We start from the raw sequence: 144179 nt of genomic DNA on the forward strand, positions 1-144179 counted from the left end.
GTTCTGAACATCAGTCTGTAAGGAGAGGCTAGCTGTCTATATTAGACCACAGGAAGGTTATTAGAGCTCTAGGACAGCTTACCTGTTCTGAACATCAGTCTGTAAGGAGAGGCTAGCCCATCTATATAATTGACCACAGGAAGGTTATTAGAGCTCTAGGACAGCTTACCTGTTCTGAACATCAGTCTGTAAGGAGAGGCTAGCCATCTATATTAGACCACAGGAAGGTTATTAGAGCTCTAGGACAGCTTACCTGTTCTGAACATCAGTCTGTAAGGAGAGGCTAGCCATCTATATTAGACCACAGGAAGGTTATTAGAGCTCTAGGACAGCTTACCTGTTCTGAACATCAGTCTGTAAGGAGAGGCTAGCCATCTATATTAGACCACAGAAAGGTTATTAGAGCTCTAGGACAGCATCCCTGTTCTGAACATCAGTCTGTAAGGAGAGGCTAGCCGTCTATTTTAGACCACAGGAAGGTTATTAGAGCTCTAGGACAGCTTACCTGTTCTGAACATCAGTCTGTAAGGAGAGGCTAGCCATCTATATTAGACCACAGGAAGGTTATTAGAGCTCTAGGACAGCTTACCTGTTCTGAACATCAGTCTGTAAGGAGAGGCTAGCTGTCTATATTAGACCACAGGAAGGTTATTAGAGCTCTAGGACAGCTTACCTGTTCTGAACATCAGTCTGTAAGGAGAGGCTAGCCGTCTATATTAGACCACTTTGCACGCCCAATTTTTCAGTTTTTGATTTGTTAAAAAAGTTTGAAATATCCAATAAATGTCGTTCCACTTCATGATTGTGTCCCACTTGTTGTTGATTCTTCACAAAAAAATACAGTTTTATATCTTTATGTTTGAAGCCTGAAATGTGGCAAAAGGTCGCAAAGTTCAAGGGGGCCGAATACTTTCGCAAGGCACTGTAAGCCTTAGTCCATGCACGCATGCACAAAACATTGCCCATGATGGTCAGACAGCTTTCACGCTCAGACTCAGCTCAGTGTATCCAACACACACACACACACGCACGCACACACACACATACACACACACACTGCATCTTAGTGCTAGAGGCGTCACTACAGACCCTGGTTCGATTCCAGGCTGGCCGCGATTGGGAGTCCCATAGGGCAGCGCACAATTGGCCCAGCGTCGTCCAGATTAGGGTTTGGCCGTTGAAGGCCGTCATTGTAAATAAGAATTTGTTCTTAACTGACTTGCCTAGATAAATAAAGGTTCAATAAAATTAAAAATAGAACACACACACACAGAGCTGTGACCTTCTGATAGATCCCAAAGGAATCTGTCCTACTGCTTCTGATGGAGATTCCAGGCAAGATTAAGTACAACCACTAGCAAACTGTGTCAGGTTATACTGTCTTTCATCTGTCAACACACAGACACACACACATTCCCATATACCCCCCCCCCCCCCCCCCACACACACACACTCACACACACATTTAAGTTCAAATTCAGTGATTTATATAGTGCAGCAATGCAGACAGTTAACACGCCATCTTAGGTTCCACATGCATCCAGAATACCATACAGTTAATACGGAGATCTATAAATTGCTTGAACTAACTGTAGGCTACACAGCCCCAGCCAGACCTGCCCCTTGAAGGGCTCAGTGGCGCCTGCTGCTGGTGCTTCTTGTCTTGACTTATAAACTGAATTTCTGTAGCCTAGGGTTATTAAGCGGTCTAAGCTGCTGATTTGATTCAGGCACCCTACTATTTCAGCACAACTCCCCGCTATCCTTCCTCTCTGTCTATCCTATTCAATAAACAGAAAATACAAGAAGTGGGACAACTCCATGCCTTTAAAAAAACAACATAATTGCTCTCTCAGAACTGGGCAACAAGGTTATAAGACTCTCTCCAATGAGTGTTCTCTAATGACCTGTATCATTTAAAGTGCTGTAGAGAAATTAAACCCATCTGACGTTGTAGCCCTTGAAGACTAAACTTTTAAAAATACAAGATATCGCATTCAGTAGAAACAGAAGACTTATCATTCAGTAGAAACATAGGACTTATCATTCAGTAGAAACATAGGACTTATCATTCAGTAGAAAGATAGGACTTATCATTCAGAAGAAACATAAGACTTGTCATTCAGTAGAAATATAAGACTTGTCATTCAGTAGAAATATAAGACTTATCATTCAGTAGAAACATTAGACTTATCATTCAGTAGAAACATTAGACTTGTCATGAATATCATACTGTAGGTGTATCATTCAGGACAAATCCAAGCAGCGTAGCATATGATAAGCATGACACCTTACAGGACTACTATACACAGAGCCTCATGTAATACTACAGGATGCCACTATAACGGGCACTAATTAACATTGGGCTATCTTTAGTCCGACCACAAAGGCAAACATTTATCTCAGTGCCAAACGCAGGGGCCTGGAGAACAGCACTGCTTAACACTGTTGGGTTGGAACAGACAACAGATCTGTCTGTCAGAGAGAGACAGAGTTGATAAAGGCTAGTGTTACGAAAACAGCGAGAGATAGAGAGAGAGAGTGATAGAGGACATGAAGAGGGAGGGGGGGCGCAGTGAGAAAGAAAGAGACAGAGAAAGAGGTGTGCGGGAGAAAGAGAGAGAGAGAAAGTAGAGATATTTAGAAAGAGAGGCAGGTGTGTGCATGTGTGAGCATGAGAGAGAATGAAGAGATATAGAGGTGAAGGGAGAATATATAGATTAACAGACATGGGGGGTTAGAGCAGTGAGTGCCAGTGACCCTTGGGGTTAGAGGTTGTCCAGCTGGACCATAAAAGTACTGAATATACCAAGGCCAGGTGGAGGGGGCCTTTCCACTCATAGGTTTATGAGCAAACATTAACCTTATGGGTAAACCTTATGGGTATCCTTATGGCCAACTATCCTGCACCCATTACACATAAACCATGACCTATAGAGAAGCAGTGCGTGGGTAAAGTCAATGGGAAAGCCAAGCCAGAATAAAAAGCCATATCAAATATACTAGTTCAAAAGTTTGGGGTCACTTAGAAATGTTCTAGTTTTTGAAAGAAAAGCACATTTTTTGTCCATTAAAATAACATCAAATTGATCAGAAATACAGTGTAGACATTGTTGATGTTGTAAATTACTATTGTAGCTGGAAACTGCACATTTTTATGGAATATCTACATATGTGTACAGAGGCCCATTATCAGCAACCATCACTCCTGTGTTCCAATGGCACGTTGTGTTAGCTAGTTTGAAAAACAGACGCCTCACAAGTCCTCAACTGGCAGCTTCATTAAATAGTACCGCAAAACACCAGTCTCAATGTCAACAGTGAAGAGGCGACTCCGGGATGTTGGCATTCTAGGCAGACAAATTATGTATGACATTGTGGTTACAATAAGGAATGTATCCCATCATGCAAATGTTTCCTATTAGCAAGACAATATACTTTTTATAGCCTGACTACTGTTGTGAAAATCCCTCATCTTGCAATGTATTCGATGCTTAAGTACTTTAAAGTGTTACATTTCTAACTCAAAACAGCATTTCTTCATCAACATCTTTATGTTTTCGTTAATCTTCTTGATCTTCTTCCTTTTGTTCTGTAGAAATTTTGATGCAATTGCTCAAGGGCCATGGTTGATTCGTCTGTTTAAATGCCCGGACCGTTATGCTGTTCTGCTATTCCAAGGATGTGTAACCGAAAAGAGATACCAAGTGGACACAGAATACATAGCCTTCCCGCTGTGGATGTCTATTTCAGCACCATTAGGCGCTGCTCTGAGACAAGCATGGAGAAACAAAAATGTTCAAATATTCCATGATATTCTTAAGATATGTGTTGACTGAATATAAGCAAGTGATGTCTGCTAAATAATCAAGTTAGGTTTCTCCAGAAATAAATAGTTCTAAATAACAAACTGGCTTTATTTACAAATTAGTGAGAATGTCTCACCCCATGTTCAAGAATTGCCTTTTTCCTCGCTCACTCTAGGTTAAATGAAAACAAAATCTCCAAAATATCATTACTTTTTAAACAAAGCAATTATTACTAATTAATTTAGAATTATATAAAAGTCCCTGGGATATTCTCAGAGATCATAACGTAAAATGTCCCTTAGATATTAATATAGAGTCCTCCAAATCTCTAAATGTAAATTATTGTCGGAGAGTCAATAAAAAAAATATTTTTAGATATACTGTTAAAAATGGTGTAGATCCTATTTATTTAAAGAGCATGTTGAAGTTAGAAGCAAAAGCGTACAACTATTTTAGCATCGTTCTGCGCTGCTCTTGTAATGAATACTCATGGAGAAAGTGTAGATTGATGCGTAGAGCGCAGCAGGTGTTGATTTCGCCTTCATAGAAGACAGGAATTGTGGTCACAGGCTGGCAATGGTCATACACAGGTAGGCAAACAGGCAGGTGAATCAAAACTAGGACAAAACTAAGGCTATAACTGTTTTTCACAAATGAGCTAGGAAAAGGCTTCGTAGAGTCAAAACAAACATTACCTCACAAAGGCACAAACAGAATGAACTGAACTAAATAAGGAGCTGATGAGACCAGGTGAGTAACTAACACAGGTGAAATTAATTAACAAAAATGAAAGACAGAGGTATGTTCAAGAACACAACGAAACAGAACACAAGGTTGACTAAGAAAATAAATAAAGAACCTTGCAGCTCTGAGGCAAGCATTGGGACTGGTCTGGATAAATCAAAGAGATTTTTATTTTCATTTAATCTCCATTTGGGTATTGGTTATACAAGAATTAGAAAATTATGGTGCAGAAATGTTATGCTCTTAGAGTAACCTTTATTTAACCAGGCAAGTCGGTTTAAGAACAAATTCTAATTTACAAGAACAGCCTACTCCTTCCTCCCGTTGTACAGCGCCATATTTTCCATTCCCATCCTAATGGAAACCCTGATGGTTTTGTTTTTCGTTTTTCTCTGTATAGAAACAGCATAATAGTAATCAAATTAATTAAGCCACATTTCTTAAAATCAATCCCATGTGCTATGTTATGTTATTACAAAAAATGTTTGACATTCCCTGGTAATGCCAATACGGAGACTATCAAACGCTTCAAACTAACAATAACTTGCATTAACAGAAAAAATGTCTGACAAATAGATAACGTGCTACAGAATGCTGCAGCTGCCCTCAAGGTGTGCCGCAGTATGACGCAACTTTAAAGGAGGAAGCACAGTGTGTGTTTTGATAATTGCGTTGTTTGCTCTATAACCTGTTAGTTCATGTGCCTTGCAGCTGTGATATATAGGCCTAAGGATGAGACAATAAGAAGACACAGTGGCAGAATAAATTCAAACGCACCTTCGTTTCATTACAAAACTGGAGAGTAACATCTGTCAGGCGAAGTCCACAAAGCATATTGCCTGTAACAAACAGTTACATGACCTACAGCATGGTCAAGCAAGTTAATGTTTCTAAGATTTGTGGACTACTAAACAACTATTGATTTAGAACCACAGAGAGTTACTGCAAGAAAACAGGAGCTGCCTCCACAATTCCAGCACCGTATCAACTTCAACATTTTAACTTCATAAAATCATCTGTTTGTCTAATACAGTGACAACTAAAAGATACCGAAAACAATGTAGTCCAATCAACGTAAGCTAAATATGATTTCCCTGTGTGTGTGTGTGTGCGTGCGTGCGTGTGTGTGTGCATGCGTGCGTGCGTGCAAGTAGAAAAAACAGGTTGACTCACTAACTCTACTTGTTGAGAAATGCCAATGCCATCCTTTCATGTTGACGAAACGGTCTATGACATACAGAAACGGTCTATGACATACAGAAACGGTCTATGACATACAGAAACGGTCTATGACATACAGAAACGGTCTATGACATACAGAAACGGTCTATGACATACAGAAACGGTCTATGACATACAGAAACGGTCTATGACATACAGAAACGATCTATGACATACAGAAACGGTCTATGACATACAGAAACGGTCTATGACATACAGAAACGGTCTATGACATACAGTACACTTTCAGTTTTTGTTGTCATTGGTTACCTGGCTAAAATGCTTGCTCACTAGCATAACTTCCTTTCATGGGCAACGATGACCCAGCAAGTTAACATTAGCTAGTTAACATTAGCTTAGTTAACATTAGCTCGTTAACATTAGCTTACTAGATCTAGCTACACATTGCACGTCTATCCTCTCAGGCCAGGGACACAGTGTAAGAATTTATGGTTGGATCAGAAACTCTGTTTTAATCATTGGCCAGTACGGAGAATTAAGTAAAACCCACAAGTCCAAAGTGATACCTCCATCCATGGCTAATTTAGGGAAGGGCCAATTTTAGCTAGCTAGCTAGTCACCAGAGGACAACAACACAACGTGATACAACAATAATTTTTTTTCCTGTCATTTGACGTTTTGTTCTTGATGTGATGGAATTGGTGAAAATCCAAACTGACTTCACTTAATACTTTTTTTGGGTGCACCAGGACCATTCACAGTTGAGCTCACTCAGTTTAGCTCAATGCTGATTGGCTATTATTTTATATTTGTTTTCACTGGCTTCCCTTGCATTTAATGCTATGGGTGGCAACACTGACATACTCTTTTTGACCAGACAGCATCAGATAGGCCAAGATGGGCTACACATACAGAGAGGTGCTGTTTCGCTCGCTCGGATGCTTTCTCAGGAGAGATACATTCAGCCTTTTGCGATTTGAAAGAAAATTATGAAACACAGACGAAAGATACATCATTTGAATACACGCTACAGGATCTATATTCTTATATACATTTTTAAATGTTGATCCTCCCCTGTGGTCAGGCCTTTAAACCCCCATCATCTCTCTTCCTTATTTCAACCACTCTCCAGTTGTCAGCCCTCTCTTAACCTCATCTCCCTTACACCTCTCTTGCTGTCCCCCTCTCCCCTCCCCCTACTCCCCACCCCCTCTCCCCCATTCGGAGACTCATGGCGCTTCAGCATTCCAGGCATTCCATTTTAACAAGCCACATTCCCTGGAAGATCCCTCACTCCCATCTGTCCCTGTTGTCCCAGGAGTGAATGGAGGAGCAGAGAGATAGAGCCTCTTCTTATCTAGTTCATACCCCTCTTGCCTCTCCAGTCCCATCAATCCCTTCAACCCCTTCCCTTCTTTATATCTCCCCTGCCCCTCATGCCCCCTCCCTCCCTTTCCCCACCTCCTGATTCTGTACCCCCTCTACTCCCAATATCCCCCTCCCAGGACCTGCCCTTCATGCCCACTCCCTTCTTTGTACCCCTCCTCCTACTTCCCCTCCCTTCCTTCTCTATACCAACACCTGCCCCTCTCCTCCTCCCTCCTAACCCATCCTCCCATTATATTACCCCTCCTCCTCTTCCTACCTCCAAGCCTCTTATCCAGTTATACCCCTCCTCCTTGTCCTCCTTCTCCTCACCCCCGCCATACTATAGACTGATGTCCTTCAGGGCCCCACTACAGAGCAGAGTGACTCTTACTCCAGCCTTGTACACTGAGCTATCTCACTGTACACACAGAGAGGAGAGAAGTGGACATCTATAACCTGGTCTCTCCCCCCAGAGCTCACCTGAACACAGAGGTATACACTATAGTGTGACTCTTACTTAGATATCACCACGACTACCACTCACGAAAGGAGAGAGGGACAAGTAAACAGACGACCAAATCGATGAGAGATATGGGTGGGAAGGAGAAGAAGACTGTAGGCATTACCAATGTGCCAAAATACCAGGGGTGAGTGTCACTATATCCAATTTGCTTTAACAAATGGGCTCAAATGAGACGTGGAGATTTCATTGTCTTGAAATGTACAGCTGTGAAAAAAGTGGGAAACTTTTGATAATGCAAAACAATAATGAAAACAATCCGACCTTTTGATACATTTGCATTCTGGTATGACATTAGATCAGAGCAAATTACAGTAGTTTTAACCTCTTGTTAGCCTTTTCTATATATCTCTCTCTGTTATTCTACAGAGGTTCCGTGCAATCTCATGCGTGCACAATAACCATGCTGTGAATGTTAGCACCTCTTTCCCTTTGGTGTTGGTTGCATCCCATGCAAGGTGATAGCTAACAAGAAACACTGCACAAGAACACTCACCGTTTAGCTATCATACATTTAATGGTGCCCCATGAAACATTTTACAGATATTTGTTTAACTATTGGCATACAGGATAGCCCTTAGTGAATGTTAACCTTGCTATGACCCCAAAAACATAATTTGCTTGCATGTGAAGTCATTATATTGTTAACATTTCAACTGGAAAATGAGAACCACCAGAAAATCATTCTTTTTGTTATACTGTGTACACTGAAGGTAGCCAGCAAGCCACTCTGACAGGAAACAAACTTCAGAACTTAGGGTGGTACATTTTGTATTATTTGACCCATCCCTTGTTATCTATATCAAAGACTATATTGGGTATTAGTATATACACGTTAGGAAATTCACATTCAAGATGATGTTCTATGAATATTTGATGCGAATCAGAATGATTTATCTGACAGTATTGAATCGTTATTGAATGAAACCTTTCATATTCAATAATACCAGATGCTGTATAGGCTACTTCTCAACCTCACTTTTTCACTTTATCAATGTAATTCCTTTACTGCAAATAATGAATGAGCAAATGAGTGGAATAACAACACTTACAACGCAGACTGTACAACATCAACAACAACACTTACAACGCAGACTGTACAACATCAACAACAACACTTACAATGCAGACTGTACAACATCAACAACAACACTTACAATGCAGACTGTACAACATCAACAACAACACTTACAATGCAGACTGTACAACATCAACAACAACACTTACAATGCAGACTGTACAACATCAACAACAACACTTACAATGCAGACTGTACACCATCAACAACAACACTTACAATGCAGACTGTACAACATCAACAACAACAACACAATGCAGATTGTACAACATCAACAACAGCAACACTTACAATGCAGACTGTACAACATCAACAACAACAACACAACGCAGACTGTACAACATCAACAACAGCAACACTTACAATGCAGACTGTACAACATCAACAACAGCAACACTTACAATGCAGACTGTACAACATCAACAACAGCAACACTTACAATGCAGACTGTACAACATCAATAACAACAACACTTACAGCTGCTACAGTTTACATGTCCACACAGAGAGATTCATGTGCAGAGGTTTACACCAGGGAGATGTGAGATGTGACTTTCCACCGTGATTATTTTTGGTAATGCTGAAATGGGCGTACTAAAAGAAGGACTGTCTGCTTTGTTTTCTGCTGTTGAACGGAAAAGTACATTGGGTGGGACGAGGAGAGGGGTACAGTTACACTCTTCTGCAAGGTTGCTTGGCTGTCGCCGGTGTGAAGGATGGGGAAATAGTTTGTTTGTGTGTGTGTGTGTGTGTGTGTGTGTGTGTGTGAGAGAGAGAGAGAGAGAGAGACATGCTGCTAAGAAGGATAGATTAATGGCCTACATAAAATATTCATAAAAAAGAATTGCACACAGTCACAGCCACACACACACACACACACACAGCCACACACAGCCACACACACACACACACACACACACACACACACACACACACACACACACACACACACACACACACACACACACACACACACACACACACACACACACACACACAGTAAGCCTACAGAGCTGGGATTGGGTTCTGGAGGACTTGGTTGTTGTAATCGTATACACCCCCAGTCCAGACCTTCAGTAAGAGTAATGGCGATGACACTGTGATACTTTGACCATGGCGAATTCGGCTTTAGACACGATCAAAGCAGCGACGTGTGTGTGTGTGTGTGTGTGTGTGTGTGTGTGTGTGTGTGTATGGAATGTTGTTGGCTTGGATGGAGAAAATAATCCTGCTGATGGCTCATATATTATATTCTCTTTAATTACAATTAACTTAACAATAATTTGTTAGGTGGACTCTGTCATAGTGTCAGTTAGAGAGAGAGTGTCACACAATCACACATCTCCTCTTAGAGGACCTATAGTAATTAAAGAGAGGGAACAAACACCATCTACTTGACCTCATTGGGTATCTTTCTGGTAAACTTGTTGGTGTTTGGAGAGTGTGGTCAATTAGTACCAGGGAAGTTGGAGATCTACGTGTTGATCTCTGGCTAAAAGCCTTGGAGCTTTCAGTCAGATCTCCACATCTCTCTGGGCCAAAACTGCCTTCAAATACTATTTGAAATAATTTGAAATACTTTATATGTGGTTGATTGAGTTTACCTGTTGCAATGGAACCAATATAAAAGTCCTAAAAGTGCAAACCCATCCAACTGGCACTCAAAACAGGCTAAGGCAAACCCCTTTAAAGTTTTTGAATTTCAAATACTATTTGAACCTAGGCTTGACCATGAGAGGTGGTTGCCATGCAACTTAACCTTGACTACAAAAACAACAACACTCAGACTGAGACTGTGTCAAAGTTTGCACCCTATTCCTTATATAGTGCACTACTTTTGACCAGGACCCATAGGGTACACACACACACACACACACACACACACACAACCAGTCCGTCTCTCTTGCCTGAAGTTATGTGTTTGTCACTGGCTATGTTTATGTTTGCCTGCATCCCACTAGTATGTATCTGTATGTCCTTTCATGGTCATGCCAACTGGACTGGGTCAGTGACGTTCAGACATGACCCATTCTCTCACTCCTTCATTCTGAATGACCTCAGAGCTTGGTTTAGTTGAGAGATTGTTTCCATGTAGAGCAGGGCTTTCAAACTCATTGTCTAGCTTTCATTTGGGTGATTAGTAGCGAGTCAAGAAACTGTATGAATACAGGTCCATTATCTTTTCTATACAGTTTCGATTTGGTTTAAGTTATTTTAAAGTACACTATATATACAAAAGTATGTGGACACCCCTTCAAATTAGTAGATTTGGCTATTTAAGCCACACCATTGCTGACAGGTGTATAATGTGAGGTTGCGTGATGAATCACGCTTCACAATCGAGCAGTCTGACAGACAAATCTGCGTTTGGCGGATGCCAGGAGAAAGCTATCTGCCCCAACGCATAGTAAAGTAATGTTTGGTGGAGTAGGAATAATGGTCTGGGGCTGTGTTTCATGGTTCGGGCTAGGCCCCTTAGTTCCAGTGAAGGGAAATCTTAACTGTACAGCATACAATGAGATTCTAGACGATTCTGTGCTTCCAACTTTGTGGCAACAGTTAAGGAAATGTTTTCTCCTGGATTTATTTACACTTGCCATAACAAAGGGGTTGAATACTTATTGACTAAAGACATTTCAGCGTTTCTGTCATGTATTGTCATGTTGTGTCTTGTTTCTGTCCTTTCCCTTCACCCTGTCTCCCTCTGCTGGTCGTTATTAGGTTACCTTTTCTCCCCCTCTTTCCCCCAGCTGTTCCTTGTCTCCTCCTAACTACCTCGTCACCCCTTTTCCCACCTGTTCCCTTTTTCCCTCTGATTAGTCCTCTATATCTCTCTCTGTTTTTGTTTCTGTCTTTGTCGGATTCTTGTTTGTGTTATTCATGCCTGAACCAGACTATCGTCATGTTTGCTGCAACCTTGTCCTGTCCTGTCGGAATCTGCCGGTCCATCTGAGCCTACGTTTGTTTTGTTATTAAAGAAGCTCTGTTTACGTTAATTCGCTTTTGGGTCCTCATTCACGCACCTTAACAGTTTCATTCATTTAATTAATTTCAAAATGTTTCTGAAAACATAATTACACTTTGACATTATGTGTGTAGGTCAGTATCCCAAAAATCTAAATTTAATACATTTTAAATTCAGGCTGTAACACAACAAAATGTGGAAAAAGTTAAGGGGTGTGAATATTTTCTAAAGGCCCTGTAGCTAGTGACGTCAGCCTCGCGTGCTTGCTGATCAACACATGCGCACACACAAACACACACATGCACAAACAAACAAAAGCACGCATGCAGACACACACACACACACACTCACAGTTATAGAGATCCACACACCATGGGGTCCTTTGACAGAGCCACGCTACTTAACCTTTGGGAAAGGCGTACCGCTAGCGCCCGACCTCGACAACATCCGGTGAAATTGCAGAGTGCGAAATTCAAAAACACAACATTCGTAATATTAAACACTCATGAAAATACAAGGGTTATACATCGGTTAAAAGCTTAACTTCTTGTTAATCCAGCCGTTTTGTCAGATTTCAAAAAGGCTTTACGGCGAAAGCATACCATGCGATTATCTGAGAACAGAGCCCCACGTACAAAAGCATTTCCAACCAAGCAGATGCATCACGAAAGGTAGAAATAACGATAAAATAAATCACTTACCTTTGAAGATCTTTCTCTGTTTGCAATCCCAAGGTTCCCAGCTACATCACAAATGGTTGTTTTATTCGGTAAAGTCCTTCTTCATATCCCAAAAAGTCAGTTTAGTTGGCGAGCTTTATTCAATAATCCACCTGTTTCCCCTTGTTCAAAATGCATACAAAATGAATCCCAAACATTACCAATAAACTTCGTCCAAACAAGTCAAACAACGTTTCTAATCAATCCTCAGGTAGCCTAATATGTAAATAAACAATACAATTTAAGATGGGGAATAGTATATTCATTACCGGAGATAAATAACCAAGTGAACGCCCTCACCAGAGCGCGCCAAACATTTTCCAACTAAGCAGATGCATCACAAAAGTCAGAAATAGCTATAAAATAAATAATTTACCTTTGAAGATCTTCCTCTGTTTGCAATGCAAAGGGTCCCAGCTACATCACAAATGGTCGTTTTGTTCGATAAAGTCCTTCTTTATATCCCAAAAAGTCAGTTTAGTTGGCGCGCCTGACTCAGTAATCCACCGGTTTCCCTCGTTCAAAATGCATACAAATGAATCCCGTAAGTTACCATTAAACTTCTTCCAAATAAGTCAAACATTGATCCTAATCAATCCTCAGGTATCCTAATATGTAAATAAACTATACAATTTAAGATGGAGAATAGTATATTCATTACCGGAGATAAATAACGAAGTGCGCACCCTCACCGGAATGTGCTACAAACACTACAGCCAAAATGGGAGTCACTTACAAAAACTACAAACTCTAGCTCATTTTTCAAAAAACAAGCCTGAAACTCCTTCTAAAGACTGTTGACATCTAGTGAAAGCCCTAGGAACTGCAATCTGGGAGGTATTCCTTTTATATTCCCATTGCCAGCCATTGTAATCAGTGGTGAGCTGAAAAAAAACAAATTCTAGATGGATTGTCCTTCGGTTTTCGCCTGCCATATCAGTTGTGTTATACTCACATTCATTATTTTAACAGTTCTGGAAACTTTAGAGTGTTTTCTATCCAATACTACTAATTATATGTATAGCTTCTGGGCCTGAGTAACAGGCAGTTTACTTTGTGCACCTCATTCATCCAAACTTCCGAATACTGCCCCCTATCCTGAAGAAGTGTTAACGTTAAGTAATTGAGAATAACTGTGGATTTACATGGAGACAGGGAATGTGAACGAGTCAGTTCTACTCACACGCAAAGTGTGGACTAAACAGAAAAAAGTAATTTAATAGAATGTATTAGATTATGTCATTTGCTAAATGAGATTGTGATCCTGGAGGTTGGGTTTCTTTTCCACTGATGCCTCACAAAGAACATGATGTCCTATTTGTTTCCTACAGGGTGGAGAGACAGTGGGAGGTGTTTTCAACAAGATTAAAGGGTATGATTGCCCATCTCAAGGACTCAATCGATTGAGAATAATGTCATTTAAAGGTCCCTAGTTGTTGTTTTGAGCAGTCAAGTCCCCAAGTCATGCTATAAATAAGAATTTGTTCTTAACTGACTTGCCTTGTTAAATAATGGCAACCAACACAACAGAGGAATTGATTATGTTTGGCATGGCAACCAACACAACAGAGAAACTGATTATGTTTAGCATGGCAACCAACCCGACAGATGAATTGATTATGTTTGGCATGGCAAAGAAACACAACAGAGGAATTGATTATGTTTAGCATGGCAACCAACACAACAGAGGAATTGGCTATGTTTGGCATGGCAACCAACATGACAGAGGAATTGATTATGTTTAGCATGGCAACCAACACAACAGAGGAAATGATTATGTTTGGCATGGCAACCAACATGACAGAGGAATTGACTATGTTTGGCATGACAACCAACATGACAGAGGAATTGACTATGTTTGGCATGGCAACCAACACAACAGAGGAATTGGCTATGTTTGGCATGACAACCAACATGACAGAGGAATTGACTATGTTTGGCATGGCAACCAACACAACAGAGGAATTGGCTATGTTTGGCATGGCAACCAACACAACAGAGGAATTGGCTATGTTTGGCATGGCAACCAACACAACAGAATAATTGATTATGTTTAGCATGGCAACCAACACAACAGAGGAATTGGCTATGTTTGGCATGGCAACCAACACAACAGAATAATTGATTATGTTTAGCATGGCAACCAACACAACAGAGGAATTGGCTATGTTTGGCATTTTATTTATTTTTTTATTTTATTTTACCTTTATTTAACTAGGCAAGTCAGTTAAGAACAAATTCTTATTTTCAATGACGGCCTGGGAACAGTGGGTTAACTGCCTGTTCAGGGGCAGAACGACAGATTTGTACCTTGTCAGCTCGGGGGTTTGAACTCACAACCTTCCGGTTAACCTTCCGGTTACTAGTCCAACGCTCCAACGCGGCTACCCTGCCGCCCCACAACAGAGGAAATGATTATGTTTGGCATGGAAACCAACACGACAGAGGAATTGATTATGTTTGGCATGGCAACCAACACAACAGAGGAATTTATTATGTTTAGCATGGCAACCAACACAACAGAGGAATTGATTATGTTTAGCATGGCAACCAACACAACAGAGGAATTGATTATGTTTAGCATGGCAACCAACACAACAGAGGAATTGGCTATGTTTGGCATGGCAACCAACATGACAGAGGATTTGGCTATGTTTGGCATGGCAACCAACACGACAGAGGAATTGGCTATGTTTGGCATGACAACCAACATGACAGAGGAATTGGCTATGTTTGGCATGGCAACCAACATGACAGAGGAATTGACTATGTTTGGCATGACAACCAACAAGACAGAGGAATTGACTATGTTTGGCATGACAACCAACATGACAGAGGAATTGACTATGTTTGGCATGGCAACCAACACGACAGAGGAATTGGCTATGTTTGGCATGACAACCAACATGACAGAGGAATTGGCTATGTTTGGCATGGCAACCAACATGACAGAGGAATTGACTATGTTTGGCATGACAACCAACAAGACAGAGGAATTGACTATGTTTGGCATGACAACCAACATGACAGAGGAATTGACTATGTTTGGCATGATAACCAACATGACAGAGGAATTGACTATGTTTGGCATGGCAACCAACACAACAGAGGAATTGGCTATGTTTGGCATGGCAACCAACACAACAGAGGAAATGATTATGTTTGGCATGGCAACCAACACGACAGAGGAATTGATTATGTTTGGCATGGCAACCAACACAACAGAGGAATTGGCTATGTTTGGCATGGCAACCAACATGACAGAGGAATTGGCTATGTTTGGCATGACAACCAACATGACAGAGGAATTGGCTATGTTTGGCATGGCAACCAACATGACAGAGGAATTGGCTATGTTTGGCATGATAACCAACATGACAGAGGAATTGACTATGTTTGGCATGGCAACCAACATGACAGAGGAATTGGCTATGTTTGGCATGGCAACCAACATGACAGAGGAATTGGCTATGTTTGGCATGATAACCAACATGACAGAGGAATTGACTATGTTTGGCATGGCAACCAACATGACAGAGGAATTGGCTATGTTTGGCATGGCAACCAACACGACAGAGGAATTGGCTATGTTTGGCATGGCAACCAACATGACAGAGTAATTGGCTATGTTTGGCATGGCAACCAACATGACAGAGGAATTGGCTAAAGCACAAACAGATTGGCAACTAAGCTAAACAACCTCAACGACTGGTGCCATTTGATGTCCTAGATTGCCTTGTCATGGACTGTTCACTCGGGGGAAATGTTGTGTCTCCATGCTGGATCCCACACCTGTTTCCCTCCGCTTTGTCTTAACCCACCCTGTCAGTGTCTTACCCCCTGTCCACCATTCCAGTCCCTGGTCCCTGGTCCCCGGTCCCCAAATGCAATTTAATAAGTCTGAGTCCCAAATGGTACACCGGCTATTCCCTATAGTGCAGAAGTTTTGACCAGGGCCCATAGGCTGCCATTTTGGACATTTTGGACTAAGTATTAAAAGCTTGGCTATTTCCAGGCCAGATCAACTACTCTTGTGTTCCACATCGCAAGAACAGCCTTCTTGACAGAAATCAAAGACAACATACAGCATACAGTGCAGTAGTGTATGATAATTTCCTGATCATTAAATTCCACTTGTTAGCATTATAATCCTAATCACCATTTATTATGAGTATCACAATCCACACCTGAAACCCCCTGAAGACTTCTTCCAGTATAAAAAGATGGAAGGGAAATCTGATGCCGTGGGCTTGCATTGCGATATGTTTTGACGGACATGTCTGCTCTCATCACTGTACTCCTGTAGCACACTGCATTTCAGCTACGGAGGTTAAGCTATGCACAGAGCTTCATATCACCCTTCACACTATCTGTCTGTCTGTCTGTCGCTCCCTCTCTCGCTCTCTCTCTCTTTCCCCTCTCTCTCGCTCTCTCTCTCCCCCTTTCTCTCTCCCTCTCTCTCTCTCTGGCTCTCTCTCTCTCCCCCTTTCCCTCTCCCTCTCTCTCTCTCTCTCTCTCTGGCTCTCTCTCCCCCTTTCCCTCTCCCTCTCTCTCTCCCTCTTTTACGTTCTCTCCCTCTCGCCCTCTCTCTACCTCCCTATCTCGCTCTCTCTCGTTTTCTCCCTCTCTCTCGCTTGCCCTCTTTCGCAGGTGCGCATGCACCATGCACACACGCATGCACGCACATACACGCTCACACACACATAGAAACACACACTTAAATGCACATACTCATGGACGTACAGAAATACGCACCCTGTGTCTCTGTCTTTATGGTGTCTTTACGAGGTATGAGGCACACGCAGCTCTTCCTATCAGTTACATAGAGGGGATTATACAGTGGAAGACAGAGAGGACCTCTCCTGCTATCTGTGTTATGGACAGGGGTAAGTAAGGGGCAGATTAGGAAAACACACACAAACTGATGCATAGCTGAACCACACACGTAGCATGCACGCACACGCACACACATCATGAAACACAAACTACAGCATTGTCTCACACATTTCTATCCAAACACCAATCCTATCTTTAGCACTTTGTTACTATCCCACACTCTACTAGACTACTGTTCACCACTCTACCAGATGACTGTACACCACTCTACCAGACTACTGTACACCACTCTACTAGACTACTGTTCACCACTCTACCAGACTACTGTACACCACTCTATCAGACTACTGTTCACCACTCTACTAGACTAATGTACACCACTCTGCCAGACTACTGTACACCACTCTACCACACTACTTTACAACACTCTACCAGACTACTGTACACCACTCTACCAGACTACTGTACAACACTCTACCACTCTACTGTACACCACTCTACCAGACTACTGTACACCACTCTTCCAGACTACTGTACAACACTCTACCACTCTACTGTACACCACTATACCAGAATACTGTACCCCACTCTACCACACTACTTTACAACACTCTACCAGACTACTGTACACCACTCTACCACACTAATTTACAACACTCTACCAGACTACTGTACACCACTCTACCGGTCTACTGTACACCACTCTACCAGACTACTGTACACCACTCTACCAGAATACTGTACCCCAGTCTACCAGACTACTGTACACCACTCTACCAGAATACTGTACCCCAGTCTACCAGACTACTGTACACCACTCTACCAGACTACTGTACACCACTCTACCAGAATACTGTACCCCAGTCTACCAGACTACTGTACACCACTCTACCAGACTACTGTACACCACTCTACCAGACTACTGTACACAACTCTACCAGACTACTGTACACCACTCTACCAGACTACTGTACACCACTCTACCAGACTACTGTACACCACTCTACCAGAATACTGTACCCCAGTCTACCAGACTACTGTACACCACTCTACCAGACTACTGTACACCACTCTACCAGACTACTGTACACAACTCTACCAGACTACTGTACACCACTCTACCAGACTACTGTACACCACTCTACCAGACTACTGTACACCACTCTACCAGAATACTGTACCCCAGTCTACCAGACTACTGTACACCACTCTACCAGACTACTGTACACCCCTCTACACACACTGTACAACACTCTACCAAACTACTGTACACCACTCTACCAGACTACTGTACACCACTCTACCAGACTACTGTACAGCCTGCCTGCCTTCCTTTAACAGCTAACCCCTCTGTCCGTAACTTTTTACTTCCCACCACTCTGCCTCTCTGATGCTCCAAAAATAACCCCATTTAAAGCGGGTGACCCTACACCCCCCTGGGGTGACTCTCCACCCCCTGCCAGGAACACTGAGGTCCTAGATGTTCTCTGATGTCTGTTCAGGGCAGCCGTCGGCCCTGTAAATGAGGCATGCAAATGCTGCTATAAATTCTCCTTTAACCCCTAACCCCTCTATCCATGGCCTTTAACCCCTAACCCATCTGTCCATAGCCTTTAACCCCTAACCCTTCTGTCCATAGCCTTTAACCCCTAACCCCTCTGTCCATAGCCTTTAACCCCTAACTGCTCTGTCCATATCCTTTAACCCCTACCCCTCTATCCATAACCTTTAACCCCTAACCCATCTGTCCATATCATTTTACCCCTAACCCCTCTGTCCATAGCCTTTAACCCCTAACCCTTCTGTCCATAGCCTTTAACCCCTAACCCATCTATCCATAGCTTTTAACCCCTAACCCTTCTGTCAATAGCCTTTAACCCCTAACCCTTCTGTCCATAGCTTTTAACCCCTAACCCTTCTGTCCATAGCTTTTAACCCCTATACCCTTCTGTCCATAGCCTTTAACCCCTAACCCTTCTGTCCATAGCCTTTAACCCCTAACCCCTCTGTCCATAGCCTTTAACCCCTAACTGCTCTGTCCATATCCTTTAACCCCTATACCCTTCTGTCCATAGCCTTTAACCCCTAACCCTTCTGTCCATATCCTTTAACCCCTATACTCTTCTGTCCATAGCCTTTAACCCCTAACCCTTCTGTCCATAGCCTTTAACCCCTAACCCTTCTGTCCATAGCCTTTAACCCCTAACCCTTCTATCCATGGCCTTTAACCCCTAACCCTTCTGTCCATAGCCTTTAACCCCTAACCCCTCTGTCCATAGCTTTTAACCCCTAACCCCTTTGTCCATAGCCTTTAACCCCTAACCCTTCTGTCCATAGCCTTTAACCCCTAACCCCTCTATCCATAGCCTTGAACCCCTAACCCTTCTGTCCATAGCCTTTTACCCCTAACCCCTCTGTCCATAGCTTTTAACCCCTAACCCCTCTGTCCATAGCTTTTAACCCCTAACCCCTCTATCCATAGCCTTTAACCCCTAACCCCTAACCCCTCTGTCCATAGCTTTTAACCCCTAACCCCTTTGTCCATTGCCTTTAACCCCTAACCTCTCTATCCATAGCTTTTAACCCCTAACCCCTCTGTCCATAGCCTTTAACCCCTAACCCCTTTGTCCATTGCCTTTTACCCCTAACCCCTGTGTCTATAGCATTTAACCCCTAACCCCTCTGTCCATAGTCTTTAACCCCTAACCCCTCTGTCCATAGTCTTTAACCCCTAACCCCTCTGTCCATAGCCTTAACCCCTAACCACTCTGTCCATAGTCTTTAACCCCTAACCCCTCTCTCCATAGCCTTTAACCCCTAACCCCTCTGTCCATAGTCTTTAACCTCTAACCCCTCTGTCCATAGCCTTTAACCCCTAACCCCTCTGTCCATAGTCTTTACCCTCCCACCCCTCTGCCCCTCTGATGTCCCAATAAGGCATGAAAATGCTGCTTTTAATATACTATTAAAAACAGCCCCAAAAAAACAGACAGGCGGCTGGTCAGGGTTGTAGCCGGGTCACGTGTCAAGAGTTTAGTCGTGCTAGAAATGTCCGTAGTCGAGTTACTAGGGAGGGACTGACTGTTTGTGGTGTGCTAGCAGAGTTTCCTGGTGCTTTTGGGTTTTATTTAAAAGGAGTAGTAGAAATGGTTTATGCATAAATCTGGTATTGAGACTCGCTTGAGAAAGATGACTTGGATAGAAGCTTCAAGTTATTAGAGCTTGTTCTTCAGTGAGAGCTGTCACTGTCTTGACTGCTGGTATGTTGATGGTTTCCTCTCCAGCAGTGTCTTCCTAGTCGTTTAGTTAAACCACAAACATTATCACCTCCTCAAAGGAATCCATTTCTTAATCATCATCTACATTCTGACACCTCAATTCCACTTCCTCTCCATACCCTCCTCTAGTAACTCATTCTGGTAACCTATTCTAGTAACTCATTCTGGTAACCTATTCTAGTAACTCATTCTGGTAACCTATTCTAGTAACTCATTCTGGTAACCTATTCTAGTAACCCATTCTGGTAACCTATTCTAGTAACTCATTCTGGTGACCTATTCTGGTAACTCATTCTGGTAACCTATTCTAGTAACTCATTCTGGTAACCTATTCTAGTAACTCATTCTGGTAACCTATTCTAGTAACCCATTCTGGTAACCTATTCTAGTAACTCATTCTGGTAACCTATTCTAGTAACCCATTCTGGTAACCTATTCTAGTAACCCATTCTGGTGACCTATTCTAGTAACCCATTCTGGTAACCTATTCTAGTAACTCATTCTGGGAACCTATTCTAGTAACCCATTCTGGTAACCTCTTCTAGTAACCCATTCTGGTAACCTCTTCTAGTAACCCATTCTGGTAACCTCTTCTAGTAACCCATTCTGGTAACCTATTCTAGTAACCCATTCTGGTAACCTATTCTAGTAACTCATTCTGGTGACCTATTCTGGAAACTCATTCTGGTAACCTATTCTAGTAACTCATTCTGGTAACCTATTCTAGTAACCCATTCTGGTAACCTATTCTAGTAACTCATTCTGGTAACCTATTCTAGTAACTCATTCTGGTAACCTATTCTAGTAACTCATTCTGGTAACCTATTCTAGTAAACCATTCTGGGAACCTATTCTGGTAACCCATTCTGGTAACCTCTTCTAGTAACCCATTCTGGTAACCTATTCTGGTGACCTATTCTGGTAACACTCCAACATATTCACGAAAGACAGGTTGGTTGTTTAGCAACAAAACCGATGGTGCACAACTTTGGGGCAAAAGACACAGGGTTGTAAACTATATTTAGTCTCCAAATGTTTATTGAAAACATAAATACATTTGCACAATGAGCACTTGTTGTCTCTGAAATACATTGTTACAGTTGGTTAGCCAGTTAATGTATTTTAGCCATATTAGCATAGACGTGACATCAGTCAAAACACCTCTAAACAAGACATGGTTTCAAGAACAAGATAAACTAGCTGAAACAAGCCACCTATGATTCCCCACACGGCAGCTTCTTGTTGCTAACTATCTGATCATTCAGAATCATAACAACACAACACTCTGCGATGCATGCACATCATTTTCGTGATGTTGTCAGGCAACCCGTCTATTGAGACAAAGAGGTGATACTAAGAGATATGGACTTATCTCCATTAGGCTAAACATCTCCTAAATGATTCAAAGCTGAGACTTTTGTATTGAATCCTCATGTATGTCAATGGGAGAGTTGTGCTCATCTTTGGTGGAAAACTGTTCCCACTAACCATTGTCCAATGTTTCTAACATGATTTGGTTAAGTCTCTTAAGGCTTTTGTGTTTTAATATTTGTGTTCTGTAATGTAGACATAGAAGTTGCTTTGAATGTTGTAAAATAAACTGTGTGTGGCACAGGACAGAAATAGAGAGGAAGAACAGGTGTGTTTCTGCCTGACAGGCTGTGTGGTTTCAACACTGCTGACTGAGGGTGAAATACAACACTGATAAATAGTCCCTTTGATTCTGAGGAAGAAGAAAGAGGACCTTGAGGGGAGTGGGATGGGAAGAAGGCAGCAGTCTGCGGGACTAACCTGAATTTGCAGACCACTTGCCCTTGCCGACGTCTGTAAAACCCGTATCACACTAATGAGCTGAGCCGAGCCAAGCCCTGGTCTACTTACGAATCCATCATTTGACAGAAATATGCTGGAAAGGACAGTGTGAAAACATAATATCCACAGCGGTATAATGTGGTTTGGGTCGGCACAATACTAGCCTGAGCCTGTTGACCACTTGCTGATCTGGCGATATACAGAAGTGTCAAATTTCACACTCATATTGTTGCTTAAAAAATAATTGAAGGATCACTAATTGTTGTTTGGAACACCCCAAAGGAGTTGTCATCATGTCATATTATACACTTGTTGCGATGACCTCTGTAATTGTTAGGCTTGGGAACCTCATTGCCACTATGCAGATAAATATATCAGCAGTCACTAGCTGTCCTTGGGGATCAGCAGGTAAAAAGCTAGGCCTGCTGTCGCCGCATGGGCTGTCAGTATAGATGCCTGCTTTGTACCATCACTCAACAGAGTTAGATTGTAAAACCGTCCCATTGGAATGGCGGATTAGCGAGATTAGCAAGAGAGATTGAGAGTAAGATCTTTACAGCTACCAGTATTTCAAAGCACTGCCATCATTCTCAGATATAGACAGCTTCAATGGAGCTGGAATCTGATGATTGAATGATACTGTATTAGGACCTGTAGATGTGTAATTTATATTATTTGTTTTGTAATATATTATTTTACATTATTATTAGAATTCTTTACAATAAAAAAACATACATAGACAAAAAATAATAGACAACTTAACATTTACACACATTTCCACAAACATTAATGATGTCACACTTGCTCAGACCCACATGTTCCCACTGTATCCACACTGTCATGTGTGCTCCCTCTCCGGCCTCTAGGTCACCAGGCTGCTCATTATGGCGCACACCTGTCACCATCGTTATGCGCACATCAGACTCACCTGGACTCCATCACTTCCCTGATTACCTTCCCTATATATGTCACTCCCTTTGGTTCCTTCCCCAGGCGTCATTGTTTCTGTTTCTGTGTCATGTCTGTGTGTTGTCCGTGTTTCTTATTTTGTATTATGTTGTGTTTATTTATTAAAACACTCACTCCCTGAACTTGCTTCCTGACTCTCAGCACACATCGTTACACACACCCAATGTTTTTTGTAATGCTTGTTGTTTCTAATGCCCCACATGACTTCAAATTGTGTTATGTTGTTTCTGTCCATAGATTTTTTTTCCAAAATGTAAATAAAGCATTTGATTCTTCCATTCTCTTAATGTTGGAGTTTCATTTGACTTCCATTATTTAAGTAAGAGCTTCTTCCGTATAAGTGACAAAAAGAGAATTGTCCAACCCATTGTGTATCTCACCACACCTCAATATGCCATGTCTTGAATATGCAGATGGATTAAAAGTAAACGTACATTGTAAATCTTCTGACAGCCAGCTTTCTAACTGACCATAACTTTTGGACTTTATAGCATGCCCAGACGGAGTATATCTTATCTATCTTATGAGTATATTTTTCCCTCAACATTGCTCTGATGTCCAAAATCTTTCAGGTCAAAATTTTGTGAACTAGAATATGCATATCCTTGATTCAGGGCCTGAGCTACAGGCAGTTAGATTTGGGTATGTCATTTTAGGCGAAAATTGGAAAAAAGGGGCGGATCCTCCATTTTTTTGGTAGATTATAAATTATTTATTTTTTCTTCAGTTTTTTCCGTGTTCATTTTATACCCTTGAGATTTTAGAGTATTCAATTCATAATGTTTTTTACAAGGGGTGCATTGACTTTTTTATTTTAGTCAGGTATATCAGAAGATTGTCGGCAAATACGTTTTGTTTATATTCATGTTTACCAATACTGATACCTCTTAAGTTTGGGTCTGGTCTAAATCTTTCTGCAAGTGGTTCAATTGCCAGTGCAAACAGGAGACATCCCTGCCTCGTGTCCCTATCTAAAGTTTTTTAACAGATAAAGTATTATTAGTGTATATTTTTGCTTTAGGATATTTATATAATATCTTTTTAAATGTATTATTTCAGCTGGAAAGTTGAATGCTTCCAACGTTTTTAATGGGAAAGGCCACTTTGTCCCAGAATATAAAATACAATTCTATGGGAAAGCTGTCCATCCCTGGTGCTTTTCTCCGTGTGACTATTTGAACAGTGTCTAATATACATTTTCTTTCTATTTTTTGTGATACATTTTTATCTAATGATAGTTTCTTCAGGGTTATTGAGTCTAAAAAGGCTGTAGTATCAGTCCAACTATTATTTAATTGTTTTTATAGATTTTCATAGAAGCTTTAAAAAATGTATTAATAGCATCGTTGTTTCTAATTAAAGCATTTGTATCCGTATCTATTAAAATTATAACTAGTTTGGCGTGTATTCATTTTGTCAGGGCTGCGAGGTGTTTGCCAGGTTTATTTGCCATTATATCATCATGCTTTATTTTAGTTTAAGCTGTAGTTGTTGGCACTCTTCAAAAGTACAAGATCATATTACTATATCAGTTCAGAAATGTTTGTTTCTTCATTACCTTGTAAAAATTTGTTTATGGGTTGTTTAATTTGAACTTCTAACTCAGATTAAATTTTTGCCGAGTAAAAGCATCCCAAATTATGTGGTGGCTACATTTGTAATGGTAAAAGTATTTTCTGTTGGTGTAAATAAGCATGGATTTTAGAAACCAGTATACAGTATTGTTACGTGCATAAAAAAGTAGTTAATTCTTGAATAGGTTTTCTTACTTTGATTTATTTATTTTTTAGTGGTATCCAGTTGTTAGTAGTTATTGTCTTATCGCTGCAACTCCCGTACAGACTCAGAGAGGCAAAGGTTGAGAGCCATGTGTCCTCCGAAACACAACACAACCCAAGCCAAGCCAAGCTTCTTGACACAGAACGCATCCAACCTGGAAGCCAGCCGCACCGATGTGTTGGAGGAAACACCGTACACCTAGCGACCTGGTCAGCGTGCACTGTTGAGACAAGTATATCCCTACCGGCCAAGCCCTCCCTAACCCAATTGTGCGCCGCCCCATGGGCCTCCTGGTCACGGCTGGCTGCGACAGAGCCTGGGCTCGAACCCAGAGTCGCTGGTGGAACAGCTAGCGCTGCGATGCATCGCCTTAGACCACAGCGGCACCCGGGAGGCCCTTTAGTCTTTTATCGTTGGGAATAATAATCTCCAGCTGTCCTGGAAAATATTTGTAGAGATTAACATTTTCAGCCTTTTTGGAGGGGGTCCCTTTTTTATTGCTGTGTCTCTAACTTGCTGAATGCTTGATTTAGGTCACCGACTAAAATAATACTTTCTGTCTGGGGTTGATCTAATATAGCTTAAGTTCTATCTAAAATAAAAGCAGGTTTGTCTCTGGGGGGATATACAATGAAATCAATGTGTATTTGCAAAATGAGAAAACGTCCTTCTTGGTCCCTGTGCTGGGATATAAGGGGAAAGGGTGTATTCTTATTTATCAGGATGACTTAACCTCTGCTGTTACTACAGTAGGTGCCAGCATATATATGACTCTCCAAATCTTACTTTTTAAATTTTATGAAGTGCAGCTCTTGCAGGAAAATCACATCTGCCGATAATCTCATGTAATGTTTTTGTAGCCATCATGACGGCACCGACCACCACTCTTCTCCACCTAGCAGACAGGTCCTGTATGAAATAAAAGGACTGGCCTTGGATTTGGATCTCCTTTACCCCCTGTGCCTTCATAATGTTGACTTTGATCTGATAGTTCCACAGTTTGAAGATTACCATGCAAGGGTATTTAGCATTCTTCTGTTTCATGGCGATTCTATGGCATCGTTCCAGATCCTCTGGTGACATACCCACGTCAAGTTCTTCTGATATCAGTTTGACCACGTAGCTGGAAAGATCTCCTTTTTCCTCATCTTCCAGTGAGGACAATATTCTCATGTTGTTTTGTCTCATTCTGTTTTCTTGCTGGTCCAATTCATCTTCTAAAGTTTGCAACTTTGTTTACAAAATGCTCATTTTGTTGTCTTGTTCGTTCATGCACAAGCCTTGTTTGTGCATGTCTGACACGATAGCGAATGTACTTCTTTAACAACAGATTGTAGCAGTTAGTTTTGGTGAGGTGAGCATTGAGATCATTTTAGCTTTGTTTTCCTGGATATGCTTTAGCTGTTCATTACTCTCGTTTGGGTCTCCAAGTTGCTCCTTGTCTTTTCCTCTGGGGGAAGCCATGGCTTGTTGGATTTGTGTCGCCGCACTGCTTTACCAACTGTTGGTTCACTGTTGTACATAACTGACCACTCACTCTCTCCCATTTGCTTTGGGAAATTTTTATTTTTTTATTTTAGAGACTTAATTTCATCTTTGTTTTCTGGTTTCTACATATAACCAGTTTTGTCGGTACAAACGGAGCTACTCACAGCCCATGTGTCCTATCGGTACACACATGTGCCACTCTTCTCTTAGATGTGCAATTCAATATTATATGGGAGAGACATATTTCCTCTCATGGGCAATACAATATTCTTCTATTCTATTCCAAACTGATCTAATTTTGTTTGTTTGTACGTTGTGGGTGTAGGTCAGACAAGAAGCCTTCCCCATGCTGTGAAAGCCATAGCAGTGAGTCAGCCCCAGGAAGCAGAAAGCAGAATGGCAAAGTCCATCAGACCCGCTTGCCGTTCTTCAGACACCTGGAGAAGGTGGAGACCATGAGGAGCTTCTGGGAGCTCAAACATGTGAAGCAGGAGGGAGAACGACAACAGGTTGGGCCAGCACCCCAAATACTCACATATTTGTTCCCATCAATCTTCTTATCTCTTATCTGTACACTCATTCATACCTTAACCCTCGACAAGTAGGGTCATTACCCCCATCCTCACCTTTAACCGAACAGGTAGGGCTATTACCACCGATCCTCGCCTACACCCCCTCCAACAGTGGAGTCTGCACCCAAAACCTTCACCTATACCCCTCATTCTCTTACCCCCTAAATGTATAATCTTTGCCCCCCAACCCTCATTCATAACATAAACATAACCCCCTTAACTTAACCCCTCATTATCTCACCTTTCAGGCTACCCCCAATCCTCACCGTTTACCCTCTTCATCCTCTCACCTGTACCTCTCATCCTCTCACATTTAGGGTAGCCCCTGCCCTCAGCTATTGCCCCTCATCCTCAAGCAAGTGGAGAAGAAAGGAGACCATCAACAGGTAGGACCATTACCCCTCTCTTTACACCATCATTGTCAAGTGTGAACCTAATTAAGAATTTAATTGTACTGTGTACCTTGTGTATCCTGTGCATACAGGGCTCTAAAGTGCGACCATTGCAATGAAATATTTTGCTGTGCAACCAGGAGTTTTATTTTGGGAGCACTGTGTCTCCCAGATAATATTTTTTGTAATGATGAGGCTTCACTGTACCTTTGTTTCCAAGTGCCCTAGATAAACAAGGGGGTGCAGATTCGTTAGCATTATGGCTGCACAATTACTACAGTGAAAACGGCTTACTTCTAGCCCAACCAGGTCAAAAGTTCTGACCGGGACCGCATTTTATTTTCATAAACCATGCCTTGGGCATTCTAAAACTACTCGCGCGTCGACCTTTCTTTACACGTTGTTGAGTCACGTTGCCCCATCGGCTAGCTAGCTAACGACGTGTTAACTTTACCAGTATATTAAAACATTTGGGGGCGCAGAAATAAAAGGGAAAGGGAGAGCTTCTTCTTCAGGAGATCAATGACTATGACTCTGATAAAATAAAGGTTAAATCAAAAAAGATAATGGCAAATGAATGAGTGACATATCTACAAGTAGTCATCACAAACCTGACGTTTTTAAAGAGATAGTGTACAATGTTCAATGTAATGCATCTCAATCAGAAAATAGAGCATTTACACAATGTAGAAACCTAATATTCCAAAAATTACTTTGTAATTTCAATGACAGGTATTTACAGTGTTACGTGTTAGTTTATAGGGCACAACATGTGCTTCAAATTACCTATAATTTATATTGGCCCAATATAGGCTGTACTATTTCATGTAGTGCCCCTAACTTTTTTTTAAATTCGGAGCACCAGTGCTATCAATTATTTATTTTTTATTTAGAGCCCTGTGTGCATATGACAAATAAACTTGACTTGACTCACTAAGCTAAGCCTGTGTTCACTCTCCTATTCAGAGCCTTGTTTTTATATCTGGTTGGTATAGCCTGTTATTAAAGCCGGTGGTTAAAGTCTGTGGATATAGCCTGGGGTTATAGCCTGTGGGTATAGCCTGTAGGTATAGCCTGTGGATATAGCCTGGGGTTATAGCCTGTGGGTATAGCCTGTGGGTATAGCCTGTGGTTATAGCCTGTGGTTAAAGCCTGTGGTTATAGCCTGTGGGTATAGCCTGTGGTTATAGCCTGTGGGTATAGCCTGTGGGTATAGCCTGTGGTTATAGCCTGTGGTTAAAGCCTGTGGGTATAGCCTGTGGTTAAAGCCTGTGGTTATAGCCTGTGGGTATAGCCTGTGGGTATAGCCTGTGGTTATATCCTGTGGGTATAGCCTGTGGTTATAGCCTGTAGTTATAGCCTGTGGTTATAGCCTGTGGTTATAGTATAGGCACAGGTGCTTTACTTACTGTCCTCTGTTTGTATCACCAGTTGCCTTAAATAAGCAGATCCTTTAGTTCAGGCAGGACCTATTCTGCCCCCCACACCTGTTGGCCTGCACTGACTGGTGTAACACTTCACTTCTAACACAAGAGGAGGCTAAGGCTCTGTGATTCTGCATTCAGAGACTATCTCACACGCTACAGTGGACGTGATTGTGCCGAGATGATAGCACTGAAGACAGCATTTGAATAAGAACCACCACAAGGTGGTGTCTAGGGACTGAGTAAGATGTGTTGTGTTGGTATATTTCACAATAGTTCAACAGAAAGCCACAGTAATGTGCTGCTATTGAACATGCCATGAGTGTATTTCGGCTATACTGTATCTGTGTGGATTTTTTTTTTCTTTCCCATGAGTGTGTGGGCTTGTAGAGGTCAGATATCCAATACGAAGTGGTCTTGTCACAGCGGTGTATTGCTGTCAGTGCCTACAACTAAAGTAGAAAAACAATCACGATCATATTATGATAATTTCAAGCACAACCTCCTTCAAAAATAGCTGCTATGATTGATTGTATTTTGTGAACCAGGGTGGATTCGGAGTGTGTTTGTGCATCACAGCAGAAGTGCATTCTCTTCTTCAGGCTGAACATCAAATTAAATGTGGTCTGCTTTCCCTTTCTATATGTACTACTGTTGCCCAAGCTACAGCCAATGAGAGCCCAAGGAAATGTTCCAATCAGACTCTGCCTCATGTGCAACTCAAGATCCCTGGCTATTTGAATCTAACTGCATCTACATTCTCTCTCTCAGCATGTTCCAGGGCATCAAGGCACTGCACAGATTCACAAATTGTATTCACATATAGGTATTCACAATGCACAATGATTTGTAGATCAGTGATTCTAAACAGCACCTTGCTCCAGCAATCATCTCTCTCTTGCTCGTTTTCTGTCTTGTTTATCTAAGAGAAGGATGTATTTTGACACAACAGACCAGTAGCTGTGTTTACAAGGCAGCTTCTCTTCTGTTCCTTACTGAGGTCAGGTTCCTTTCAAATGTATTTCTGACAGGTCCTGCTCTCTAACCCTTGCTTTCGTCCCAAATTGCACCATGTTCCCTATTTATTGCTTTCATTTTGACCAGAACCCATAGGGAATAGTGTTCTATATCAGTAATATGGTGCTATTTGGGATGCATCCCTGTTCTCTGCTCTCCCACCTGCTGCTGCCTGTTAAAGGTCCAGGAGACCACTGCTGGGATATAGTTCACAGAGTGCATAGGTGGCATTTGGACTGCCAAATAGAAGTAATTTGAAATTAAAGATATTACTTTTACATTTGATACTTAAGTATATTTTTGCAATTGCATTTACTTTTGATACTTACAGTGCATTCAGAATGTATTCAGACCCCTTGACTTTTTTTCACATTTTACTACATTACAGCCTTATTCTAAAATGTATTAAATATTTTTTTACTCATCAATCTACACCCAATGCCCCCTAATGACAAAGCAAAAACAGGTTTTTAGAAATTTTTACAATTTTATTTAAAAAAATACCTTATTTACACAAGTATTCAGATCCTTTGCTATGAGACTCGAAATTGAGCTCAGGAGCATCTTGTTTTCATTGATCATCCTTGAGATGTTTCTACAACTTGATTGGAATCCACCTGTGGTAAATATAATTGATTGGACATGATTTGGAAAGGTACACACCTGTCTACATTAGGTCCCACAGTTGACAGTGCATGTCAGAGCAAAAACCAAGTCATGAGGTTGAAGGAATTGTCCATAGAGCGCCGAGACAGGATTGTGTCAAGGTACAGATGTGGGGATGGGTACTGAAAAATATCTGCAGCATTGAAGGTCCCCGAGAACACAGTGGCCTCCATCTTTCTTAAATGGAAGAAGTGCGGAACTACCAAGACTCTTCCTAGAGCTGGCCGCCCAAAGGAGAAAGGCCTTGGTCAGGGAGGTGACCAAGAACCCGATGGTCACTCTGACAGAGCTCCAGTTCCTCTGTGGAGATGGGAGAAGCTTCCAGGAGGACAACCATCTCTGCAGCACTCCACCAATCAGGCCTTTATGGTAGAGTGGCCAGACGGAAGCCACTCCTCAGTAAAAGGCACCATGAGAAACAAGATTCTCTAGTCTTATGACACCCATAATAATATTTTAGCAAAAATGTCTAAAAACTTGTTTTTGCATTGTCATTATGGGATATTTTGTTTGGAAAAAAAAACAATTAAATCGATTTTAGAATAAGGCTGTAACGTAACAAAATTGAGAAAAGTCCAAGGGGTCTGAATACTTTCCGAATGCACTGTAAGTATATTTAAAACCAAATACTTTCATACTTTTACTCAAATAGTATTTTACTGGGGGACTTTCACTTTTACTTGAGTCATTTTCTATTAAGGTATTTTTACTTTTACTCAAGTATGACAATTGGGTACTTTTCCACCACTGATTTTATCCATTCATGTGTGCATACATTTTCCTAAGGGTGGCCTAGCAGGAATCCATCCACTCTCCTTGGTGTTGAGAGCCATATGGTACTTGCACACAAACACATTATGCACCTGCAGACACACAGAATACACATACAGATTCATGTGTGTGTGTGTGTGTGTGTGTGTGTGTGTGTGTGTGTGTGTGTGTGTGTGTCTGTGTGTGTGTGTGTGTGTGTAAGTGAGTGTGTGTGACTGAGAGTGAGAGAGAGAGAGAATGAGAGAGAACGAGAGAGAACAAGTGAGAGAGAGAGAGAGAAAGAGAGAGAGAGAGAGAGGGAGAGAGAGAGAGAGAAAGAGAGGGAGAGAGAGAAAGAGAGAGAGAGAGAGAGAGAGAGAGTGAAATAAAGCTGAGGAGCAAGCGGCTCCACAGCAACAGACATACTTAACACTGAAGTTAAAGGATACCAGGCATGGCCTGCATCCCAAATGGCACCCTATTCCCTACATAGTACACGATGTGGTCCATGACGTGGTGCACTTCACACTTTGGGATGCCACATGGTCTCTGGTGTTCTGCTGACACACCAGCCAGACAACGCTAGCCTACCAACACCCTGAACCTAACACCACCTGTCCCACGCACACACACGCACACACACATACTCTCTCTCTCTCTCTCTCTCTCTCACACACACACACACACACACACACACACACACACACACACACACACACACACACACACACACACACACACACACACCTGTCCCCCTCTCGTCGTCTCTGAGACAGCATGTACTCTCCCCTTTGGCTGGGGGGTGGTGGAGTGGTCGGGGGTCGAGGGAACAGGGCCTAGGAGCAGGTGGGGGGTGTAGGACAGCTCGACTGGGCAGAGATGTACTTGTTGTTCCCATCCGAGTGACTGAGAGGAGTGGGAAGAGTGTCTGAGTGACTGAGAGGAGTGAGAGGAGAGTCTGAGTGACTGAGAGGAGTGGGAGGAGTGTCTGAGTGACTGAGAGGAGTGGGAGGAGTGTCTGAGTGACTGAGAGGAGTGGGAGGAGTGTCTGAGCTACTGAGCGATCAGATCAGATTGGTCAGAGAGAGACAGAAAGAGAGGCCTTGTTGTTCCATAAACACCTAGCGCCCACTGTCATGCCCATGTCAACAACCCCAACTTGCCGCCGATCACCCCGAGACCCATCGCTGCTGTCGACAAGAGAGAGGCAGATGGAAATAATCCATCTCTGAGCTCAGACGTGGAAGAGGAGAAGAAGGAAGAGTAGGGACTCTGAGATCTAGAACCATCAGTAGTTACCATGGAGAACTTTCTGAAGGATAAGGATATTTGGATAGTAGGGAGTGTGTGTCTGGTGGCCTCGTTCCTATGGAGACGGATCTGGAATTTATTCATCTACAAGAGGAAGAGGGAGAGGGACAGGGACACACCCTTTCCAGACATGCAGGTACAGATAGACCTGTTCTCTGTCTTTATTGGTTCATTCATACTACTGAGCTGAGCCAAAATGTACTGTGCTATCTGGTTTATGTATCCACCATAGTTGCTTAAACACCATGCTGGAAAAGACCACGTGAAAAGAGTCAGTACTGTACGGTTCGGGCCAGCACGATAGTGTAAAAAGGGTATGATTGCAGGGCTTAGTGCACGCTCAGGTGTGCAGGTGTGCAGGTGTGGCTGGGGAGAATCTTCTTGTGGAGGTGAGGTTCTGTTTACCTGTTGACCTATCAGAGTAGGAAGTTTTCGTTAGTGGAGCAAATTCTACACGGAGGATGTTTTGTTGTTTTTCATCATCCTGTCATAATGGAAACATGGTAGAGGATAGAGAGAGAGAAAGTGAGAGTACTGGTAGGCCTGTAGGCTGAAGTAAAGTCTTGAAAAATGTTGGCACATTATCAACCTAACAGACATGTTAATCTATAGTGACTTTGAAATGCTTGTTCAAATTGCTTGCACTGTAAAGAGAGTGATAGTTTGTTGTGTTTGTCTTTCCATGATAAAGACTTAAAGAACCGGTGTCCTGGACACAGAATTAGCCTATAGATAAAATAAGCCTGTAGATTCTCCATTGAGAATGCTTTTAAGTCCAGGACTAGGCTTAAACTGGCCCTTAGTCAGTGGTGGAAAAAGTGTCCAGTTTTCATACTTAAAAAATAAAGATGCCTTAAATAAAAAATGACTCAAGTAAAAGTGAAAGTCACCCAGTAAAATACTATTTGAGTAAAAGTCTAAAAGTATTTGGTTTTAAATATACTTAAGATTCAAAAGGAAATGCAATTGATAAAATATACTTAAGTATCAAAAGTAAAAGGAAAAGTAGAAATCATTTTAAATTCATTTTTTTTTAAAGTAAACAAGACACCATCATTCACTTGTTGTTTTTTCAGGAGCACGCTCCGACACTCAGACATCACTTACAAACCAAGCATGTGTTTAGTGTGTCCGCCAGATCAGAGGCAGTTGGGATGACCGGGGATGTTCTCTTGATAAGTGTGTGAATTAGACAATGTTCCTGTCCTGCTAAGCAATCAAAATGTAATGAGTACTTTTGGGTGTCAGGGAAAATGTATGAAGTAAAAAGTTTATAATTTTCTTTTGGAATATAGTGAAGTAAAAGTAAAAGTTGTCAAAAATATCAATAGTAAAGTAAAGTACAAATACCCCCCCAAAACAACTTCAGTATTACGTATTTTTGCTTAAGTACATTACACCACTGCCCTTAGTTTACATTGAGTGTGAGATCTCTGGCTTACAGGATCAGTTTCTATGATCCTAGGCCATAATGGCTAGAGAAAACAACTACACCCCAACTGTCAGGCGAGACAACGTGCTGGGCAGAGGGCCATAATATTTGATTGATCATGTCACAGGCCTTGGAAAGAAGACCCGGCCATCTCTCATATGAGCTATGTCCATGTGATCTGAGGGTGGCAGTGGTTGCATTTAGTTACAGACAGGTTTCTCTTACTGAGATCTGGAAGGAAAGGGTCTGCTTTAATGATGCAATAAGACGTTTTGGTTGAATGATTGTGTTCTGCTACTGATCTGGTGAGTCTCATAACTATGACAGAAACATTGGGTCCAATTCAGAGGTAGTAAGCGTGAACAACTCGAGTAAATCATTGATGGACGTCAAATGGAGTTGTCAGAATACCCTTCACTGAAGTTGCTGCACACTGTTTAAATGCTCCCAGTTTTAAGCCTGACACATTTCTACTGTATATTCATACACCTTTTGTATACACTGAAATAAACAAATCAATCAATCAAAATCAAGCAGACATGAAGTGCCGTTGGAATGCAATGCTGTCACAGCAAAAGCTGCAGAATAATGTCTGTCTCATCAGTCTCTCTGTTCTGGGACAGAAAGAGGGTCAATTTGAACTGATGCCAAAATGTGGGACCCCCCCCATGGAACAACTAACGCTTGTCACAAGCTTTTCGCACACAGAAGGACATGATTGAGAAGATCAGATGAGCTTTGACGTAGATCAAGATTAAGATTGTTATATAGCCACACAACTGTGGTAGCCTATTTGGTGGCATTTAATATTTGCTTTTGGTACCCACTGGGCACAGACGTCAGTTCAACATCTAGTTTTGATTTGCAACTAGTTTTCAACTAACCTGAATTCAACATGAGATCAACAAAAAATGTCATTGCATTTAGGTTAAAAGTTTGATGAAAAAAGTACAAAATGCCCTTACGTTGATGACTTTTTGGAAATCCAATCGGTTTTCCATGTTGATTCAACATCATTGCATAGATCCAACCAGTTTGACAGAAGTGTAGTGCAGAACAGCTTTTCAAATACACAGTGACATGATTAAGAAAACGAGAGGTACTAAATGTAGCAGAGGGCTGTAAGTTTCAGTGTTGCTGTATAATTGAGGTACCAATGGTTCATTGGGTAAGAGCACGATGTTGGCAACACCAGAATTGTGTGCGTTTGATTCCCATATGGGCCACATATTTCTGGATATATCAATGTCGACAGCTTTGTATATTTTCTTGGGTAAATGACCATAGTAATATTATATAGTATTATTTGTTCGTCCTCTGGGTGAGAGTTTTCCCACCTTGTGCTAATGTGTGTAAGAGGAAGAGAGTTCCCTCTGAAGCCTGTGTCTAATGTGACAAAGGGTTCTCTCCTTGTCGCAGGGTCTACATAACTGGACAGATTTAGCTTACTGCGAAATGAATGAGAGAGAGGGAGGAAGAAGGAGACAGTCGTAGGTAGAGTGACCAACAAAAAAATGGGTGATTCCTCACTTCTACTTAAGCCGATATTCATTCAGTCTACTTCAATCTAATGTTAATTTAGTCTAAGTGAAAGTTAGGATTATTCCCACAGTGAGTAACTAAGTAAAACAATGTATCCAACTTGGGTTGCAGAGGGCAAAGACAGTTGCAGACAGCTATAGAGAGGAGCTGAGCAACCTGTACTCAGAGGTAGATGTAACATCGTAAAAGTAAAGACTCTCCAATTAGTATGATATGTTAAATTTCTTTTGGTATGAATTAATTTGAGGATGTCCATCATCCAATTCGTACAATATGTTACGAATTTGCTAAACATATGATATGTTACGAACTGTGATTGGGAGTCCCATAGGGCAGCGCACAATTAGCCCAGCGTAGTCCAGATTAGGTTTAGGTCGGGGTAGACCATCATTGTAAATAAAAATTTGTTCTTAGCGGACTTTCCTAGTTAAGTAAAGGTTCAATATAAAAACACGCAAACCTACTTATGTTTTTGCCTTAAGTAACATTTTGTCTTATGTAACCATACCATAGGTAAAATATCATAGTAATTTGAGTGTCCTGGATTTACTTGAACTATGAGACCAGGCTGAGCTGAGAGGTAAAAAAAAAGAGATGAAGGAGAGAGAGCCATAGGTAGAGTGACCAACCAAAAGAGTAATTGAGAAAGAAAGAGATGTTACATTTGGGATGTAAAGGGCAAAGACAGTGGCAGACACATACAGTTTAGAGAAATGAGCTGAGGTACTATTGCCAAGACAATAAAGGCCTTGATAGCTCTTTGTCTGTGGGCAAGGTCAAACACAATACACAACACAACACAATGCATTTAAAATATTGTTGACATATTAGATTACATTGTGTATGTTCATTTATACAGCAACTATTATTCAATATGTCCTCACCTGGGATTTGAACTCACAACCTCTTGGTTCATGGTATTGTGAAGTTTCTGCTACGCCGCTGTGTCCGTGTCAGTTAATCTGACTACTCATATCATTGATTTTATTTACTTATTTCCGCAATTAAAGGGCTTTCTGTATATATATTTTTTCAAATCAAATCAAAGTTTATTAGTCACATGCGCCGAATACAACAGTGAAATGCTTACTTACGAGCGCCTAACCAACAATGCAGTTGATTTATTTTTTTAAATACGAATAAGAAATAAAAGTAACAAGTAATTAAAGAGCAGAGGTAAAATAACAATAGCAAGACTATATACAGGGGGGTACCGGTACAGAGTCAATGTGCGGGGGCACCGGTTAGTCGAGGTAATTGGGTAATATGTACATGTAGGTAGAGTTATTAAAGTGACTATGCATAGATGATAACAACAGAGAGTGGCAGCGGTGTAAAAGTCGGGGGGGGGGGGGGGCAAATAGTCTGGGATGCCATTTGATTAGATGTTCAGAGGTACTTATGGCTTGGGGGTAGAATGATGTTTAGAAGCCTCTTGGACCTAGACTTGGCGCTCCGGTACCCGTCAGGATGCTCTCGATGGTGCAGCTGTAAAACCTTTTGAGGAACTGAGGACCAATGCCAAATCTTTTCAGTTTCCCGAGGGGGAATAGGTTTTGTCGTGCCCTCTTCATGACTGTCTTGGACCATGTTAGTTTGTTGGTGATGTGGACACCTAGGAACTTGAAGCTCCACTGCTCCACTACAGCCCTGTCGATGAAAATGGGGGCGTGCTCGGTCCTCTTTTTCCTGTAGTCCACATTCCTCTCCTTTGTCTTGATCATGTTGAGGGAGAGGTTGTTGTCCTGGCACCACATGGCCAGGTCTCTGACCTCCTCCCTATAGGCTGTCTTGTTGTTGTCTGTGATCAGGCCTACCACTGTTGTGTCATCAGCAAACTTAATGATGGTGTTGGAGTCGTGCATCGCCGTGCAGTCATGTTTGAACAGGGAGTACAGGAGGGGACTGAGCACGCACCCCTGAGGGGCCACCGTGTTGAGGATCAGTGTGGAGGATGTGTTGTTAACTACCCTTCCACCTTGGGGCGCCCCATCAGGAAGTCCAGGATCCAGTTGCAGAGGAAGGTGTTTAGTCCCAGGGTCCTTAGCTTATTGATGAGCTTTGAGGGCACTATGGTGTTGAACGCTGAGCTGTCGTCAATGAATAGCATTCTCACATAGGTGTTCCTTTTGTCCATGTGTGAAATGGCAGTGTGGAGTGTAATAGAGATTGCGTCATATGTGGATCTGTTTGGGCGGTATGCAAATTGGAGTGGGGTCTAGAGTTTCTGGGATGATGGTGTTGATTTGAGCTATGACCAGCCTTTCAAAGCACTTCATGACTACAGACGTGATTGCTACGGGTCGGTAGTCATTTAGGCAGGTGACCTTAGTGTTCTTGGGCACAGGGACTATGGTGGTCTGCTTAAAACATGTTGGCATTACAGACTCGGACAGTGAAGACACTTGCCAGTTGGTCAGCGCATGCTTGCAGTACACGTCCTGGTAATCCGCCTGGCCCCTCGGCCTTGTGAATGTTGACCTGTTTAAAGGTCTTACATCAGCTGTGGAGACCGTGATCACACAGTCTTCCGGAACAACTGGTGCTCTCATGCGTGTTTTCAGTGTTATTTGCCAGTAGAAGTAATTTAGTTCATCTGGTAGGCTCGTGTCACTGGGCAGCTCTCGGCTGTGCTTTCCTTTGTAGCCTGTAATGTTTTGCAAGCCCTCCCACATCCGACGAGCGTCAGAGCCGGTGTAGTACGATTCAATCTTATTCCTGTATTGATGCTTTGCCTGTTTGATGGTTCGTCAGATTGCATAGCGGGATTTCTTATAAGCTTCCACGTTAGAGTCCCAATCCTTGACCTAGCCTTTAGCTCAGTGCGGATGTTGCCTGTTATCCATGGATTCTGGCTGGGGTGTGTACGTACAGCCACTGTGGGGACGACATCCCCGATGCACTTATTGATGAAGCCAATGACTGATGTGGTGTACTCCTCAATGCCATCGGAGGAATCCCGGAACAGTCTGTGCTTTCAAAACAGTCCTGTAGCTTAGCATTTGCTTCATCTGACTACTTTTTTATTGATCGAGTCACTGGTGCTTCCTGCTTTACTTTTTGCTTGTAAGCAGGAATCAGGAGAATATAATTATGTTCAAATTTTCCAAATGGAGGGCGAGGGAGAGCTTTGTATGCGTATCTGTGTGTGGAGTAAAGGTGGTCCAGAGGTTTTTTCCCTCTGGTTGCTCATTTAACATGCTGATAGAAATTTGGTAAGACCGATTTAAGTTTCCCTGCATTAAAGTCCTCGGCCACCTCTGGATGAGCGTTTTCCTGTTTGCTTATGGCGGAATACAGCTCATTGAGAGCGGTTTTTAGGTCCCAGCCTTGGTCTGTGGTGGTATGTAGACAGCTACGAAAAATACAGATGAAAACTCTCTAGGTAGATAGTGTGGTCTACAGCTTATCATGACATATTCTATCTCAGGAAAGCAAAACCTTGAGACTTCCTTAGATATCATGCACTAGCTGTTGTTTGCATAAATGCATAGACCCCCACCCCGTATCTTAAATTTAAAAAAATAGTAATCATTTTTAACCCCTCCACCACCCCCCCTCTTCGTAGGACAAATATCTTTGTTTTTTTTTACGGCTTTTTTGCGACATATACATACATTTTACTTTTATATATATCAACAATATATTACCAAACACACTGTTTAATCCCAACCCTCAGCCACTCTCAGCCCATCCCACCGATCACTATAGACTGCCCTTGTTTGGTTTCCATGTGCCATATATTTTTCAATTGTGCTGTGATGTTTTACAAATGCTTGAATCTTTCTAATCAAATATTATCCAAAGATGATGGTGAGCTAAAGATGAAAACCTTTCCTACGAATCTATTGATTGGCTATGGCTTTCCAGGTTGCCCAACACTGTTATTTGTAAGGTTAATTTTAAGTGAATGTTGTGATTTTTTAACCATTCCTGAACCTGTGACCAGAAACAAGCTACATAGGGGCAATACCAGAATAAATTATCTATTGATTCTGTCTCTTCGCAACAAAATCTACAGCACTGAAATTGTTGTATGCCCCATATATATAGCATTCTGTTGGTGGCAAGAATTGTATAATCATTTAAATGGAAAAACTCTTAAGTGTTGAGTCAAGTATAGTTTTTTGTACCAGTTCATAAACCATGTGACATGGAATTGGTACATCAAAAATCTCATCCCACTTATTTTGCAACCTGTATGGTGCAGCTGTCAACATTTTTGTCCTCAGATGACACTGGTATATTTTTCGATTTATGCCAGTTCCTTTCAGCAAATTTGTATCTTTAATATATGGCAGGAAAACAAGTTCCCTATCTTCTCCCTTTTCCACTTGCCTCCTCCATTTTTGTGGTAGTGCTGCAATCAGTTGGTTGTAAATTTGGTTTGACCTCTGTCATTGCCAACAAAGGGTATATAACAAAGTATTGAGATAAACTTTTGTTATTGACCAAATACTTATTTTCCACCATAATTTGCAAATAAATTCATTAAAAATCCTACAATGTGATTTTCTGGATTTTTTTTTCTCATTTTGTCTGTCATAGTTGAAGTGTACCTATGATGAAATTGACAGGCCTCTCTCATCTTTTTAAGTGGGAGAACTTGCACAATTGGTGGCTGACTAAATACTTTTTTGCCCCACTGTATCTCCTCCATTTCTATTCATAATATCATTAATAAATATAATACTTGAAAAAAAACAATTCTACTTCACCATACGCCCATTTTATTGGTAAACTACACGGTAGTGTAAACACTGTATTTTTTAACGATCCAATACGTCATATGGTACACTTGCCATAATTAGGTTTTCATTCAGAGAGGCTAGAAAAGCGATCAAGATCTTCAATGAGACTGTGCAGGGATCCAGATTGCCGATTTAAGAAAAAATACATTGACACTTTTGTTTTTATCCCCTGGATTTCTAAGCCCTTGATGTTCTTATTGGATCTTTAATAGCTAGCGTTTCAATGGCTATAATAAATAGATATGGAGACAACAGACAGCCTTGTTTTACTCCTCTTAAAAGCTCAATACTTTCTGAGAAGTAACCATTGTTTACTATTTTACATCTGGGGTTGCTGTACATAACTTTTATCCATTGTATAAGAGGTTAGAAGCATGTCTATCTAATACATTTAATGACAAACCATCTAACTACTTAGGTAAACATATGAATTACCTGTTGCACAACGTTCAGCGCAGGTGTTGGTAACTGGTTCGCCATTCATATGTTTACCTAAGTAATATCCGTACATTATTGACCCGTGACTGACAATTTTGAAGTATGTTAGCTAAAACCTTAAAATGAGGTGAAGCCAGACCGTCTACTTGAGTAGGCAATAGAAAATAAGCCTGTCTACCATGTCATTGATTGGGTTAAGACAAACCGTCACTCCAAAACTAGCAGACCAACGGAGACTCATTATCTACATCTCCCTCTAAACCCTTAATGGAAAAATAATGCCAAAACTCGCAATCGAAAAGACTGGCAGTGAAAGCAAAGAAACAGACATCGAAAGCAAAGATACGAGTAGCGTAACAAAAAGGTAAAATGTTGGCAAAATGTATTCAATAGGATTGATTGCTGGGAAAGTTGAACCAAAAACGATTTTTGCATTCGTTGTCAAATATATATTTTTTATAATTTGTCATAGAGTTTTTCTCTCGCTTTAAAATTATTTGCTTACAAGTTTTTGGATTTTGCTTTTGATGTCTTATTTTTGTTTACAATTCTATACATTTTGCTTTCAATTGTTTGGTTTTTGATTTCAACATCCCTATTTCACCCGTCCTCGAAAATATGTTTACATTCTCAACTTTATTTTTCATGTTCACTATTTATTTTATCTTGAATTCAATACATATGGAGGGAAATTGACCCCATATGTTCTTCAATTCCCTACCCTCTTGCAACAAGGCAATTTTCATTTTGTAGTAGGTTAGCATAGCTACGATTCTCTCTGCTCTGCCACCGAAACGGTTAGCTCTTTGAAAATCAATTGTTTCCACCTGTTCGTCATCTTGAGATTACGTTTCATGAACACTGACCTTTTCCTCCGTTGACTGATAGTTTTCATTTTCATCCTCCTTTATTCCTATTATAACAATATGATTTCTCATACTTCTGCACTTTAGATCAAGTAATTTGGCTTTCCTTGTTTTATTTTCATACCGTAGCCTCTCTGTGGTGTCTTTTAGGGAGTCCACGGTAGTTTTCAATATCTTATTTTCCGCTCGTATTTCTTCCTGATCCTCACAAGGCATCCCGATCTCTTTCTGCGAAACCTACATTTCCTTTTCCAGCGAATCACGGGGATCTGGGCCTGATAGGGCGTCCGTAGTATATCCCTCGCGTCCGACTCATCCCAGTTCTGATGTCCAGTAGCTCTTTTCGTTCAAAAGAGACTGTAGCAGCAACATTATGTTCAAAACAAGTTACGGACAACGTGAAAAGACAAACAAAATAGCATGGTTGGTTCAGAGCCGATAAGACGGTAGCCCTACCCTCCGGAGCCATCTTGGAAATCGTTAGTTAGAGGACAAGTTAGTTAGAGGACAAGCTTGGCTTCCCTGTCTTTCATTCACCTAGGTAGCTCACTTACTTACTGTCACTTTACCCAGACGATGTGAAGATCTCTCTGTTTCACTCTCTCTGCCTAAATGACTACCGCCCAGTAGCACTCACATCTGTTGCCATGAAATGGTTTGATAGGCTGGTCATGGCTCACATCAACACCATCATCCCAGAAAGCCTGGACCCACTCCAAGTCGCATACCAACCCAACAGATCTATAGATGACGCAATCTCTGTTGCCCTCCACACTGCCCTTTCCCACCTGGACAAAAGGAACACCTACGTGAGAATGCTGTTCATTGACTACAGTTCAGCGTTCAACACCATAGTGCCCTCCAAGATCATCACTAAGCTAAGGACCCTGGGACTAAACATCTCTCTCTGCAACTGGATCCTGGACTTCCTGACGGGCTGTCCCCAGATGTTGAGGGTGGGCAACAACACATCTGCCACGCTGACCCTCAACACGGTGTACATTTAACGGCATATTACAAATACAATTTGATTTGATTTGAATAGTCAGTTTTAGCCAACAGTAACAGGTCAAATCAAATCAAAGTTTATTTGTCACGTGCGCTGAATACACCTTACAGTGAAATGCTTACTTACAGGCTCTAACCAATAGCGCAAAAAAGGTGTTAGGTGAACAATAGGTATGTAAAGAAATAAAATAACAGTAAAAAGACAGGCTATATACAGTACCGGTTAGTCAGGCTGATTGAGGTAGTATGTACATGTACAAATGGTTAAAGTGACTATGCATATATGATGAACAGAGAGTAGCAGTAGCGTAAAAGAGGGGTTGGCGGGTGGTGGGTGGGACACAATGCAGATATCCTGGTTAGCCACTGTGTGGGAGCACTGGTTGGTCGGCCCAATTGAGGTAGTATGTACATGTAGTATGTACATGTATGTATAGTTAAAGTGACTATGCATATATGATAAACAGAGAGTAGCAGCAGCGTAAAAAGAGGGGTTGGGGGGTGTTTGGGTGTGTGTGTGGGGGGGGGGGCACACAATACAAATAGTCCAGGTAGCCATTTGGTTACCTGTTCAGGAGTCTTATGGCTTGGGGGTAAAAACTGTTGAGAAGCCTTTTTGTCCTAGACTTGGCACTCCGGTACCGCTTGCCATGTGGTAGTAGAGAGAACAGTCTATGACTGGGGTGGCTGGGGTCTTTGACAATTTTTAGGGCCTTCCTCTGACACCGCCTGGTATAGAGGTCCTGGGTGACAGGCAGCTTAGCCCCAGTGATGTACTGGGCCGTATGCACTACCCTCTGTAGTGCCTTGCGGTCAGAGGCCGAGCAGTTGCCGTACCAGGCAGTGATGTAACCATGCTCTCGATGTTGCAGCTGTAGAACCTTTTGAGGATCTCAGGACCCATGCCAAATCTTTTTAGTTCCCTGAGGGGGAATAGGCTTTCTTGTGCCCTCTTCACAACTGTCTTGGTGTGTTTGGGCAATTCTAGTTTGTTGTTGATGTGGACACCAAAGAACTTAAAGCTCTAGCAGTTAAGAGCGTTGGGCCAGTAGTCGAAAGGTCGCTGGTTTGATTCCCTAGCCGGCAAAGTGGAGAATTCTGCCCTTCAGCCCTTGAGCAATGCAGCTAACCCCCAGCAACAACTGCTCCCAGGGCGCTGATGATGTGGATGTCATTCTGATTCAGAGGGGTTGGGTTAAATGCGCAAAACACATTTTTGTTGAATAAATTCAGTTGCGCAACTGACAAGATATCCACCTCTCTCTCTCTCTCTCTCTCTCTCTCTCTCTCTCTGTGGTATGAGGAACAGTAGGAATGTGTTGTTTTCACCAGGCCTCTCTCTGGTGTCTGGTAACCGACCGTTTGCATAACTAATTTCTAACACAGATCAGCTTGGCACCTACTGGGCCTGCTGCTTGACACATAGAACACAGAGCACAGCACATATGGGCAAAGACGCAGATGCAAACAGGTGCACCCTGTGCATATGTAGTCTTGAGGTAGAATGATTACAAACTGTGCATGTCATGTTTTCTGTAAAAGTGAGTGTGTTTAGTATAGCTCCTGCCTGTGTGTGTGTGTGGTTATGGTTGTGTGTCTGTGTGTTTGTGTGTGTGTGTGTGTGTGTGTGTGTGTGTGTGTGTGTGTGTGTGTGTGTGTGTGTGTGTGTGTGTGTGTGTGTGTGTGTGTGTGTGTGTGTGTGTGTCATTAGTGCTGGTACTCATGTGACCAGCTAAGCTGCATCCCCGTCTCCCTAAGACTGAAAGAGAGATGGGGAGGGAGAAGGGACAAATCTCTTGGGACGTACCGAGTGAGAGTGAAGGACAGAGATTGTGGTAGACATAGAAGCTAGGGAGATATTAAGAGGTTGGGTGGGAGCGATGTTTAGTGTCAAAGGTGCAGAAGAGTGTCTCTATTTCTGACATCACCCACGTAGCAATGGACTCAGAGGAGGGACGGTGGGAGGAGGAAAGAGGTGGAAGAGCAGAGAGAGAGTGAGGAGCGAAGAGGGTAGAATTAAGCTTTTGACTGACATACAATCACAGCAGGTAGTTAAAGGGCTATTCCACTACGGTCACACTTTATGGGCTGTCAGCACTTTGGGTTTTTTAAAGACTAAGGTAGACCGCTAGATTTGAAAGAGAGAGAGAGAAAGACAGAGATACTGTATATAATGACGGGATGGTGTCCGCCCTAACAAGGGAATTTGTTGTCTCAAAGGTGGGAAGGCAGGCGGTCTGCTTATTGGTCTGCTTGTTGCTGTATTTGCAGGAGTTGACTCTCTTTATTTGCCTCTTCCTCTCTGGTGTGACTGATGAGGCCAGTTCTGTAGCCCCCTGAAGGGTTTGTTTGTCTCTCCTGACCTCCAGTGGTCAGGGAAGGAAGGGCAGGAGTAACCCCATGAATACTGTATATACTGAACAAAAATATAAACACAAAATGCAACAATTTCAAAGATTTGACTGAGTTACAGTTCATATAAGTGTCATGACGTTGCACTGCTGGTGAGGTTTATGACCCTCATGAATACCTTTCCCCCTTTTCTCTCTCTACTCTACAGAATGAACACTTGGAAAGCCCTTTGTTAACATAGAGTTTGGTAACATCAAAAGGTTGGGGAAAAGAACAATCTGTATGTATTCCAAACAGTTAAAGTGTCCGTTGGTACTTAAAGAATGTGATGTCAGTTGTCGTCTGAGACATTATTATTGATGACAGGACGACATAAACTGTATCCTGGAAAGTCTACACCTTCATGTTATCAGATTCACATGGAATTGTTGTGCAATGTAAATGTTTAAATATTAAACTATTTGAAAAGATTAAATGTAATTTTAGTTTTTAAAATGAGAGAAATGTTTTCATGAGTAAAATATACTCAATCATTGGCTACGCCCACATGAATAGGCATTGGTTGGAAATGATGAACCAACCCCTTTTCTACATTTCTATAAGAGCCTGTTTGACCAATTTCACAGCGAACTAAGCCAACCTTACCATGAGCTCTGGTTGCGAATGGTTGAACGACTACAACCTAACGAAATTAACATTGTGTTCCTGATGACTGATGTCCATACGTTTAGAAGGGTGAATTTCAACGTGGAGGTGACGATCACCACGCTGGAAGGATGAATTTGACTACACCAGCCAGAATATTGCATGAGCTTATAGTATGGCAACTTGGTATGAACTTTGAACTCTTATTCACTAAAGAAGTGATACATCCTAGACGTGGAGTTATCAGCAGCAGCTGTAAACGTGCATGGCCTAGGAAAGGATGGACTAATCTCTTCAGAACGACAGGGTACTACAACGTATACCTTCTACCACACACTACAACATATCTGCCCAGAAATATTCTTCAAAGGACAAGGGAGAGCTCTGTTGGGCAACCCAGCCTTCCATCGTCGACCAATCTATTGAAGCGTAAATCAGATCAGAGTAAATACATTTCTTGCATTTTCCTTTTCCGAATGGGTGGTTATTTAGAATGCTTAAGATTCGGCATTTACGATAGTATAGCTTCATAAGGTCCGATAGAGACCCAATCCTTTTGTTCCTCAGCTTTCCCGCTCTTTCATTCAACCCGACCCTCTTTCTTTGTGTAATTCAGCAAAAAGGAAAAAGGAGTGAGAGAACGGCTCATGTCTGGACGTCACTGAACTCACAGAACTATTTTGGGTTCCATGTAGAACCCTCTGTGAAAAGGGTTCTACATGGAACCCAAAAGCATTCTACCTGTAACCAAAAAGGGTTCTTCAAATAGTTCTCCTATGGGGAGAGCCGAAGAACCCTTTTCTGTTCTAGACAGCACCTTCTTTTCTAAGAGTGTAGAGACTGGCTGGGTGTAGAAGGATTAGTGTACAGGACATAATAGGCTATTGTGTGTGGGGTGTGATTGTTGTGAGTCTGATAATTTGTACGCTCTTACTGATGTCTCCCCTTCTCTACTTTCACGTTCTAGACCATTCATAGACCGGAAGGATGTCCCAACAATGGCTATTGGCTAAGCTATGCTAAGCTATCTCCTAAATGCAGGTGGGGAAAAAAACTACTTAAATATGATCCCCAATTAGAGGCAGCTGGTAATCGATGTCTCTAATTGGGGATCATATTTAAGTAGTTATTTTTCACCCCTGTGTTTGTGGGATCTTCTTTATGTGTAGTTGCCTGTTAGCACTCCATTGTCTTCACATTTCGTTAATTCTTTATTGTTTTGTGTGTTTCAGCTGGGGGGCAGTATTGAGTAGCTTGGATGAGTAAGGTGCCCAGAGTAAACTGCCTGCTACTCAGCCATAAAAGCTAGAATATGCATATAATTAGTATATTTGGATAGAAAACACTGAAGTTTCTAAAACTGTTTGAATGATGTCTGTGAGTATAACAGAACTCATATGGCAGGCGAAAACCTGAGAAAAAATCCAACCAGGAAGTGGGAAATCTGTGGTTGGTCGTTTTTCAACTCATTCACTATTGAAGATAGAGTGGGATATTGGTCATGTTGCACTTCCTAAGGCTTCCACTAGATGTCAACAGTCTTTAGAACCTTGTTTGATGCTTCTACTGTGAAGTGGGGCCGAATGAGAGGGGATTGAGCCAGGTGTCTAGCAGATTGCCGCAAGCTCATGACGCGCGGTCATGTGAAAGTTAGCTTGCATTCTATTGCTTTTCTACAGACAAAGGAATTCTCCGGTTGGAACATTATTGAAGATTTATGTTAAAAACATCCTAAAGATTGATTCTATACTTAGTTTGACATGCTTCTACGACCTGTATTATAACTTTTTGGACTTTTCGTCCGACCTTTCGGCTGGACTTGCACGCGCGTTTGGATTTGTTTACCAAACGCCCTAACAAAGGAAGGTATTTGGACATAAATTATGAACTTTATCGAAAAAATCAAACATTTATTGTGGAACTGGGATTCCTGGGAGTGCATTCTGATGAAGATCATCAAAGGTAAGTGAATATTTATAATGCTATTTCTGACTAAAGTTGACTACACAACATGGCAGATATCTCTTTGGCTGTTTTGGTCTCTGAGCGCCACACTCAGATTATTGCATTTTTCCGTAAAGTAAAAAAAAAATCTGACACAGCGGTTGCAGTAAGGAGAAGTTTATCTAAGTTCCATGTACAGTGCCTTGCGAAAGTATTCGGCCCCCTTGAACTTTGCGACCTTTTGCCACATTTCAGGCTTCAAACATAAAGATATAAAACTGTATTTTTTTGTGAAGAATCAACAACAAGTGGGACACAATCATGAAGTGGAACGACATTTATTGGATATTTCAAACTTTTTTAACAAATCAAAAACTGAAAAATTGGGCGTGCAAAATTATTCAGCCCCCTTAAGTTAATACTTTGTAGCACCACCTTTTGCTGCGATTACAGCTGTAAGTCGCTTGGGGTATGTCTCTATCAGTTTTGCACATCGAGAGACTGACATTTTTTCCCATTCCTCCTTGCAAAACAGCTCGAGCTCAGTGAGGTTGGATGGAGAGCATTTGTGAACAGCAGTTTTCAGTTCTTTCCACAGATTCTCGATTGGATTCAGGTCTGGACTTTGACTTGGCCATTCTAACACCTGGATATGTTTATTTTTGAACCATTCCATTGTAGATTTTGCTTTATGTTTTGGATCATTGTCTTGTTGGAAGACAAATCTCCGTCCCAGTCTCAGGTCTTTTGCAGACTCCATCAGGTTTTCTTCCAGAATGGTCCTTTATTTGTCTCCATCCATCTTCCCATCAATTTTAACCATCTTCCCTGTCCCTGCTGAAGAAAAGCAGGCCCAAACCATGATGCTGCCACCACCATGTTTGACAGTGGGGATGGTGTGTTCAGCTGTGTTGCTTTTACGCCAAACATAACGTTTTGCATTGTTGCCAAAAAGTTCAATTTTGGTTTCATCTGACCAGAGCACCTTCTTCCACATGTTTGGTGTGTCTCCCAGGTGGCTTGTGGCAAACTTTAAACAACACTTTTTATGGATATCTTTAAGAAATGGCTTTCTTCTTGCCACTCTTCCATAAAGGCCAGATTTGTGCAATATACAACTGATTGTTGTCCTATGGACAGAGTCTCCCACCTCAGCTGTAGATCTCTGCAGTTCATCCAGAGTGATCATGGGCCTCTTGGCTGCATCTCTGATCAGTCTTCTCCTTGTATGAGCTGAAAGTTTAGAGGGACGGCCAGGTCTTGGTAGATTTGCAGTGGTCTGATACTCCTTCCATTTCAATATTATCGCTTGCACAGTGCTCCTTGGGATGTTTAAAGCTTGGGAAATCTTTTTGTATCCAAATCCGGCTTTAAACTTCTTCACAACAGTATCTCGGACCTGCCTGGTGTGTTCCTTGTTCTTCATGATGCTCTCTGCGCTTTTAACGGACCTCTGAGACTATCACAGTGCAGGTGCATTTATACGGAGACTTGATTACACAACATTGCATCATTCAGAGATCCTCACTGAACTTCTGGAGAGAGTTTGCTGCACTGAAAGTAAAGGGGCTGAATAATTTTGCACGCCCAATTTTTCAGTTTTTGATTTGTTAAAAAAGTTTGAAATATCCAATAAATGTCGTTCCACTTCATGATTGTGTCCCACTTGTTGTTGATTCTTCACAAAAAAATACAGTTTTATATCTTTATGTTTGAAGCCTGAAATGTGGCAAAAGGTCGCAAAGTTCAAAGGGGCCGAATACTTTCGCAAGGCACTGTTTATGCACACGCACACACACATACATACACAAACCAGAACAATGAGAGAACATCACAGCCAAGACAATACAACAGGGTTAATAATGGTCTGAACTGTCCCTCACTTTTCTCACTCTTTACTGCAGCAGCTGATTTGTTTTTAGCCGTGGCTTGTTACTGCTCGCAATCTCAGGATTGTGACACCTGACTGGAAGCTTTTGAAGTGTCTCGGATGTCACACAGCAATTCCTTGCATCCCCCTCCACACACCCCCACACCCTTTCCTCACCCCCTCCACAGCCCCTCCTCACCCCTTAACACCCCCTCCACATGGAGGACACTCCTGTGCCCCACGCTGTTCTTAAAACTCCTACTGTCTCTCTAGCTAGGAAGAGGAGATGATTTACTGGCAAACAGCCTGTATGTCCTGTCCTCTCTCTGTTCTCTGTCTCCCTTCACAGTCTCTTCACTGTTTCTTTGTGAAAGGATTTTCCTTTTCGTTGGTCTTTGTAACAAGCCTGTGATTGGACTGATCTGACTTTAGTCACCCACTGTGAAGAGGATACAGCGGTCGAAGGGTCAATCGGTCAGACTTCTGGGTGGAGTATTACCACAGAGGGGACATTGCGCGGAAGATTGCGTTACTTTTAAGCGGCAAGTGACTGTGGTTGACTGCTCTGCAGTCTGGTCAACTCTCTGGCCAAGGTGTACGACCCCAACCCTTGTCACGGTCAGAAACCAGCCGGGACGAAGCTAACACCAACTGGACCTGACAAACAACCCCACACACCGTCATCAGCCTCTTCCTCCTCCTTGTCTGCCTCCTCTGGGTCCTGGGGGACTCTGGGTCCTGGGGGTCTCTGGGTCCTGGGGGGTCTCTGGGTCCCGGGAGTCTCTGGGTCCTGGGGGTCTCTGGGTCCCGGGGGTCTCTGGGTCCCGGGGGTCTCTGGGTCCAGGGGGTATCTGGGTCCAGGGGGTCTCTGGGTCAAGGGGGTCTCTGGGTCCAGGGGGTATCTGGGTCCGGGTGTAGATGGGTAAAGCAAACATCTATAATGTCAGCATTATTATCTTGGTTAGGTCCCAAATGGCACACTAATCCCTATATATATATATATATATATTCGCGATATAAAGTATATATGGGCCCTGGTTAAACTTAGTGCGCTATATCAGGAATAGGGTGCTATTTGGGACGTATACATACAGTAGTATCACCTTCTGGGCCTCTAATGTTTAGGGACTCTGGTGGAGAGAGGGGCGGTATAGATGACATGCTATGTGTGTGTATGATCCCACACACACACACACACACACACACACACACACACACACACACAGTAGTTGGAGATGACATCATACAATATGAGATGACATTTAAGCCCTTCTCTGTATTATTGTCTAGGAGACGATCTGTCCATCATGACATGACAACCATGTTTCAGTCATCATGGCAACCATCATGACAACAAACACATGCATATGTTAATGTGTAGTGAAACATACAATTCCACTGTTGCTATCAGAAATGTGTTGCTGAGTACTAGATCTGTTATATAATACATGCATGGAATATGAACCAATAGCTTTCACAGATCCTTAAAGCATCCTGGCCATACGTGCAAATTGTTGGTAATAGAAGGTGCAAACAAACGTGATCTACAGATGTAGGATCTTAATTTGATCACCCTGTTGCAGGAGAACTTTCCTGCAATGCAGGACATTTAAACTTGTAGTGTATTTGAGGTTTAAAAGGGATTCTGAGGTTTGTCGTTTCCATTTTGTAATTTCAGACTTGATTTTTACGAAACATTATGAATTTTTTTTCGACCAATACAGTCGTGGCATCAAGTTTTGAGAATGACACAAATATTAATTTCCACAAAGTTTGCTGCTTCAGTGTCTTTAGATATTTTTGTCAAATGTTACTATGGAATACTGAAGTATAATTACAAGCATTTCATAAGTGTCAAAGGCTTTTATTGACAATTACATGAAGTTGATGCAAAGAGTCAATATTTGCAGTGTTGATGTCATGTATTGTCATGTTGTGTCTTTCTGTCCTTTCCTTTCACCCTGTCTCCCTCTGCTGGTCGTACTAGGTTACCGTTTCTGTCCCTCTTTCCCCCAGCTGTTCCTTGTCTTCTCTGACTACCTCATCCACCCCTTTTCCCACCTGTTCCCTTTTTCCCTCTGATTAGGTCCCTATATCTCTCTCTGTTTCTGCTCCTGCCTTTGTCGGATTCTTGTTTGTGTTGTTCATGCCTGAACCAGACTATCGTCATGTTTGCTGCAACCTTGTCCTGTCCTGTCGGAACCTGCCGGTCCATCTGAGCCTACGTTTTGTTTTGTTATTAAAGAAGCTCTGTTAACGTTAATTCGCTTTTGGGTCCTCATTCACGCACCTGACAGAAGAATCCGACCAAGAATGGACCCAGCGACTTCGGATCCTCTCCACTTAGCCGTCGAGATCCAGGGAGCGATGCTAGGCAGACACGAGCAGGAATTGTCTGCTGCTCGACATGCCGTTGAAACCCTGGCCACCCAAGTCTCCAACCTCACAGAACAGGTTCACCATCTCCGCCTCGATCCACCGGCCACTTCCAGGGCTTTCGAATCTCCGGAGCCCAGAATCAATAACCCGCCGTGTTACTCTGGGGAGCCCACTGAATGCCGCTCGTTCCTCACCCAGTGTGATATTGTGTTTTCTCTCCAGCCCAACACTTACGCCAGGAGCACTGCTCGTGTCGCCTACGTCATATCTCTCCTTACTGGACGGGCTCGTGAGTGGGGCACGGCAATCTGGGAGGCAAGGGCTGAGTGTACTAACCAGTATCAGGACTTTAAGGAGGAGATGATACGGGTTTTTGATCGATCTGTTTTTGGGGAGGAGGCTTCCAGGGCCCTGTCTTCCCTATGTCAAGGCAATCGATCCATAACTGACTACTCTATTGAGTTTCGCACTCTTGCTGCCTCCAGTGGCTGGAACGAGCCGGCTTTGCTCGCTCGTCTTCTGGAGGGTCTCCGCGCAGAGGTAAAGGATGAGATTCTCTCCCGGGAGGTTCCTTCCAGCGTGGATTCCTTGATTGAACTCGCTATTCGCATTGAGCGACGGGTTGATCTTCGTCACCGAGCTCGTGGAAAGGAGCTCGCGTTCTCCGTTGCCCCCCTCTCCGCATCACTACCATCTTCCTCTGCCGGCTCGGGAGCTGAGCCTATGCAGCTGGGAGGTATCCGCATCTCGACTAAGGAGAGGGAACGGAGAATCACCAACCGCCTCTGTCTCTATTGCGGTTCTGCTGGTCATTTTGTCACTTCATGTCCAGTAAAAGCCAGAGCTCATCAGTAAGCGGAGGGCTACTGGTGAGCGCTACTACTCCTGTCTCTCCTTCAAGATCCTGCACTACCTTGTCGGTCCATCTACGCTGGACCGGTTCGTCAGCTTCCTGCAGTGCCTTAATAGACTCTGGGGCGGAGGGCTGTTTTATGGACGAGACCTGGGCTCGGGAACATGACGTTCCTCTCAGACAGTTAAGGGAGTCCACGGCCTTGTTCGCCCTGGATGGTAGTCCTCTCCCCAGGATTCAGCGTGAGACGCTACCTTTAACCCTCACTGTTTCTGGTAATCATAGCGAAACCATTTCTTTTTTGATTTTTCGTTCACCTTTTACACCTGTTGTTTTGGGCCATCCCTGGCTAGTTTGTCATAATCCTTCCATTAATTGGTCTAGTAATTCTATCCTCTCCTGGAACGTCTCTTGTCATGTGAAATGTTTAATGTCTGCTATCCCTCCTGTTTCCTCTGTCTCTTCTTCACAGGAGGAGCCTGGTGATTTGACAGGGGTGCCGGAGGAATATCACGATCTGCGCACGGTGTTCAGTCGGTCCAGGGCCACCTCTCTTCCTCCACACCGGTCGTATGATTGTAGTATTGATCTCCTTCCGGGAACCACTCCCCCCCGGGGTAGACTATACTCTCTGTCGGCTCCCGAACGTAAGGCTCTCGAGGATTATTTGTCTGTAGCTCTTGACGCCGGTACCATAGTCCCCTCCTCCTCTCCCGCCGGAGCGGGGGTTTTTTTTGTCAAGAAGAAGGACGGGTCTCTGCGCCCCTGCATAGATTATCGAGGGCTGAATGACATAACAGTGAAGAATCGTTATCCGCTTCCTCTTATGTCTTCAGCCTTCGAGATCCTGCAGGGAGCCAGGTTTTTCACTAAGTTGGACCTTCGTAACGCTTACCATCTCGTGCGCATCAGGGAGGGGGACGAGTGGAAGACGGCGTTTTACACTCCGTTAGGGCACTTTGAATACCGGGTTCTTCCTTTCGGCCTCGCTAACGCTCCAGCTGTCTTTCAGGCATTAGTCAATGATGTCCTGAGAGACATGCTGAACATCTTTGTTTTCGTTTACCTTGACGATATCCTGATTTTTTCACCGTCACTCCAGATTCATGTTCAGCACGTTCGACGTGTCCTCCAGCGCCTTTTAGAGAATTGTCTTTTTGTGAAGGCTGAGAAGTGCACTTTTCATGCCTCCTCCGTCACATTTCTCGGTTCTGTTATTTCCGCTGAAGGCATTAAGATGGATCCCGCTAAGGTCCAAGCTGTCATTGATTGGCCCGCCCCTAAGTCACGCGTCGAGCTGCAGCGCTTTCTCGGCTTCGCGAACTTCTATCGTCGTTTCATCCGTAATTTCGGTCAGGTGGCAGCTCCTCTCACAGCCCTTACTTCTGTCAAGACGTGCTTTAAGTGGTCCGTTTCCGCCCAGGGAGCTTTTGATCTCCTCAAGAATCGTTTTACATCCGCTCCTATCCTTGTTAAACCTGACGTCTCTAGACAGTTCGTTGTCGAGGTTGACGCGTCAGAGGTGGGCGTGGGAGCCATTCTTTCTCAGCGCTCCCTCTCTGACGACAAGGTCCACCCATGCGCGTATTTTTCTCATCGCCTGTCGCCGTCGGAACGTAACTATGATGTGGGAAACCGCGAACTGCTCGCCATCCGGTTAGCCCTAGGCGAATGGCGACAGTGGTTGGAGGGGGCGACCGTTCCTTTTGTCGTTTGGACTGACCATAGGAACCTTGAGTACATCCGTTCTGCCAAACGACTTAATGCGCGTCAGGCGCGTTGGGCGCTGTTTTTCGCTCGTTTCGAGTTCGTGATTTCTTATCGTCCGGGCTCTAAGAACACCAAGCCTGATGCTTTATCTCGTCTCTTCAGTTCTTCAGTAGCCTCCACTGACCCCGAGGGGATTCTCCCTGAGGGGCGTGTTGTCGGGTTGACTGTCTGGGGAATTGAGAGGCAGGTAAAGCAAGCGCTCACTCACACTCCGTCGCCGCGCGCTTGTCCTAGGAACCTTCTTTTCGTTCCCGTTCCTACTCGTCTGGCCGTTCTTCAGTGGGCTCACTCTGCCAAGTTAGCCGGCCACCCTGGCGTTCGGGGTACGCTTGCTTCCATTCGCCAGCGTTTCTGGTGGCCCACCCGGGAGCATGACACGCGTCGTTTCGTGGCTGCTTGTTCGGTCTGCGCGCAGACTAAGTCCGGTAACTCCCCTCCTGCCGGCCGTCTCAGGCCGCTTCCCATTCCCTCTCGACCGTGGTCTCACATCACCTTAGATTTTGTCACCGGACTGCCTTCGTCAGCGGGGAAGACTGTTATTCTTACGGTTGTCGATAGGTTCTCTAAGGCGGCTCATTTCATTCCCCTTGCTAAGCTTCCTTCTGCTAAAGAGACGGCACAAATCATCATCAAGAATGTTTTCAGAATTCATGGCCTTCCGTCAGACGTCGTTTCGGACAGAGGTCCGCAATTCACGTCTCAATTTTGGAGGGAGTTTTGCCGTTTGATTGGGGCTTCCGTCAGTCTCTCTTCCGGCTTTCACCCCCAGTCTAACGGTCAAGCAGAACGGGCCAATCAGACTATTGGTCGCATCTTACGCAGTCTTTCTTTTCGCAACCCTGCGTCTTGGTCAGAACAGCTCCCCTGGGCAGAATACGCCCACAACTCGCTTCCTTCGTCTGCGACCGGGCTATCTCCTTTTCAGAGTAGCCTCGGGTACCAGCCTCCGCTGTTCTCATCTCAGTTCGCCGAGTCCAGCGTCCCCTCCGCTCAGGCTTTTGTCCAACGTTGCGAGCGCACCTGGAAGAGGGTCAGGTCTGCACTTTGCCGTTATAGGACGCAGACTGTGAGGGCTGCTAATAAGCGTAGAACTAAGAGTCCTAGATATTGTCGCGGTCAGAGAGTTTGGCTCTCCACTCAGAACCTTCCCCTTAAGACGGCTTCTCGCAAGTTGACCCCGCGGTTCATTGGTCCGTTCCGTATTTCTCGGGTCATTAATCCTGTCGCAGTTCGACTTCTTCTTCCGCGATACCTTCGTCGCGTCCACCCGGTCTTCCATGTCTCCTGTATCAAGCCCGTTCTTCGCGCCCCCGCTCGTCTTCCCCCCCCCCCCCCATCCTTGTCGAGGGCGCACCCATCTACAGGGTCCGTAGGATTTTGGACATGCGTCCTCGGGGCCGTGGTCACCAGTACCTCGTAGATTGGGAGGGGTACGGTCCTGAGGAGAGGAGTTGGGTTCCCTCTCGGGACGTGCTGGACCGTGCGCTGATCGAGGATTTCCTCCGTTGCCGCCAGGTTTCCTCCTCGAGTGCGCCAGGAGGCGCTCGGTGAGTGGGGGGGTACTGTCATGTATTGTCATGTTGTGTCTTTCTGTCCTTTCCTTTCACCCTGTCTCCCTCTGCTGGTCGTACTAGGTTACCGTTTCTGTCCCTCTTTCCCCCAGCTGTTCCTTGTCTTCTCTGACTACCTCATCCACCCCTTTTCCCACCTGTTCCCTTTTTCCCTCTGATTAGGTCCCTATATCTCTCTCTGTTTCTGCTCCTGTCTTTGTCGGATTCTTGTTTGTGTTGTTCATGCCTGAACCAGACTATCGTCATGTTTGCTGCAACCTTGTCCTGTCCTGTCGGAACCTGCCGGTCCATCTGAGCCTACGTTTTGTTTTGTTATTAAAGAAGCTCTGTTAACGTTAATTCGCTTTTGGGTCCTCATTCACGCACCTGACAGTTGACCCTTCTTTTTCAAGACCTTTGCAATCCGCCCTGGCATGCTGTCAATTAACTTCTGGGCCACATCCTGACTGATGGCAGCCCATTCTTGCATAATTAATGCTTGGAGTTTGTCAGAATTTGTGGGTTTTTGTTTGTCCACCCGCCTCTTGAGGATTGACCACAAGTTCTCAATAGGATTACGGTCTGGGGAGTTTCCTGGCCATGGATCAAAAATATCAATGTTTTGTTCCCCGAGCCACTTAGTTATCACTTTTGCCTTATGGCAAGGTGCTCCATCATGCTGGAAAAGACATTGTTCGTCACCAAACTGTTCCTGGATGGTTTGGAGAAGTTGTTCTCGGAGGATGTGTTGGTACCATTCTTTATTCATGGCTGTGTTCTTAGGGCAAAATTGTGAGTGAGCCCACTCCCTTGGCTGAGAAGCAACCCCACACATGGATGGTCTCAGGTTGCTTTACTGTTGGCATGACACAGGACTGATATTTTTCCTGGAGAGAAGTTGCTTCTTTGCTGCCCTTCTTGACACCAGGCCATCCTCACTGTGCGTGCAGATGCACTCACACCTGCCTGCTGCCATTCCTGAGCTAGATCTGTACTGGTGGTGCCCCGATCCCGCAGCTGAATCAACTTTAGAAGACGTTCCTGGTGCTTGCTGGACTTTCGTGGGCGCCCTGAAGCCTTCTTCACAACAATTGAACCGCCTCTCCTTGAAGTTCTTGATGATCCGATAAATGGTTGATTTAAGTGCATTCTTACTGGCAGCAATACCATTGCCTGTGAAGCCCTTTTTTGTGCAAAGCAATGATGACGGCACATGTTTCCTTGCAGGTAACCATGGTTGACAGAGGAAGAACAATGATTCCAAGCACCACCCTCCTTTTGAAGCTTCCAGTCTGTTATTCGAACTCAATCAGCATGACAGAGTGATCTCCAGCCTTGTCCTCGTCAACACTCGCACCCGTGTTAACGAGAGAATCACTGACATGATGTCAGCTGGTCCTTTTGTGGCAGGGCTGAAATGCAGTGGAAATGGTTTTTGAGGATTCAGTTCATTTGCATGGCAGAGGGACTTTGCAATTAATTGCAATTCATCTGATCACTCTTCATAACATTCTGTAGTATATGCAAACTGCCATCATACAAACTGAGGCAGCAGACTTTGTGAAAATTAACATTTGTGTCATTCTCAAAACTTTTTTCCATGACAGTACAGAAATTCCATTAATTAAAATCCACATAATAATGAACATTTCCTGTTGCTACAGGATTATTTTCCTGCTGTAGCAAACGGGCTCAAATGAAGATCGTACTTCTGTATTTCCCCTGTCTCTTCTCTTTCCATCGCTACCTTCTCTTTACATTCACTGTCATATCATTCAAATGTAAGACCAGAGTGTTGTTGCCCAGTTTTCAATGAGCATTTAAAGTGTATGTCTCCTCCTCTCTCCCTGTCAGCTGAAGGACAATGGGATGAGGGATGGAAAGGACAAGGTCAAACTCAGCCTGAAAGGCCTGAAAGCCCAGAAGAAGAAGAAGCCTCCACATGCATCGGGTAACAGAGATAAATACACCATCTTCACCTCAACTTGTAACACAATAAAGCAGTCAAATAAATGTAACTAAAATAGAGCAGCAGTGCTTCTTTGGTAATAGAGGTCTAATGAGGGGTGCTCTTTGGTAATAGATGTGTAATGAGGGGTGCTCTTTGATAATAAATGTCTAATGAGGGGTGCTCTTTGGTAATAGATGTGTAATAATCGGTGCTCTTTGGTATTAGATGTGTAATGAGCGGTGCTCTTTGGTAATAGATGTCTGATGAGGGGTGCTCTTTGGTAATAGATGTCTAATGAGGGGTGGTCTTTGGTAATAGATGTCTAATGAGGGGTGCTTTGGTAATAGATGTGTAATGAGGAGTGCTCTTTGGTAATAGATGTCTAATGAGGGGTGCTCTTTGGTAATAGATGTCTAATGAGTGGTGTTCTTTGGTAATAGATGTGTAATGAGGAGTGCTCTTTGGTAATAGATGTCTAATGAGGAGTGCTCTTTGGTAATAGATGTGTAATGAGGAGTGCTCTTTGGTAATAGATGTCTAATGAGGGGTGCTCTTTGGTAATATATGTCTAATAAGGGGTGCTCTTTGGTAATAGATGTCTAATGAGGGGTGCTTTGGTAATAGATATGTAATGAGGGGTGCTCTTTGGTAATAGATGTCTAATGAGGGGTGCTTGTTGGTAATAGATGTCTAATGAGGGATGCTTTGGTAATAGATGTGTAATGAGGGGTGCTCTTTGGCAATAGATGTCTAATGAGGAGTACTCTTTGGTAATAGATGTCTAATGAGGGGTGCTCTTTGGTAATAGATGTGTAATGAGGGGTGCTCTTTGGTAACAGATGTCTAATGAGTGTTGCTCTTTGGTAATAGATGTGTAATGAGGGGTGCTCTTTGGTAATAGATGTGTAATGAGGAGTGCTCTTTGGTAATAGATATCTAATGAGTGGTGCTCTTTGGTAATAGATGTCTAATGAGGGCTGCTCTTCGATAATAGATGTCTAATGAGGGGTGCTCTTTGGTAATAGAGGTCTAATGAGGGGTGCTCTTTGGTAATAGATGTCTAATGAGGGGTGCTTTGGGAATAGATGTCTAATGAGGGGTGCTCTTTGGTAATAGATGTGTAATAAGGAGTGCTCTTTGGTAATAGATGTCTAATGACTGGTGCTCTTTGGTAATAGATGTCTAATGACTGGTGCTCTTTGGTAATAGATGTCTAATGAGGGATGCTCTTTGGTAATAGATGTCTAATGAGGGATGCTCTTTGGTAATAGATGTGTAATGAGGGGTGCTCTTTGGTAATAGATGTGTAATGAGGGGTGCTCTTTGGTAATAGATGTCTAATGAGTGGTGCTCTTTGGTAATAGATGCCTAATGAGGGATGCTCTTTGGTAATAGATGTGTAATGAGGGGTGCTCTTTGGTAATAGATGTCTAATGAGGGGTCCTCTTTGGTAATAGATGTCTAATGAGGGGTGCTTTGGGAATAGATGTCTAATGAGGGGTGCTCTTTGGTAATAGATGTGTAATAAGGAGTGCTCTTTGGTAATAGATGTCTAATGACTGGTGCTCTTTGGTAATAGATGTCTAATGAGGGATGCTCTTTGGTAATAGATGTGTAATGAGGGGTGCTCTTTGGTAATAGATGTCTAATGAGGGGTCATCTTTGGTAATAGATGTCTAATGAGGGGTGCTTTGGGAATAGATGTCTTATGAGGGGTGCTTTGGTAATAGATGTGTAATAAGGAGTGCTCTTTGGTAATAGATGTCTAATGAGTGGTGCTCTTTGGTAATAGATGTCTAATGAGGGGTGCTCTTTGGTAATAGATGTGTAATGAGGAGTGCTTTTTGGTAATCAATGTCTAATGAGTGGTGCTCTTTGTTAATATATGTCTAATGAGGGGTGCTCGTTGGTAATAGATGTCTAATGAGGGGTGCTCTTTGGTAATATATGTCTAATGAGGGGTGCTCTTTGGTAATAGATGTCTAATGAGGGGTTCTCTTTGGTAATAGATGTCTAATGAGGGGTGCTCTTTGGTAATATATGTCTAATGAGGTTTGCTTTGGTAATAGATGTCTAATGAGGGGTGCTTTGGTAATAGATGTCTAATGAGGGGTGCTCTTTGGTAATATATGTCTAATGAGGGGTGTTCTTTGGTAATAGATGTGTAATGAGGGGTGCTCTTTGGTAATAGAAGTCTAATGAGGAGTACTCTTTGGTAAAAGATGTGTAATGAGTGGTGATCTTTGGTAATAGATGTGTAATGAGGGGTGCTCTTTGGTAATATATGTGTAATGAGGGGTGCTCTTTGGTAATAGATGTCTAATGAGGGGTGCTCTTTGGTAATAGATGTCTAATGAGGGATGCTCTTTGGTAATAGATGTGTAATGAGGGGTGCTCTATGGTAATAGATGTCTAATGAGGGGTCCTCTTTGGTAATAGATGTCTAATGAGGGGTGCTTTGGGAATAGATGTCTAATGAGGGGTGCTCTTTGGTAATAGATGTGTAATAAGGAGTGCTCTTTGGTAATAGATGTCTAATGAGTGGTGCTCTTTGGTAATAGATGTCTAATGAGTGGTGCTCTTTGGTAATAGATGTCTAATGAGGGATGCTCTTTGGTAATAGATGTGTAATGAGGGGTGCTCTTTGGTAATAGATGTCTAATGAGGGGTCCTCTTTGGTAATATATGTCTAATGAGGGGTTCTTTGGGAATAGATGTCTAATGAGGGGTGCTTTGGTAATAGATGTGTAATAAGGAGTGCTCTTTGGTAAAAGATGTCTAATGAGTGGTGCTCTTTGGTAATAGATGTCTAATGAGGGGTGCTCTTTGGTAATAGATGTGTAATGAGGAGTGCTCTTTGGTAATCAATGTCTAATGAGTGGTGCTCTTTGTTAATATATGTCTAATGAGGGGTGCTCGTTGGTAATAGATGTCTAATGAGGGGTGCTCTTTGGTAATATATGTCTAATGAGGGGTGCTCTTTGGTAATAGATGTATAATGAGGGGTACCTTGGTACTAGATGTCTAATGAGGGGTACTCTTTGGTAATGGATGTCTAATGAGTGTTGCTCTTTGGTAATAGATGTGTAATGAGGGGTGCTCTTTGGTAATAGATGTGTAATGAGGAGTGCTCTTTGGTAATAGATATCTAATGAGTGGTGCTCTTTGGTAATAGATGTCTAATGAGGGGTGCTCTTCGATAATATATGTCTAATGAGGGGTGCTCTTTGGTAATAGAGGTCTAATGAGGGGTGCTCTTTGGTAATAGATGTATAATGAGGGGTGCTCTTTGGTAATATATGTGTAATGAGGGGTGCTCTTTGGTAATAGATGTGTAATGAGGGGTGCTCTTTGGTAATAGATGTCTAATGAGGGGTGATCTTTGGTAATAGATGTCTAATGAGGGATGCTCTTTGGTAATAGATGTGTAATGAGGGGTGCTCTTTGGTAATAGATGTCTAATGAGGGGTGCTTTGGGAATAGATGTCTAATGAGGGGTGCTCTTTGGTAATAGATGTGTAATAAGGAGTGCTCTTTGGTAATAGATGTCTAATGAGTGGTGCTCTTTGGTAATAGATGTCTAATGAGGGGTCCTCTTTGGTAATAGATGTCTAATGAGTGGTGCTTTGGGAATAGATGTCTAATGAGGGGTGCTCTTTGGTAATATATGTCTAATGAGGGGTGTTCTTTGGTAATAGATGTGTAATGAGGGGTGCTCTTTGGTAATAGAAGTCTAATGAGGAGTACTCTTTGGTAAAAGATGTGTAATGAGTGGTGATATTTGGTAATAGATGTATAATGAGGGGTACCTTGGTACTAGATGTCTAATGAGGGGTGCTCTTTGGTAATAGATGTCTAATGAGGAGTGCTCTTTGGTAATAGATGACTAATAAGGGGTACTCTTTGGTAATGGATGTCTAATGAGTGTTGCTCTTTGGTAATAGATGTGTAATGAGGAGTGCTCTTTGGTAATAGATATCTAATGAGTGGTGATCTTTGGTAATAGATGTCCAATGAGGGGTGCTCTTCGATAATATATGTCTAATGAGGGGTGCTCTTTGGTAATAGAGGTCTAATGAGGGGTGCTCTTTGGTAATAGATGTATAATGAGGGGTGCTCTTTGGTAATAGATGTGTAATGAGGGGTGCTCTTTGGTAATAGATGTCTAATGAGGGGTGCTCTTTGGTAATAGATGTCTAATGAGGGGTGCTCTTTGGTAATAGATGTGTAATGAGGAGTGCTTTTTGGTAATCAATGTCTAATGAGTGGTGCTCTTTGTTAATATATGTCTAATGAGGGGTGCTCGTTGGTAATAGATGTCTAATGAGGGGTGCTCTTTGGTAATATATGTCTAATGAGGGGTGCTCTTTGGTAATAGATGTCTAATGAGGGGTTCTCTTTGGTAATAGATGTGTAATGAGGGGTGCTCTTTGGTAATAGATGTGTAATGAGGAGTGCTCTTTGGTAATAGATATCTAATGAGTGGTGCTCTTTGGTAATAGATGTCTAATGAGGGGTGCTCTTCGATAATATATGTCTAATGAGGGGTGCTCTTTGGTAATAGAGGTCTAATGAGGGGTGCTCTTTGGTAATAGATGTGTAATGAGGGGTGCTCTTTGGTAATAGATGTCTAATGAGGGGTGCTCTTTGGTAATAGATGTCTAATGAGGGGTGCTCTTTGGTAATAGATGTGTAATGAGGAGTGCTTTTTGGTAATCAATGTCTAATGAGTGGTGCTCTTTGTTAATATATGTCTAATGAGGGGTGCTCGTTGGTAATAGATGTCTAATGAGGGGTGCTCTTTGGTAATATATGTCTAATGAGGGGTGCTCTTTGGTAATAGATGTCTAATGAGGGGTTCTCTTTGGTAATAGATGTGTAATGAGGGGTGCTCTTTGGTAATAGATGTGTAATGAGGAGTGCTCTTTGGTAATAGATATCTAATGAGTGGTGCTCTTTGGTAATAGATGTCTAATGAGGGGTGCTCTTCGATAATATATGTCTAATGAGGGGTGCTCTTTGGTAATAGAGGTCTAATGAGGGGTGCTCTTTGGTAATAGATGTATAATGAGGGGTGCTCTTTGGTAATAGATGTGTAATGAGGGGTGCTCTTTGGTAATAGATGTGTAATGAGGGGTGCTCTTTGGTAATAGATGTCTAATGAGGGGTGATCTTTGGTAATAGATGTCTAATGAGGGATGCTCTTTGGTAATAGATGTGTAATGAGGGGTGCTCTTTGGTAATAGATGTCTAATGAGGGGTGCTTTGGGAATAGATGTCTAATGAGGGGTGCTCTTTGGTAATAGATGTGTAATAAGGAGTGCTCTTTGGTAATAGATGTCTAATGAGTGGTGCTCTTTGGTAATAGATGTCTAATGAGGGGTGCTCTTTGGTAATAGATGTGTAATGAGGGGTGCTCTTTGGTAACAGATGTCTAATGAGTGTTGCTCTTTGGTAATAGATGTGTAATGAGGGGTGCTCTTTGGTAATAGATGTGTAATGAGGAGTGCTCTTTGGTAATAGATATCTAATGAGTGGTGCTCTTTGGTAATAGATGTCTAATGAGGGCTGCTCTTCGATAATAGATGTCTAATGAGGGGTGCTCTTTGGTAATAGAGGTCTAATGAGGGGTGCTCTTTGGTAATAGATGTCTAATGAGGGGTGCTTTGGGAATAGATGTCTAATGAGGGGTGCTCTTTGGTAATAGATGTGTAATAAGGAGTGCTCTTTGGTAATAGATGTCTAATGACTGGTGCTCTTTGGTAATAGATGTCTAATGACTGGTGCTCTTTGGTAATAGATGTCTAATGAGGGATGCTCTTTGGTAATAGATGTCTAATGAGGGATGCTCTTTGGTAATAGATGTGTAATGAGGGGTGCTCTTTGGTAATAGATGTGTAATGAGGGGTGCTCTTTGGTAATAGATGTCTAATGAGTGGTGCTCTTTGGTAATAGATGCCTAATGAGGGATGCTCTTTGGTAATAGATGTGTAATGAGGGGTGCTCTTTGGTAATAGATGTCTAATGAGGGGTCCTCTTTGGTAATAGATGTCTAATGAGGGGTGCTTTGGGAATAGATGTCTAATGAGGGGTGCTCTTTGGTAATAGATGTGTAATAAGGAGTGCTCTTTGGTAATAGATGTCTAATGACTGGTGCTCTTTGGTAATAGATGTCTAATGAGGGATGCTCTTTGGTAATAGATGTGTAATGAGGGGTGCTCTTTGGTAATAGATGTCTAATGAGGGGTCATCTTTGGTAATAGATGTCTAATGAGGGGTGCTTTGGGAATAGATGTCTTATGAGGGGTGCTTTGGTAATAGATGTGTAATAAGGAGTGCTCTTTGGTAATAGATGTCTAATGAGTGGTGCTCTTTGGTAATAGATGTCTAATGAGGGGTGCTCTTTGGTAATAGATGTGTAATGAGGAGTGCTTTTTGGTAATCAATGTCTAATGAGTGGTGCTCTTTGTTAATATATGTCTAATGAGGGGTGCTCGTTGGTAATAGATGTCTAATGAGGGGTGCTCTTTGGTAATATATGTCTAATGAGGGGTGCTCTTTGGTAATAGATGTCTAATGAGGGGTTCTCTTTGGTAATAGATGTGTAATGAGGGGTGCTCTTTGGTAATAGATGTGTAATGAGGAGTGCTCTTTGGTAATAGATATCTAATGAGTGGTGCTCTTTGGTAATAGATGTCTAATGAGGGGTGCTCTTCGATAATATATGTCTAATGAGGGGTGCTCTTTGGTAATAGAGGTCTAATGAGGGGTGCTCTTTGGTAATAGATGTATAATGAGGGGTGCTCTTTGGTAATAGATGTGTAATGAGGGGTGCTCTTTGGTAATAGATGTGTAATGAGGGGTGCTCTTTGGTAATAGATGTCTAATGAGGGGTGATCTTTGGTAATAGATGTCTAATGAGGGATGCTCTTTGGTAATAGATGTGTAATGAGGGGTGCTCTTTGGTAATAGATGTCTAATGAGGGGTGCTTTGGGAATAGATGTCTAATGAGGGGTGCTCTTTGGTAATAGATGTGTAATAAGGAGTGCTCTTTGGTAATAGATGTCTAATGAGTGGTGCTCTTTGGTAATAGATGTCTAATGAGGGGTGCTCTTTGGTAATAGATGTGTAATGAGGGGTGCTCTTTGGTAACAGATGTCTAATGAGTGTTGCTCTTTGGTAATAGATGTGTAATGAGGGGTGCTCTTTGGTAATAGATGTGTAATGAGGAGTGCTCTTTGGTAATAGATATCTAATGAGTGGTGCTCTTTGGTAATAGATGTCTAATGAGGGCTGCTCTTCGATAATAGATGTCTAATGAGGGGTGCTCTTTGGTAATAGAGGTCTAATGAGGGGTGCTCTTTGGTAATAGATGTCTAATGAGGGGTGCTTTGGGAATAGATGTCTAATGAGGGGTGCTCTTTGGTAATAGATGTGTAATAAGGAGTGCTCTTTGGTAATAGATGTCTAATGACTGGTGCTCTTTGGTAATAGATGTCTAATGACTGGTGCTCTTTGGTAATAGATGTCTAATGAGGGATGCTCTTTGGTAATAGATGTCTAATGAGGGATGCTCTTTGGTAATAGATGTGTAATGAGGGGTGCTCTTTGGTAATAGATGTGTAATGAGGGGTGCTCTTTGGTAATAGATGTCTAATGAGTGGTGCTCTTTGGTAATAGATGCCTAATGAGGGATGCTCTTTGGTAATAGATGTGTAATGAGGGGTGCTCTTTGGTAATAGATGTCTAATGAGGGGTCCTCTTTGGTAATAGATGTCTAATGAGGGGTGCTTTGGGAATAGATGTCTAATGAGGGGTGCTCTTTGGTAATAGATGTGTAATAAGGAGTGCTCTTTGGTAATAGATGTCTAATGACTGGTGCTCTTTGGTAATAGATGTCTAATGAGGGATGCTCTTTGGTAATAGATGTGTAATGAGGGGTGCTCTTTGGTAATAGATGTCTAATGAGGGGTCATCTTTGGTAATAGATGTCTAATGAGGGGTGCTTTGGGAATAGATGTCTTATGAGGGGTGCTTTGGTAATAGATGTGTAATAAGGAGTGCTCTTTGGTAATAGATGTCTAATGAGTGGTGCTCTTTGGTAATAGATGTCTAATGAGGGGTGCTCTTTGGTAATAGATGTGTAATGAGGAGTGCTTTTTGGTAATCAATGTCTAATGAGTGGTGCTCTTTGTTAATATATGTCTAATGAGGGGTGCTCGTTGGTAATAGATGTCTAATGAGGGGTGCTCTTTGGTAATATATGTCTAATGAGGGGTGCTCTTTGGTAATAGATGTCTAATGAGGGGTTCTCTTTGGTAATAGATGTCTAATGAGGGGTGCTCTTTGGTAATATATGTCTAATGAGGTTTGCTTTGGTAATAGATGTCTAATGAGGGGTGCTTTGGTAATAGATGTCTAATGAGGGGTGCTCTTTGGTAATATATGTCTAATGAGGGGTGTTCTTTGGTAATAGATGTGTAATGAGGGGTGCTCTTTGGTAATAGAAGTCTAATGAGGAGTACTCTTTGGTAAAAGATGTGTAATGAGTGGTGATCTTTGGTAATAGATGTGTAATGAGGGGTGCTCTTTGGTAATATATGTGTAATGAGGGGTGCTCTTTGGTAATAGATGTCTAATGAGGGGTGCTCTTTGGTAATAGATGTCTAATGAGGGATGCTCTTTGGTAATAGATGTGTAATGAGGGGTGCTCTATGGTAATAGATGTCTAATGAGGGGTCCTCTTTGGTAATAGATGTCTAATGAGGGGTGCTTTGGGAATAGATGTCTAATGAGGGGTGCTCTTTGGTAATAGATGTGTAATAAGGAGTGCTCTTTGGTAATAGATGTCTAATGAGTGGTGCTCTTTGGTAATAGATGTCTAATGAGTGGTGCTCTTTGGTAATAGATGTCTAATGAGGGATGCTCTTTGGTAATAGATGTGTAATGAGGGGTGCTCTTTGGTAATAGATGTCTAATGAGGGGTCCTCTTTGGTAATATATGTCTAATGAGGGGTTCTTTGGGAATAGATGTCTAATGAGGGGTGCTTTGGTAATAGATGTGTAATAAGGAGTGCTCTTTGGTAAAAGATGTCTAATGAGTGGTGCTCTTTGGTAATAGATGTCTAATGAGGGGTGCTCTTTGGTAATAGATGTGTAATGAGGAGTGCTCTTTGGTAATCAATGTCTAATGAGTGGTGCTCTTTGTTAATATATGTCTAATGAGGGGTGCTCGTTGGTAATAGATGTCTAATGAGGGGTGCTCTTTGGTAATATATGTCTAATGAGGGGTGCTCTTTGGTAATAGATGTATAATGAGGGGTACCTTGGTACTAGATGTCTAATGAGGGGTACTCTTTGGTAATGGATGTCTAATGAGTGTTGCTCTTTGGTAATAGATGTGTAATGAGGGGTGCTCTTTGGTAATAGATGTGTAATGAGGAGTGCTCTTTGGTAATAGATATCTAATGAGTGGTGCTCTTTGGTAATAGATGTCTAATGAGGGGTGCTCTTCGATAATATATGTCTAATGAGGGGTGCTCTTTGGTAATAGAGGTCTAATGAGGGGTGCTCTTTGGTAATAGATGTATAATGAGGGGTGCTCTTTGGTAATAGATGTGTAATGAGGGGTGCTCTTTGGTAATAGATGTGTAATGAGGGGTGCTCTTTGGTAATAGATGTCTAATGAGGGGTGATCTTTGGTAATAGATGTCTAATGAGGGATGCTCTTTGGTAATAGATGTGTAATGAGGGGTGCTCTTTGGTAATAGATGTCTAATGAGGGGTGCTTTGGGAATAGATGTCTAATGAGGGGTGCTCTTTGGTAATAGATGTGTAATAAGGAGTGCTTTTTGGTAATAGATGTCTAATGAGTGGTGCTCTTTGGTAATAGATGTCTAATGAGGGGTCCTCTTTGGTAATAGATGTCTAATGAGTGGTGCTTTGGGAATAGATGTCTAATGAGGGGTGCTCTTTGGTAATATATGTCTAATGAGGGGTGTTCTTTGGTAATAGATGTGTAATGAGGGGTGCTCTTTGGTAATAGAAGTCTAATGAGGAGTACTCTTTGGTAAAAGATGTGTAATGAGTGGTGATATTTGGTAATAGATGTATAATGAGGGGTACCTTGGTACTAGATGTCTAATGAGGGGTGCTCTTTGGTAATAGATGTCTAATGAGGAGTGCTCTTTGGTAATAGATGACTAATAAGGGGTACTCTTTGGTAATGGATGTCTAATGAGTGTTGCTCTTTGGTAATAGATGTGTAATGAGGAGTGCTCTTTGGTAATAGATATCTAATGAGTGGTGATCTTTGGTAATAGATGTCCAATGAGGGGTGCTCTTCGATAATATATGTCTAATGAGGGGTGCTCTTTGGTAATAGAGGTCTAATGAGGGGTGCTCTTTGGTAATAGATGTATAATGAGGGGTGCTCTTTGGTAATAGATGTGTAATGAGGGGTGCTCTTTGGTAATAGATGTCTAATGAGGGGTGCTCTTTGGTAATAGATGTCTAATGAGGGGTGCTCTTTGGTAATAGATGTGTAATGAGGAGTGCTTTTTGGTAATCAATGTCTAATGAGTGGTGCTCTTTGTTAATATATGTCTAATGAGGGGTGCTCGTTGGTAATAGATGTCTAATGAGGGGTGCTCTTTGGTAATATATGTCTAATGAGGGGTGCTCTTTGGTAATAGATGTCTAATGAGGGGTTCTCTTTGGTAATAGATGTGTAATGAGGGGTGCTCTTTGGTAATAGATGTGTAATGAGGAGTGCTCTTTGGTAATAGATATCTAATGAGTGGTGCTCTTTGGTAATAGATGTCTAATGAGGGGTGCTCTTCGATAATATATGTCTAATGAGGGGTGCTCTTTGGTAATAGAGGTCTAATGAGGGGTGCTCTTTGGTAATAGATGTGTAATGAGGGGTGCTCTTTGGTAATAGATGTCTAATGAGGGGTGCTCTTTGGTAATAGATGTCTAATGAGGGGTGCTCTTTGGTAATAGATGTGTAATGAGGAGTGCTTTTTGGTAATCAATGTCTAATGAGTGGTGCTCTTTGTTAATATATGTCTAATGAGGGGTGCTCGTTGGTAATAGATGTCTAATGAGGGGTGCTCTTTGGTAATATATGTCTAATGAGGGGTGCTCTTTGGTAATAGATGTCTAATGAGGGGTTCTCTTTGGTAATAGATGTGTAATGAGGGGTGCTCTTTGGTAATAGATGTGTAATGAGGAGTGCTCTTTGGTAATAGATATCTAATGAGTGGTGCTCTTTGGTAATAGATGTCTAATGAGGGGTGCTCTTCGATAATATATGTCTAATGAGGGGTGCTCTTTGGTAATAGAGGTCTAATGAGGGGTGCTCTTTGGTAATAGATGTATAATGAGGGGTGCTCTTTGGTAATAGATGTGTAATGAGGGGTGCTCTTTGGTAATAGATGTGTAATGAGGGGTGCTCTTTGGTAATAGATGTCTAATGAGGGGTGATCTTTGGTAATAGATGTCTAATGAGGGATGCTCTTTGGTAATAGATGTGTAATGAGGGGTGCTCTTTGGTAATAGATGTCTAATGAGGGGTGCTTTGGGAATAGATGTCTAATGAGGGGTGCTCTTTGGTAATAGATGTGTAATAAGGAGTGCTCTTTGGTAATAGATGTCTAATGAGTGGTGCTCTTTGGTAATAGATGTCTAATGAGGGGTCCTCTTTGGTAATAGATGTCTAATGAGTGGTGCTTTGGGAATAGATGTCTAATGAGGGGTGCTCTTTGGTAATATATGTCTAATGAGGGGTGTTCTTTGGTAATAGATGTGTAATGAGGGGTGCTCTTTGGTAATAGAAGTCTAATGAGGAGTACTCTTTGGTAAAATATGTGTAATGAGTGGTGATATTTGGTAATAGATGTATAATGAGGGGTACCTTGGTACTAGATGTCTAATGAGGGGTGCTCTTTGGTAATAGACGTCTAATGAGGAGTGCTCTTTGGTAATAGATGACTAATAAGGGGTACTCTTTGGTAATGGATGTCTAATGAGTGTTGCTCTTTGGTAATAGATGTGTAATGAGGAGTGCTCTTTGGTAATAGATATCTAATGAGTGGTGATCTTTGGTAATAGATGTCCAATGAGGGGTGCTCTTCGATAATATATGTCTAATGAGGGGTGCTCTTTGGTAATAGAGGTCTAATGAGGGGTGCTCTTTGGTAATAGATGTATAATGAGGGGTGCTCTTTGGTAATAGATGTGTAATGAGGGGTGCTCTTTGGTAATAGATGTCTAATGAGGGGTGCTCTTTGGTAATAGATGTCTAATGAGGGGTGCTCTTTGGTAATAGATGTGTAATGAGGAGTGCTTTTTGGTAATCAATGTCTAATGAGTGGTGCTCTTTGTTAATATATGTCTAATGAGGGGTGCTCGTTGGTAATAGATGTCTAATGAGGGGTGCTCTTTGGTAATATATGTCTAATGAGGGGTGCTCTTTGGTAATAGATGTCTAATGAGGGGTTCTCTTTGGTAATAGATGTCTAATGAGGGGTGCTCTTTGGTAATATATGTCTAATGAGGTTTGCTTTGGTAATAGATGTCTAATGAGGGGTGCTTTGGTAATAGATGTCTAATGAGGGGTGCTCTTTGGTAATATATGTCTAATGAGGGGTGTTCTTTGGTAATAGATGTGTAATGAGGGGTGCTCTTTGGTAATAGAAGTCTAATGAGGAGTACTCTTTGGTAAAAGATGTGTAATGAGTGGTGATCTTTGGTAATAGATGTATAATGAGGGGTACCTTGGTACTAGATGTCTAATAAAGGGGTGCTCTTTGGTAATAGATGTCTAATGAGGAGTGCTCTTTGGTAATAGATGTCTAATAAGGGGTACTCTTTGGTAATGGATGTCTAATGAGTGTTGCTCTTTGGTAATAGATGTGTAATGAGGGGTGCTCTTCGATAATAGATGTCTAATGAGGGGTGCTCTTTGGTAATAGAGGTCTAATGAGGGGTGCTCTTTGGTAATAGATGTATAATGAGGGGTGCTCTTTGGTAATAGATGTGTAATGAGGGGTGCTCTTTGGTAATAGATGTGTAATGAGGGGTGCTCTTTGGTAATAGATGTCTAATGAGGGGTGCTCTTTGGTAATAGATGTCTAATGAGGGATGCTCTTTGGTAATAGATGTGTAATGAGGGGTGCTCTATGGTAATAGATGTCTAATGAGGGGTCCTCTTTGGTAATAGATGTCTAATGAGGGGTGCTTTGGGAATAGATGTCTAATGAGGGGTGCTCTTTGGTAATAGATGTGTAATAAGGAGTGCTCTTTGGTAATAGATGTCTAATGAGTGGTGCTCTTTGGTAATAGATGTCTAATGAGTGGTGCTCTTTGGTAATAGATGTCTAATGAGGGATGCTCTTTGGTAATAGATGTGTAATGAGGGGTGCTCTTTGGTAATAGATGTCTAATGAGGGGTCCTCTTTGGTAATAGATGTCTAATGAGGGGTGCTTTGGGAATAGATGTCTAATGAGGGGTGCTTTGGTAATAGATGTGTAATAAGGAGTGCTCTTTGGTATAAGATGTCTAATGAATGGTGCTCTTTGGTAATAGATGTCTAATGAGGGGTGCTCTTTGGTAATAGATGTGTAATGAGGAGTGCTCTTTGGTAATCAATGTCTAATGAGTGGTGCTCTTTGTTAATATATGTCTAATGAGGGGTGCTCGTTGGTAATAGATGTCTAATGAGGGGTGCTCTTTGGTAATATATGTCTAATGAGGGGTGCTCTTTGGTAATAGATGTATAATGAGGGGTACCTTGGTACTAGATGTCTAATGAGGGGTGCTCTTTGGTAATAGATGTCTAATGAGGAGTGCTCTTTGGTAATAGATGTCTAATAAGGGGTACTCTTTGGTAATGGATGTCTAATGAGTGTTGCTCTTTGGTAATAGATGTGTAATGAGGGGTGCTCTTTGGTAATAGATGTGTAATGAGGAGTGCTCTTTGGTAATAGATATCTAATGAGTGGTGCTCTTTGGTAATAGATGTCTAATGAGGGGTGCTCTTCGATAATATATGTCTAATGAGGGGTGCTCTTTGGTAATAGAGGTCTAATGAGGGGTGCTCTTTGGTAATAGATGTATAATGAGGGGTGCTCTTTGGTAATAGATGTGTAATGAGGGGTGCTCTTTGGTAATAGATGTGTAATGAGGGGTGCTATTTGGTAATAGATGTCTAATGAGGGGTGATCTTTGGTAATAGATGTCTAATGAGGGATGCTCTTTGGTAATAGATGTGTAATGAGGGGTGCTCTTTGGTAATAGATGTCTAATGAGGGGTGCTTTGGGAATAGATGTCTAATGAGGGGTGCTCTTTGGTAATAGATGTGTAATAAGGAGTGCTCTTTGGTAATAGATGTCTAATGAGTGGTGCTCTTTGGTAATAGATGTCTAATGAGGGGTCCTCTTTGGTAATAGATGTCTAATGAGTGGTGCTTTGGGAATAGATGTCTAATGAGGGGTGCTCTTTGGTAATATATGTCTAATGAGGGGTGTTCTTTGGTAATAGATGTGTAATGAGGGGTGCTCTTTGGTAATAGAAGTCTAATGAGGAGTACTCTTTGGTAAAAGATGTGTAATGAGTGGTGATATTTGGTAATAGATGTATAATGAGGGGTACCTTGGTACTAGATGTCTAATGAGGGGTGCTCTTTGGTAATAGATGTCTAATGAGGAGTGCTCTTTGGTAATAGATGACTAATAAGGGGTACTCTTTGGTAATAGATGTCTAATGAGGGGTGCTCTTTGGTAATAGATGTATAATGAGGGGTGCTCTTTGGTAATAGATGTGTAATGAGGGGTGCTCTTTGGTAATAGATGTCTAATGAGGGGTGCTCTTTGGTAATAGATGTCTAATGAGAGATGCTCTTTGGTAATAGATGTGTAATGAGGGGTGCTCTTTGGTAATAGATGTCTAATGAGGGGTCCTCTTTGGTAATAGATGTCTAATGAGGGGTGCTTTGGTAATAGATGTGTAATAAGGAGTGCTCTTTGGTAATAGATGTCTAATGAGTGGTGCTCTTTGTTAATATATGTCTAATGAGGGGTGCTCGTTGGTAATAGATGTCTAATGAGGGGTGCTTTTTGGTAATATATGTCTAATGAGGGGTGCTCTTTGGTAATAGATGTCTAATAAGGGGTACTCTTTGGTAATAGATGTCTAATGAGTGTTGCTCTTTGGTAATAGATGTGCAATGAGGAGTGCTCTTTGGTAATAGATGTCTAATGAGGGGTCCTCTTTGGTAATAGATGTCTAATGAGGGGTGCTTTGGGAATAGATGTCTAATGAGGGGTGCTCTTTGGTAATATATGTCTAATGAGGGGTGTTCTTTGGTAATAGATGTGTAATGAGGGGTGCTCTTTGGTAATAGAAGTCTAATGAGGAGTACTCTTTGGTAAAAGATGTGTAATGAGTGGTGATATTTGGTAATAGATGTATAATGAGGGATGCTCTTTGGTAATAGATGTGTAATGAGGGGTGCTCTTTGGTAATAGATGTCTAATGAGGGATGCTCTTTGGTAATAGATGTGTAATGAGGGGTGCTCTATGGTAATAGATGTCTAATGAGGGGTCCTCTTTGGTAATAGATGTCTAATGAGGGGTGCTTTGGGAATAGATGTCTAATGAGGGGTGCTCTTTGGTAATAGATGTGTAATAAGGAGTGCTCTTTGGTAATAGATGTCTAATGAGTGGTGCTCTTTGGTAATAGATGTCTAATGAGTGGTGCTCTTTGGTAATAGATGTCTAATGAGGGATGCTCTTTGGTAATAGATGTGTAATGAGGGGTGCTCTTTGGTAATAGATGTCTAATGAGGGGTCCTCTTTGGTAATAGATGTCTAATGAGGGGTGCTTTGGGAATAGATGTCTAATGAGGGGTGCTTTGGTAATAGATGTGTAATAAGGAGTGCTCTTTGGTAAAAGATGTCTAATGAGTGGTGCTCTTTGGTAATAGATGTCTAATGAGGGGTGCTCTTTGGTAATAGATGTGTAATGAGGAGTGCTCTTTGGTAATCAATGTCTAATGAGTGGTGCTCTTTGTTAATATATGTCTAATGAGGGGTGCTCGTTGGTAATAGATGTCTAATGAGGGGTGCTCTTTGGTAATATATGTCTAATGAGGGGTGCTCTTTGGTAATAGATGTATAATGAGGGGTACCTTGGTACTAGATGTCTAATGAGGGGTGCTCTTTGGTAATAGATGTCTAATGAGGAGTGCTCTTTGGTAATAGATGTCTAATAAGGGGTACTCTTTGGTAATGGATGTCTAATGAGTGTTGCTCTTTGGTAATAGATGTGTAATGAGGGGTGCTCTTTGGTAATAGATGTTTAATGAGGAGTGCTCTTTGGTAATAGATATCTAATGAGTGGTGCTCTTTGGTAATAGATGTCTAATGAGGGGTGCTCTTCGATAATATATGTCTAATGAGGGGTGCTCTTTGGTAATAGAGGTCTAATGAGGGGTGCTCTTTGGTAATAGATGTATAATGAGGGGTGCTCTTTGGTAATAGATGTGTAATGAGGGGTGCTATTTGGTAATAGATGTCTAATGAGGGGTGATCTTTGGTAATAGATGTCTAATGAGGGATGCTCTTTGGTAATAGATGTGTAATGAGGGGTGCTCTTTGGTAATAGATGTCTAATGAGGGGTGCTTTGGGAATAGATGTCTAATGAGGGGTGCTCTTTGGTAATAGATGTGTAATAAGGAGTGCTCTTTGGTAATAGATGTCTAATGAGTGGTGCTCTTTGGTAATAGATGTCTAATGAGGGGTCCTCTTTGGTAATAGATGTCTAATGAGTGGTGCTTTGGGAATAGATGTCTAATGAGGGGTGCTCTTTGGTAATATATGTCTAATGAGGGGTGTTCTTTGGTAATAGATGTGTAATGAGGGGTGCTCTTTGGTAATAGAAGTCTAATGAGGAGTACTCTTTGGTAAAAGATGTGTAATGAGTGGTGATATTTGGTAATAGATGTATAATGAGGGGTACCTTGGTACTAGATGTCTAATGAGGGGTGCTCTTTGGTAATAGATGTCTAATGAGGAGTGCTCTTTGGTAATAGATGACTAATAAGGGGTACTCTTTGGTAATGGATGTCTAATGAGTGTTGCTCTTTGGTAATAGATGTGTAATGAGGAGTGCTCTTTGGTAATAGATATCTAATGAGTGGTGCTCTTTGGTAATAGATGTCCAATGAGGGGTGCTCTTCGATAATATATGTCTAATGAGGGGTGCTCTTTGGTAATAGAGGTCTAATGAGGGGTGCTCTTTGGTAATAGATGTATAATGAGGGGTGCTCTTTGGTAATAGATGTGTAATGAGGGGTGCTCTTTGGTAATAGATGTCTAATGAGGGGTGCTCTTTGGTAATAGATGTCTAATGAGAGATGCTCTTTGGTAATAGATGTGTAATGAGGGGTGCTCTTTGGTAATAGATGTCTAATGAGGGGTCCTCTTTGGTAATAGATGTCTAATTAGGGGTGCTTTGGTAATAGATGTGTAATAAGGAGTGCTCTTTGGTAATAGATGTCTAATGAGTGGTGCTCTTTGGTAATATATGTCTAATGAGTGGTGCTCTTTGGTAATTGATGTCTAATGATGGATGCTCTTTGGTAATAGATGTGTAATGAGGGGTGCTCTTTGGTAATAGATGTCTAATGAGGGGTCCTCTTTGGTAATAGATGTCTAATGTAGGGTGCTTTGGGAATAGATGTCTAATGATGGGTGCTTTGGTAATAGATGTGTAATAAGGAGTGCTCTTTGGTAATAGATGTCTAATGAGTGGTGCTCTTTGGTAATAGATGTCTAATGAGGGGTGCTATTTGGTAATATATGTGTAATGAGGAGTGCTCTTTGGTAATCAATGTCTAATGAGTGGTGCTCTTTGTTAATATATGTCTAATGAGGGGTGCTCGTTGGTAATAGATGTCTAATGAGGGGTGCTCTTTGGTAATATATGTCTAATGAGGGGTGCTCTTTGGTAATATATGTCTAATAAGGGGTACTCTTTGGTAATAGATGTCTAATGAGTGTTGCTCTTTGGTAATAGATGTGCAATGAGGAGTGCTCTTTGGTAATAGATGTCTAATGAGGGGTCCTCTTTGGTAATAGATGTCTAATGAGGGGTGCTTTGGGAATAGATGTCTAATGAGGGGTGCTCTGTGGTAATATATGTCTAATGAGGGGTGTTCTTTGGTAATAGATGTGTAATGAGGGGTGCTCTTTGGTAATAGAAGTCTAATGAGGAGTACTCTTTGGTAAAAGATGTGTAATGAGTGGTGATCTTTGGCAATAGATGTATAATGAGGGGTACCTTGGTACTAGATGTCTAATGAGGGGTGCTCTTTGGTAATAGATGTCTAATGAGGAGTGCTCTTTGGTAATAGATGTCTAATAAGGGGTACTCTTTGGTAATGGATGTCTAATGAGTGTTGCTCTTTGGTAATAGATGTGTAATGAGGGGTGCTCTTTGGTAATAGATGTGTAATGAGGGGTGCTCTTCGATAATATATGTCTAATGAGGGGTGCTCTTTGGTAATAGATGTCTAATGGGGGGTGCTTTGGGAATAGATGTCTAATGAGGGGTGCTTTGGTAATAGATGTGTAATAAGGAGTGCTCTTTGGTAATAGATGTCTAATGAGTGGTGCTCTTTGGTAATAGATGTCTAATGAGGGGTGCTCTTTGGTAATAGATGTGTAATGAGGAGTGCTCTTTGGTAATCAATGTCTAATGAGTGGTGCTCTTTGTTAATATATGTCTAATGAGGGGTGCTCGTTGGTAATAGATGTCTAATGAGGGGTGCTCTTTGGTAATATATGTCTAATGAGGGGTGCTCTTTGGTAATAGATGTATAATGAGGGGTACCTTGGTACTAGATGTCTAATGAGGGGTGCTCTTTGGTAATAGATGTCTAATGAGGAGTGCTCTTTGGTAATAGATGTCTAATAAGGGGTACTCTTTGGTAATGGATGTCTAATGAGTGTTGCTCTTTGGTAATAGATGTGTAATGAGGGGTGCTCTTTGGTAATAGATGTGTAATGAGGAGTGCTCTTTGGTAATAGATATCTAATGAGGGATGCTCTTTGGTAATAGATGTGTAATGAGGGGTGCTCTATGGTAATAGATGTCTAATGAGGGGTCCTCTTTGGTAATAGATGTCTAATGAGGGGTGCTTTGGGAATAGATGTCTAATGAGGGGTGCTCTTTGGTAATAGATGTGTAATAAGGAGTGCTCTTTGGTAATAGATGTCTAATGAGTGGTGCTCTTTGGTAATAGATGTCTAATGAGTGGTGCTCTTTGGTAATAGATGTCTAATGAGGGATGCTCTTTGGTAATAGATGTGTAATGAGGGGTGCTCTTTGGTAATAGATGTCTAATGAGGGGTCCTCTTTGGTAATAGATGTCTAATGAGGGGTGCTTTGGGAATAGATGTCTAATGAGGGGTGCTTTGGTAATAGATGTGTAATAAGGAGTGCTCTTTGGTAAAAGATGTCTAATGAGTGGTGCTCTTTGGTAATAGATGTCTAATGAGGGGTGCTCTTTGGTAATAGATGTGTAATGAGGAGTGCTCTTTGGTAATCAATGTCTAATGAGTGGTGCTCTTTGTTAATATATGTCTAATGAGGGGTGCTCGTTGGTAATAGATGTCTAATGAGGGGTGCTCTTTGGTAATATATGTCTAATGAGGGGTGCTCTTTGGTAATAGATGTATAATGAGGGGTACCTTGGTACTAGATGTCTAATGAGGGGTGCTCTTTGGTAATAGATGTCTAATGAGGAGTGCTCTTTGGTAATAGATGTCTAATAAGGGGTACTCTTTGGTAATGGATGTCTAATGAGTGTTGCTCTTTGGTAATAGATGTGTAATGAGGGGTGCTCTTTGGTAATAGATGTGTAATGAGGAGTGCTCTTTGGTAATAGATATCTAATGAGTGGTGCTCTTTGGTAATAGATGTCTAATGAGGGGTGCTCTTCGATAATATATGTCTAATGAGGGGTGCTCTTTGGTAATAGAGGTCTAATGAGGGGTGCTCTTTGGTAATAGATGTATAATGAGGGGTGCTCTTTGGTAATAGATGTGTAATGAGGGGTGCTCTTTGGTAATAGATGTGTAATGAGGGGTGCTATTTGGTAATAGATGTCTAATGAGGGGTGATCTTTGGTAATAGATGTCTAATGAGGGATGCTCTTTGGTAATAGATGTGTAATGAGGGGTGCTCTTTGGTAATAGATGTCTAATGAGGGGTGCTTTGGGAATAGATGTCTAATGAGGGGTGCTCTTTGGTAATAGATGTGTAATAAGGAGTGCTCTTTGGTAATAGATGTCTAATGAGTGGTGCTCTTTGGTAATAGATGTCTAATGAGGGGTCCTCTTTGGTAATAGATGTCTAATGAGTGGTGCTTTGGGAATAGATGTCTAATGAGGGGTGCTCTTTGGTAATATATGTCTAATGAGGGGTGTTCTTTGGTAATAGATGTGTAATGAGGGGTGCTCTTTGGTAATAGAAGTCTAATGAGGAGTACTCTTTGGTAAAAGATGTGTAATGAGTGGTGATATTTGGTAATAGATGTATAATGAGGGGTACCTTGGTACTAGATGTCTAATGAGGGGTGCTCTTTGGTAATAGATGTCTAATGAGGAGTGCTCTTTGGTAATAGATGACTAATAAGGGGTACTCTTTGGTAATGGATGTCTAATGAGTGTTGCTCTTTGGTAATAGATGTGTAATGAGGGGTGCTCTTTGGTAATAGATGTGTAATGAGGAGTGCTCTTTGGTAATAGATATCTAATGAGTGGTGCTCTTTGGTAATAGATGTCTAATGAGGGGTGCTCTTCGATAATATATGTCTAATGAGGGGTGCTCTTTGGTAATAGAGGTCTAATGAGGGGTGCTCTTTGTTAATAGATGTATAATGAGGGGTGCTCTTTGGTAATAGATGTGTAATGAGGGGTGCTCTTTGGTAATAGATGTGTAATGAGGGGTGCTATTTGGTAATAGATGTCTAATGAGGGGTGATCTTTGGTAATAGATGTCTAATGAGGGATGCTCTTTGGTAATAGATGTGTAATGAGGGGTGCTCTTTGGTAATAGATGTCTAATGAGGGGTGCTTTGGGAATAGATGTCTAATGAGGGGTGCTCTTTGGTAATAGATGTGTAATAAGGAGTGCTCTTTGGTAATAGATGTCTAATGAGTGGTGCTCTTTGGTAATAGATGTCTAATGAGGGGTCCTCTTTGGTAATAGATGTCTAATGAGTGGTGCTTTGGGAATAGATGTCTAATGAGGGGTGCTCTTTGGTAATATATGTCTAATGAGGGGTGTTCTTTGGTAATAGATGTGTAATGAGGGGTGCTCTTTGGTAATAGAAGTCTAATGAGGAGTACTCTTTGGTAAAAGATGTGTAATGAGTGGTGATATTTGGTAATAGATGTATAATGAGGGGTACCTTGGTACTAGATGTCTAATGAGGGGTGCTCTTTGGTAATAGATGTCTAATGAGGAGTGCTCTTTGGTAATAGATGACTAATAAGGGGTACTCTTTGGTAATGGATGTCTAATGAGTGTTGCTCTTTGGTAATAGATGTGTAATGAGGAGTGCTCTTTGGTAATAGATATCTAATGAGTGGTGCTCTTTGGTAATAGATGTCCAATGAGGGGTGCTCTTCGATAATATATGTCTAATGAGGGGTGCTCTTTGGTAATAGAGGTCTAATGAGGGGTGCTCTTTGGTAATAGATGTATAATGAGGGGTGCTCTTTGGTAATAGATGTGTAATGAGGGGTGCTCTTTGGTAATAGATGTCTAATGAGGGGTGCTCTTTGGTAATAGATGTCTAATGAGAGATGCTCTTTGGTAATAGATGTGTAATGAGGGGTGCTCTTTGGTAATAGATGTCTAATGAGGGGTCCTCTTTGGTAATAGATGTCTAATTAGGGGTGCTTTGGTAATAGATGTGTAATAAGGAGTGCTCTTTGGTAATAGATGTCTAATGAGTGGTGCTCTTTGGTAATATATGTCTAATGAGTGGTGCTCTTTGGTAATTGATGTCTAATGATGGATGCTCTTTGGTAATAGATGTGTAATGAGGGGTGCTCTTTGGTAATAGATGTCTAATGAGGGGTCCTCTTTGGTAATAGATGTCTAATGTAGGGTGCTTTGGGAATAGATGTCTAATGAGGGGTGCTTTGGTAATAGATGTGTAATAAGGAGTGCTCTTTGGTAATAGATGTCTAATGAGTGGTGCTCTTTGGTAATAGATGTCTAATGAGGGGTGCTATTTGGTAATATATGTGTAATGAGGAGTGCTCTTTGGTAATCAATGTCTAATGAGTGGTGCTCTTTGTTAATATATGTCTAATGAGGGGTGCTCGTTGGTAATAGATGTCTAATGAGGGGTGCTCTTTGGTAATATATGTCTAATGAGGGGTGCTCTTTGGTAATAGATGTCTAATAAGGGGTACTCTTTGGTAATAGATGTCTAATGAGTGTTGCTCTTTGGTAATAGATGTGCAATGAGGAGTGCTCTTTGGTAATAGATGTCTAATGAGGGGTCCTCTTTGGTAATAGATGTCTAATGAGGGGTGCTTTGGGAATAGATGTCTAATGAGGGGTGCTCTTTGGTAATATATGTCTAATGAGGGGTGTTCTTTGGTAATAGATGTGTAATGAGGGGTGCTCTTTGGTAATAGAAGTCTAATGAGGAGTACTCTTTGGTAAAAGATGTGTAATGAGTGGTGATCTTTGGCAATAGATGTATAATGAGGGGTACCTTGGTACTAGATGTCTAATGAGGGGTGCTCTTTGGTAATAGATGTCTAATGAGGAGTGCTCTTTGGTAATAGATGTCTAATAAGGGGTACTCTTTGGTAATGGATGTCTAATGAGTGTTGCTCTTTGGTAATAGATGTGTAATGAGGGGTGCTCTTTGGTAATAGATGTGTAATGAGGGGTGCTCATCGATAATATATGTCTAATGAGGGGTGCTCTTTGGTAATAGATGTCTAATGGGGGGTGCTTTGGGAATAGATGTCTAATGAGGGGTGATTTGGTAATAGATGTGTAATAAGGAGTGCTCTTTGGTAATAGATGTCTAATGAGTGGTGCTCTTTGGTAATAGATGTCTAATGAGGGGTGCTCTTTGGTAATAGATGTGTAATGAGGAGTGCTCTTTGGTAATCAATGTCTAATGAGTGGTGCTCTTTGTTAATATATGTCTAATGAGGGGTGCTCGTTGGTAATAGATGTCTAATGAGGGGTGCTCTTTGGTAATATATGTCTAATGAGGGGTGCTCTTTGGTAATAGATGTATAATGAGGGGTACCTTGGTACTAGATGTCTAATGAGGGGTGCTCTTTGGTAATAGATGTCTAATGAGGAGTGCTCTTTGGTAATAGATGTCTAATAAGGGGTACTCTTTGGTAATGGATGTCTAATGAGTGTTGCTCTTTGGTAATAGATGTGTAATGAGGGGTGCTCTTTGGTAATAGATGTGTAATGAGGAGTGCTCTTTGGTAATAGATATCTAATGAGTGGTGCTCTTTGGTAATAGATGTCCAATGAGGGGTGCTCTTCGATAATATATGTCTAATGAGGGGTGCTCTTTGGTAATATATGTCTAATAAGGGGTACTCTTTGGTAATAGATGTCTAATGAGTGTTGCTCTTTGGTAATAGATGTGCAATGAGGAGTGCTCTTTGGTAATAGATGTCTAATGAGGGGTCCTCTTTGGTAATATATGTCTAATGAGGGGTGTTCTTTGGTAATAGATGTGTAATGAGGGGTGCTCTTTGGTAATAGAAGTCTAATGAGGAGTACTCTTTGGTAAAAGATGTGTAATGAGTGGTGATCTTTGGCAATAGATGTATAATGAGGGGTACCTTGGTACTAGATGTCTAATGAGGGGTGCTCTTTGGTAATAGATGTCTAATGAGGAGTGCTCTTTGGTAATAGATGTCTAATAAGGGGTACTCTTTGGTAATGGATGTCTAATGAGTGTTGCTCTTTGGTAATAGATGTGTAATGAGGGGTGCTCTTTGGTAATAGATGTGTAATGAGGGGTGCTCTTCGATAATATATGTCTAATGAGGGGTGCTCTTTGGTAATAGATGTCTAATGGGGGGTGCTTTGGGAATAGATGTCTAATGAGGGGTGCTTTGGTAATAGATGTGTAATAAGGAGTGCTCTTTGGTAATAGATGTCTAATGAGTGGTGCTCTTTGGTAATAGATGTCTAATGAGGGGTGCTCTTTGGTAATAGATGTGTAATGAGGAGTGCTCTTTGGTAATCAATGTCTAATGAGTGGTGCTCTTTGTTAATATATGTCTAATGAGGGGTGCTCGTTGGTAATAGATGTCTAATGAGGGGTGCTCTTTGGTAATATATGTCTAATGAGGGGTGCTCTTTGGTAATAGATGTATAATGAGGGGTACCTTGGTACTAGATGTCTAATGAGGGGTGCTCTTTGGTAATAGATGTCTAATGAGGAGTGCTCTTTGGTAATAGATGTCTAATAAGGGGTACTCTTTGGTAATGGATGTCTAATGAGTGTTGCTCTTTGGTAATAGATGTGTAATGAGGGGTGCTCTTTGGTAATAGATGTGTAATGAGGAGTGCTCTTTGGTAATAGATATCTAATGAGTGGTGCTCTTTGGTAATAGATGTCCAATGAGGGGTGCTCTTCGATAATATATGTCTAATGAGGGGTGCTCTTTGGTAATAGAGGTCTAATGAGGGGTGCTCTTTGGTAATAGATGTATAATGAGGGGTGCTCTTTGGTAATAGATGTGTAATGAGGGGTGCTCTTTGGTAATAGATGTGTAATGAGGGGTGCTCTTTGGTAATAGATGTCTAATGAGGGGTGCTCTTTGGTAATAGATGTCTAATGAGGGATGCTCTTTGGTAATAGATGTGTAATGAGGGGTGCTCTTTGGTAATAGATGTCTAATGAGGGGTCCTCTTTGGTAATAGATGTCTAATGAGGGGTGCTTTGGGAATAGATGTCTAATGAGGGGTGCTCTTTGGTAATAGATGTGTAATAAGGAGTGCTCTTTGGTAATAGATGTCTAATGAGTGGTGCTCTTTGGTAATATATGTCTAATGAGTGGTGCTCTTTGGTAATAGATGTCTAATGAGGGATGCTCTTTGGTAATAGATGTGTAATGAGGGGTGCTCTTTGGTAATAGATGTGTAATGAGGGGTGCTTTGGGAATAGATGTCTAATGAGGGGTGCTCTTTGGTAATAGATGTCAAATGATGGGTGCTCTTTGGTAATAAATGTCTAATAAGGGGTGCTCTTTGGTAATAGATGTCTAATTAGGGGTGCTTTGGTAATAGATGTCTAATAAGGGGTGCTCTTTGGTAATAGATGTCTAATAAGGGGTGCTCTTTGGTAATAGATGTCTAATTAGGGGTGCTTTGGTAATAGATGTCTAATAAGGGGTGCTCTTTGGTAATAGATGTCAAATGATGGGTGCTCTTTGGTAATAGATGTCTAATAAGGGGTGCTCTTTGGTAATATATGTCTAATGAGGGTTGCTCTTTGAAGATAAGGATGAATACTCAAGGCAAATAAAGTTGTTGATTGGGTGAATCTACACCAAATTATGATTTTATTTGCTCTGTTTGTCCCTCCACAGACTCTGTAGAGACCCTTCTTCTAGACCAGGTGGAGAAGCTCAACAGGCAGAATGCTGAACTTTCCCATGGTAACGGGGCTGTTCTGGACATGCTCCGCGCCCCCGTCGTCCAACCAGAGGACCTGGAGGATCTAGAGGGGGAGGAGGAGGAGAAGAGGAGAACCCCTGAACGGGAGGAAGAGCAGAGGGCTAGGGAGGAAGAGGAGGGGGATATATTTGGTGAATCTGAGGAAGAGGAGGGTAGGGAGGAACAAGTTGGAGAGGAAGAGGTGGAGAAGAGAAGGGAAGGAGGGGAAGAAGAGTCATCATTGTCACCAGAACCTCTAGAAAGGTACCTTTTGGAATTCAACCTATCTTTTGACATTACTATGACTGTAAATTGCAACTTCTGTATACTGTACACTTACCAAAATAACTACTTGCTAATTACGTAACATAATTAATAGTTGATTTGATATTTGTTTGATGTTGGTTTGTTATTTAGCTCTGAAGAGTTAGGTGAAGTGGCCGCCAGCATTAAAAACTGTGTCACAGAGGAGGACCTACTGAAAGATGACCTGAAAAAGAGCAGAGTGGAGGAGAGGAAAGAGGACGATGAAGAGGGAGGAGTACCTGAGGGGGTAGAGCCTCAGGCTGCCCAATCAAAGGCAGTGAAGATGAAGGAGGAAGAAGAGGTGGATGATGGACAGCCAGAAGAGTACATCATTGGTGAGGTTCACCAAACACAGAAATGGAAACTGACAAAAGTTTGAAAACAAAACAGGAAGCTAATTTGGACTTCTGTTGCAATTGTGGCAACATTCCTAAAATAAAATATAGTATTGACGTAACTTCTGTAAATGAAGTCTCTTGATATTATCCTGGGTTGGCAAGCAGGCTGAAAAACTGTCAGAAACCCTAACGGCTACTCTGTCTTCCTAGTCAGTCACTCACCACACAGACTTAACCACACCTTGCATGTTTAAAAGTTACAAACATGTCACAGCTGGCAAATTGGATAATTAAATGCTGGCATGAGACCGTATGAGCTGTTTGGTTACTAAGACAGAACAGACACTAATCTCCTGTATGCTCCCTATCCACTCTGTCACCTCACTCTATTTCCCTTATCTCTCCCTCCCTCTCCTTTTCCCCAACTCCCTCCTCCCTCTCTCTCCATCATCTCAGACTTTACCCCTCCGCCAGCAGCCCCCTTTGACCACCGCATTGTGACTCCAAAACCTCACCAGATTGCTACCTTCTACGCCATTAACAGAGACGAGGTCCTAGGAGGGTGAGTCAGGAAGAGAGAGAGAGAGAGAGAGAGAGAGAGAGAGAGAGAGAGAGAGAGAGAGATGGCAACAGGGAATGGCAAGCCCAGGTAGGGGATTCAGAATACACTCACAGTTCAATTAGACCCTCAAAGATTCACTGCACTAAAACCCCCACCCTCAGCTCTCATAACACCACAGTCAGGCAGTTTATTTTTACTCCACAGTATGTGAAACTCACATGCACACACACACACACACACATTTGAAATAATTGACTTGAATACACCAATCACATTTACAAGAAAATGATCCAAACAGTTCAAAGGTCCCTGTATGCATGGCACTCAAGGGTTCAGAAAGAACCTCCTTCTCCAAACAGCTAGGCAGCTATGCTGCACAAAACAGCTGAAACAGAGCAGTACCTACAGTAGGCAAATTCTATGCCCTAGTTTTTGTTAGGCCTGCAATCTGGAGGACACACACACACATACACATCACCCCTAGCTGTAATGATGCAATATGCTTCAATATGCTTTATGTCATTTTATGGCATTGAGTGATTCCAAAATACAATAATTTGTATATACACCATCTACCAATACAGATACAGTAGCAATGCTAGTTAACCCTGTCTTCTGCATTTGGCTACAGGTTCTCATCAAATTCAATCAAATTTATTTTATATAGCCCTTCGTACATCAGCTGATATCTCAAAGTGCTGTACAGAAACCCAGCCTAAAACCCCAAACAGCAAGCAATGCAGGTGAAGAAGCACGGTGGCTAGGAAAAACTCCCTAGAAAGGCCAAAACCTAGGAAGAAACCTAGAGAGGAACCAGGCTATGTGGGGTGGCCAGTCCTCTTCTGGCTGTGCCGGGTGGAGATTATAACAAAACATGGTCAAGATGTTCAAATGTTCATAAATGACCAGCATGGTCGAATAATAATAAGGCAGAATAGTTGAAACTGGAGCAGCAGCACAGTCAGGTGGACTGGGGACAGCAAGGAGTCATCATGTCAGGTATTCCTGGGGCATGGTCCTAGGGCTCAGGTCCTCCGAGAGAGAGAGAGAAAGAAAGAGAGAATTAGAGAGAGCATATGTGGGATGGCCAGTCCTCTTCTGGCTGTGCCGGGTGGAGATTATAACAGAACATGGCCAAGATGTTCAAATGTTCATAAATGATCAGCATGGTCGAATAATAATAAGGCAGAACAGTTGAAACTGGAGCAGCAGCACAGCCAGGTGGACTGGGGACAGCAAGGAGTCATCATGTCAGGTAGTCCTGGGGCATGGTCCTAGGGCTCAGGTCCTCCGAGAGAGAGAAAGAGAGGAGAGAATTAGAGAATGCACACTTAGATTCACACAGGACACCGAATAGGACAGGAGAAGTACTCCAGATATAACAAACTGACCCTAGCCCCCCGACACATAAACTACTGCAGCATAAATACTGGAGGCTGAGACAGGAGGGGTCAGGAGACACTGTGGCCCACTCCGAGGACACCCCCGGACAGGGCCAAACAGGAAGGATATAACCCCACCCACTTTGCCAAAGCACAGCCCCCACACCACTAGAGGGATATCTTCAACCACCAACTTACCATCCTGAGACAAGGCTGAGTATAGCCCACAAAGACCTCCGCCACGGCACAACTTAAGGGGGGGGGGGGCGCCAACCCAGACAGGATGACCACATCAGTGACTCAACCCACTCAGGTGACGCACCCCCTCCAGGGACGGCATGAGAGAGCCCCAGTAAAGCCAGTGACTCAGCCCCTGTAATAGGGTTAGAGGCAGAGAATCCCAGTGGAAAGAGGGGAACCGGCCAGGCAGAGACAGCAAGGGTGGTTCGTTGCTCCAGAGCCTTTCCGTTCACCCTCCCACTCCTGGGCCAGACTACACTCAATCATATGACCCACTGAAGAGATGAGTCTTCAGTAGAGACTTAAAGGTTGAGACCGAGTTTGCGTCTCTGACATGGGTAGGCAGACCGTTCCATAAAAATGGAGCTCTATAGGAGAAAGCCCTGCCTCCAGCTGTTTGCTTAAAAATTCTAGGGACAATTAGGAGGCCTGCGTCTTGTGACCGTAGCGTACGTGTAGGTATGTACGGCAGGACCAAATCAGAGAGATAGATAGGAGCAAGCCCATGTAATGCTTTGTAGGTTAGCAGTAAAACCTTGAAATCAGCCCTTGCTTTGACAGGAAGCCAGTGTAGAGAGGCTAGCACTGGAGTAATATGATCAAATTTTTTGGTTCTAGTCAGGATTCTAGCAGCCGTATTTAGCACTAACTGAAGTTTATTTAGTGCTTTATCCGGGTAGCCGGAAAGTAGAGCATTGCAGTAGTCTAACCTGGAAGTGACAAAAGCATGGATTAATTTTTCTGCATCATTTTTGGACAGAAAGTTCCTGATTTTTGCAATGTTACGTAGATGGAAAAAAGCTGTCCTTGAAATGGTCTTGATATGTTCTTCAAAAGAGAGATCAGGGTCCAGAGTAACGCCGAGGTCCTTCACAGTTTTATTTGAGACGACTGTACAACCATTAAGATTAATTGTCAGATTCAACAGAAGATCTCTTTGTTTCTTGGGACCTAGAACAAGCATCTCTGTTTTGTCCGAGTTTAAAAGTAGAAAGTTTGCAGCCATCCACTTCCTTATGTCTGAAACACATTCTTCTAGCAAGGGCAATTTTGGGGCTTCACCATGTTTAATTGAAATGTACAGCTGTGTGTCATCCGCATAGCAGTGAAAGTTACATTATGTTTTCTCATCCACATAACATCTTATGTCATCTTGGGCAATACACCTAGGAAAGAATCTTTTGGCATCCCTGGCAATCTTCTGCAGATATGTCCAGGCATCCAGCATTCATTGCGTCCAGGAGGGATATTTGATCATGTGGATGGTGGTCATAAACCTTCCACCTCCATGTGGAAAATAATTCCTCTATGGGGTTGAGGAATGGAGAGTAAGGAAGGAGGAAAAGTGACACCATCCTGGGATGGGCTGCAAACCACTCTGTGACTGCATGGGAGTGGTGAAATGCCACATTGTCCCATACAATTACAAACGTTGGCCGATTTCGCCTCGCTGCAACCCTTTCCTCACCCGGCACAACCCTTCCATAGAGGTCATCCAGGAATAAAATGAGATGCTCAGTGTTGTATAACAGCAATTCATCAGAGGATATTGCTGCACACATTGTGATGTTGTCACCCCTCTGGCCCGGGACATCCACTGTGGCTCTTTTCCCAATCACATTCCTTCCTCGCCACCATGTTTCGGCCAAGTTGAATCCAGCCTCATCCACAAAGATGAATATGTGGGTTGTTTGCCTGGCTTCAATCTCCATGACTCTCTAAAATAAATCCACACGACAACATAAGAGTCAGGGTATTACGGTAGTTTACATTATACCTAAAAACATGCCGCAGTGTGCCTCTGCCCTGTTTGGTTTTGTTCAAAACTACTTCTGTATTTTATAGTCATCTTACCTGGACATATTGGTTCCTGAGTTGCTTTACTCATTCAGAGTTCCTCTCAAAGGGGGACAGTGTACAACTGCTTCATGTCACGTTCTGACCTCTATTTCCTTTGTTTTTGTATTTATTTAGTATGGTCAGGGCGTGAGTTGGGTGGGCAGTCTATGTTTGTTTTTCTATGTTTTGGGGCAGTTCTATGTTTTCGGCCTAGTATGGTTCTCAATCAGAGGCAGGTGTCATTAGTTGTCTCTGATTGAGAATCATACTTAGGTAGCCTGGGTTTCACTGTGTGTTTGTGGGTGATTGTTCCTGTCTTTGTGTAGTATTCACCAGATAGGCTGTATTAGGGTTTGAGTTCTCACGTTTCTTGTTTTTCGTTAGTTTGTTCATGTATAGTGTCGAGAATAAAATACAATGAACAACCACCACGCTGCGCTTTGGTCCGCTTCTCCTCCTCCTACAGACGAACGCCGTTACAGAATCACCCACCACAACAGGACCAAGCGGTGTGGTAATGGGCAAAGGAAAAAGCAGCAGCAGGAGCAGCGCGAGGAGGTATGGACATGGGAGGACGAATTAGACGGAAGAGGACCCTGGGCTCAGCCAGGAGAATATCGCCGTCCCAAAGAAGAACTGGAGGCGGCAAAAGCGGAGAGGCGCTGGTATGAGGAGGCAGCGCGGCGTCGTGGATGGAAGCCCGGGAGTCAGCCCCAAAAATTTCTTGGGGGGGGGCTAACAGGGAGTATGGCTACGCCAGGTAGGAGACCTGAGCCAACTTCCTGTGGTTACCGGGGGGCTAGAGAGACCGGGCAGGCACCGTGTTATGCTGTGGAGCGCACGGTGTCCCCAGTGCGGGTGCACAGCCCGGTGCGGTACATTCCAGCTCCGCGTATCGGCCGGGCTAGAGTGGGCATCGAGCCAAGTGCCATGAAGCCGGCTCTACCCATCTGGTCTCCAGTGCGTCTCCTTGGGCCGGCTTACATGGCACCAGCCTTGCGCACGGTGTCCCCGGTTCGCCTGCATAGCCCAGTGCGGGCTATTCCACCTCGCCGCACTGGCAGGGCGACCGGGACCATTCAACCGGGTAAGGTTGGGCAGGCTCGGTGCTCAAGAGCTCCAGTGCGCCTGCACGGCCCGGTCTATCCGTCACCACCTCCACACCCCAGCCCTCCGGTGGCAGCTCCCCGTACCAGGCTGTCTCTCCGGCCCATCCGTCCAGAGCATTCCTCCTCTCCAGCGCTGCCGGAGTCTCCCGCCTCTCCGGCGCTACCAGAGCCTTCCTCCTCTCCAGCGCTGCCGGAGCCTCCCGTCTGTCCGGCGCCTCTGCCGGAGCCTCCCGCCTGTCCGGCGCCTCTGCCGGAGCCTCCCGCCTGTCCGGCGCCTCTGCCGGAGCCTCCCGCCTGTCCGGCGCCTCTGCCGGAGCCTCCCGCCTGTCCGGCGCCTCTGCCGGAGCCTCCCGCCTGTCCGGCGCCTCTGCCGGAGCCTCCCGCCTGCCCGGCGCCTCTGCCGGAGCTTCCCGTCTGCCCAGCGCCATCGGAGCTTCCCGTCTGCCCGGCGCCGCCCGTCTGCCCAGCGCCGCCAGCGCCGCCCGTCTGCCCAGCGCCGCCAGCGCCGCCCGTCTGCCCAGCGCCGCCAGCGCCGCCCGTCTGCCCAGCGCCGCCAGCGCCGCCCGTCTGCCCAGCGCCGCCAGCGCCGCCCGTCTGCCCAGCGCCGCCAGCGCCGCCCGTCTGCCCAGCGCCGCCAGCGCCGCCCGTCTGCCAGGAGCCGCCAATGCCGCCCGTCAGCCAGGAGCCGCCAGTGCCGCCCGTCAGCCAGGGGCCGCCAGTGCCGCCAGTCAGCCAGGGGCCGCCAGTGCCGCCAGTCAGCCCAGCGCCAGCGCCGCCAGTCAGCCAGGGGCCGCCAGCGCCGCCAGTCAGCCAGGGGCCGCCAGTCAGCCAGGGGCCGCCAGTGCCGCCAGTCAGCCAGGGGCCGCTAGAGCCCCTCCGCCCGGAGCAGCTGTCCCTCTGTCCGGAGCAGCTGTCCCTCTGTCCCGAGCAGCTGTCCCTCTGTCCCGAGCAGCTGTCCCTCTGTCCCGAGCAGCTGTCCCTCTGTCCCGAGCAGCTGTCCCTCTGTCCCGAGCAGCTGTCCCTCTGTCCCGAGCAGCTGTCCCTCTGTCCCGAGAAGCTGCCCCTCTGTCCCAAGCAGCCCCTCTGTCCAGTGGGGTCATTGAGAGGGGTGGGCATGGTGAGTAAGCCACGGAGGCGGACAATAAGGCGGACTGAGACAATGGCGAAGTGGGGTCCGCGTCCCGCGCCAGAGCCGCCACCGCGGACAGACGCCCACCCAGACCCTCCCCTATAGGTCAAGGTTTTGCGGCCGGAGTCCGCACCTTTGGGGGGGGGTACTGTCACGTTCTGACCTCTATTTCCTTTGTTTTTGTATTTATTTAGTATGGTCAGGGCGTGAGTTGGGTGGGCAGTCTATGTTTGTTTTTCTATGTTTTGGGGCAGTTCTATGTTTTCGGCCTAGTATGGTTCTCAATCAGAGGCAGGTGTCATTAGTTGTCTCTGATTGAGAATCATACTTAGGTAGCCTGGGTTTCACTGTGTGTTTGTGGGTGATTGTTCCTGTCTTTGTGTAGTATTCACCAGATAGGCTGTATTAGGTTTTGAGTTCTCACGTTTCTTGTTTTTCGTTAGTTTGTTCATGTATAGTGTCGAGAATAAAATACAATGAACAACCACCACGCTGCGCTTTGGTCCGCTTCTCCTCCTCCTACAGACGAACGCCGTTACACTTCATCCTGACTTGAAGTTGTTTCAGGACTCTAGAAATAGTTGTTATTGTTACATTGTGAATATTTCCAAATGTAATGTTGTCTGCCAACACTCTGTCCCGAATCTCTGAGTTTTATGCCATTGTTTCTGATGACCATACAACAATTGCAGTTTCCTGCACAGCAGTGAAAATCCCACCTGTCCCGCCTGTGGGAGGTAACAGTTGGGTCCTAAGCAGAAATACCATAACAATTACAGACAAGTGGGTTTGGAAGCTTTGATCATTTTACTTCTTTAATGTGCAGTTCAGTCAGATGCCCTTGCAGAATGCACATTTTACCTGTTGTTTTGCTGGAAATTTCTCATAATTGATGCCACTGTTGAGCATTGCCGATTTGGCTGCACTCTCAGACCAGCCTCTCTCATTGATAGACCATGATTTATTACATGTTCAATTATAGTGGCCCTAATCTCATCTGAGACTACAGCTCTTGATCTTCCTCTCAGTCTTCTTCCACCACGCATACATACTCCTCTCCCTCTCCCAGCCACTCTTCTTCCTCTGTCAGCCACTTCTCTATCTCTGGCTGGGTCCATGTTTACATTACAGTACAGCATTATTCCAAAGATGTCCCCTTTTGTATAGATGGTAATGGCATTGAAAGACTAACACCCGGGTAGGTGTTCAGCTACAATGGGAATCAGCTGTGGTTGGTCTAATTGTTTTGATAGTATTTCATTCTTTAGATTTGGAATATATTTAAATACGGTATTACTGTAGAAATGTAGCAAATTGCTGTCTTATTAAATGTTGTGTTATGTTAGGTTTTGAACTTAAGTTTAACAGTTTTGAAAAGAGTATGTAAACATGTGCAAATTGGCCTGTAGGTTCATAGAGTTTTGGTGGTGGTTGTGTCTGAGTGAGAAAAGAATTCATGAAATTTGAAAGATGTAGTCATTGAATGCATTTTGTGCCAAAGCAATGAAAAATGATCCACAGTTTAGCCCATGTAGACTGCTGTTGTGCTCACTGTGTGAAGAGTTTTGAAAAAGTGAGAGAGAGAGCGAGATCTGTGAGTGTGCATACCATCCCTACAATGACAAACCAATTAAATAATGATATAGAAGAGTAAACATTACTATAATGTTATTGTTAACTTAGCTTTATTGTACGTTGAGGCAAAAAGGACAGGCTGTTATAAAGCATCACTGTTATTCATCTCGGCCGCCAGAACCAAAGCAGCTCCTCAACTTTAATGTTAAGGCTGTCACAAGAGACTACACTGTTTCTGAACTTGTTTCTCTGTATTGGATGGTGGGATCATAGGGGACGTTTTGGACAAGTCCACAAATGTGTGGAGAACTCTTCTGGACTGACTCTGGCTGCCAAGATGATCAAGGCCAGGAGCCAGAAAGAAAAGGTAAGGATCATAGTGATTGAAATGTGAGACCTGAAACAGAAGCTTGATTATAGCTGCTTCCCAGATGCCACCCTATTCCCTATTAAGTGCAACAGGGCCCTGGTCAAAAGTAGTAAACTACATAGTGAATAGGGTGTCGTTTGGAACAAGCCATTAATATCAGATGTACAGTATGTGTCCGATGTCCCCACCATCATTAAGATGGATGGATATTTTATCATAGCACATAAGTAATAGGATAGCATTTTAAAGTAGCTTTATCGCCCTCATATCCACTGCACATGTGGCAGTGTGTCAGAGTCATCTTATGCTTCCTATGGTCAGCTGAGTATAACGTGAGATAAGATAGTCGTCAGGTGTCTGTGGCAGTGTGTCAGAGTCATCTTATGCTTCCTATGGTCAGCTGAGTATAACGTGAGATAAGATAGTCGTCAGGTGTCTGTGGCAGTGTGTCAGAGTCATCTTATGCTTCCTATGGTCAGCTGAGTATAACGTGAGATAAGATAGTCGTCAGGTGTCTGTGGCAGTGTGTCAGAGTCATCTTATGCTTCCTATGGTCAGCTGAGTATAACGTGAGATAAGATAGTCGTCAGGTGTCTGTGGCAGTGTGTCAGAGTCATCTTATGCTTCCTATGGTCAGCTGAGTATAATGTGAGATAAGATAGTCGTCAGGTGTCTGTGGCAGTGTGTCAGAGTCATCTTATGCTTCCTATGGTCAGCTGAGTATAACGTGAGATAAGATAGTCGTCAGGTGTCTGTGGCAGTGTGTCAGAGTCATCTTATGCTTCCTATGGTCAGCTGAGTATAACGTGAGATAAGATAGTCGTCAGGTGTCTGTGGCAGTGTGTCAGAGTCATCTTATGCTTCCTATGGTCAGCTGAGTATAACGTGAGATAAGATAGTCGTCAGGTGTCTGTGGCAGTGTGTCAGAGTCATCTTATGCTTCCTATGGTCAGCTGAGTATAACGTGAGATAAGATAAGTCAGGTGTCTGTGGCAGTGCATAGCTGGATGAGTACGTTATCATGTCAGATATTCACGAAGTAGTTTTCCCACCAATGCCACGGCCAAAGCCATAGCTGGCTCAGGTTGCTGTGTGGTACTGTAGGTCTCAATAACCAACCCCGTTGGCACTGTCTGTGTGTGTCTGTTTCTGTGTCTGTTGCTCTGTCTGTTGTTCTACTGTTGTCCTGTTTCCCAGGATGTGGTGAAGAATGAGATCCAGGTGATGAACCAGCTGAACCACGCTAACCTTATTCAGCTCTACGCCGCCTTCGAATCACGCCACGACATCATCCTCGTCATGGAATAGTAAGTCCCTCCCTCCCTGTGTGTGTGTATTTCTCCTCTCTACACTACACCATATGTCTACACTTTAAATCCCATTGTGGGACTGTATTCCTCTCTCTCTACTGTAGTCTATGATGACTGACTGTCTCTCCTCACCTCTCTATGTAGTGTGGATGGCGGGGAGCTGTTCGACCGGATCATAGATGAGAACTACAATCTGACAGAGCTGGACACAGTGCTGTTTATCAGACAAATCTGTGAGGGACTACAGTACATGCACAGGATGTACATCCTGCATCTAGACCTGAAGGTGGGACAGGACTCACCCTAGCTCTCTACTTTCAAATCCTCAACAATCTGTCGCTCTGTTACTTTCTCGCTCGCTGCCCCCTTCTCTGTCTCTCTCTCCCTCACTCTCTCACTGTCCTATTGTTTTTTGTCTGTTTCTATTGCAACCTTCCCCATTGTACTTTTCAACACTTTACCTTTCTATAGCTATAGCTCTATCTCCATCTTCCTGTCATTGTAGCACAATAGCTTAGGGATGATGCTAATAATTGCATGCTGTTATTTCCTTTGTCTCACTGTTTTGGGTTCTTTAATATCCTTTCCTAGCCCGAGAATATTCTGTGTGTGAGCAGAGCCACAAACAAGATCAAAATTATTGACTTCGGGCTCGCCAGGAGGTAAGTTCAATTACCAGTGGTTCCTGGCTTGATACAGGGCAGCAAGTAGCCTAGCGGTTAAGAGCGTGCCCAGTAACCGAAAGGGCGCTGGTTTGAATCTTCAAGCCGACTAGGTGAAAAATCTCTCGAGGTGCCCTTGAGCAAGACACTTAACCCTAATTGCTCCTGTAAGTTGCTGTGGATCACAGTGTCTGCTAAATGACTAAAATGTATTTTTTTTTCTCGCTTTATCAGGTATAAGCCCAGGGAAAAGCTGAGGGTGAACTTCGGAACGCCTGAGTTCCTGGCTCCGGAAGTCATCAACTATGAGTTTGTCTCATTCCCTACGGACATGTGGAGTCTGGGGGTCATCACTTACATGCTGTGAGTCCTGACATCCACAACCATTACATTACTGGGGGTCCTGATATCCACAACCATTATATTACTGGGGGTCCTGATATCCACAACCATTACATTACCGGGGGTCCTGATATTCACTAACCGTTACATCACTGGGGGTCCTGATATTCACTAACCGTTACATCACTGGGGGTCCTGATATTCACTAACCGTTACATCACTGGGGGTCCTGATATTCACTAACCGTTACATTACTGGGTGTCCTGATATTCACTAAACATTACATTACTGTGGGTCCTGATATTCACTAAACATTACATCACTGGGGGTCCTGATATTCACTAACCGTTACATCACTGGGGGTCCTGATATTCACTAACCGTTACATTACTGTGGGTCCTGATATTCACTAAACATTACATCACTGGGGGTCCTGATATTCACTAAACATTACATCACTGGGGGTCCTGATATTCACTAACCGTTACATTACTGGGTGTCCTGATATCCACAACCATTACATCACTGGGGGTCCTGATATTCACTAACCGTTACATCACTGGGGGTCCTGATATTCACTAACCGTTACATCACTGGGGGTCCTGATATTCACTAACCGTTACATCACTGGGGGTCCTGATATTCACTAACCGTTACATCACTGGGGGTCCTGATATTCACTAACCGTTACATCACTGGGGGTCCTGATATTCACTAACCGTTACATTACTGGGTGTCCTGATATCCACAACCATTACATCACTGGGGGTCCTGATATTCACTAACCGTTACATCACTGGGGGTCCTGATATCCACAACCATTACATCACTGGGGGTCCTGATATTCACTAACCGTTACATTACTGGGGGTCCTGATATCCACAACCATTACATCACTGGGGGTCCTGATATTCACTAACCGTTACATCACTGGGGGTCCTGATATCCACTAACTGTTACATTACTGGGGGTCCTGATATCCACAACCATTACATCACTGGGGGTCCTGATATTCACTAACCGTTACATCACTGGGGGTCCTGATATCCACAACCATTACATCACTGGGGGTCCTGATATTCACTAACCGTTACATCACTGGGGGTCCTGATATCCACAACCATTACATCACTGGGGGTCCTGATATTCACTAACCGTTACATTACTGGGGGTCCTGATATCCACAACCATTACATCACTGGGGGTCCTGATATTCACTAACCGTTACATCACTGGGGGTCCTGATATTCACAACCATTACATCACTGGGGGTCCTGATATTCACTAACCGTTACATTACTGGGTGTCCTGATATCCACAACCATTACATCACTGGGGGTCCTGATATTCACTAACCGTTACATCACTGGGGGTCCTGATATTCACTAACCGTTACATCACTGGGGGTCCTGATATTCACTAACCGTTACATCACTGGGGGTCCTGATATTCACTAACCGTTACATCACTGGGGGTCCTGATATTCACTAACCGTTACATCACTGGGGGTCCTGATATTCACTAACCGTTACATCACTGGGGGTCCTGATATTCACTAACCGTTACATTACTGGGTGTCCTGATATCCACAACCATTACATCACTGGGGGTCCTGATATTCACTAACCGTTACATTACTGGGGGTCCTGATATTCACTAACCGTTACATCACTGGGGGTCCTGATATTCACTAACCGTTACATCACTGGGGGTCCTGATATTCACTAACCGTTACATTACTGGGTGTCCTGATATCCACTAACTGTTACATTACTGGGTGTCCTGATATCCACAACCATTACATCACTGGGGGTCCTGATATTCACTAACCGTTACATTACTGGGTGTCCTGATATCCACAACCATTACATCACTGGGGGTCCTGATATTCACTAACCGTTACATCACTGGGGGTCCTGATATTCACTAACCGTTACATCACTGGGGGTCCTGATATCCACTAACTGTTACATTACTGGGTGTCCTGATATCCACAACCATTACATCACTGGGGGTCCTGATATTCACTAACCGTTACATTACTGGGGGTCCTGATATCCACAACCATTACATTACTGGGTGTCCTGATATTCACTAACTATTACATCACTGGGGGTCCTGATATCCACAACCATTACATTACTGGGGGTCCTGATATCCACCTTCTTATGCTCACATATTGTACCTGTTTTTATTTAACCCGGAAAATGGCCTTGAGGTTAGAAACCTCTTTTGCGAGGGGGACCTCACAAGAAGTCAGCAGGAAGTAGTCCGTCTGTACATACACAACCCATGAACACACTATACAATACATCCTTTTCTCCAGGCTGACAGGTCTGTCTCCGTTCCTGGGGGACGATGACAATGAGACTCTGAACAACATCCTGGCCTGTCAGTGGAACTTTGAGGAGGAGGCGTTTACAGACATCTCTGAGGAGGCCAAAGACTTCATCACACGCCTGCTGGTCAAGAGCAAGAGGTGAGGGGTACCATGTGTGTGTGTGTGTGTGTGTGTGTGTGTGTGTGTGTGTGTGTGTGTGTGTTGACAACTATGTTGTCGTTCTCTAAAGTTGTATTATTATTCAGTTGTGGACCTGTGTATGCCTGTGAGAGTGTGTGTTTTAATCATGTATGTGTGTGTGTGTTTATGCCTGTGAGAGTGTGTGTTTTAATCATGTATGTGTGTGTGTGTTTATGCCTGTGAGAGTGTGTGTTTTAATCATGTATGTGTGTGTGTGTGTGTGTGTGTGTGTGTGTGTGTGTGTGTATGCCTGTGAGAGTGTGTGTTTTAATCATGTATGTGTGTGTGTTCTCTAGTTGGAGGATGAGTGCCTCACAGTCACTAAAACATTCCTGGCTGTCGGATCACAATCTTCACTATCGCCTGCATCAGAAGGTAGAACAAACACACACACACACACACACACACACACACACACACACACACACGCGCGCGCGCGCGCGCACGCACGCACGCACGCACGCACACACACACACCTATTTCTTACAGAAACATAAGTGCCACTCAACACTCCCTTACCCTCCCCGTAGATCAAGACAGGTAAGCTGTGAAAACCACCCAGCCCACCATATCACACACTTTCTAGCCATTCCATTCATCTTCAGCTACTGTATACCGTACATCTACACTGAACAAAAATATAAATCCAACATGTAAAGTGTTGGTCCCATTTTTTATGAGCTGAAATAAAAAATCCCAATACGAACAAAAACGTATTTTGCTAAAAAAAAATGCACAAATTTGTCTACATCCCTTTTATTGAACATTTCCCATTTCCCAAGTTAATCCATCCACCTGACAGGTATTGCATATCAATAAGCTGATTAAACAGCATTACACAGGTGCACCTTGTGCTGGAGACAATAAAAGGCCACTAAAATGTGCAGATTTGTCACACACACAATGCCACATATGTCTCAAGTTTGGAGGGAACATGCAATTGTCATGCTGACTGCAGGAATGTCCACCAGAGCTGTTGCCAGAGAATGTAATGTTTATTTCTCTACCATAAGCTGCCATCAATGTCGTTTTTGAAAATTTGGCAGTTAGTCCAACCGGCCTCACAACCGCAGACTATGTGTAACCCCGCCAGCACAGGACCGTCACATCCAGCTTCTTCAACTGCAGGATTGCCTGGGTCTTGCTCCCCAGTGGGTACCCTCCCAGGCCCACCTATGGCTGCACTCCTGCCCAGTCATGTGTCCTAATTATTTAAATTGACTGATTTCCTTATATGAACTGTAACTCAGTCAAATATTTGAAATTGGTGCATGTTGTGTTTATACTGTTGAAGTTGGAAGTTTACATACACCTTAGCCAAAGACATTTAAACTCAGTTTTTCACAATTCCTGACATTTAATCCTAGTAAGAATTCCCTGTCTTGGGTCAGTTAGGATCACCACTTTATTTTAAGAATGTGAAATGTCAGAATAATAGTAGAGAGAATGATTTATTTCAGCTTTTATTTATTTCGTCACATTCACAGTGGGTCAGAAGTTTACATACACTCAATTAGTATTTGGTAGCATTGCCTTTAAATTGTTTAACTTGGGTCAAACGTTTCAGGTAGCCTTCCACAAGCTTCCCACAATAAGCTGGGTGAATTTTGGCCCATTCCTCCTGACAGAGCTGGAGTAACTGAGTCAGGTTTGTAGGCCTCCTTGCTCGCACATGCTTTATCAGTTCTGCCTACATATTTTCTATGAGCCATTTTGTCACAACTTTGGAAGTATGCTTGGGGTCATTGTCCATTTGGAAGACCCATTTAGGACCAAGCTTAACCTTCCTGACTGATGTCTTGAGATGTTGCTTCAATGTACCCACATAATTTGCCAACCGTGCTTCACGGTTGGGGTGGTGTTCGTCGGCTTGCAAGCCTCCCTTTTTTTTCTCCAAACATAACGATGGTCATTATGGCCAAGCAGTTCTATTTTTGTTTCATCAGACCAGAGGATAATTCTTCAAAAAGTACAATCTTTGTCCCCATGTGCAGTTGCAAACCATAGTCTGGCTTTTTTAAGGCGGTTTTGGAGCAGTGGCTTCTTCCTCGCTGAGCGGCCTTTCAGGTTGTGTCGATAAAGGACTCATTTTACTGTGGATATAGATACCTTTGTACCTGTTTCCTCCACCACCTACACAAGGTCCTTTGCTGTTGTTCTGGGATTGATTGTTTGCACCAACGTACGTTCATCTCTAGGAGACAGAACCCGTCTCCTTCCTGAGCGGTATGATGGCTGCATGGTCCCATGGTGTTTATACTTGCGTACTTTTTGTACAGATGAACGTGGTACCTTCAGGCATTTGGAAATTGCACCCAAGGATGAACCAGACTTGTGGAGGTCTACAAAAACATTTCTGAAGTCTTGGCTGTTTTCTTTTGATTTTCCCATGTTGTCAGGCAAAGAGGCACTGAGTTTTGAAGGTAGGCCTTGGTACACAGGTCCACAAGTACACCTCCAATTGACTCAAATTATGTCAATTAGCTTATCAGAAGCTTCTAAAGCCATGACATCATTTTCTAGAATTTTCCAAGCTGTTTAAAGGCACAGTCAACTTAGTGTATGTAGTCTTCTGACGCACTGGAATTGTGATGCAGTGAATTATAAGTGAAATAATCTGTCTGTAAACAATTGTTGGAAAAATGACTTCTGTCATGCACAAAGTAGGTGTCCTAACCGACTTGCCAAATCTATAGTTTGTTAACAAGAAATTTGTGGAGTGGTTGAAAAACGAGTTTTAATTACTCCAACCTAAGTGTATGTAAACTTCCGACTTCAACTGTATTTTTTGTTCAGTATATATTCACAAATACAATGTAGATGCCAAACATTGGAGTCTTATTGTCCCTCTTTTGTGTTGGTTTAGTCTCCCATCCAAAACGAGAGTCCCCTCCAAAATAACTCCCAAGACCCTGTGGCTACCTTATGATGACACGGGGTCGGTGCCTTTTGATGACACTGAGGCCAGGGACACGGCCCAACACTGGACCAACACTGCCGTACCTCTATGGCTACTGTATTACTGCTCTCTACTCTGCCTCGCATCTGTTAGCTTAGCTCTGCAGCTTGTGCAACTGATTTAAAAACGTACCGTAAACTCACTCCACAGCTAGCTTGAAATGTCGCTGATAGAGCTATGGAGTTAGATAGCTCAAACGGTTTGTACGTTGTCAAGGAAAGCGGTCACTATAAAATGCACTTTAATGTATCACTATCCAATGCAAACAGAACCACTTTTTTGAACGATCATATTTATTACATTTTCAGCTTACTGTAGATTTCAAATAACTCAACACAGGCCTAGTTTACCAAGTCTTATCATGCCATTGCATTGTATTTGTTTGTTGGGTTTTGATTTAAAATAAAGCTTTGGGTGCCATTTATTTTCCTGGTATTGTAAAAGTTTAGTTTCTATAGAGTAAGGAATTCATTTTTACACACCTTTCTCCTTGGTTTGCCCCATCAAACTTTAAATAGATCACATTCATGAAAATAAATCATTCATTATCAATCCAGGTAAACATAAACTTGTCGATATTAGACATAATTCCTCACTGTTAACTCCTGCTGCTCTGCCCGTTGCTACTGACTTTAATTTCTCCTGGAGCCACTGCTGTGAATATACTGTAAAACTGCCTCTTCTGTGCCTGCATGCTGTTGGCTTGACCTCAACCTTTTACCTTTCTTTGCTTTTGCCCTTTGGATTAACCCTCTCACCTTCCATGAAGGCATATTACTGATCAACAAAACACTACCTATATGATTTCATAATTCTCACTGAAGTTAGTAGCTGAAGTTAGTAGCCTAAGTGCCAGTCTGTTTGTGTTGTCATGACAACTCCTTGTCACTCCTTGTCATGACATATATTTGCACTACCCTTCCGACTGGGCACACAATGAAATGATGTTGACCCAACGTGGAATAGACGTTGAATTTACGTCTGTGCCCAGTGGGTTGTGAATGGAGGGTAGCTGTGAGGGTTATTGAATTAGGGTCAAATCCAGAAGATTTGATCCTGATATCTGATTGCTGGGAGGCCAGACTGTTTGGCTTGACAATGAGCAATGGAGTTCGCATGAGCTACAACAGATCTGAGACCAGTCTATGGAGTTACAGTGGGGCAAAAAAAGTATTTAGTCAGCCACCAATTGTGCAAGTTCTCCCACTTAAAAAGATGAGAGAGGCCTGTCATTTTCATCATAGGTACACTTCAACTATGACGGACAAAATGAGAAAAACAAATCCAGAAAATCACATTGTAGGATTTTTAATGAACTTATTTGCAAATTATGGTGGAAAATAAGTATTTGGTCACCTACAAACAAGCAAGATTTCTGGCTCTCACAGACCTGTAACTTCTTCTTGAAGAGGCTCCTCTGTCCTCCACTCGTTACCTGTATTAATGGCACCTGTTTGAACTTGTTATCAGTATAAAAGACACCTGTCCACAATCTCAAACAGTCATACTCCAAACTCCACTGTGGCCAAGCCAAAGAGCTGTCAAAGGACACCAGAAACAAAATTGTAGACCTACACCAGGCTGGGAAGACTGAATCTGCAATAGGTAAGCAGCTTGGTTTGAAGAAATCAACTGTGGGAGCAATTATTAGGAAATGGAAGACATACAAGACCACTGATAATCTCCGTCGATCTGGGGCTCCACGCAAGATCTCACCCCGTGGGGTCAAAATTATCACAAGAACGGTGAGCAAAAATCCCAGAACCACACGGGGGGACCTAGTGAATGACCTGCAGAGAGATGGGACCAAAGTAACAAAGCATACCATCAGTAACACGCTACGCCGCCAGGGACTCAAATCCTGCTGTGCCAGACGTGTCCCCCTGCTTAAGCCAGTACATGTCCAGGCCCGTCTGAAGTTTGCTAGAGAGCATTTGGGACAATGTCATATGGTCAGATGAAACCAAAATATAACTTTTTGGTAATAATTTTTTGTTTGGAGGACAAAGAATGCTGAGTTGCATCCAAAGAACACCATACCTACTGTGAAGCATGGGGGTGGAAACATCATGCTTTGGGGCTGTTTTTCTGCAAAGGGACCAGGACGACTGATCCGTGTAAAGGAAAGAATGAATGGGGCCATGTATTGTGAGATTGAGTGAAAACCTCCTTCCATCAGCAAGGGCATTGAAGATGAAACGTGGCTGGGTCTTTCAGCATGACAATGATCCCAAACACACCGCCCGGGCAACGAAGGAGTGGCTTCGTAAGAAGCATTTCAAGGTCCTAGAGTGGCCTAGCCAGTCTCCAGATCTCAACCCCATAGAAAATCTTTGGAGGGAGTTGAAAGTCCGTGTTGCCCAGCAACAGCCCCAAAATATCACTGCTCTAGAGGAGATCTGCATGGAGGAATGGGCCAAAATACCAGCAACAGTGTTTGAAAACCTTGTGAAGACTTACAGAAAACATTTGACCTCTGTCATTGCCAACAAAGGGTATATAACAAAGTATTGAGATAAACTTTTGTAATTGACCAAATACTTATTTTCCACCATAATTTGCAAAAAATTCATTAAAAATCCTACAATGTGATTTTCTGGATTTTTTTTCTCATTTTGTCTGTCACAGTTGAAGTGTACCTATGATGAAAATTACAGGCCTCTCTCATCTTTTTAAGTGGGAGAACTTGCACAATTGGTGGCTGACTAAATACTTTTTTGCCCCACTGTAGTTATTATGTTCATGAATTATCTTGGTTCCTAACTGGATTTTTACTTGAAATGCAAGGCTTAGCCTCCATAGGAAGGGTACATAATATTATTTCTATCCAGGAGAGAAAAAAACACATTCAAAATTGTTTATTTAATTAATTGTGTTTCATTGTCTGAATTTGAAGTGTTTGATTAATTGTATTGTAGATCTAAAGAAAAAAAGTTTGTCTGTGTAATAGATTCACTATTTTCAAACTGTGCACAGTGAATTGATTATTACTTGGTCAGATATTGAGTTATTGATTGACTGATTTAATAATTGATTGTCAGATTTGCCCTCCCTGGAATCAATTGTTCTCCTTATACCGTTGAGATTTTGTGTCATTTTTGTGTCATTATGAAACATAATTCTAGTTTGAAATGTATAAAAATAAATATATACAGAAATAAAACCTGAAATAACTTATGTTGTCCTAGTTTTACTCTACTACCTAATGCACATGATACTTTGTTTGACAGTTGAGATAATTCATAGAAAAATAGGAAGGGTGGATAGAATAATAACCTTTTCTACAGAGATGATCAATTGTTGATATTTGATAATCATTTGGATAAGGCCATATCATTTGGAGACTGTATCCAGGTTATGTCTAATAATGGCCAGTAGGGAGCAGTATCGGACAAGGACAGTCAGTCAAGACTCACACTGATCACCAGCAGGCTAGAGACTCATAATTCATGCAGGCCAAAGCCCTAGTCCAGAGTTCCCAAACTCTGTCCTCAGGACCCCAAGAGGTGCACGTTTTTTTTCTCTCTAACACTACACAGCTGATTCAAAGCTTGATGATGATTATTTGAATCAGCTGTGCAGTGCTAGGGCAAAAAAACAAAATGTGCTCCTCTTGGGGTCCCAAGGACCGAGTTTGGGAGACCCTGCCCTAGTCCCTACACTGTACTGAAGCCTGGGTCTGATTTGTTTAAAGTCCATATCATGTTGCTTGGATAGTCCCTGCTAAATCAACATATTTCTAGTATTTTATATTAAATCCTTTGGAATACAAGATATTGACTACAGTTAGAGCTGTTGCCTAAACATGGAGAGAACAAATGGACCCTCTACATATTCTCTGGAAAGTAGGCTAGAACAAAAGCATGTTAACACTACTTCTTTAATGTTTATTTTAAACCTTTTCTTTTTTACTCACCCCGATCATTGTGAGACATAAAGTAGCCTAGGAGGGGGATTTCTTGGCTGGTCAGATAGTTAACCGTCTGACTTTTTATAACAGAGAGCATGTTCTATCAGGCCTACAGTACGTGATCCTATATGACAAACCTACAGGTCTACCCTCTGTTTGAAGTCTGTGGTGGGCTGCATGATGAGACCACAGGACCTGACTTCTCACCATGGGTGTGCTGCTAGTGCTCCTTGAGCCTTGCCTCCAGGTATTTACCTAAAAACTAGGACCTGAACGCAGCGGCGGCGGGATACGTTGCGTCACGCAGAGCACGATCAAAGCAACAGGTTCTAGACGTAATTAGGCCCTCCAACTGAGAAGCCAGTATATTCACTTCACTACGCTCACCTGAACAAATAAACCCTGAAGGGATGGAGGGATGGGGGCATTTTGACCATAGAGAGAGAGGGGAGGGGGGGGGGGGGGTGTAGCCAAGGAGGAATGTTTTTCAGAATGTGTGAAGTTTTCATGAGTTCTCAAACTTGGACCCCACACACACTGACTCACCGAATTCTCAACTCAAACTCAATACAATAGGCCTACAACATAGAAAGGGGGGGACTGGTTGGAGGAGGAATCTGATCTATTTCTACAGACATCCAGAACTCAATCAGTCACCCTTTAAACATAAACAACTTCCCTATAATTGATTTTAATGAAATCTATCTGATGTGTTTATTAAGTGACTGTCTGAACTGGGTTTCAGTAAAATAGACAGGCAGACACATGCTTTCTATTCTACCAGTAATGAGATAAGTGGAGCATAGTCAATCCTAGGAAAAGGTTCTCACCATTGAGAACAGAACATAATTGATCTAAAACAGACTGTGTGGGATTCATGCCATAGGAACATATCTCTCTCTCTCTATTACCTGCCATCATCCACTCATTCTGGTAAGCCTACAGTACACAGATGACATAACCCACACAGGTCAGGTAGCTAAGTTCATGTGTAAATAAATCGACACATATCATTATATCAAGCAGTAAGCACACAAATGGATGAGAGTTTGCGCATACACACCGGATACAATGTATATGTGTGTTTTTTTGCGTGTGCATTTGTTGATTTGAATTGCAAATAAAAGTGGAACACTACCATGCTCTAACTGCTAGACTACCTGCCTAGACAGGTCTGATGCCGCGTTGACGTGCTAGTCGGTAGTTGGAAACTGACATTTCTGACTTGCTAACTGGTTGTAGTTATTCATGTGCCACATTCAACCAGTTAGCACATTGAACATTTCTGACTTTCCTAGTTCCGACTAGCACGTGAACACTGTCAATTAACATGACCTCATCACCCCTGAGACTGGATTAGTATAGGGGGGCAGCATGGTGTGTGTGTGTGTGTGTGTGTGTGTGTGTGTGTGTGTGTGTGTGTGTGTGTGTGTGTGTGTGTGTGGTGCGGGATTCCACTCTCCTGTCAGTCCTTTGTGTTTTGTACTGATTGTACCCTGCCACATCACCTTCACTGTGAAGTCTTAGTCAGCGGTCAGATGATCATCTCACATGCCAGACTTTACAAACAAGTTTGTAGGAGGTTTGTAGTATATGCAATAATTGAGACACACTGATATTACAAGTCAGCACACCATGGCTAAATCCAGCCTGGTCTACCAGGGATCTACACACACACTGCTTCAGTGTGAGAAGAGGACTGCAGAACCACAGACATCCCCACTCCTCTTACAGTGTCTAGAGGACAGATGGATCCCCACTCCTCTTACAGTGTCTAGAGGACAGAAGGATCCCCACTCCTTTCTTTGTCCTCCTTCCTTCATTTTCTTCCTCCCTCCTTCTTTCTCACTGCCTCTCACCTGGTGTGCATTACCTTCAGTGAGGTCAGTCCTGTAAGTCAGGTAGCGGTCAGTCTTGTAAGCCAGGTAGGAGTCAGTACTGTCAACCAGGTTGGAGTCAGTCTTGTAAGCCAGGTAGGAGTCAGTCCTGTCAGTCAGGTAGGAGTCAGTCCTGTCAGTCAGGTAGGAGTCAGTACTGTCAACCAGGTTGGAGTCAGTCTTGTAAGCCAGGTAGGGGTCAGTCCTGTCAGCCAGGTAAGAGTGAGTCCTGTCAGAGGAAGATAGATGACAGAGGGAGAGAGATGCTACAGACATTTATACAAACTGGTATGACAGGTAACTGGAAATGGCAGTTACAAATGATGCATTACTGTCAACCCAAGAACGTAGGTATAACGTTGTCATATCGTTGCCTTGGCATTTGATTACACAGATAACACACCTTTAACTAACGGCTAGCATGCTATCATGTTGAAAAGAGTTTGGGCGAACAAGCTCAACGAGACACTCTGGTTTTATGAGCAGTGGATCTTCAGTAAAAGACATGTACATGCAAGGGTTCAGCAGAGGATGAGTGAAGGGCAATATATATATATATGTTATGGTAGGTCTTATTGACACCCTCTCCTCAAATCAAATCAAAGTGTATTGGTCATGTGCACAGAATACACGGCATAAACGGAACAGTGAAATGCTTCTCAGCAGTGCAATTCACATTTCTAAAAAACTAAAAAACTAAGAAGTAACAAAAAGTAAGAAATCAGTCATGTTTGGAATATGTAGACAGTAAGAATGAATGAAATGTACAAAAGTGAGTAGTGGCATGGTTGAGCATCTTAAATTGTTGCAGCAACGGTGACTGTGTGTGTGTGTGTGTGTGTGTGTGTGTGTGTGTGTGTGTACTGTGTGTGTATGTGTATTTGTATTTGTATTTATTATATTAGCTGCTGCCAAGACAGCAGCTACACTTCCTGGGGTCCAATGAAGGCAGTTATACAATTTTAAAAATGTTACAATACATTCACAGATTTAACAACACACTGTGTACCTTCAGGCCAATACTCCACCACTACCACATACTACAACACAAAATCCATGTGTACGTGTGTGTATAGTGCGTATGTTATTGTGTGTGTGTATGCGTCTGTGCCTATGTTTGTGTTGCTTCACAGTCCCTGCTGTTCCATAAGGTGTTTTTTTATCTGGTTTATAAATCTGATTCTACTGCTTGCATCAGTTACTTGATGTGGAATAGAGTTCCATGTAGTCATGGCTTTATGTAGTACTGTGGGCCTCCCATAGTCTGTTCTGGACTTGGGGACTGTGAAGAGACCTCTTGTGGGGTATGCATGGCTGTCAAAATGTCAATACCTCTGATAAATACAAGTAGCGATGAAGTCAATCTCTCCTCCACTTTGAGCCAGGAGAGATTGACATGCATATTATTAATATTAGATCTCTGTGTATATCCAAGGGCCAGCCGTGCTGCCCTGTTCTGAGCCAATTGCAATTTTCCTGAGTCCCTTTTTGTGGCACCTAACCACACGACTGAACAGTATTCAAGGTGCGACAAAACTAGGGCCTGTAGGACCTGCCTTGTTGATAGTGTTGTTAAGAAGGTAGAGCAGAACTTTATTATGGACAGACCATGACAGTTAACAATTCTCGGTTACTCCAAGCAGTTTAGTCACCTCAACTTGCTCAATTTCCACATAATTTATTACAAGATTTAGTTGAGGTTTAGCGTTTAGTCAATGATTTGTCCCAAATACAATGCTTTTAGTTTTTTAATATTTAGGACTAACTTATTCTCTGCCACCCGCTCTGAAACTAACTGCAGCTCTTTGTTAAGTGTTGCAGGCATTTAAGTCACTGTAGTAGCTGACGTGTATAGTGTTGAGTCATCCGCATACATAGACACACTGGTTTTACTCAAAGCCAGTGGCATGTCATTAGTAAATATTGAAAAAAGTAGGGGGCCTAGACAGCTGCCCAGAGGAATTCCTGATTCTACTTGGATTCTGTTGGAGAGGCTTCCATTAAAGAACACCCTCTATGTTCTGTTAGACAGGTAACTCTTTATCCACAATATACGTGTAGCACGGGGTATAAAGCCATAACGCATACGTTTTTCCAGCAGCAGACTATAATCAATAATGTCAAAAGCCGAGCTGAAGTCTAACAAAACAGCGCCCACAATATTTTTATCATAAATTTCTCTCAGCCATTCATCAGTCATTTGTTTAAGTGCTGTGCTTGTTGAATGTCCTTCCCTATAAGCATGCTGAAAGTCTGTTGTCAATTTGTTTACTGTAAAATAGCATTGTACGTCAGAGGTCGGCATTGTACATTTCTCGTCCTCTTGACCCTTGCCTGTCCTGACCACTGTAAATGACCCTGAGTCTGCCTGCCATCCTGTGCCTTTGCCCCTACTCTGGATTACCGACCTCTGCCTGACCTGACCCTGAGCCTGCTTGCTGTCCTGTACCCTTGCCCCACTACTCTAGATTATCGACCCCTGCCTGTCTTGACCTGTCATTTGCCTGCCCCTGTTGCTGTAATAAACATTGTTACTTCAACACAGTCTGCATTTGGGTCCTACCTGATAATTACCTGATAATTCCTTTGCCTCATTCATCTCATCTTAACAGTTTTACAGTCATTTTCTTAATGGGTGCATGCTTATTAGTAACTGGAATAAGCAATTTCAGAAATATGTCAAGTGCAGCGTCTGGTTGCTCCTCATTACACACCACGGACCAACAAATATTCTGTACATCACCAACATAGGAATCACATGATTGAAGCTAGTCATAAATTAGGTTACTTACATTGTGTCTACCAACGCCCCTGGTATAATGCTGAAGCATTATGACAACTCAGCGTCACAGGGATTAACTGAGCTGGGCTTGGGTCATTGATAAGTCATTGTCTCAACCACACCTTATAATGCTGTGAAAGGATCCAGGAACCCAAATTATTTGGGTGGATCCAATCCCCCTTATAAAACGTGTTTTGTTTCCAAAAGGTTTCGAAATGTTCAATAAAAGTTACGCCCATTGAGCTGCAATAATCACATATCCAGTTGTGAAGAGAAAGAATCCTGCTAAAGCGTCCAATGCCATAATATCCATGTCTTGACGTAGCACATTCTGGAGCAGTTTAGCAATGTCATTTACTCAAGCTTCAGGATAGGACATTGTTTTTGCACCAGGAACGGTCACATTTCTTACCATAGAGCTGCCCAAAATCACTGCTGGTGAGAAGGATGAGGAAATCTGCAGGTACCCCCAGCGAAGAAGGTGCAGGAAGATCAGGCTTCATGATGGCGAAACTATTAATTGTTTGTATCCAATCCGGGCCTCTTGTTGGGAGTGTAGACTGCTCTGCTGGAGGGCGCTGTCTTCAGCTTCCACGGCTCGTGCCATGCGACCATCGTTGATTGCCATGCTCCTCTTGCTGTACTCCTTCAACTCCAACACGCGTGACTGCCGTTCAGCCACCGGTGTAGAAAAGGTAAACATTCCACCCTGCGTTTTCCCCAGTATCTTACGTAGGCTGGCGACCTGCGTGATCAAGGAAGCCACTTCAAGCCTGCAATCCTTGGCAAGCAAACAATTGTGCAAGTAGACAGCTTGGGGTTCGCTGTTCAGCAGTCTTATGGTCTGGAAGTAGAAACTGTCTCAGAACCTGTTGGTCCGAGACCTGATGCTCCGGTACTGCCTGCCAGAAGGTAACGGAGAGGGCAATCCACGGCTGGGGTGGCTGGAGTCCTTGGCAATCTTCCAGGCCTTCCTCAGATACCGCCCGGTGTAGATGTTCTGCAGGGCTGGGAGCTTGCACCCAGTGATGGACTGGGCACCACCCTCTTCTAGAGGAAGTGAGGGGCCATGCCAAACCTCTTCAGACGACCTGAGGCAGAAGGGGCGCTAATGCGCCATTTTCACAACTGTGCCTGTATGGTTGGTCCATGTCAGATCCTCTGTGATGTGTACACCGAAAAACTTGAAGCTCTCTACCCTCTTCACTGCACCCCCACCCACCCACTACCACCACAATTACCTCCTTGATTTAGCTGACATTGAGGGAGAGGCTATTTTATTAGGCTTTCTTGTCGTCGTCTGTGATCAGACCTACCACCATTGTGCCGTCTTCATTAGACTTTCTGATTGAAGATTGGCAGCCTCTGGTCAGTGCTTGAAATGGGCTGACACTTTAATTCTGTGCTGTTTAAGTACCAACACCTCTTTTAGAATATTGGCTCTAAAATGATTTAAAACAGACACTTTAAAATTCTAATGAATAAGAGCTTTTTCATTCGACTCCATGCCCTGCCTTTGGTCAATACATCCCTGTGACAGAGAGACAGAAATGTGTCAGTATGAACGGCCAGAGGTCAGGGTGAGGTCATGTGGGAACATATATACGGTTTGAATGAAATCCAGCTAATACGTTGTATTACTCTTAATATGCACACATTGAGCCAAGCAGGTGAAAGTTATTTGATCCGTCCAGCACTACCCCCCTCTGCTCTCCTCTGCTCTCCTCTCTCCTCTCCTCCCCCTTTCTCACGCCAAAATGGTGAGAAACTAAATTTAAGACCAGAGAATAAAATACAGATACCTTGATCCTATCTCGCACACACAGGCGTGCACTGCAATCTAAGACAGCGGAATCAAGACCAGCTGGACAAACAGAGAGCAGGGGATTCCCTCAGTAAAGAGACAGAGACCACCACAGAACATAGACGTCCGTACGTCTGTCACATATCATTACTGACAGTAGTACCATCTCTAGTGTAGCAGTATTAGTAGTAGAACTACTGATATTGACAGTGGTGTGGTGGTGTTGTATTATTACTCTTACACACAGTATGTAGGATCTTCATTTGAGCCATAATCCTGCAGCAATAGAAAATGTGAATTATTATGTAGATTATAATTTATGGACATTTTTGTAAATTTTTCATGAGGAAAAATCAAGTCTGAAATGTGGAAGTGGAAATTACAAACTTCAGAAGCATTTTTAAACCTCAAATACACTACAAGTTTAAAATGCCCTGCATTTCAAATTAAGATCTGTAGTATTGGGTTATAATGAATTGATTTGAGCTGAAGGTCGGTGTATTTGTGTATCATGTGTCTGATTTGAGATGGGAGTTGCCTCGGAGGTATTGTGTTTACAGCAGCAAGGGGTTAAGGGGGAGGTTAAGGGGGAGAACATGCCTGAAGATGTGGGTGGCCCTCACACACATATACAGACGTAACGGTGTGAAGGGCTTCTCTACTCTGCTTCAACACAGCAAGACACACACACACACACAGTGAGACTCACATACCAAGACACACACAACAAAACACACACACACACACAGTGAGACTCACATACCAAGACACACACAACAAAACACACACAACAAGACACACACACACACACACAGTGAGACTCACATACCAAGACACACACAACAAAACACACACAACAAAACACACACAACAAGACACACACAACAAGACACACACACACACAGTGAGACTCACATACCAAGACACACACAACAAGACACTCACAACAAGACACACACACACACACACAGTGAGACTCACATACCAAGACACACACAACAAGACACACACAACAAGATACACACAACAAAACACACACAACAAGACACACACAACAAGACACACACACACACACACACAGTGAGACTCACATACCAAGACACACACAACAAGACACTCACAACAAGACACACACACACAGTGAGACTCACATACCAAGACACCCACAACAAGACACTCACAACAAGACACACACACACACACACACAGTGAGACTCACATACCAAGACACACACAACAAGACACTCACAACAAGACACACACACACACAGTGAGACTCACATACCAAGACACACACAACAAGACACTCACAACAAGACACACACACACACACACAGTGAGACTCACATACCAAGACACACACAACAAGACACACACAACAAGACACACACAACAAAACACACACAACAAGACACACACAACAAAACACACACAACAAGACACACACAACAAGACACACACAACAAGACACAAACAGGCAGGAAGTCAGATGAAAAGATCCAACCAGAGGAAAAGGAATCCCACTTGGCACAGATGTCAATTCAACATCTATTCCACGTTGATTCAATGTAATTTCACTGAAATGACGTGGAACCAACATTGATTCAACCAGTGTGTGCCCATTGGGATGTCTCTAAGCTTTTCTCTTTTGATTGGGCAGGGTGGACGGACAGCCTCTGTGATTCTCAGGACCCCCAGGCAGGTGGTTTTTATTTGGAAGGCCAATGAGATGGTGTTTACATTTAGGCCAGGCATTGAGTGAGCCCTTTCATAATGTTACAGACAGGCTGAGAGAGTGTCCTAAAAAGAACCCTATTCCCTACATAATGCACTACTTTTGATCAGAGCAGTGCACTAAATAAGGAATAGGTTACCATTTGGGACATAGACTGAGACATAAAAACTGATGTTTTTATGCAAGGTCGCATTATGGTATTTGCTCAGTGTATTTGATTGCCTCAAAGGGTATTTTCTGTCACTCCAAACGTTCAAACCAAATGGTTATGCCTGCCTCCCAAATGGCAGTGTATGGGAACATTGAAGATGACTATAGTTCACATTCTATTAAGAGTGATCAGCACAGTTTCTGTAACACATACTTTCCAGAGTTTCATTTCCAACAGCCAAGGTGCGGGTTGATGATCAACCTGCTGAATGTCATGGCTTATTCTCATATCTGTTGATAGTGATTGACTCCAGACAGGAAGTAAAAGGACCGAGGACACACTGATTACTCCCTGTTGTGTTGTATTGATGACATTCTAGGAACACTGTGTTTTTCAGCAGCAGTTGTCAGTCTTTTTATTTTGACTTCCTACGAGCCTCTTGGGCTGGTGTTTACAGATGTTGGTGTTGTCTGATAAGGATATTAAGGGTCAACACACTATCACAGCTTATTGTGAAATAGACAGAAATTACTTTTTAGAAATGTGTTTATAAAGGCAAACAAAAAAGTATTTATCGTGTGTATTACATAACCAATCTCCTTCTCATCGTTTCTGTCTTAAGTGGCCTAATGTCTTTATCTGTGAATGAAATGCACTGTATACAATATCGTGTGGTGTAGCCTACACAAAAAAAATCCAATAAATAATTGGGGAGAATTGGCTCGTGATAATGACTGGAGTGGTATCAGTGGAATGGGATGAAATACACCAAACACATGGTGTCCAGATATTTGATGCCATTACATTCTCTCCGTTCTGGCCGTTATTATGAGCTGTTCTCACCTCAGCAGCCTCCACTGATGGGTTGAAAGGGCCTGTTTCCGAGAGGCCAGTTAGACATTGCTTCTGTGCTGGGTGGTGTCTCCCTGTTACAACTTGTAATAAACTGGACAGATTTTTGATTGACTTTATCAACCAACCACTGCTCTCCTTTTTGTTCACCTGGAAAGTCCTATTACTGTAGCCTATTCCCTATAAAGTGCAGTACCTTTGACCGGAACCAATGGCACCCATACTCCCTATATAGTGTGCACTACTTAAATGTGGTGCACTTTATAGGTAAATAGGGTGCTATTTTGGAGGCAGAAATGGTCTCATGTGATTTGTCTGTGCTGCAAAATAAATATCCCTACAGGGAGGATAACGATGAACCGAGTTAATGTAACAACAGTAGTCTTGAACTGTCAACTAACTTAATGCAAGCTACTACTTTTCTCCTGAGCGGACTATAAATGTACCTTAAAACAGTACATTTCACATTCACAGTGCTTGATAAGAAGCCTGAATTGAAGACCTTGGATTTTCTGAATAGAATGAGAATTGAGAAACACTGGGCTAAAAAAGCTTATCTAAACGATGTTCAGGCAATGTTGACGCAGTCATCTGCTGTCCTTCAGATGTGTTATGAATGTGTTGATTTAGATCGATAAAGCACTGTGTCAATATTGCCTTGCCTGATCCTAACTGGCTAGTTTACGTCACTGACGGGACATTTGCCCATGCTCAAGGCTGCCGGGAACGATTGGTAAGTCAGAGGGTTTGCCGAGAAGAGGTACGTCAGCCGGATTTACTAGGCCTATTGCGGAGGTTTATGAATCTGCGGCCGCATCTGGTACCACACACTGACAGGATTTTATCACCAGACACACCACACACACACATGCACACGCACACAAAGACGTTTACTCACTTGCATTATTTTCAGTGCATTACTTTTCTTCTTAGAAGGGGGGGTTGTAATGTTATACGCTATTGGTTTTCATTGGCCCATGTAGAGTAGGCCTGCATCCATACACAGTGTCTGAGAGCTAACTTTAGCTGCATACACATGCTGCTGCCTCCTGTGAGATTACTGGCCATAGCTACACACTTGGCTGTCCTTCAGAGAATTGTCACTAATCAGAATACTCAGAAGTCTCCCAAGTGGCGCAGCGGTCTAAGGCACTGCATCTCAGTGCAAAAGGTGTCACTACAGCCCCTGGTTCAAATCCAGTCTGTATCACATCAGGCCATGATTGGGAGTCCTGTAGGGCGGTGCACAATTAGCCCAGTGTTGTTCGGGTTTGGCCAGGGTAGGCTGTCATTGTAAATAAGAATTTGGTCTGAACTGACTTGCCTAGTTAAATAAAAGAAAAACACAGTGACATTGTCACAGCTACAGAATCACATAGTGTTTCAGATAATCCAATAATCATCAGTGTCCTTGTACTTACAGTCTGGTGTCAGTCACAACACCGTGCACAAACAGAACCCTGGAAGTCTTGTGTATTACAGAAAATATAAAAATGTGCTACGCGTTGTGTCTGTTGTGTTAACTTTATTAATCTTAAATATTCCCATTACAGTGTGTGTGTGTGTTCACCAGCAGTTTTCATTCTCACCACAGGCCTCTGAAAGAAGAGATCAGTGGAGATCAATCTAAAACATCTGCTTCTGCTTAGAGAAACCCATTCTCTCTCTCTCTCCTCTCTCTCCCTTTGTCCTTCTCTCTCTCTCTCCCTCTCCCTCTCTCTCCCTCTGTCCTTCCCTCTATCTCCCTCTGTCCTTCTCTCTCTCTCTCTCTCTCTCTCTCTCTCCTTCTTTCTCTCTCCCTCTGTCCTTCTCTCTCTTTCTCTCTCTCCTTCTCTCTCAACCTTTGTCCTTCTCTCTCTCTCTCTCTCTCTCTCTCTTTCTCCCTCTGTCCTTCCCTCTTCCTCTCTCTCCCTCTGTCCTTCTCTCTCTCTCTCTCTCTCTCTCTCTCTTTCTCTCTGTGTCCTTCTCTCTCCCTCTCTCTCTCTCCCTCTGTCCTTCTCTCTCTCTCTCCCTCTCCCTCTCTCTCCCTCTGTCCTTCTCTCTCTCTCCCTCTCTCAATTCAATTCAATTCAATTCAAGGGGCTTTATTGGCATGGGAAACATGTGTTAACATTCCAAAGCAAGTGAGGTAGATAATATTCAAAAGTGAAATAAACAATAAAAATGAACAGTAACATTCCACATACAGAAGTTTCAAAACAAAAAAGACATAACAAATGTCATATTATATATATACAGTGTTTTAACAATGTACAAATGGTTAAGGTCACACAAGGGAAAATAAATAAGCATAAATATGGGTTGTATTTACAATGGTGTTTGTTCTTCATTGGTTGGCCTTTTCTTGTGGTACAGGTCACAAATCTTGCTGCTGTGATGGCACACTGTGGAATTTCACCCAGTAGATATGGGAGTTTATCAAAATTGGGTTTGTTTTCGAATTCTTTGTGGATCTGTGTAATCTGAGGGAAATATGTGTATCTAATATGGTCATACATTGGGCAGGAGGTTAGGAAGTGCAGCTCAGTTTCCACCTCATTTTGTGGGCAGTGTGCACATAGCCTGTCTTCTCTTGAGAGCCATGTCTGCCTATGGCAGCCTTTCTCAATAGCAAGGCTATGCTCACTGAGTCTGTACATAGTCAAAGCTTTCCTTAAATTTGGGTCAGTCACAGTGGTCAGGTATTCTGCCACTGTGTACTCTCTGTTTAGGGCCAAATACAGTGCCTTGCGAAAGTATTCGGCCCCCTTGAACTTTGCGACCTTTTGCCACATTTCAGGCTTCAAACATAAAGATATAAAACTGTATTTATTTGTGAAGAATCAACAACAAATAGGACACAATCATGAAGTGGAACGACATTTATTGGATATTTCAAACTTTTTTAACAAATCAAAAACTGAAAAATTGGGCGTGCAAAATTATTCAGCCCCTTTACTTTCAGTGCAGCAAACTCTCTCCAGAAGTTCAGTGAGGATCTCTGAATGATCCAATGTTGACCTAAATGACTAATGATGATAAATACAATCAACCTGTGTGTAATCAAGTCTCCGTATAAATGCACCTGCACTGTGATAGTCTCAGAGGTCTGTTAAAAGCGCAGAGAGCATCATGAAGAACAAGGAACACACCAGGCAGTTCCGAGATACTGTTGTGAAGAAGTTTAAAGCCGGATTTGGATACAAAAATATTTCCCAAGCTTTAAACATTCCAAGGAGCACTGTGCAAGCGATAATATTGAAATGGAAGGAGTATCAGACCACTGCAAATCTACCAAGACCTGGCCGTCCCTCTAAACTTTCAGCTCATACAAGGAGAAGACTGATCAGAGATGCAGCCAAGAGGCCCATGATCACTCTGGATGAACTGCAGAGATCTACAGCTGAGGTGGGAGACTCTGTCCATAGGACAACAATCAGTCCTATATTGCACAAATCTGGCCTTTATGGAAGAGTGGCAAGAAGAAAGCCATTTCTTAAAGATATGCATAAAAAGTGTCGTTTAAAGTTTGCCACAAGCCACCTGGGAGACACACCAAACATGTGGAAGAAGGTGCTCTGGTCAGATGAAACCAAAATTGAACTTTTTGGCAACAATGCAAAACGTTATGTTTGGCTTAAAAGCAACACAGCTCATCACCCTGAACACACTGTCAAACATGGTGGTGGCAGCATCATGGTTTGGGCCTGCTTTTCTTCAGCAGGGACATGGAAGATGGTTAAAATTGATGAGAAGATGGATGGAGCCAAATACAGGACCATTCTGGAAGAAAACCTGATGGAGTCTGCAAAAGACCTGAGACTGGGACGGAGATTTGTCTTCCAACAAGACAATGATCCAAAACATAAAGCAAAATCTACAATGGAATGGTTCAAAAATAAACATATCCAGGTGTTAGAATGGCCAAGTCAAAGTCCAGACCTGAATCCAATCGAGAATCTGTGGAAAGAACTGAAAACTGCTGTTCACAAATGCTCTCCATCCAACCTCACTGAGCTCGAGCTGTTTTGCAAGGGGGAATGGGAAAACATTTCAGTCTCTCGATGTGCAAAACTGATAGAGACATACCCCAAGCGACTTACAGCTGTAATCGCAGCAAAAGGTGGCGCTACAAAGTATTAACTTAAGGGGGCTGAATAATTTTGCACGCCCAATTTTTCAGTTTTTGATTTGTTAAAAAGGTTGGAAATATCCAATAAATGTCGTTCCACTTCATGATTGTGTCCCACTTGTTGTTGATTCTTCAGAAAAAAATACAGTTTTATATCTTTATGTTTGAAGCCTGAAATGTGGCAAAAGGTCGCAAAGTTCAAGGGGGCCGAATACTTTCGCAAGGCACTGTAGCATTCTAGTTTGCTCTGTTTTTTTTGTTAATTCTTTCCAATGTGTCAAGTAATTATCTTTTTGTTTTCTCATTATTTGATTGTGTCTAATTGTGCTGCTGTCCTGGGGCTCTGTGGGGTGTGTTTGTGTTTGTGAACAGAGCCCCAGGACCAGCTTGCTTAGGGGACTCTTCTCCAGGTTCATCTCTGGAGGTGATGGCTTTGTTATGGAAGGTTTGGGAATCGCTTCCTTTTAGGTGGTTGTAGAATTTAATGGCACTTTTCTGGATTTGATCATTAGTGGGTATCGGCCTAATTATGCTCTGCATGCATTATTTGGTGTTCTACGTTGTACATGGAGGATATGTTTTGCAGAATTCTGCATGCAGAGTCTCAATTTGGTGTATGTCCCATTTTGTGAAATCTTGGTTGGTGAGCGGACCCCAGACCTCACAACCATAAAGGGCAATGGGCTCTATGACTTATTCAAGTATTTTTAGCCAGATCCTAATTGGAATGTTGAATTTTATGTTCCTTTTGATGGCATAGAATGCCCTTCTTGCCTTGTCTCGCAGATCATTCACAGCTTTGTGGAAGTTACCTGTGGCGCTGATGTTAAGGCCAATGTATGTATCGTTTTTTGTGTGCTCTAGGGCAACGGTGTCTAGATGGAATTTGTATTTGTGGTCCTGGCAACTGGACCTTTTTTGGAACACCATTATTTTTGTCTTACTGAGATTTACTGTCAGGGCCCAGGTCTGACAGAATCTGTGCAGAAGATCTAGGTGCTGCTTTAGGCCCTCCTTGGTTGGTGAAAGAAGCTCCAGATCATCAGCAAACAGTAGACATTTGACTTCAGATTCTAGTAGGGTGAGGCCGGGTGCTGCAGACTTTTCTAGTGCCCGGGTGGGGCTTAAGCTGCATCCCTGTCTAACCCCACAGCCCTGTGGGAAGAAATGTATGTGTTTTTTGACAATTTTAACCGCACACTTGTTGTTTGTGTACATGGATTTTATAATGTCCTATGTTTTACCCCCAACACCACTTTCCATCAATTTGTATAGCAGACCCTCATGCCAAATTGAGTCGAAGGATTTTTTTTAAATCAACAAAGCATGAGAAGACTCTGCCTTTGTTTAGGTTTGTTTGGTTGTCAATTAGGGTATGCAGGGTGCATACATGGTCTCTTGTACGGTAATTTGGTAAAAAGCCAATTTGACATTTGCTCAGTACATTGTTTTCATTGAGGAAATGTACGAGTCTGCTGTTAATGATAATGCAGAGGATTTTCCCAAGGTTACTGTTGACGCATATCCCACGGTAGTTATTTGGGTCAAATTTGTCTCCACTTTTGTGGATTGGGGTGATCAGTCCTTGGTTCCAAATATTGGAAAAGATGCCAGAGCTAAGGATGTTGTTAAAGAGTTTTAGTATAGCTCTCCCCCTCCCTCTCTCTCCCTCTATCCTTCTCTCTCCCTCTGTCCTTCTCTCTCTCTCTCTCTCGCTCTCTCCCTCTCTCTCCCTCTGTCCTTCTCTCTCCCTCTTTCTCCCTCTCCCTCTCTCTCCCTTCTTTCCCTCTCTTTCTCTCCCTCTCTCCCTCTCTCTCCTTCTTTCCCTCTCTATCCCTCTCTCTCTCTAGTCTTCAGTCAACAGTTCATGGAAAAATAACATACACTTTGCTGTAAAAAAAAATATGTATCAATGAATTATAAATGTATTGAAATTTCCCTGTGACACTGAACTTCAACTATGCTTTTACATGTACATTTACTCACAGCATGGGAGCTGTATAACTTTATGTGCAGTTGAATGTACAGTACATGGATGATATATGTGTACACAGTTATCTATGTCTGCATGCATGTTTGGCTATGTGTATACACAATGAAATAGTATTCAAACTGTAAATAAATTACACATATGCATGTGTGTTTTCCAGCATATAATTCACTAACAGGGTGAACCGGATACTCGGCTGTCACTACAATGATTCATTCATAAATGACCCTTCACACTAGCACACCCTCTCTCAGAGAAATGTAATGGTATACATCCTGTGTACATCCTTCTGCCACACACACATACACACACTCGTGCACGCATACAAGCGTGCATACACACACAGATTGGGTCTTTATTAGTCTTCCTGGTTTTGTCTCAGTGTCTGTGTTGGCTGTGAGGGGAGTGGGGATTTAAATGCTTTTAAATACATTAAATTATTTTTGGACTGTTTTTCTAACTAGAGTCCCATGTCTGTCAAACTGATAGGATCATAGTTGTGTGTAGAGGGCAGGGGGAGATGATGGAGGAAGGGAGGAAAGGAGGGAAGGAGAGGGGGGGAAATAGGGGAGAGGAAGGTAGGAGAGGAGGGGAAGGGAGGAGAGGAGAGGAGAGGAAGGGGGTGGTGAGCGTCTGGTATTGGGATAGCGTCAATAATCGTTGTCCAAATGTTCTACTCTCTCCATGATGGACTAAGAGTCTTTCTTTCCTGACATTATTTTTGGGAAAGCGTCCCGGGAAAGTCAGATCTCAGATCTGTCTTTAAGAAGTGTTTCAGAAGATGCAATATACAGTCGGGCAAAAAAGTATTTAGTCAGCCACCAATTGTGCAAGTTCTTCCACTTAAAAAGATGAGAGAGGCCTGTAATTTTCATCATAGGTACACTTCAACTATGACAGACAAAATGAGAAAAAAAATCCAGAAAATCACATTGTAGGATTTTTAATGAATTTATTTGCAAATTACGGTGGAAAATAAGTCTTTGGTCGATAACAAAAGTTTATCTCAATACTGCAGATTCAGTCTTCCCAGCCTGGTGCAGGTCTACAAATTTGTTTCTGGTGTCCTTTGACAGCTCTTTGGTCTTGGCCATAGTGGAGTTTGGTGTGTGACTGTTTGAGGTTGTGGACAGGTGTCTTTTATACTGATTTCCTTTAACGAGTCTGAGGAGAAGGATATAATGCTTTCCTGGGAACAGGCCCAAATCCCCGCCATTTGCGTGAAGAAAAGACAGAGAAAAAGGGGGCGCAGGTCGGGCTGCCTTATGAGTAAACTGCCACTGCCACCCATTCTACTGGCTGACATGCAATCATTGGAAAATAAAATTGATGACCTACAATTACAATTATCCTACCAAAGAGACATTAAAAACTGTAATATCTTATGATTCACCGAGTCGTGGCTGAACGACGACACGGATAATATTGAGGTGGCTGGATTTTCCATGCATCAGCAGGACAGAGAAGAAGCTACGTCTAGTAAGACGAGGGGTGGGTTGTGTGTCTATTTGTCAATAACAGCTGGTGCGCGATATCTAATTTTAAATAAGTCTTGAGGTATTGGTCGCCTAAGGTAGAGTACCTTATGATAAGTTGTAGACCACACTATCTACCAAGAGAGTTCTCATCTATATTATTTGTAGCCGTCTATTCACCACCACAGACCAATGCTGGCACTAAGACCGCACTCAACCAACTCTATAAGGCCATAAGTAAACAAGAAAATGCTCATCCAGAAGCAGTGCTCCTAGTGGCCGGGGACTTTAATGCAGGCAAATTTAAATCAGTTTTACCTCATTTTTACCAGCATGTCACATGTGCAACCAGAGGGGAAAAAAACTCTAGACCACCTTTACTCCACACACAAAGACACATACAAAGCTCTCCCTTTCCCTCTATTTGGCAAATCTGACCATAATTATATCCTCCTGATTCCTGCTTAAAAGCAAACACTCAAGAAGGAAGTACCAGTGACTCGCTCAATGCGGAAGTGACACGAGCGCTACACTACAGGACTGTTTTGCTAGCACAGACTGGAATATGTTCCAGGATTCATCCAATGGCATTGAGGAGTATGCCACCTCAGTCATCTGCTTCATCAATAAGTGCATCGAACTACAAAGTTCCAAACTGCCTCTGGAAGAAACATCAGCACAATAACTGTTAGTTGGGAGCTTCATGAAATTGTTTTCCATGGCTAAGCAGCCACACACAAGCCTAAGATCACCATGTGCAATTCCAAGCATTGGCTGGAGTGGTGTAATGCTCGCCGCCATTGAAGTGGAAACAAGTTCTCTGGACTGATGAATCACGCTTCACCATCTGGCAGTCCAACGGACGAATCGGTGCTTGGTGGATGCCAGGAGAATGCTACATGCCCCAATGCATAGTGCCAACTGTACAGTTTGGTGGAGGAGTTATAATGGTCTGGGCTGTTTTTCATGGTTTGGGCTAGGCCCCTTAGTTCCAGTGAAGGGAAAACTTAACACTACAGCATACAATGACATTCTAGGCAATTCTGTATTTCTATCTTTGTGGCAACATTTTGGGGAAGGCCCTTTCCTGTTTCAGCATGCACAAAGCTAGGTCCCTACAGAAATGGTTTGTTGAGATTGGTGTGGAAAAACTTGACTGACCTGCACAAATCCCTGACCTCAACCCCATAGAAAACCTTTGTGATGAATTAGAGCGCAGGCTGCGAGCCAGCCTAATCGCCCAACATCAGTGCTCAACCTCAGTAATGTTCTTGTGGCTAAATGGAAGCAGGTCCCCGCATCAATGTTCCAACATCTAGTAGTGGAAAGAAGAGTGGAGGCTGTTATAGCAGCAAATGGGGGACCAACTCCATATTAATGCCCATTGTTTTGGAATGAGATGTGGGACCAGCAGGTGTCCACATACTTTAGATAATGTACTGTGATCATAAACAAACGTAAGCAAGGTTTGAAATGATTATGTTTTAATCAAATATATCTGTTTGGGCTTCTTACAGTACATTTTTAGTCTACAAATGATTTGTAATTATCTTCCGGGCCCCTGACCATCTACCCAAGAAAAAAATTGTCCCGTGACTGAATCGAGTTGATGATCCCTGCTTTATGCAATCGTCAGTGTTCATGTTGGACCACTGTAGCTAGTTGGCGCTGTCCAAAGTAAGCACGGGAAACCCCAGACCGAATATCTTCTCTTCAGCCTGAAGATTCCTCTGCTCCGAATCTACTTGCCATCTGTCGATTGGCTGCCCTGCAGGCACTTCCTGGTACGTCACATGTTGTAGTTACAGACGGTCCTGTGCTTGTAGTGTCTACCGTACAACCACACAACTGCTCATCAGAACAGCAAGTCAGTAGGTTTGATACTTTGAAACACTACGCGCAAAAATGGCCCAATGCACGGAACCGTCTACCAGCACCGGGGCGAACGGAGAGCTGAAAAAGCCGAGGAAGGTCGCTGTTATCACGGGCATCACTGGACAGGTAAACGCAGTCTCCGGATATGAATGGAAATAGGATGCATGGACAGGGACAGGGTGCCTATATGAACACCTATAACGTTAGATAAATAATAATAAATACCAGCTGTAGCTATTATGTTTGTTTTGCAGTAGCCTGCGTACTGTTTGATAGACATTGGTATGATTTGACTAACAAGACAGTGGTTTTGTGAGGAGAGCGATGGATGGAGCATAGTTATCTCACTCGTCTAACTTTACATTCATATGTGTCAGGTGCACTGGCGCACCACAGCTGGTTACATAAGTTTCCCACACGAACGATGTGTCCTTATGAATAAATATAATTATTTTAGTAACCAGCTGTGGTGCGCCAGTGCACCTGATACATTATGCACAGTCATGATACAGAGGTAAAGCAGGGCGTCAAACCAGGAAGTCGAAAGAGAATATTCCCCCAGACAGACACGCTTCACCGGATCCATGGCTATTCATTGCTGGTCTAATTTTACTTTCATAATTGACACTGATACACATGCCCTACGAATAGAGAATCTAGTGTGATATAGGCTAGCACTTAGCTGCTTTCATACTCTGCACTTGACTTAGCCCAGGGCTAACAGCCTCCTTAGCCCTGCATGTTTCAAGGATGTTATAATATAAGCTACCAGTACAACCGGTGTTAGTTTGAATTTACTGAAAGGTTCATGAATAGAATCTATGATGGTGATGATAATGATGCAGGTAATGATTACTCAATTTATGCATTTGTTATCAATGTTTCTTGCATCTCAGATGCTCAGCCCACATGGCTTGATAAGACACTGGCTTCATGTTTTTAGTCATTCTGAAGTATATTTGTAGAAAGTTTTTTTTTTTTTTAGACAGTATGCCTATAACAGCCTCACATGAGCTGGAGGCACCATGTTGACTGGCTGGGAGAAGGATCCACTACAAAATGGTGAAGGATCTGATTTGTTTGCCACATCACAGCAGGAACTAAAGCAGTCTGTGTTTGCTATCAAATAGGATACTGCTGGGCTGAGTGTCAACCCAAAGATCTAGTGTCCCTTGACTTAGCCAGCGGATAAGATGAAGTGACACATCGAGATCCTGTTAGTTCTGAGGGAGGGAGGGAGAAAGGAGGGAGTGATAGGGAAATATCAGCTTTGCTGCCCCTGATGTCGCTCCTTCTTGCCCTGCCCGATGTGTGTCCAAAGTCCAGAGTTTCCCCAGAGCAGGGGAGCAGATAGAAGAGAGGGTGGGGTTTTTCTATCAGAGGACTAAGTACACTGAAGAAGAGTGTATGTGTATGACGAGTGTACCTGCCTGTCTTCTATAGGCCTAATTCTATACACGTCACTGAACAGTGGTGTCACACCCTTGTAGGGAGCCAGCCAGGCTGGATTCAAGACGAGTCTAACTTCATAAATGGTAGCAGTTTGCCCCACAAAGTTTGACGGCATACTGTACACATACTGTGTAGAGGATTACCGTCTCAGGGTAGGCCTATACCATTGTACATGAATTGAAGTTAATTCACGCTGCACTGACTGTACTTGTTTAGCAGCACGTGCCTCCTTTATCAAGGTCTATACCTGGGCTAGGTAACAGTTTGACAGGTCTGGTATGCTGTGACGTTAGAGGTTAATGCCAGGCTATGGCAATGACACCAGACATTTCACATCATAGCCTGTTTGTTGTAACCCTAAACTGGCCTATATAATTACAAGCCAGTCAGTCAAGTCCTGGTTGATTGAGAAATATCTACCAGACACGCAACAACGTCCTGTTTGTTCTGTTTACTCTCCTTTGTCTTTGCGATGGTTCTTGATGTGGCTCACACATGAATGAAACTAAGGGCTGGGAGGGCCAGTGTAGTGCATTATTACAAACTGGTTTGACTGGTACCACTGGTCTGTTAGGGTGTTTTCACATAGTCCTCTTTTAAAATAACCGATCTCTGTCCTCTTTAAAGGGAACTCTGGGGTAAAAACAACGCTTTGTCTTTGTATTCACATTGCCCTTGCCTTTGAATGAAGAATATTTTGCCAGTTCACTTCACCTACTTTATGGTTAGAATCCTCTTAGTGTTCACATTGCTATGTTTAGAAAGAAACCAAGATCTTTTTCCAATATTCACTCAATGGACTCTGGGTTTTTACCAAGTGCAGGACAAGCCATTCCGTCAGATCATCTTATTGGGAAGCTAGATATACCTGCTTACATTTTGCAAGCTAAAATATTGCATTTAGTTAAAAGATGATACGTATTAATGAATTTATTTGCAAATTATGGTGGAAAATAAGTATTTGGTCAATAACAAAAGTTTATCTCAATACTTTGTTATATACCCTTTGTTGGCAATGACAGAGGTCAAACGTTTTCTGTAAGTCTTCACAAAGTTTTCACACACTGTTGCTGGTATTTTGGCCCATCCCTCCATGCAGATCTCCTCTAGAGCAGGGATGTTTTGGGGCTGTTGCTGGGCAACACGGACTTTCAACTACCTCCAAAGATTTTCTATGGGGTTGAGATCTGGGACTGGCTAGGCCACTCCAGGACCTTGAAATGCTTCTTACGAAGCCACTCCTTCATTGCCCGGGCGGTGTGTTTGGGATCATTGTCATGCTGAAAGACCCAGCCACGTTTCATCTTCAATGCCCTTGCTGATGGAAGGAGGTTTTCACTCAAAATCTCACGACACATGCCCCCATTCATTCTTTCCTTTACACGGATCAGTCGTCCTGGTCCCTTTGCAGAAAAACAGCCCCAAAGCATGACGTTTCCACCCCATGCTTCACAGTAGGTATGGTGTTCTTTGGATGCAACTCAGCATTCTTTGTCCTCCAAACACGACGAGTTGAGTTTTTACCAAAAAGTTATATTTTGGTTTCATCTGACCGTATGACATTCTCCCAATCTTCTTCTGGATCATCCAGATGCTCTCTAGCAAACTTCAGACTGGCCTGGACATGTACTGGCTTAAGCAGGGGGACATCTGGCACTGCAGGATTTGAGTCCCTGGCGGCGTAGTATGTTACTGATGGTAGGCTTTGTTACTTTGGTCCCAGCTCTCTGCAGGTCATTCACTAGGTCCCCCCGTGTGGTTCTGAGATTTTTGCTCACTGTTCTTGTGATCATTTTGACCCCACGGGGTGAGATCTTGCGTGGAGCCCCAGGTCGAGGGAGATTATCAGTGGTCTTGTATATCTTCCATTTCCTAATAATTGCTCCCACAGTTGATTTCTTCAAACCAAGCTGCTTACCTATTGCAGATTCAGTCTTCCCAGCCTGGTGCAGGTCTACAAATGTGTTTCTGGTGTCCTTTGACAGCTCTTTGGTCTTGGCCATAGTGGAGTTTGGTGTGTGACTGTTTGAGGTTGTGGACAGGTGTCTTTTATACTGATAACAAGTTCAAACAGGTGCCATTAATACAGTTAACGAGTGGAGGACAGAGGAGCCTCTTAAAGAAGAAGTTACAGGTCTGTGAGAGCCAGAAATCTTGCTTGTTTGTAGGTGACCAAATACTTATTTGCAAATAAATTCATTAAAAATCCTACAATGTGATTTTCTGGATTTTGTTTCTCTCTCATTTTGTCTGTCATAGTTGAAGTGTACCTATGATGAAAATGACAGGCCTTTCTCATCTTTTTAAGTGGGAGAACTTGCACAATTTGTGGCTGACTAAATACTTTTTTGCCCCACTGTACATACATACACACTTACAGTTGAAGTCGGAAGTTTACCTATACTTAGGTTGGAGTCATTAAAACTCGTTTTTCAACCACTCCACAAATTTCTTGTTAACAAACTATAGTTTTGGCAAGTCAGTTAGAACTTCTACTTTGTGAATGACACAAGTCATTTTTCCAACAATTGTTTAAAGACAGATTATTTCACTTATAATTCACTGTGTCACAGTACCAGTGGGTCAGAAGTTTACATACACTAAGTTGACTGTGCCTTTAAACAGCTTGGGCAATTCCTTAAAATTATGTCATAGCTTTAGAAGTGTGCCATGGTGTTTATACTTGCGTACTATTGTTTGTACAGATGAACGTGGCACCTTCAGGCGTTTGGAAATTGCTCCCAAGGATGAACCAGACCCGTGGAGGTCTACACTTTTTTTTCTGACCTCTTGGCTGATTCCTTTTGATTTTTCCCATAATGTCAAGCAAAGAGGCACTGAGTTTGAAGGTAGGCCTTGAAATACATCCACAGGTACACCTCCAATTGACTCAAATTATGTCAATTGACTCAAATAATGTAAATTAGCCTGTCAGAATCTTCTTAAGCTATGACTTCATTTTCTGGAATTTTCCAAGCTGTTTAAAGGCACAGTCAACTTAGTGTATGTAAACTTCTGACCAACTGGAATTGTTATACAGTGAAATAATCTGTCTCTAAACAATTGTTGGAAAAATGACTTGTGTCATGCACATAGATGTCCTAACCGACTTGCCAAAAGTATAGTTTGGTGACAAATTTGTGCAGTGGTTGAAAAATGAGTTTTAATGACTCCAACAAAAGTGTATGTAAACTTCCGACTTCAACTGTCTGCGTTCCACTTCCATAAGACCCACTAATAATTAAATGATTTGATCAAAATAGTTGTATCTGCATTTTTGTTTTTGCAATAATCACTCATGTCTGTCTATGAAAATGCACTTTTTGTTTACAAATTTAACCAGAACCATTCATAATGCACATTCACTAATAATGTAGCAGGCGTGATAGAAAATCAACACCGGTCTTATAAACAATCTCTCAAGCACAAGCCCACGTGCTAGTGTGTAGCCCGCTAATATTTATATTTCAAGTTTGGCAACTTGGATCTAGGAATAATTTCACAAGCTCTGAATTCAGCTAAGAAGGTGAAACAGTTGTGTTGTTATGAACACAACCTTCTGTCTGTCTCCAACTGTTTGAACAGTATGCTAGCCTGTCCACTTTGTTCAGATGTTGAAATCAAGTGGCCTACCTTTATTTCTCAGAATGAAAACGATTTGCCAATTCCTTATAATTGTTTTATGCTTATTAAACATTTATAAAACACAGTCATCCAAACAGCTACTATAACGATCTTTATTTGACCAAAATGCTGCTAGCGATACGCGGTACCATAATGCGTGCGCGCGACAAACATGGCATTATTTTCCAGAATGAATGTTCATTGCTATATCTGTTTTAGTTGTGTCAACTCTGTTTGAATTGTGAGTAGTTGAAACAAACAGGGTATGGTTTGAAAGGTTAACTTTTCCTCTTTTACAGTAAACTAATGTCTCCATGTGTTTCGGTGTCCATATGACAGATTCTGTTGGACTAAACCTCAGAGAGGAAGAAGTGATCTCATCTTTGTTGTTGTGAGTTTTAGGGGGAGGGGCTTGAAAGTGACCAAGTGAGAGGTTTCCATCCAAAATGAGCCCAATGCGTTTCTATGGGCTTATTTTGAACCTAAGCTTGTCGCCTGCATTCCTGCCTTTGGGACAACAACTTCCATTGTTAGGGTGGAGACATGAGCATCTCGTCATTATATACACATCTCTGGTGCAAATGGGAAGGTTCACAGTGTAATGTAAAAATCTTTCCAGCGTGAAATACTTCCCAATCGTTCTAATTGTGACGTCATGTTTTACATTTTTTTCACAGCATCAACATTTTCCCAGTCAGTAATTGCACGCACGTCTGTGTGGATGGCTGAGCTCATGCAGATGTTTCTCTCACACCCCCTCGACCTTGACTTAGCTAGCTAGCTAACTAGCATAATTACATTACTAAGCTGCTCCAGAATGTCCTACGCCAGGACATGGACATCGATTCTATTGTAGTCCATGTGGGTTTTAATGACATTATGAAGGGCAGCTCTGAACAGTTGAAACTGTTGAGACAGGCTGCGTTGAGACAATGACTTATCAATGACCCAAGCCCAGCTCATTGAATGCCTACCATTGTGTTGCTGAGTCATCATAATGCTTCAGCAAATGTACATTATACCAGGGGCATTGGTAGACACAATGAAAGTAACCTAATTTATGTCCATCTGACTACCCTGAATGCCTCTGCTGATCCTACAACTATTGCATGCAGCAATCATGTGCCTATGAACCAGATATGTTTTCAGCACTGAGGCGTGTGCTGTAGTAGGAAGTCCACTGTGTGCAGCTCACCCTGCACTAACTTAAATAACATGAGAATATCTACTTCTGCTACGCTTCCCAGTAAAGCAATGAAAACAAGCAAGCATCCCATAAAGTGCTCAAAATAGCCCCTATTAACATACAGTGGGGAGAACAACTATTTGATACACTGCCGAGCGAACGAGACGAGACCAAAAAGACATGAGAACAAGCGTACGAAAATGCTCATAAAATGAAAAATACAAAAAAACTTGTTTCTGCGATACAGGTATTTGGTGTATCACGCAAGGACATGAATTAGAATTAATCAAATTAATTCTATATATCGCCCAGCCCTAACACACCCACACAGAGAGAGAGAGAAGGTTTATTTTAGGGGTCGGAATAGTCAAGGACCTAAGAATACAATATCACAATACTTATTTGCCGATATGTGTTGTGATTCACATGACTATATGTACTGCGATTCGATACTGATTTTATTGCGATTTGATGTTTCTATAAAATTGCTCACCATATGTCTGCTGCAGAGGGACAAGTAGAGACATGAGAAAACAAGTGTTGATCAGTCATGGAAATAAAGGTGCTGAAAACAAATTGGCTCCCTATTTAAAAAGAAGATGGAGAACATGCTATGATGGGAAAATACTGCAGTTTCGGTGCGCTGTTGCGCTCACCACATTGTCTGTGTGGGTGGACTGTTTCAGTTTGTCTGTGATGTGTACACCCAGGAACTTAAAAAAAAAACAAAAAAAACTTTCCACCTTCTCCACTGCTGTCCCTTCGATGTGGATAGGGGGGTGCTCCCTCTGCTGTTTCCTGAAGTCCACAATCATCTCCTTTTGTTGACGTTGAGTGAGAGGTTGTTTTCCTGACACCACACTCTGAGTGCCCTCACCTCCTCCCTGTAGGCTGTCTTGTTGTTGTTGGTGATCAAGCCCACTACTGTTGTGTCGTCTGCAAACACGACAATTGAGTTTGAGGCGTGCATGACCACGCAGTCATGGGTGAACAGGGAGTACAGGAGAGGGCTGAGCACACACCCTTGTGGGGCCCCAGTGTTGAAGGTCAGTGAAGTGGAGATGTTGTTTCCTACCTTCACCACCTGGGGGCGGCCCGTCAGGAAGTCCAGGACCCAGTTGCACAGGGAGGGGTTGAGACTAGGGGTCGACCGATTAATCGGAATGGCCGATTTAATTATGGCCGATTTCAAGTTTTCATAACAATCGGAAATTGGTATTTTTGGGCGCCGAAAAAAACATTTTTTTTTATACCTTTTATTTAACTAGGCAAGTCCGTTAACACATTCTTATTTTCAATGACTGCCTAGGAACTGTGGGTTAACTGCCTTGTTCAGGGGCAGAACGACAGATGTTCACCGTGTCAGCTCAGGGGTTCCAATCTTGCAACTGCACAGTTAACTAGTCCAACGCTCTAACCATTGCACTCCACGAGTAGCCTGCCTGTAACGCGTATGCAGTAGAAGCCAAGGTAAATTGCTAGCTAGCATTAAACTTATCTTATAATAAACAATCAATCATAATCACTAGTTCTAACTACTAATCCAGTTTAGCAGGCAATATTAACCAGGTGAAATTGTGTCATTTCTCTTGCGTTCATTGCACGCAGAGTCAGGGTATATGTAACAGTTTGGGCTGCTTGGCTCATTGTGAACTAATTTGCCAGAATTTTACGTAATTATGACATACATTGAAGTTTGTGCAATGTAACAAGAATATTTAGATTTAGGGATGCCACCCGTTAGATTAAATACCGAACTGTTCCGTATTTATTAAACGTTTTGTTTTCGAAATGATAGTTTCCGGATTCGTTCATATTAATGACCAAAGGCTTGTATTTCTGTGTGTTATTATGTTATAATTGAGTCTGATTTGATAGAGCAGTCTGACTGAGCAGCAGCAGGCCCGTAATCATTCATTCAAACAGCACTTTAGTGCGTTTTGCCAGCAGCTCTTCACAAGCACAGCACTGTTGATGACTTCAGGCCTATCAGCCTAATGGCTGGTGTAACCAATGTGAAATGGCTAGCTAGTTAGCTGGGTGTGCGCTAATACCATTTCAAACGTCACTCGCTTTTAGACTTGGAGTAGTTGTTCCCCTTGCGCTGCAAGGGCAGCGGCTTTTGTGGAACGGTGGGTAACGATGCTTCGAGGGTGGCTGTTGTCTATGTGTTGCTGTTTCGAGCCCAGGTAGGGGGGAGGGAAGCTATACTGTTACACTGGCAATACTATAGTGCCTATAAGAACATCCAATAGTCAAAGGTATATGAAATACAAATGGTATAGAGAGAAATAGTCCTATAAATACTATATTAACTACAACCTAAAACCTCTTACCTTGGAATATTGAAGTCTCATGTTAAAAGGAACCACCAACTTTCATATGTTCTCATGTTCTGAGCAAGGAACTTAAATGTTAGCTTTTTTACATGGCACATATTGCACTTTTACTTTCTTCTCCAACACTTTGTTTTTGCATTATTTAAACCAAATTGAACATGTTTCATTATTTATTTGAGGCTAAATTGATTTTATTTATGTTTTATATTAAGTTAAAATAAGTGGTAATTCAGTATTGTTGTAATTGCCATTATTACAACAAAAAAAATTGTCAGATTAATCGGTATCTGCTTTTTTGGTCCTCCAATAATCGGTATCGGTATCGGCGTTGAAAAATCATAATCGGTCGACCTCTAGTTGAGACCCAGGGCCTCCAGCTTGATGATGAGCTTGGAGGGTACTATGGTGTTTGAATGCTGAGCTGTAGTCAATGATCAGCATTCTTCCATAGGGATTATTTTTGTCCAGATGGGTTAAGGCAGTGTGCAGTGTGATGGCGATTGCGGACTTCTGTGGACCTGTTGGGGCGGTATGCAAACTGTAGTGATATGATCCTTAACTAGTCTCTCAAAGCACTTCATGATGCCAGAAGTGAGTGCTTTGGGGCAGTAGTCATTTAGTTCAGTTACCTTTGCTTTCTTGGGTACAGGAACAATGGTAGCCATCTTGAAGCATGTGGGGACAACAGACTGGGATAGGGAGCGATTTTAAATATGTCTGTAAACACACCAGCCAGCTGGTCTGTGCATGCTCTGAGGACGTGGCTTGGGATGCAGTCTGGGCCAACAGCCATGCGAGGGTTAACATGTTTAAATGTTTTACTCACGTCAGCCACTAAGAAGGAGGGGGGGGGGCTCAGTCTTTGTTAGCAATCCCCTACAGTTGCACTGTATTATCCTCAAAGAGGGCAAAGAAGGTGTTTCGTTTGTCTGGAAGCATGACATCTCTATCTGTGACGTGGCTGTTTTTGTTTTTGTAGTCCATGATGCCCTGTAGACCCTGCCACATAAGTCTTGTGTCTGAGCCATTGAATTGCGACTCCACCTTGTCCCTGTACTGCCATTTCGCTTGTTTGATTGCCTTGCGGAGCGAATAACTACACTGTTTATATACAGCCATCCCGATGTGTAACTGTATTGTTTTCTTCTTCCCCATCCCTAGTTTATTAGTATTGTACAGGCGCCAGTCATCTTTCTGCGGGGAGAGTGTAGTTTGTCAGCCAGCACACAGCAGTATAATCTGTCTTGTAATGTGTGGTGCTCCACAGTGCTCCATGCCAGTCCTCCTAGGTCAGCACTCCTCTGTGTTTGTTGTTTTTGGCTGGGGTCATCTAGTATGGCTACGGATTCTCATCACTCCATTTTAACAAGGGGAGGATACCTACCTACCACACACATACTCCACACCTGGTCAGTCTGAAGGGACTGGGAGAGCAGGTCTACTAATCTCAACCAAATACGCCTAGGTCAAATAAATAAAGCCCGTTTATTAGGTACACCCATCTAGTACCGGGTTGAACCCTCCTTTGCCTCCAGAACAGTCTGAATTCTTCTGGGAATTCTACAAGGGTTCAAACGTTCCACAGGGATGTTGGTCCATGCTGACGTGATGGCATCACGCAGCTACTGGAGATTGGACGGCGGTACATTCAGGCTGCGACCAGCCCGTTCCTTCTCATCCTTAAGATGCTCTATAGGGTTGAGGTCTGGGGACTGACCAGCCCGTTCCTTCTCATCCTTAAGATGCTCTATAGAGATGAGGTCTGGGGACTGACCAGCCCGTTCCTTCTCATCCTTAAGATGCTCTATAGAGATGAGGTCTGGGGACTGTTCCTTCTCATCCTTAAGGTGCTCTATAGAGTTGAGGTCTGGGGACTGACCAGCCCGTTCCTTCTCATCCTTAAGATGCTCTATAGAGTTGAGGTCTGGGGACTGACCAGCCCGTTCCTTCTCATCCTTAAGATGCTCTATAGGGTTGAGGTCTGGGGACTGACCAGCCCGTTCCTTCTCATCCTTAAGATGCTCTATACGGTTGAGGTCTGGGGACTGACCAGCCCGTTCCTTCTCATCCTTAAGATGCTCTATAGGGTTGAGGTCTGGGGACTGACCAGCCCGTTCCTTCTCATCCTTAAGATGCTCTATAGGGTTGAGGTCTGGGGACTGACCAGGCCTCTCGACTAAACTGAACTCACTGTCATGTTCCAGGTGATGTTTTTCCACTCCTCAATTGTCTAGTGTTGGTGATCACATGCCCACTGGAGCCACTTCTTGTTTAGCTGATAGGAGTGGAACCCGGTGTGGTAGTCTGCTGCAGTAGCCCATCCATGACAAGGATCGACGAGTTGTGCGTTCCGAAATGCCCTTCTACGCGCCACTGTTGTACTGCTCCTTTATTTGTCTGTATGTGGCCTGCCTGTTAGCTTGCACGATTCGTGCCATTTTCCTTCAACAGGACTGCCACTGACTGGATGTTGTTTGTTTGTCGCACCATTCTCAGTAAACCCTAGACACTGTCATGTGTGAAAAGCCCAGAAGGGCAGCTGTTTCTGAGATACTGGATCGCACTGACGATCATACCACGCACAGTCACTTAGGTCACTTGTTTTGCCCATTCTAACATTCAATCGAACAGTAATTGGATGCCTGTCTGTCTAAGTGTAAAACATTAGGAACACTTTCCATGACAGATTGACCAGGTGACAGCTATGATACCATATTGATGTCACCTGTTAAATCCACTTAAATCAGTGTAGATGCAGGGGAGGAGACGGGTTAAAGAAGGATTTTATGCCTTGAGACCATTGAGACATGGATTGTGTATGTGTGCCATTCAGAGGGTGAATGGGCAAGACAAGATTTAAGTGCCTTTGAACGGGATATGGTAGTGATGTCAGGTACACCGGTTTGAGTGTGTCAAGAACAGCAACACTGCTGAGTTTTTCACGCTCAACAGTGTTTTCCGTTTTTATATCAAGAATGGTCCACCAGCCAACTTGACACAACCGTGGGAAGCATTCGAATCAACATGGGTCTGCATCCCTGTGGAACGCTTTCGACACCTTGTAGTCCATGCCCTGACGAATTGAGGCTGTTCTGAGGGGAAAAGAGGGGTGCAACTCAATGTTAGGAAGGTGTTGCTAATGTTTTGTAGTCTCGGTGTATAACAAGCCATGGCCACATGACTCACTGTCCATAGGAACGATCCATTTTTGTGAACGGGGTGGTGTATCTAATAAACTGTCCAGTGACTGTATGTTTATTAATCCTAAATATTCCAATTGCAGTGTGTGTGTGGACTTCATAACTGCAATTATGAAAGAACACCATAAGGATGAGTTATGCATGCACTTGACTTGCAGTGGAATCCCAACTGCTACTGACCTTTGCTGCAGACAGATGTTAGTAGAGGTGTCCAAAGTGTTTTTTTTCTTCCTCCCTATGAATGACTAGCCTATGTCTGAATAAACCGTGTGTGTGTGTGCACCTGATATAATTGAATCATCAACACACGTGCATTAGCTCAAACCAGTCAGCAGAACTGTGCTCAGACCCTAACTGTGTGTGTGTGTGGACTCCAGGAAAAAAAAAAAACAGTTCCATTTATGACCAAGACCCACATCCTGTTATTCACTACTAAAATGTCAACATCTATTTTTTTCATCCCCTCTTTTTTTCTCTCTCTCTCACTTGTTTTTTTATGTGCCCAGTCAGGACACAGTGGAGCCTGTGTGAGGTAGAGAGTGGAAGAGGTGGGCTCAGTTTTGAGCTAACTGAGTCACTGCTTGTTTTCTGAACATGCACCTGAACATTCCCCTTTTCCCCTCTATCTCTCCTCCCTCTATCTCTCCTTCCCCCATCTCCCTCAAAAGTTAGACCTTAGATGCCAACCCATTCCATAGTGCCAGGGTGTTAGACCGGGGCACTGCCCAGTGTAGCCATTCTACCCTACACCACACTGGTCTTCTGTGTGTGGCTTAGAGAGTGGAGTGAAGGGGTGGTGGATGTTGAGTGAAGGAGTGGTGGATGTGGCTTAGAGTGGAGTGAAGGAGTGGTGGATGTGGCTTAGAGTGGAGTGAAGGAGTGGTGGATGTGGCTTAGAGTGGAGTGAAGGAGTGGTGGATGTGGCTTAGAGAGTGGAGTGAAGGAGTGGTGGATGTGGCTTAGAGAGTGGAGTGAAGGGGTGGTGGATGTGGCTTAGAGAGTGGAGTGAAGGGGTGGTGGATGTTGAGTGAAGGAGTGGTGGATGTGGCTTAGAGTGGAGTGAAGGAGTGGTGGATGTGGCTTAGAGTGGAGTGAAGGAGTGGTGGATGTGGCTTAGAGAGTGGAGTGAAGGGGTGGTGGATGTTGAGTGAAGGAGTGGTGGATGTGGCTTAGAGTGGAGTGAAGGAGTGGTGGATGTGGCTTAGAGTGGAGTGAAGGAGTGGTGGATGTGGCTTAGAGAGTGGAGTGAAGGGGTGGTGGATGTTGAGTGAAGGAGTGGTGGATGTGGCTTAGAGTGGAGTGAAGGATTGGTGGATGTGGCTTAGAGTAGAGTGAAGGAGTGGTGGATGTGGCTTAGAGTGGAGTGAAGGAGTGGTGGATGTGGCTTAGAGAGTGGAGTGAAGGGGTGGTGGATATGGAGTGAAGGAGTGATGGATGTGGCTTAGAGTGGAGTGAAGGAGTGGTGGATGTGGCTTAGTGAGTGGAGTGAAGGGGTGGTGGATGTGGCTTAGTGAGTGGAGTGGTGGATGTGGCTTAGAGAGTGGAGTGAAGGGGTGGTGGATGTGGCTTAGAGTGGAGTGAAGGAGTGGTGGATGTGGCTTAGAGTGGAGTGAAGGGGTGGTGGATGTGGCTTAGAGTGGAGTGAAGGAGTGTGGATGTGGCTTAGTGAGTGGAGTAAAGGAGTGGTGGATGTGGCTTAGTGAGTGGAGTGAAGGAGTGGTGGATGTGGCTTAGTGAGTGGAGTGGTGGATGTGGCTTAGTGAGTGGAGTGGTGGATGTGGCTTAGTGAGTGGAGTGGTGGATGTGGCTTAGTGAGTGGAGTGGTGGATGTGGCTTAGTGAGTGGAGTGGTGGATGCGGCTTAGAGAGTGGAGTGGTGGATTTAGAGTGGAGTGAAGGAGTGGTGGGTGTGGCTTAGAGTGGAGTGAAGGGGTGGTGGATGTGGCTTAGAGTGGAGTGAAGGGGTGGTGGATGCGGAGTGAAGGGGTGGTGGATGTGGGTTAGAGAGTGGAGTGAAGGGGTGGTAGATGTAGCTTAGTGATTGGAGTGGAGTGAAGGAGTGGTGGATGTATGTGGGTTAGAGAGTGGAGTGAAGGAGTGGTGGATGCGGCTTAGAGAGTGGAGTGAAGGAGTGGTGGATGCGGTTTAGAGTGGAGTGAAGGAGTGGTGGATGCGGCTTAGAGAGTGGAGTGAAGGGGTGGTGGATGTATGTGGGTTAGAGTGGAGTGATGGGGTGGTGGATGTATGTGGGTTAGAGAGTGGAGTGAAGGGGTGGTGGATGTGGGTCAGAGAGGAGTGGAGGGGTGGTGGATGTATGTTGGTAAGATAGTGGGGTGAAGGGGTGGTGGATGTGGGTCAGAGAGGAGTGATGGGGTGGTGGATGTATGTGGGTTAGTGAGTGGAGTGGTGGATGTGGCTTAGTGAGTGGAGTGATGGATGTGGCTTAGTGAGTGGAGCGGTGGATGTGGCTTAGTGAGTGGGGTGGTGGATGTGGCTTAGTGAGTGGGGGTGGTGGATGTGGCTTAGTGAGTGGGGTGGTGGATGTGGCTTAGTGAGTGGAGTGGTGGATGTGGCTTAGTGAGTGGAGTGGTGGATGTGGCTTAGTGAGTGGAGTGGTGGATGTGGCTTAGTGAGTGGAGTGGTGGATGTGGCTTAGTGAGTGGAGTGGTGGATGTGGCTTAGTGAGTGGAGTGGTGGATGTGGCTTAGTGAGTGGAGTGGTGGATGTGGCTTAGTGAGTGGAGTGAAGGGGTGGCTTAGTGAGTGGAGTGGTGGATGTGGCTTAGTGAGTGGAGTGGTGGATGTGGCTTAGTGAGTGGGGTGGTGGATGTGGCTTAGTGAGTGGAGTGGTGGATGTGGCTTAGAGTGGAGTGATGGGGTGGTGGATGTATGTGGGTTAGAGTGGAGTGATGGGGTGGTGGATGTGGGTTAGAGAGTGGAGTGAAATGGAGGTGGATGTATGTGGGTTAGAGAGTGGAGTGAAGGAGTGGTGGATGTGGCTTAGTGAGTGGAGTGGTGGATGTGGCTTAGTGAGTGGGGTGGTGGATGTGGCTTAGTGAGTGGAGTGGTGGATGTGGCTTAGAGTGGAGTGATGGGCTGGTGGATGTGGGTTAGAGAGTGGAGTGAAATGGAGGTGGATGTATGTGGAGTGAAGGGGTGGTGGATGTATGTGGGTTAGAGAGTGGAGTGAAGGGGTGGTGGATGTATGTGGGTTAGAGAGAGGAGTGATGGGGTGGTGGATGTATGTGGGTTAGAGAGAGGAGTGAAGGGGTGGTGTGTTAGGTATGGTCTGGAGTTTAGCTGGGTGAGGTGATGCAGATGGGAACAAGGCTGCTAACAGAGCAGAGCTGTAACTGGCTCTTCTGTTGCTCCTGTCCACACAGGTTCTACAGTACAACAGGACTCTACCTATCACCACCCTGACCCACAGGCTCAGACCTCACCTCACCTGACCAAGCTCAGCTTGGTAAGCCCCGTCAGACCTTGTAGAAGTCAAACTGAACAGCTCCTGTTACCCAGCTTTTCCAGACTGGAAATGTACAGCGAGCCTATGCCTATAATGTTTAATATGGTTCAAGCTGTGTTTGTCAGGTGTGTGTATGTGTTTGACTATATAGTAAAGTAGGATATTATGTCTCATGCCTTCCCACACGACGTCAGATTCAGTCTGTTACCATTATTACATCACGTTACCAAATACAAATATTGATATCAACCTGGCCAGATTGTACGATTTGCTTCAATTTTGGCGTCAGGTTCTGCGATCGGCTTACGAAGCTTTGTCAGCCGATGTAGGCTACGTCACCTGCTGTGGTGTATTTGACCTGCGCCAGCATCACCAGTGCAATCTCTTATGCACAAGTGAAGTGAGTTCAGAAAAACTGAAAGTATGAATCTTAGTAGTTTTCACATAGGCTACAAACTTTATATTTCTGAAATCAGAATCAAATAAACAAGATTATTAGGGAAATTATTCTTGCAAAGCATATACTGTAACTGTTTAAATCTAACTTGTATTAATCTGACTATTCACAACAAACATTATTGTGGACATACTCAGTGCTGGCCATGTTCCTATTGGCCAGTCACCAGGATTGGCTTGTAACACCAGCCATACTTCACGAGAAAGGCTACACTTCGGACACTGGCAGATCTTTGTCGGAGACTACGACCGCCCGTAGTGGTACTGAATCAGCAGACCTAGACGCTGTCACACTGAACGAGCCAAGACGTAGTGGTACTGAATCAGCAGACCTAGACCCTGTCAAACTGAACGAGCCAAGACGTAGTGGTACTGAATCAGCAGACCTAGACCCTGTCAAAATGAACGAGCCAAGACGTAGTGGTACTGAATCCGCAGACCTAGACCCTGTCAAACTGAACGAGCCAAGACGTAGTGGTACTGAATCAGCAGACCTAGACACTGTCAAACTGAACGAGCCAAGACGTAGTGGTACTGAATCCGCAGACCTAGACCCTGTCAAACTGAACGAGCCAAGACGTAGTGGTACTGAATCCGCAGACCTAGACCCTGTCACACTGAACGAGCCAAGACGTAGTGGTACTGAATCAGCAGACCTAGACCCTGTCACACTGAACGAGCCAAGACGTAGTGGTACTGAATCAGCAGACCTAGACCCTGTCAAACTGAACGAGCCAAGAGGTAGTGGTACTGAATCCGCAGACCTAGACCCTGTCAAACTGAACGAGCCAAGACGTAGTGGTACTGAATCCGCAGACCTAGACCCTGTCAAACGGAACGAGCCAAGACGTAGTGGTACTGAATCCGCAGACCTAGACCCTGTCAAACTGAACGAGCCAAGACGTAGTGGTACTGAATCCGCAGACCTAGACCCTGTCAAACTGAACGAGCCAAGACGTAGTGGTACTGAATCAGCAGACCTAGACACTGTCACACTGAACGAGCCAAGACGTAGTGGTACTGAATCAGCAGACCTAGACCCTGTCACACTGAACGAGCCAAGACGTAGTGGTACTGAATCAGCAGACCTAGACCCTGTCAAACTGAACGAGCCAAGACGTAGTGGTACTGAATCAGCAGACCTAGACCCTGTCACACTGAACGAGCCAAGACGTAGTGGTACTGAATCAGCAGACCTAGACACTGTCACACTGAACGAGCCAAGACGTAGTGGTACTGAATCAGCAGACCTAGACCCTGTCACACTGAACGAGCCAAGACGTAGTGGTACTGAATCAGCAGACCTAGACCCTGTCAAACTGAACGAGCCAAGACGTAGTGGTACTGAATCAGCAGACCTAGACCCTGTCACACTGAACGAGCCAAGACGTAGTGGTACTGAATCAGCAGACCTAGACACTGTCACACTGAACGAGCCAAGACGTCCAACAATTGTTTACAACCTAAGAAATTCCCCACGAAGTAGACATTTTGTCTGGGACAGCAGAATCGTGGTATAAGACTAGAATCGTCCTGTCTGTGTGAGCATTTATGCTGGGCATTCACTACACAATTTCTAAGATCTTGGACGTGCTCACATTTCCTGATTTCCTTGTCCCAAATCTTTCATTTCGTCCATCCTCAACCACAGGACATTACACAGTGATTCCCTGGTTGATCCCGAAGAGACAGGTGTGGAATGTGGACCTGCAAATGGTTGGGCAGACGTGGATATTATGGACTTTCTATTCTACAGAGGAAGTTGGAGGTTTATATAAACCTTTTTAATATTGACAAGGCAGCTGTGTTCTCTCCACAGCTCCACCAATCTGTCTTCATCACCTCGGTCCACAGTGCTTTCTGTTGTTACTCTCCTCTTTGCCATCATTGTTTTGGTGCTCATTGGCTATTGGCAGAAGTCCTTGCCCAATCATGTCGTAGCACTGCTCATACTACAAGATGCACGACCAAAATGTCTGAAAATGATCGGGTCATCCGACAGAGGTCTGGAGAACGGAACAGTCATCATCGGTGAGTCCGACAGAGGTCTGGAGAACGGAACAGTCATCATCGGTGAGTCCGAAAGAGGTCTGGAGAATGCAACAGTCATCATCGGTGAGTCCTTGACCAGCTCAAACTACCCGAGTCCCGACGTACTGATCCTAGTGCAAGTTTATTACATTTCACCCTGATCATTAGAATTTGTCTGGGAAGACAAAATTGTGTAGTGTATGCCCGCATTAGTGAGATGGTAGTAAGTTTGGGAATAGTTGATGTCACTTGACCTAGATATTCCTTCCTGAATCCTCAGCCTTCCTAGAAGCCTCCCTGGACACAGAGCCATCCCATTCCCAGATCTTGGAAAGTCATTTCCAACCTCTCACATTCCTCTCTCCACCTGGCGCTCCTGTGGCATTCTCCCTCTCCTCTCTCTCCTTTCATCCTCTTTCTCTCTTTTTCCCCTTTCTCTCATTCTCTCGCTCTTTTTCTATTGCTCCTTTTTCGCTCTCTCCCTCTCTCTCCTTTTTCTCTCTCTGTTTATCTCTCTCCCTGCCTCTCTCTGTCCATAGACTCCCTGGCTCTCTCCTACTTTTCCCCCTCCAACAGAAAACAAAGAATAACAGTGTTATTTCATTTTTATTCTGCCCTTCAGTCTCTGTGATATATATCCCCCCTAACAGGGCAGTAGAATACTGAGGCCCTTGTCCCTGATGTGGAATCTCCATACAGGAATATACCATCTGGATATACCATCTCACACTCAGAGGGGGGTTCCCTAACACTGGTGGGGTCGTAAGGTTGCTACGATACCATAAATCTCCAGGCTAACTACTGTTCATAAATTGTGACTGGCCGATGGCCGAAACATTTTGCTATTTGTCTTGTGGTGGCCTCAGGACCTCAGGCTACTGTGATTGGTTGAGCTGCAGGGGTCAGAGAATGTTCTGGAGTGTGAGTTATAGGTGACCACCTCAGTGCCAAAGCAAGGGGTCCACTCTGTGCTGTGTTCTCCGCTGGATGGCTTAGTATGAGTACAGGACAGGGAGGGGGAGGAAGGTGAGGACTTGAGAGGCCGGGTTCCGTCCCCCTCTCTCTCTGGTCAGCAATAAAATGGGCCTTTACTTTGTTTTGGGGTATTGCTCTGCTTAAAAAAAAACTTGTCTAGGAAAACAACACTGTGTTTTGATACACCCTCACAACCTTTCTGATGTGCAACCTACATCCTACAAACTCTCCTTCTTATTTATTTGTGGGCATTTGATACACTGCTCCCCCCCCCCCCCCCCCCCGTTCCAAAGACAGCGTTCAGTAATAGCCACACAAGGGGGACTGAGAGGTTGTCGGAATGCCAGGAATAATAATCATAAAGTGAAGAATCCGTGCACATCTCCTCTGTGATCCCTCCTCCGTTGCTCGTAATCGCTCCTGATCGCCCCTCCAAGGCTGAATCTGCCTCAGAATGAGATTTATCTGGAGATCTGACAGGATTCAATAAAGAAAGAAAAAAAGGTTATATGTGGGAGCAGATCCTAAGGTCTAAATCTTCACATCATATTGGTGCTATATAGCCAAGCCGAGCTGGTTAAAGGTTCATGTAAAACATCTAATATTACACCCATCACTATAGTGTGAATCTGGCATCAGTCTCTTCCAGACATATACTTGCCTTGTGAGACTTTTATGGTAGCGAGTCTCGGGCTAAGCTAACCGAGAATGAGCTTATGTCCTTATAGGTGTTCACTTCTATATCCTGCTGCCATGAATATGAAATAGAAGTCAAGGTATTAATAAGAGAGGGTGTGTGTGTGAACAGTAGCTGTGTGTGTGGGCCCAGTAGGGCCATGTCTGTCACGCCCCACTGTGAGAAGTCGTACAGTGATGGATTTCCTGTGAGGACAGGAAGTGCCATCAGAGCTCCCTCACTGATTACAGAAACACATTGGAGCATGTCAAGTAGTTCTGCACGCGCTCAGTCAGTCGTTTGTTACAGTGAAATGCCTGGTTTGGGCTAAAGGATCAGGATAGTGCTCACTCCAAGAGAATACTGTATGCATATCGTGCTCATTTACTCTCTGTCTGAGTGTGTTTGTGTGTGTCTGTTAGGGCTGTGATGATACCGGTATCGCAGTATGTTTTCCATGGCAAAAATGAAAGCAGATGAAGACTGAACTCTTTGGTCCTTTAAAAACCTGCTATATGTGAAATACTGTGTGCCTTAGCTGGGTAAATAAATACATGTGACTGTGGATGACAACATAATGTTTCCAACATTAGGGCTGCTTTCCTAAACAAGTTAAATCAGCTTTGTTTTCGATACTAACGAGTATCTGATACTGGTATCGTCCTGGACCTAGTCTATGTGTGTGAGCTTGTGCACTCTACACTACGTGTCCTGTGGTCTGTGATTGCAGGTTCATGTAAGTCTATCAGCTCTAATTGCAGCCCAGTGGTGTGTCTGGCAGCCTCTCTCTTTGGTCTAAAGAAAGCACATTAAAATGATTTATTTATACACACTGACAAATAAGCACGCTCTGTATGTGTACACACACACACACGCATCGCATGCCTAACACACACACACACACACACACACACACACACACTATCCAGGGTGGGACCAAAACATTTATTCACATTCAAAATCCTATTTTCCCTAACCCCAACCCTTAACCCTAAAACAAACCTCTTTACAGCTGTCTCTGTACAGACATATTATACATCTATTCTTCTACATCCCCAATATATTTGACACTCATGCATAACTTAGATAAATGTGAAATAGCTTCTACTTGGAAAAGAGTCCAGTCACAAAGAGCCTGCAATAAAGCCTTGTTATTTCAATCTTAAGCCAGCAGGGGGAGCCATACTCGTTTTCTATGGAGCATCGCTTCTTTTTTTCATTGAACCTTTATTTAACTAGGCAAGTCAGTTAAGAACAAATTCTTATTTACAATGACGGCCTACCCCAGGCAAGCCGAGACGACGTTGAGCCAATTGTTCGCCTCCCTATGGGACTCCCAATCACGGCCAGATGTGTTTTAGCCTGGATTCGAACCAGGGACTGTAGTGACGCCTCTTGCACTGAGATGCAGTGCCTTAGAGCGCTGTGCCAATCGGGAGCTGGTTTATGTCTCTCCATCTTTCTATTTCTGCTCTGTCATGTTTTTCTCTCTCTCCCCCTCCATCTCTTCTCTCTCTCTCTTTCTCTACTGAGGCATGGCATGTTTATATAGTCATAACAAACACAATCACTGGGTCTTGCTAATGCATCACATTCTCCCATAGTACAACTGTACAACTAGACTGAGATGCTATCATTGTTGTTGGTAATCGGTAGTGGGATGTGGGCAATGGATAATACTGTACTGGAAGGAATCATGGGAGTTGGAATTGCTTACCAATGTAAGAGAACCTTGATAAAATAATCTAGTATGTTTTGTTCATGCTTTCACTAATGGTCTGCACTAATTCGAATTCACG

The 144179-nt window shown here is 43.1% G+C and overlaps 2 protein-coding genes across 4 annotated transcripts in view; both read left to right on the forward strand.

Annotated features, from left to right (window-relative positions):
* The first annotated feature begins 7445 nt into the window (after positions 1 to 7445).
* Positions 7446 to 103590, forward strand: mylk4b (myosin light chain kinase family, member 4b). Of its 2 annotated transcripts, XM_036978539.2 has the most exons (15): positions 7446 to 7750; positions 26872 to 27055; positions 27436 to 27504; positions 57933 to 58029; positions 83705 to 84035; positions 84189 to 84412; positions 84872 to 84977; positions 92525 to 92618; positions 93819 to 93928; positions 94076 to 94217; positions 94523 to 94593; positions 94828 to 94956; positions 97262 to 97414; positions 97753 to 97831; positions 100323 to 103590. In XM_036978539.2, exons 1-15 carry the CDS (start codon positions 7686 to 7688, stop codon positions 100383 to 100385), a joined length of 1917 nt encoding a protein of 638 aa, XP_036834434.2. In that variant the 5' UTR covers positions 7446 to 7685; the 3' UTR covers positions 100386 to 103590. The 2 variants fall into 2 exon arrangements, with proteins under 2 accessions (XP_036834434.2, XP_090092259.1); XM_090236133.1 differs by lacking the exons at positions 7446 to 7750; positions 26872 to 27055; positions 27436 to 27504 and adding an exon at positions 32161 to 32814.
* A 19244-nt stretch (positions 103591 to 122834) lies between these two features.
* gmds (GDP-mannose 4,6-dehydratase) overlaps positions 122835 to 144179 on the forward strand; it is a 248505-nt gene continuing 227160 nt past the window's right edge. The window contains exon 1 of one of the 2 annotated variants that reach the window (XM_036978542.2): positions 122835 to 123103. In XM_036978542.2, coding sequence (XP_036834437.1) covers positions 123008 to 123103 — 96 coding nt within the window. In that variant the 5' untranslated portion in view covers positions 122835 to 123007. The remainder of the gene's footprint in view (positions 123104 to 144179) is intronic. The other variant, XM_036978541.2, reaches the window with a different exon arrangement.

Source organism: Oncorhynchus mykiss, chromosome 5 (assembly GCF_057628025.1).
Source record: "Oncorhynchus mykiss isolate SJ-2025 chromosome 5, ASM5762802v1, whole genome shotgun sequence".
NCBI classification, from domain to species: domain Eukaryota; kingdom Metazoa; phylum Chordata; class Actinopteri; order Salmoniformes; family Salmonidae; genus Oncorhynchus; species Oncorhynchus mykiss.

What these genes read in the sequence shown, in the direction of transcription:
- mylk4b (XM_036978539.2), top strand. Translation starts at nt 7,686, where the DNA reads ATGAGAGATATGGGTGGGAAGGAGAAGAAGACTGTAGGCATTACCAAT. An exon ending in GAAGCCTCCACATGCATCGG is followed by an intron (nt 58,030 to 83,704) that starts GTAACAGAGATA and finishes GTCCCTCCACAG; the next exon opens with ACTCTGTAGAGACCCTTCTT. An exon ending in CTGCTGGTCAAGAGCAAGAG is followed by an intron (nt 97,415 to 97,752) that starts GTGAGGGGTACC and finishes TGTGTTCTCTAG; the next exon opens with TTGGAGGATGAGTGCCTCAC.